The sequence below is a fragment of the Syngnathus acus genome, chromosome 14, assembly GCF_901709675.1.
Source record: "Syngnathus acus chromosome 14, fSynAcu1.2, whole genome shotgun sequence".
NCBI classification, from domain to species: Eukaryota; Metazoa; Chordata; class Actinopteri; order Syngnathiformes; family Syngnathidae; genus Syngnathus; species Syngnathus acus.
The window spans coordinates 4,606,110-4,724,866 of record NC_051099.1 but is presented as its reverse complement, the minus strand read 5'-3'; the positions used below and the strand labels follow the sequence as shown (position 1 = coordinate 4,724,866).

The 118,757-nt window shown below is 40.1% G+C and overlaps 7 protein-coding genes, 1 long non-coding RNA gene and 29 other non-coding genes across 47 annotated transcripts; 14 read left to right on the top strand and 23 right to left on the bottom strand.

Moving 5' to 3' along the window:
- Window positions 1-1,245: 1,245 nt before the first annotated feature.
- On the bottom strand, window positions 1,246-6,608 carry zbtb21 (zinc finger and BTB domain containing 21). The gene is made up of 2 exons (XM_037270513.1): window positions 6,482-6,608; window positions 1,246-5,322 (listed from the first exon to the last, which is right to left on the bottom strand). The coding sequence occupies exon 2, from the start codon at window positions 5,318-5,320 to the stop codon at window positions 2,327-2,329; it is 2,994 nt and encodes a 997-aa protein (XP_037126408.1). The 5' UTR covers window positions 5,321-5,322; window positions 6,482-6,608; the 3' UTR covers window positions 1,246-2,326.
- Window positions 6,609-7,914: 1,306 nt separating this feature from the next.
- Window positions 7,915-15,670, top strand: umodl1 (uromodulin-like 1). Its single transcript, XM_037270501.1, has 17 exons — window positions 7,915-8,062; window positions 8,189-8,431; window positions 8,512-8,670; window positions 9,153-9,277; window positions 9,348-9,534; window positions 10,392-10,532; window positions 10,634-10,819; window positions 10,911-11,171; window positions 11,461-11,573; window positions 11,650-11,869; window positions 12,114-12,251; window positions 12,868-13,655; window positions 13,742-13,902; window positions 14,182-14,418; window positions 14,709-14,865; window positions 14,929-15,013; window positions 15,113-15,670. Exons 1-17 carry the CDS (start codon window positions 7,987-7,989, stop codon window positions 15,298-15,300), a joined length of 3,465 nt encoding a protein of 1,154 aa, XP_037126396.1. The 5' UTR covers window positions 7,915-7,986; the 3' UTR covers window positions 15,301-15,670.
- Window positions 15,671-15,786: 116 nt separating this feature from the next.
- map6a (microtubule-associated protein 6a) lies at window positions 15,787-25,751 on the bottom strand. Of its 7 annotated transcripts, none has more exons than XM_037270566.1 (7): window positions 25,613-25,751; window positions 24,697-25,410; window positions 20,949-21,162; window positions 20,552-20,766; window positions 17,407-17,517; window positions 17,199-17,240; window positions 15,787-16,200 (listed from the first exon to the last, which is right to left on the bottom strand). In XM_037270566.1, exons 2-7 carry the CDS (start codon window positions 25,398-25,400, stop codon window positions 16,053-16,055), a joined length of 1,434 nt encoding a protein of 477 aa, XP_037126461.1. In that variant the 5' UTR covers window positions 25,401-25,410; window positions 25,613-25,751; the 3' UTR covers window positions 15,787-16,052. The 7 variants fall into 7 exon arrangements, 6 of the variants coding, with proteins under 6 accessions (XP_037126461.1, XP_037126463.1, XP_037126462.1 ...); XM_037270568.1 differs by having other exon boundaries at window positions 24,697-24,933; window positions 25,003-25,750; XR_005100259.1 differs by lacking the exon at window positions 15,787-16,200 and adding an exon at window positions 16,216-16,498 and having other exon boundaries at window positions 16,790-17,240; window positions 24,697-25,749.
- Window positions 25,752-26,746: 995 nt separating this feature from the next.
- mogat2 (monoacylglycerol O-acyltransferase 2) lies at window positions 26,747-31,695 on the top strand. 2 transcript variants are annotated; one of them, XM_037270601.1, is made up of 7 exons: window positions 26,747-26,827; window positions 26,936-27,068; window positions 27,583-27,761; window positions 29,865-30,069; window positions 30,180-30,354; window positions 30,562-30,761; window positions 31,079-31,233. In XM_037270601.1, exons 2-7 carry the CDS (start codon window positions 26,975-26,977, stop codon window positions 31,231-31,233), a joined length of 1,008 nt encoding a protein of 335 aa, XP_037126496.1. In that variant the 5' UTR covers window positions 26,747-26,827; window positions 26,936-26,974. The 2 variants fall into 2 exon arrangements, with proteins under 2 accessions (XP_037126496.1, XP_037126497.1); XM_037270602.1 differs by lacking the exon at window positions 26,747-26,827 and having other exon boundaries at window positions 26,834-27,068; window positions 31,079-31,695.
- A 1,882-nt stretch (window positions 31,696-33,577) lies between these two features.
- Window positions 33,578-39,972, top strand: dgat2 (diacylglycerol O-acyltransferase 2). Its single transcript, XM_037270592.1, has 8 exons — window positions 33,578-33,776; window positions 34,560-34,688; window positions 34,933-35,040; window positions 35,541-35,611; window positions 37,039-37,243; window positions 37,539-37,713; window positions 38,472-38,674; window positions 38,747-39,972. Exons 1-8 carry the CDS (start codon window positions 33,737-33,739, stop codon window positions 38,899-38,901), a joined length of 1,086 nt encoding a protein of 361 aa, XP_037126487.1. The 5' UTR covers window positions 33,578-33,736; the 3' UTR covers window positions 38,902-39,972.
- A 400-nt stretch (window positions 39,973-40,372) lies between these two features.
- trnad-guc lies at window positions 40,373-40,444 on the bottom strand. Its single transcript has one exon. It is a non-coding gene; the product is annotated as a tRNA-Asp (tRNA).
- A 220-nt stretch (window positions 40,445-40,664) lies between these two features.
- Window positions 40,665-40,736, top strand: trnad-guc. Its single transcript has one exon. It is a non-coding gene; the product is annotated as a tRNA-Asp (tRNA).
- A 288-nt stretch (window positions 40,737-41,024) lies between these two features.
- Window positions 41,025-69,579, top strand: uvrag (UV radiation resistance associated gene). Of its 3 annotated transcripts, XM_037270524.1 has the most exons (16): window positions 41,025-41,398; window positions 43,065-43,182; window positions 43,350-43,384; window positions 44,159-44,320; window positions 44,426-44,500; window positions 44,583-44,668; window positions 46,277-46,382; window positions 49,176-49,302; window positions 51,913-51,997; window positions 52,998-53,085; window positions 53,301-53,361; window positions 54,523-54,688; window positions 58,043-58,118; window positions 65,089-65,180; window positions 67,291-67,366; window positions 67,507-67,648. In XM_037270524.1, exons 1-15 carry the CDS (start codon window positions 41,294-41,296, stop codon window positions 67,340-67,342), a joined length of 1,434 nt encoding a protein of 477 aa, XP_037126419.1. In that variant the 5' UTR covers window positions 41,025-41,293; the 3' UTR covers window positions 67,343-67,366; window positions 67,507-67,648. The 3 variants fall into 3 exon arrangements, with proteins under 3 accessions (XP_037126419.1, XP_037126418.1, XP_037126416.1); XM_037270523.1 differs by having other exon boundaries at window positions 41,026-41,398; window positions 67,291-67,516; XM_037270521.1 differs by lacking the exon at window positions 67,291-67,366 and having other exon boundaries at window positions 41,028-41,398; window positions 67,507-69,579.
- Window positions 69,580-73,669: 4,090 nt separating this feature from the next.
- On the top strand, window positions 73,670-111,720 carry LOC119134140. The gene is made up of 3 exons (XR_005100268.1): window positions 73,670-73,778; window positions 77,151-77,226; window positions 111,638-111,720. It is a non-coding gene; the product is annotated as an uncharacterized LOC119134140 (long non-coding RNA).
- Window positions 79,866-79,937, top strand: trnae-uuc. The gene has a single exon. It is a non-coding gene; the product is annotated as a tRNA-Glu (tRNA).
- trnae-uuc lies at window positions 80,188-80,259 on the top strand. The gene has a single exon. It is a non-coding gene; the product is annotated as a tRNA-Glu (tRNA).
- Window positions 80,349-80,420, top strand: trnae-uuc. Its single transcript has one exon. It is a non-coding gene; the product is annotated as a tRNA-Glu (tRNA).
- trnae-uuc lies at window positions 80,510-80,581 on the top strand. The gene has a single exon. It is a non-coding gene; the product is annotated as a tRNA-Glu (tRNA).
- trnae-uuc lies at window positions 80,832-80,903 on the top strand. Its single transcript has one exon. It is a non-coding gene; the product is annotated as a tRNA-Glu (tRNA).
- trnae-uuc lies at window positions 80,993-81,064 on the top strand. Its single transcript has one exon. It is a non-coding gene; the product is annotated as a tRNA-Glu (tRNA).
- trnae-uuc lies at window positions 81,154-81,225 on the top strand. Its single transcript has one exon. It is a non-coding gene; the product is annotated as a tRNA-Glu (tRNA).
- Window positions 81,476-81,547, top strand: trnae-uuc. Its single transcript has one exon. It is a non-coding gene; the product is annotated as a tRNA-Glu (tRNA).
- trnae-uuc lies at window positions 82,490-82,561 on the bottom strand. Its single transcript has one exon. It is a non-coding gene; the product is annotated as a tRNA-Glu (tRNA).
- trnae-uuc lies at window positions 82,651-82,722 on the bottom strand. The gene has a single exon. It is a non-coding gene; the product is annotated as a tRNA-Glu (tRNA).
- trnae-uuc lies at window positions 82,812-82,883 on the bottom strand. The gene has a single exon. It is a non-coding gene; the product is annotated as a tRNA-Glu (tRNA).
- Window positions 83,134-83,205, bottom strand: trnae-uuc. The gene has a single exon. It is a non-coding gene; the product is annotated as a tRNA-Glu (tRNA).
- Window positions 83,295-83,366, bottom strand: trnae-cuc. Its single transcript has one exon. It is a non-coding gene; the product is annotated as a tRNA-Glu (tRNA).
- trnak-uuu lies at window positions 83,456-83,527 on the bottom strand. Its single transcript has one exon. It is a non-coding gene; the product is annotated as a tRNA-Lys (tRNA).
- Window positions 83,778-83,849, bottom strand: trnae-uuc. Its single transcript has one exon. It is a non-coding gene; the product is annotated as a tRNA-Glu (tRNA).
- On the bottom strand, window positions 83,939-84,010 carry trnae-uuc. Its single transcript has one exon. It is a non-coding gene; the product is annotated as a tRNA-Glu (tRNA).
- On the bottom strand, window positions 84,422-84,493 carry trnae-cuc. The gene has a single exon. It is a non-coding gene; the product is annotated as a tRNA-Glu (tRNA).
- On the bottom strand, window positions 84,583-84,654 carry trnae-uuc. Its single transcript has one exon. It is a non-coding gene; the product is annotated as a tRNA-Glu (tRNA).
- On the bottom strand, window positions 84,744-84,815 carry trnae-uuc. Its single transcript has one exon. It is a non-coding gene; the product is annotated as a tRNA-Glu (tRNA).
- Window positions 85,066-85,137, bottom strand: trnae-uuc. Its single transcript has one exon. It is a non-coding gene; the product is annotated as a tRNA-Glu (tRNA).
- On the bottom strand, window positions 85,227-85,298 carry trnae-uuc. Its single transcript has one exon. It is a non-coding gene; the product is annotated as a tRNA-Glu (tRNA).
- trnae-uuc lies at window positions 85,388-85,459 on the bottom strand. The gene has a single exon. It is a non-coding gene; the product is annotated as a tRNA-Glu (tRNA).
- trnae-uuc lies at window positions 85,549-85,620 on the bottom strand. Its single transcript has one exon. It is a non-coding gene; the product is annotated as a tRNA-Glu (tRNA).
- On the bottom strand, window positions 85,871-85,942 carry trnae-uuc. Its single transcript has one exon. It is a non-coding gene; the product is annotated as a tRNA-Glu (tRNA).
- trnae-uuc lies at window positions 86,032-86,103 on the bottom strand. Its single transcript has one exon. It is a non-coding gene; the product is annotated as a tRNA-Glu (tRNA).
- trnae-uuc lies at window positions 86,193-86,264 on the bottom strand. Its single transcript has one exon. It is a non-coding gene; the product is annotated as a tRNA-Glu (tRNA).
- On the bottom strand, window positions 86,354-86,425 carry trnae-uuc. Its single transcript has one exon. It is a non-coding gene; the product is annotated as a tRNA-Glu (tRNA).
- On the bottom strand, window positions 108,033-117,471 carry wnt11 (wingless-type MMTV integration site family, member 11). 2 transcript variants are annotated; one of them, XM_037270593.1, is made up of 6 exons: window positions 117,170-117,471; window positions 115,203-115,391; window positions 112,842-113,086; window positions 111,961-112,238; window positions 111,593-111,885; window positions 108,033-108,913 (listed from the first exon to the last, which is right to left on the bottom strand). In XM_037270593.1, exons 2-6 carry the CDS (start codon window positions 115,283-115,285, stop codon window positions 108,739-108,741), a joined length of 1,074 nt encoding a protein of 357 aa, XP_037126488.1. In that variant the 5' UTR covers window positions 115,286-115,391; window positions 117,170-117,471; the 3' UTR covers window positions 108,033-108,738. The 2 variants fall into 2 exon arrangements, with proteins under 2 accessions (XP_037126488.1, XP_037126490.1); XM_037270595.1 differs by having other exon boundaries at window positions 115,203-115,393; window positions 117,173-117,471.
- Between the last annotated feature and the right edge of the window lie 1,286 nt (window positions 117,472-118,757).

Genomic DNA, 118,757 nt, shown 5'->3' with positions numbered 1-118,757 from the left:
ACGTCCATTGTACACAATCCTAATATCTCTCGAGAACAGTGCACAAAGTCTTTCTCACAAAGAATTTAAGAGCACTATTAAGTCAATATCACCATAAGGTGCTTAATAAACTTCACCCTTGAAAATCGGACATTTTCCATTGAATTTTACATTCAACTTTGAGAATCTGCTGATAGGGTGGACATTTTTGGCTAATGCTAGCACATGGTAGATTTTCACTAAGCAACATGATTTGGTTAGCAAGCTGACTGTGAATTTGAAATCTCAATATTATGTTAAGATTGGCATCCAACTACACATAAAATGACACAAATATCACAACATACATACTGTTTGCCTAAAAAAAAAAATACAGGTAGTAATGTCACTGAAATCATCATAAGGTTGTAAAAGGGGCAGTTACCCCACATTAATTGCAATTTCATATTCAACATGATGAAAATAGAATACACGTGATCAAAATGACTAACTTGTGAATAGTAAAATCAATTCATCATTTAACTAACCATTTGTTACACATATGTCAGCAGAGCAGTGTTGGGAACATGAAAAATGTTCCATGGGGGAAAATAAAAAGACAATAAAATGAAAGAAATGCATCTTAAGTGACATCATTGTACTGTGTATGTGTGCAAATGTTTTGCCGACCTTTCATTACTCTGCTACGCTCTCATTATGATTCTGATGAGGACACCAAGCACTTAATAGTGATATTGACCTATTATTGATGCAATGTCAAAAGAATCAGCCACAACAAGGCGCTATTTGTACTTATACATATTTCTCCATTATTATTTACCATCAAGCCAAAGCAAAGGTACAGGATTACAAATTGAAACACCTAGGCTACATTCAAAACACAATCCACGGTGACTCTTTAGAAGCAGGAACACAAAGCGCATGAGAATAAACAATTGTAGTTGTACTAAGTTCATTTTGTTTTTACTTGTTAATCACAAACAAAGTTGTTTGAGATAAAAGAACCAGTGAAGTAATAAACAATTGTGCCTCCAAAGTACCGCACCTTTCCCGATGGTACCGCCTGAGTAAAGTCATCATGTTGCTGAATGTTATTGAATATGTGATTATGAAAAAAAAACCTCGGTCCAAAACTTTGATCGAATATTGGTTAAGTATCCAACTCAAATGGCACATTCATTGAAGTGATATGAAAAATAAGATTCAAAATGTTGTCATTTTAGTCAGATCGGTGCTTGGATTGAGTGGATCTATGTTTTTGAATGACCGTGATGACCTGTCAATCAAGAGGCAAAAAATAATAATACAGAAAGTTGAACTGTAAAATACATAACATTAGCTTTAGATTCAAATACTCTGCAAAGTAGAGGACCACAAACACCACCTTTTTTTCAGTCGATACAACTTGCCATTTTTTGTACAACACACTAAAATCACATCCACTGAAATTGTACAAAACATATCTTAATCACTCAATGAATACTTCGGAAGATAATGTAACCTGACTTCTCACTACATCAATGTTTTGAAATGCCTGAACAACCTGAGATTTTTTTTTTTTTTTAATGCTATGATGTCATTATGCTGTTTTACATTAAGGTACTGTAGTTTGAGAGATAGAAAAATCAATGCAACAAGTGAAGAAAGTGAATAACAATTAGGTACATGCATCAGTCCTAAAGTCACAACTGTACAACTCATAATCTCCCTATTTTTTATGAAGGCAAAAAAGTGCACGAGGCGTGAAAAATCGTAAAGATTTATCACACCAAGAAACAATTCTGATGCAAAAGCACTAAGCCATAATTGAAGCGCAGCAGATAAACAAAAGCATTTGCTCTGAAAACAACGCCCCCCCCCCCTTTTGCTTGTTCGTTGAAGTCACGTGTGGTTCAGCTCAAGTCACGTGGGTTACACCGTCATCTCGCTCTCTTAAAACACCGACACGTACGTGTAAATACAAGTAGGCAACTACGATAAATTGAAGTAGATCATACCCAAAACACATCTAGGACTCGTTTGCACATTCATGATAGTCCAAAGCGTATTCAAGTCACACTGAAAAGGAAATACACAAAGGGTCATTTAACAAATATGAGCTAAAGAAAAAAAAAAGATATTTTGATGTTTGTTTGCTGAATTTATTTAAAAAAAAAAAAAAAAAAATCATATTTTGTTTTGCTTTTTAGTGTGGCCCGAATACCCTGTGTGTTTACACCCTCCTTAAAACCGTACGCTGGAGGCAAGCAAGGAAGCGATACATTCAAAGTCTGCCTTTTCCAGGCTGGCTTTTGATGATCATGTGTGAAGCCTCCAGACAAATGTACTGCGAGAACTTGCTGAATGCTCACACGTGGCCGTGACTCTGCTCGTGGCTCCAGAGACTGAAAGCTGTCTTGAAGGTCCTGTGACAGAGTTTGCACATGTACTGCCTCTTGAAGGTCAAGGCCGAGAGAGAGGGCGCGTGGTAAAAGAGGGTGTCGGAATCCTGAGTCCCGCTTGAATTCTCTGCGCTGTTTGACCTGGACACGGGACTGCGGCTTCTCGGTTGTTGCTCCGCCAGAGCTTGGATCTTGCCGCCGTTGTTGAGCAATGACGCAGAAGCCTCGGGACCGTCGGACTCGTCGGCCGCCGCGACTGGTGCGGAGGCCGGTGGAGAGGGCCCTTCAGATGTTTGAGAGGTCGCGGGCGGGGAGGGCGACAGAGGTGGGGGGTGCACGTCCATCCCTTTGGCCGCGTGTTCGCTTGCGCTCGACATGTGCGACTGAAAGTGGCTCCAAAGGCGGAAGTTGGTCCTGAAGGCTTTGTTGCAGATGTGACAGATGAAGGGCTTGATGTGGCATAGGAGCTCCTGGTGACGTTCCAGGTCTTTGCGAGCGTAGAAAAGACTTCCGCATTTCTCGCAAGGCCACACGCCCGGTTCCTCCAGGCCAGTTTGGCCGCTCTCCGTTTCTTCCCTCTCGCTCACAGACTCCTCCAGCGGCTCTTCTTTCACCACCAGCTTCCCGTGACGGCCCATGCTCAGGTCCTCGGGCACGTAGGATGACGAGTCTTCGGAATCATCATACATCGGTGTGCCCGAGGAATCGTTGAACATATTTGTCTCTCTTGCCAGAGGTTCGTTGTTGTAATGCTCCTCGATGAACATTTCGGTCATTCCCTCATTGGGATGAATCTGTTCCTTAATATTGATCATGTTGTTGTTGTGCACTTCCACGTGGTGGCGCCAGATGCTGAAGGAGGACTTGAAGGTGCGCATGCATTCCAGGCACGTCAGTTTCTTGTACCTGCAGTGTGCCTCGTGGTCTTTCTTGACCGCCGGACTGGAGAAGCGGAGGCCGCAGTAAGGGCAAACGGTGGAATGCCGGCAACCCCTCTCGTGATCGCCTTGCTCGATGAGCGACGGCAACTTCATATTACAGAGTCTGCAGGAGTAAACGGCGCCGTCGTCATCCTTGGGCCCGTCCTGTTTCTGGTAGAGGATGTCCTCCCCTGGGGGGTCCTTGTCAGCTTTTTCTGCAGGATGTGTCCTTAAATGCTGCCTGTACTGAGACTGAAAGACAAATGCTTTGCCACAATAGGGACATACAAAGTTGGCGCGTGTTCGCTTTTTGCACAGGCCGGTAGACTGCATGGCTTGCTTATTCCTTTTCAGCTTCCACAGCAACGCTTTCTTGATTTCTCGCTCTCGCACCATGTCGATCAGTTTCTTTTGGAATCGGTCGTCCATCACCGGGGAGCTGGAAGATGACGCCGGGTTTTGGAGGACGCCGTGTTGAGTTTGACAGTGGGTCCACACTTTGAAGTTTGTATGGAAGCGCTTGTGGCAGATGTCGCAAGCGTACGGCTTTTCCGGGTTGTGGTACATGTTTACGTGTCGGTGGAGTCCGGCGCTGGACCGGAACACTTTGAAACAGTTCCAGCACGTGAAAAGTTTGTTCGGAAACCACTCTTTGTCGTTCTCGTTGTCGTGGCTGGTGCTGCGAGACACAACTTCGGACGTGTTCTCCTCTGTGGAGACGCTGTGTTCCTTAAAGATTTTGTTCTTCTTGAACGGGTACCGTCTGTTGTCCGACCTTTCCTTGCGTTTCCCCAAAGGAATGAAGTTGGCCTTGGAACATTGTTCGTAATTTGTTTGTAAATCTTTCAGATTGACCGGCAAAGCTTCTCCGACGGTGATCCGAATAATGTCCAAAGGGTCGGCGAGCGGACTGCTGGGCTCGGCTTTCACGCTGTCCTCTCTTTCCACCTGAGTTTGTTCATTCCGTCTGCCGTGATACTTGGACTTGAGAACAATGGGAGATGTTCGCGAATTACCGTTGTGAGCCGATTGTTCCGGACCCGATGCCAATTTAACGACCGACTGTTCGTGATTTTGCAGCTCCTTGAGCTCCAGCGTGGGTGAGAAGACCGGAACCGGGCTGTCCATGGATAACGATCTGCGAAGTAAGCTTTTTATGAGTGGCCCGCTCCGGTCAATAGTCTGGCTCAGCTCAGTGGCGGCCTGACCCTGAAAGGACACTTTGGTGGTGTAGTTCTCCCCTGAATCCTGTTTTACGTCCTGGTCTGAGCAAGACTGCGACATCCCGATATGCTGCACTTCAGCCTCGCTGAATGATGCCGATGTTTTCAGCTGGGGCCTAATAGAAGACAAGTAGGATGGATTCCCTTTTAAAATGGATGTGTATGGATGGGTGGACCTCCTTCCAGAAGCTTCAGTTTGTTCATGTAATTTACTCGTGATAGCTTCAGAGTTTCTGACCGAGTCGCAGGACTTAAGTTCCGAAGGAGGCTGAGCCGATTCAGTCGCGACGAGAGACGACGATCTTTCCGGTGTTTTTGTCTGATAGTTTGGACACGAGGGTTCGGATGTGTCGTTGCGGACACGGCACACGATGACGCTCCTTGTCTGGGCGTCGTTGTCATCCCCTTCGGAATAGGACAGTCTTTTTCTCGAGACGCAATATGACGCATGTGGCTTGGTGGACACGATGTTGGTGAGGAAAGGGATTCCCAAAGTGTAGCCCAACTCTTGGATTGCTGAGAGACTGTCTTTGTCCACAAAAAGTGAAGACGAGTAAATGTAATTCAGCACTATCTCAAAAGCGTCAGGTTCACAGAAGTCCACCATTACAACCTTTAACGACGTGTCATCCATCCTGGTGAAGAGGGACTGGAAATATTCACTACTGGCAGCCAGGACACTTTTGTGGGCTTGGTACCGCTGATCGGCCACAACGAGGACCACGTCACACATGTGGCCTCGGAGACGCTGCTCATTGAGCTGCCCCAGCACGGAGAGGGCATGGGCAGGACAACTGTAGTGCACTAAGCTCTCCATTGCTAAAAAAAAGAAACAAAAAGAGGTTAGATGTGGGAATGAACATGCAGATATGAATATTTATTATTATATAACTATTATACAGTTATTCAGGTACTCAGTGACGTTTAACAACGACCGGGTAAAAGGAAGATAAACATGCTGTATAAAATGAGCTAGTGCAACTTTGTGGACCACCAAATTTGCCTAAACCAAAATTCAAAACCAGACCCACAGAAATACGATAACCACAATTTCATCGTGCTGCGCAGAATAAATTCAGAAATTATTTTAATTTCTGAAATAAGACTACAGTGTCACAGACAGTCTTACTCTTACCTCATCACAGGTTTTTTTAGTTATATTTGTGGATTTTTATTTAATTACATATTCGCTTTACACAATAATTGTTTTCATTAAATGTCACAAAATGCATATGTTATATCTTTAAAAAAAAAAGGAATAGAACAGTTTCATGCACTCCTTATCTAATAGAGGTGAAGTAATATTGAAAGCACGAGGTGTGTTAACCAATGGTGTTGTCAACTTCAGACACGTCATTTTAGAATCCAGTTTGTCTTCATTCATCTGTTTAAAACTATTAACTAAATAACTAACCTCACCCCCAAATAACGAAACAGTCGCCACTCGTGTTTTTTCTTTCTTTCTACGAGGAAGTCCACTAACGCTGGGGGCATTAGATCATCCGTGAGACGTGGCGCACTCCTGCATGACACTTTACTTGTTCCGCAAAATAAGAATACTTTTGCACAAGAGTGGCAGAATGTTTATAATTTGTGAAGCGGAATGTGAATGGCGCCGCGCTCAGCCATTCCTGCTCGGTGGTTTTGCGAATATGCAGTGTGGCGTCAGGAGGGAAAAGTTGGGCGCGTTATGGACTCAGTTGAACACGCACTCGGTAGGAGCACTATGAATGAATCCGCTACGCCTGCTACGAGAGCCGCCTTATTTTATATTGATTATTTAAAAAAAACGTGAAGACGAGACGTCGCTCCCAGCTAAACAGGTTGTAGCTGCTCGGGTTTAACAACAGCCTAACTGCCCCTTTGAGTTACGTCAGGGGGGGAAGAGGGAGAAAAAAAAAAGCGCCCACTAAATGCTACTCTATCAACCATATTCTATTCCGTTTTTAACCAACTTAAAATAGAATTCTCCGCTTACCCGGCCCTCGTGATTAAGTTCTCTCATCCAAACAACCTGGACTTAATTCAGTGTTGTGTCGATTTCTGCGTGCTGGTCGTGATTCCATCCATCTTGAATTTGACGTCATCCCACACCAGGGATGAGGTCATTGCATTGAAAGCTCGTCACGTGCACTGCGCTTGGATTGGCTAGAATCTTTTGTAGGCGGGACCAAAAGAGGATGTGACGTTAACGCACATTTAAAGGCGTATCTTCATATATATATATATATATATATATATATATATATATATATATATATATATATATATATATATATATATATATATATATATATATATATATGTGTGTGTGTATATATATATATATATATATATATATATATATAAACACACACACACACATACATACATACGTACATATATATAATGCCTTAACTTAACCTTAATTCAATTAACAATTAATTTGAGATAATGTAAGTCACAAATTCAGTCGGCTTGTGTCATAGCATTCAACGGTGCCCTGTTTATCTCGTCCACAGGCCTGTTCCTGTAAATAAGCTGTCAGCAACATTACTTGGCAACCATCATGTGACGCAATTAGGTGTGGCACAGATTGTACCACTGCAAAGGCTTACTTTACTGTATGATCATCACATATGATCATCAAAATAACCTTACTTCGCTGTGATAGTCATTAAGATGTCTTGTAAATGTGCAGTAATCTATTGTTACCTCTTCACCTCCCACACACTCTCCTGCTTCCAAATGTAGCATGTCATAATTACCCTGATAATAGTAGCAAGTCAAATCAGTCACGTTTTTTTCCACCATATTATGAATTGAAAATCATTATGTTCTTTATTAGATTCAGAACCAAAACTAATCATTGAAACGTGTGTTAAAATGTCAATGTCTATTGTAATGATTGCATCCTTCCTAAAATTAAAATCAATGTAATGAATGAGAGTGATAATCCATTCCATCTTCCAAGATATTAATTGCTGTGTTGGGATCAGCAGTACATAGCAAGTACTGCCATGGTTACCTGCGTGGAAACCACATCAGGGGACTTCTCACTCAGATCTCCCTTGGTGTTGGAAACATGTTTACCATTATAACATCGGCAAAATGATCATTTCTTAAGAAGCAAAAAAAACCAACAACCTTCCATCAAATTTCTATTATTAGGCGAGGACCTAATTAGAATAAACACAAGTCAAAGGCATTTGCACCATGTCTTAAGATTGCTTTTTTTTCTGCATTCCACATTGTGAACGCATGAATTAATTCAATACAATAATACAACCACAAAAACACATCCAAAACATGCCGGCTGCTATTTTTCTGCGATCCATTAGGGATAGGTGGTGCAATCAAGGTTGAGGGGTGGGGGTGGGAGTAAGAACCACATAGGATTTGAGCCATGAGTACAGTCCAACCAACAGTGCATTGCTACAATCCTAATGAGGATCATGCACTTACAATGCTGCCGTTAAATATATTCTTGTAATTCCGATCAAAATGGGTCATATGCTTTCAATTTGGATGATATTTTCTCTTTTGGCTCTCTCCACATGGAAAACAGCTGCATATGAAGGTATGATATATATGATCAAAACAGAAATGTTGCTAATTTTAACCAATTAATGTACATATGTAATTAATAATCTAATTTTAAAGCAACCAATTAATGTCATCACTCAAGAATATTTATTTCTGATAGGAGAATCCTTATCTCCATCTGGCTATCAACTCTGTATTTACAACGAGACCCGCACTGTGAGTTCCTTGGTGTTCCGAAAGGTTCCGTATACTGTAACCAAGAGTTGCGGTGGCTGGCTCTTTTGGACGCCATGTCCAGTGACGCTTTTCAAACTAGTTCATCAGACAGAGTACAGGATCCTGGTGGAGCAGGTGACCAGATGTTGCCATGGTTACGTCCAAGTGGGAAGCTACTGTGCCCTGTGTAAGTGTGCATGCAGAACATTCGCTTTTACTTTCTGTCTTTCTGATGGTTTTGGTGTTTCTTTTTTTTTTTTAATGGAGCTTTAAATGGGAGTGAAGACTTGATGGCCAAACCTGGATGGTGCCCAACCACAATTAGATCTAATTCCAGTGTTGATGACTGCAAGTGGGACATTGATTGTCCGGATTGGCAAAAGTGCTGTGAGAGCTCGGGTTACTTTCTCTGCAATAACCTTACAAGTTAGTATATATTTTTTATTTTACCCGAGAAATTGCTTTGCTTTGTCCTTGTGTCAAATTATCAAAACAAGTCTGTTTGGTGGAGTGCTGTTTTTGTTCAAATATAATATTAAATAGGAATTGTATTGTAAACAGAATGACTTGGCTCAAGATCAGGAAACAGTGCCTGAAGCTGCAGCTTTCAAAAACATGATCAAACAATCACATACAATATTGCACTCCGCAAATGTCATTTCCTCTACTTTTTTTTAATCTTGATGGAGGTCTGTGCTTACAAGTGCCAGTATATTTTTAGCATGAATTTATACATGTAGTATATGTTTGAGTTAAGAATAAATGTAAAAAAATTAAATAAAATCAAATTCATTTATGATCATGATTTTTTTTTAAATGACAACAATCGATCCAAAAGATTTCAACGCTGGATCTTTGTGTTTTTTTATTATTTTGTACCCTTTAACTATGTTATTTATAATCATCAGACTCCGCTAATTACACGGAAAATCCGAGGCACTCTTTCAACGCGACAGTGACAATAAAGACAGATTATCAACAATTGATGAACAACGGCGCTCTTTTCAACCACACAAGATTACTTCAAACGATGGTACCGCAAAACTAACATCCCAAGACAATGATTATCATTGTGTTCACTCCTTTCCCTTTTTTTTTTGCAGGTAACTGGAGCGTTGGAGTCAGTTGATTTTTCAGTTTATTACCTCAGCTCATGGCCCGTGCATCCGTATCGAACGGCCACCTCGCTGCTGATAGACTGCAGCTTTGCTCTTTCACCTCACGTGGTCACGTCAAAACTGCATTTCCTCCTGAAACACATACAAGAGGTGTCAGCTGTGACAGTAGAAGGTGAGGAGGACAAGTAGAGGCGAGGCCGCACGTGATTTGACTTGTGTTTCTTCAGACGGGGTGACATTTTTCAAGCGTGTGATGCATGTACAGAACATTGCAGTCAGGAAAGAATGACTCAGTGACACCACAGCTTCGCTTCTATTTGAGCGAACGTCTTCTGTGGGATGTTTCCTGCGATGGCAGAAAATAACACCCGAGTTAGTCACACAGATTTCCCCCTCCCCCACGCATTGCTCACAAGTCCATACGTATTACGGATACAAGGTGGTAACTGCATGAACACGTTTGTACCACTGAATGGAAATCGTTCTTTCCGAGACCTTTGTTTTGATTCGCTTTCAAAGGAGCCTAATTATAGACGGAAAATGACTCTTACAGGAAGTTATATGTTCTGTGATAGAAACATTAAAGGGACAGTGTGATTTCAGAAGCGACAGATTGTTTTCTTTTTCAGTGTTCATTCATTTAAAAAAAAATGATTATCTCAATAATATTCAAACAAATATGTTTGATCAATCAAAGAATTTTTTATTTAATGTAGGAGCAATAATCGCTAATTATATAACAAGGGTCGTGCGTTACCTTTCAGGAAGCGCCATCTTTCTACTACGGATACCCATAGGAGACAAACTTACTTTGTCACTTGAGGGAACACTATAATGATTTGTTGCTTCCACATCTGATGAAAATAAATGGTGATAGACGTCCTTCAAATATGCACACTTTGAACATGGCTCATTGCATTATATTAATTCACCACTAGATGGCATTTTACGCAATTCTTAATTGTCAAATCGGTGTCGATGTGAGTGTGAATGATGTATTTCTTCATTCTTCCCTTTTCATCCTTGTAGATGTCAATGAATGTGCACATCCGGCTCTCCATCACTGCTCTCCACTAGCTCAATGTAGCAACACGGTGGGCTCCTACCACTGCACCTGCCAAGCAAGATATGTTGACGTTGACCTCAGCAATCCCGGAACTCATTGTGCAGGTTAGAACAAAATATAAATAGAACCTGACTGCAATGTTATTGTAGTGGCAGCCACTGTTTAGATAATACATTTTCATCCGAGGCTTACTTTTTTGTTTTAGTGCCAAATGACATCACCACGCAAGGCACCACAGAGTCCATGCAGTGTTGCCCTCTACCAATCAATATAACCTCACCTCCGACTGCACACAACAACACGGTGATTAGTTTCAACGTCACAGAAAACACGAGCACTGCAATATACGGATCTACAACTGATGAGCTGCCTTTGACATCAACCACAAGTTGTATGAAGGATTTTATTCTTATCTCAGTCTGGCAAACCGGCAAACAGGAGTCATAATTGTGCTCTCTCTCTCTCTCTCTGCCCTTTTCCAGCCTCCTCCCCTGGCATCAGCAGATTACAGGCTGCCAACATCACTGGCACTTCTTTTTGTGTGTACTGGTCCAGCCTAATCCCAGCAAACCAGACTTACTTGGTGGGTCTTAGTGAGGGCTCAGATGTTATTAGGATGTGGACAACTGAGCAGACCATGATGGAAGTGAGGGAACTGCAGCCGGGGGTGCTCTACAATGTCACTGTTAAGATCCAAACAAATAAAAGCCATGGAGATATTCTTTATATAGCAGTCAAAACTGGTAAGAACTATTCTTATAAATCTGACTTGCTTTGGTAGATCAATGTCTAAATCTATTTGCTTTTTTAGGGCAGGGGGCTTTTTAATACAATGTTTAAAAATAGCTTTTTATCTTTGGGGTGTTTTAATTTAAAAAAAAAAACTGTCAGAGATGTTATTGAGACACTGGAACTCGGTTTTAAAAAGTGTAAAACATGGAGATAATCTCTTGAGGGTATATTGTCCATGTGTCAAAATTAATTAATGAATCGACAAATAATCAATTTGAATCGATAACCATTTCTTTGTAGATGCTCAAACTCTGGATGCAACCACGCGACTTACCAACATCCCGTTCACCGATGACCTATACAACACAAGCAGTCAGGCCTATAAAAATCTTACAGCGGGAATTTTAGATGAGGTAGGTCCATCGTGTGTTCTGATTTTGTGGATATCACAGAAAACATTGCGACAGTCCTGGCTATATTTCTTTGCAGATCTACTTTTCTCTGGCCCGAGATACAAAGACGATGATGAATTCGGGTCAGGTGAGAATCGAGATCATAAAGTTTTCCCCCGGCAGTGTGGTGGTCGACTTCATCCTGATCTTCAGCCCTGGTCAAGAACAAGACATCAGAAACACATCCACAGCAATACTCTACTCATTGAGGAACAGCTCTATATACACAATGGATGAAAATAATACAAGCATCAGTGGTATGTGTCTTTACATTATGACAGTGCTCATATATATTTTTATTTTTATTTATTTATTTTGCATGACTGTATTATACTGCCTTCCTGTGGTCAAGTTAATTATAGCAGAAGGAGCCGGAGAAAAAAATAATCATAATGCATAAACTGTTGAATTCTTTACACTCTATTATTTATTTAGTAGAATATAAAATACAAAAGTATGCCAGATACTGGAGTGAAAATTATGTTGTGTTTGTTCTTGTAGATTTTGATGAATGTGTTCCAGGGGAAAATGATTGTTCCCAATGGGCTACATGTACAAATACCTGGGGTTCCTTCACATGCTCATGTCGAGATGGATTTATGGACACAGAACCACAAAGGCCTGGGAGAGCATGTCAAGGTAGCCTCTTGCTATTGCTCGATTCAATAAAATTCTAAAAATAGGAACCTGCAAAATTGAACATTTTCAAGATAATAATGTGCCTAATATGAAATCTGAACTTATTTCAAATGACGAAATACTTTCTTTATTATATGTTATTTATGAGTGCAGAACGTGGGCCTGCACTTGGCGCTTGAAACTGAAGCAGTTCTAAATTGGACAGGGGAACTGAGCCATCCACTCTCAGTCTTTCTATTTGCAACAGCTGATTGTTTACTCTACTTTTGAAGCTTAGCTTGTAGCAAACCTGCGGGACTTCATGCACACTTTGATCATGCTGTCTCTGATCCACTGGTGAAAGGAGACTTCATTTGAATCTCTCCTCTTACATCTGTAACCGCTTCACAAAATAATGCATGTGTAGAAATAGCTATGATTGCTGGATTATTTTTGTTATTATTATAAAACATGATGTGCTAGAGAAACAAAGCTCAGATTCAAAATCAGTGCACAAAATAAATAAAGTTCAGTTGCATCTCTGATTAAAACAAATGTAATTTACTGCCACTTATTTTACAGTGCAGCTTCTATTCTTCACTTATTAAAAATAACTAGAATGCTTTCTCTTGGGCAGCTACCATGGAGACCACAACATTGCAATCAAGTCCTGTCACATCCTCAGTCAGCACTTCTCCTTTACCTCAAATAACAACACCATCATATCCACCTTCAACAATCACCTCTGAGGAAATAGCCACCGCTCGCCGAATGACGTCCCCGACGACTGCCACCGTGGTAGCAACAATCGCCTCTGTAGTACCAAGTACCACCACTATGCCGACAACCAGCAGGAATGAAGCCGTGACCATGTCTCTCGTAACTGCCACCATGGTACCACCAACCACTTCTATGGCACCAACAACCATCACCATGGTACCAACAACCGCTTCCACCATGGTACCACTACCACCAACCACCTCTATGGCACCAACAACCACCACCATGGTACCAACAACCGCTTCCACCATACCAACAACCACAATTGCATCAGGATTAATTGCACCGAGTACATCCACTTCAGTTGAAGTTGCAGAAACAATCTCCACGATATCGACAAACACATTTGAACATACAACCGGCATCATAACAACCACTCAAGCAGCGAGGACTGAACCCACTTCCCCGAATAAAGACTTAACTTCTTCACCATCCCATAGAATATATTCACTTCTGAGTGATATTTCAGTTGAGTGCACAATTACAGGCATCACAGTTACAATTGCTAGACAGTTTCTAGTCGATAACAACATCAGGGAAGGCACTCTGTACCTGGGCCATCGGGAATGCGGCGTCACTACCTTCAATGCTAGCCATGCCCAGCTGATCGTAAACTGGAATGAGTGCATCACAATTTCTGCACAAGTGAGTGATAGTAGGTGATTTGAATTTTTTGCCCTCTCTTGCACACTGCCAATATAACAACCCCTCTGTTGTTTTGTTATTTTTAGAATGAATCCTATTACATGGCTTCGGTAACACTGTTCAACACCATGGAAACATACACGTCAGTTAATGGAACACTGGAGGCACCCAAATTGCTCCTGGAGGTTCCCATAATGTGTACCTACATGAGGAGCATGCTCACGTCTGCTGATATTGGCTCCATGGGGTACGTCCTTTCTTCCCTGGCATTAGAAGTGAAAAGATCAAAACGTCCCGTGATGGGGAAAATGAAGCTTCAAAATTGCTTCATGAACCAGTTGTATTCTTTTGATGGAACTGTTGAGGTGGTTAAGAAATGGCAAGTCACTATACTTTTCGCCCCAATGTTGAACAGAGAGTGCCCTCTGGAGGAGTGAATAAATATAACAACTGGTTCATGAAGCAATTTTGAAACTTCATTTCCCATCACCACAATTTAATGTGGTTTTTCTGTCATTGTTTCCAGGTATGAATTAATCCAAGATGTGATCACAAGCTCTGGAATGTTCCAGGTGACAGTACAGCTGCTGAATGGAACATTTCCTCTACCTTACAACTACAGCTTGTCTCCAGAGGAGGCTGTTGTGGTACAAGTGAGCATGAATACCTCAGCAGAAGAGATTAAAGTAGTGATCTACTCTTGCTGGGCGACGCCCACCCAAAATCCGCTGGATAACAAACGTTTTATCTTTCTGGACAACAGGCAAGATCTTTCAAATTCATCTCTAAAATTAATCGCAAATTAAAGAAGATTTATTATGCATTTCTCACCCACAATTTGAAACAGTTTCCGTGATCTTCGACATTCTTTGGTCAAGCTATAGAGTTGATTATATTAAAAGTTTTTCAGAAATATTGCGTTAATCCAATTTCGGTACTTAGAAGCTTTCTGTTACCTTAACGCACTCTTAATGGGTTATTACACTTGTCCTGAATGAAGAATAAAAAAAAAAAAAGAGATGTTAATCACAAACCATTTCCTGTGACCTACAGATGTGCCCTCAACTTGTACACTGACGTGTTGATGAACGGAAACTCCAGCACATCTCGAGTGTCTGTGCAGATATTCTCTTTTGTCGATGTCAATTTGATTTATCTGCACTGTCACGTTCAGATCTGTTTGCAGATTGGATCTGATACCTGCGTGCCGGTGAGTGCGCTTTTTATTTTGCAATTATACCCTTCAAAAAATAAAAACATTTTTTTGTTTTAGGATTGTTTGCAAAGAACACCTCGGTCTTCCAACACTATTGGAAGAGCGTTTGGTTCAACTGGACCTTTGTTTATGTCTGAGGAAGGTGAGTGGAAAAAAATACATAATTTTGCAATGCTTTAAAATAACAACTGCCGACTAACTTGTTTTCCTTTTTTATTTCATTTTTTATTTCCTTATCAAGTGGCCCCGGAGACTGAAAGCGACAAAATCCAACTGATTGGACTGTCCTTCCTCGGAGTAGTTGTAATTCTCTTCTTCGTCATCGGTTCTGCTTGTCTCTTCTACTATCAAAGAAACCGCATCGGACATTATAATTTTAATGCCAAATCCAAGCCGCTGAACATCACCAATATTGAGGTTCACGCTTAAGTCTCACATCGTTTGCATTAATAATTTCGTTTTCCCTGTTAACTTTATTTAACTTGTAAAGCTTTGCACAATGACATATTTATTGACATGTCAATATTATGAAACATTGACATGGAAAAAGGTCAATTAAGGGAAGTCAAATATAGAGAATTACCATAAATGCACATTTGATATTTAATTTGAAAAATTATCAATGCAGAAATAATATTTTATTGTCACTGGTGTACAGCACAATAATTTACTTTAAGTCAGTTTCACTGTTTACAATGTGGATCAATTTATTTAGGCTGTGTAGAATAATTACATTTATCTACGCTTTTTAATGTTGATCAACTTATTGTTAGAATGTTTTTATCAATTATATCTGTCATTCTGTTTTCATTTATGTCCATCAATCATTGGCTGATTACATTTGCATATATGTTTCAACAATAAGTTTTTATCTGCTTAAAAATGTCATGCGACAAAAGACACATTACAAAGCAATACTTCAATCTGCAAGTGTTGATCTTTTATTTACACTATAACTGTATACAGGTTTCTTTAGATGTGATATTAGCACTTCATGGTGTGTTTTTCTTGTATTATTATCAATACAGCTTCAAAATACAATATGCATAAAACAAGAAAAAACAACTAGATAGCACCTTTTCGTTAATATCGCAGGCCAAAGAGTTGTTTAAGGACCAAAAAACTATTTCAGACATGCACGTGTGTGTGTGTTTGTGTATTTGTGTGTGATTGTCACAGTACTACTCAGTCTGGTTCAAATCGAGGGCAAATCGCACAACTCCGCTGCTGCGTCGCTGTTCGGGTCTTTCCAGTAGTGGTCCTGATTCTCCTCCAGAAGCACCCTGGGAATGATGATGACCGGGTCGGACAAACTCGTCCTGAGCATCTCTAAGAAGCAGCAGCAGCATGTGGTTAAGGTGTCAAGAAAGGGGAAAGAAAACAAAAAGACGTTTAAATATTGCCTGAATATTTTTTTTTAAATCACATCTAAATGAGATTGAACCTACTGCCTATTTCCACACCTATTTTGTACTTACCGGCTAACACTCCACAAATATTCTCGATAACGTTTTCGATTGCAGGTCCGATAGAAAAACAGTGAAGGCATGCTTGGGAACATATTCCGACTCCGTGACAAGTGTAACTTAACAATCAACTACCGTATTTTCCGGACTATAAGGTGCACCTTCAATGAATGGCCCATTTTAAAACTTTGTCCTATATAAGGTGCACCGGACTATAAGGCACACCATTAATGCATCATGTCAGATTTTTAATCCAAATCAAATCATTCTCCATTTTATCTTTTTTATTTCAACTTCAGATGGAACAAATTACTTTATAATCACAAAATAATGATCCATAGTCTTTTTGATTCATGATTCATAGTCTTCAGTGGGCCACTTATGATTGATTTCATGACACAATGCTTCGGGCCAGTTTAAATTTAGGAATTTGGTCCATATTTAAGGCGAACCGGACTATAAGGCGCACTGTCGGCTTTGGAGAAAATTTTTGGTTTTTAGGTGCGCCTTATAGTCCGGACAATACGGTACTGTGCATATGTGGTATATACAGTGGATACAAAAAGTATCGTAAAGACGGCTATTAGCTTGATTATTCAATAAAACTATGGATTATAAATAGAAACACAGAACTTTAAATCTCGCTGCATCTTAACAGGGGTGTGTTCACTTTCCATATCCACTGTAGTGATGTCATTACATGAGTATGAGAAACTAGGTCAAAACTGACATTTATTTCACGACCAACTCCCCTTATTAAACAATTCGCATGCAATTATAGCAAACAACATAAAAAACATGGCTACAGTACATTCCATCCAGTTTCATGCAAGCTGAAGGGTTCCATGTAAGGAAGCTTACATGCAGGAGGTGACAACAGGCAACCCCCTGAATCCAACACCACTACTCCGGTGTCCATTCATGGAAGAGAAAGAGAGAACTAACTCGGATCTAAAGTTTTCAATAAAACTAATGTGGAATAATAATAAAAAAAAAAAAAAAATCACAAGTCCATGAATGAGAATGAGTGGCTGGCCGGCATCTTCTAAGTGATTCTTTTGTGGTTTACCTGGGATTGGGGAGCGCACAGCCCCACAGGTGTTGCTTTAGGGTCTGTACCCAGCCAATATCTCGGATTGGCTGGCAGAGTTGTACGTAGTGGTGTTGTTTTAGCACAACCCTTCGAATGAATAAAAACGTCACTCATTAGCAAAAGGAACATCAGCATCATCCAAATTTGACATCTCCCTCCCCATTACTCATGACAGCAGTGTGAGAAACAATATATAGATTTGTTTTGTACACACCGCAAATTCAATGATGTGTGTAAAATGTAAATAAAAGTATAAACACAATCATTTGAACAATTCTATTTTGTTTGTCAAGTAATATTCAAATTTCTTGTGATGGTCAATTTGTTTTTTAATTAATTATCAAAATTATAACATATAAAATCAAAAATGATTTCACTCTGCCTGTAGTGATATATCATGCCGAATTTCCAATTCAATAAATTAAGTTTTCCACAAATGTATTGAAATGCATCAGTATTAGCGATGCAAAAACAATATATTTTTCTCACAATTGCAACATGCATCAAGAAAGAATGCCAGAAGTCATGCCGGAATGTTGCGCAATCTTGAATAAGCATAGAAAGAAAGGAAAATTCTCTTCCATGTGGATTTTCCTATTTTCTTTGACAAAGACTGGAGAAATACAAACAGATACCTGCAACCGCTAATGCTTTACTATAAACAAAAACAAAGCCAGAGGACACCTTTTATTTCTTTCTTTTTTTGGGTGATTATTTATTTATAATGTTTCTTTATATATATGAGCAAGCAGAAACACAAATACGTCACAGTTTTTTTTTTCTTCAAGACATAACTTCCTTTACCATACTTTCTATCCTTATTTACGTAAAGAGCACAACGATAGCACCGGGTGTGTGACGTGCCAAGCACTGTTTAATGACGACGTGCCCCCTTTCCCCGTGTTATATGACCAAGTGACACCCCTAAACCAAAGGCTGCAAAATGCAAATGAGTCTGGTCTTCAGCTCCCGTGGGTCATGCGATCAGCTTTGACAAATGTTGGCGGTAATGATTGCACAGCGAATAAAGTGAAGGATATTAACTATGTGTGTGTGTCTAAAGGGGGCAACAAAAATAAAATCGACCCTTGGTGGTGCATTATAATCTCAAATGGTAAAGAATCAAATAGTCACATATACAGTATAAATGTGATACTATATATGGCTGTGTATACTGTGGAAGCGCTAAAGTTGAAAGCCAGGAAAGATAAATAGACTTCAGTAAAAATTGGAGATAGTCAAAATAATGTGATGACAACCATAAAACAGGTAACTAAACTAAAGCTGATGACTGCGCAGTACGTTGACAGTTAATAATATTAATAATAATATTACCGTATTTTCTGCACTATAAGGCGCACCTAAAAACCTCCAATTTTCTCAAAAGCCGCGCCTCATAATCAGGTGCGCCTTATATATGGACCAATATTGAGCCACTACAGCAGGCGTGTCCAAAGTCCGGCCCGCGGGCCAAATGTATATATCTTATATATGGACAAAGTTTTAAAATGGGCCATTCTTTGAAGGTGCGCCTTATAATCCGGTGCGCCTTATATATGGGCAAAGTTTTAAAATTGGCCATTCATTGAAGGTGCGCCTTATAATCCGGTGCACCTTATAGTGCGGAAAATACGGTAATATTAATAACAATATGCCTCCCATTTCCACACATGCATTTCCATCCCAACATTAAATGAAGTTAATGTATGAATGTTAATGTCATTTATTTTAATTCTTTGCTTTTGGAAATGATAAGTATAATGGCCTCCATTAGCGGTTCCACTGTATACGTAGCTGGATGTTTTAAAGCATGTGTATTGTGAAAGATGTCTCTACAATAGCTAACATAGGTTAAGTGCATACAATAGCGATTACAATTACATCATTACAAACCAGCTTACTTACAGTAGGTCGCCTTCTATATCCAACACATGACATGAAGAAAACTCTTTAAAACCACAAATTTAAAAAAAAAAGTCAAGTCTTTACATTTAGGAATTTGGTATGCTTCACTACATACCTCTTATTCACGTAATGTACTCAGTAACCACCATATTTAACTTCCCGAACAACAATAAATAAGCTTTAAAATCAACACACTTGCATACCCATCTAATTCTAACAAGACAGTGTGGAAGATGATAAATTGAAAATAACGCCAGAAATATTAGAAAAGCTAACCATACCAAATAAAATTAATAGAATTAATATTAATTTATAATCACATTGGTCAAGCTCATCATGGCCTGTGTGTATAATAATAATAATAATAATAATAATAATGTGACTCCCAGACACTCAACTCAGTATTTTCTAGCTGCACTAAACTGTGTAAACTATGAGGAGAATGCCATGGAGACCTTGAGACATAATATTAATGTGATATACATATGCATAATATTTGATGCATAATCATATAAGATGATCCAGATTGTCTTCTGGCAGCAAATTTGGTTTTGAATTTAATTGAACCAAGCTAAACTAAAATAGCCACGTGAGTATGAATGAGGTAATGCTCCAAGGGATACAAACAAGTGTAAATTTCTCATTCAAGAGAAATCGGTCACAAAGAATTACGATCATGCATAGTCAGACCGAAAGCATGAACACATAAACAGCAGCAAAGATGAAACCGAAACATGATGCGGATCAGAGATCATTACCAGGCATAACATTTATCAAAGATGCTCAGGTTTGGTCATGATTTATTTTCAGCGCTTCCAATCGTTGATAATCTTTGATAAACTCAGCAGAACGATCCGCTTAGTCAATCAAGCCAAACCAGCAGAAGCGCTTGCGGTCTGGCTCATGCAAGCGTTGGCAGCCCGTCGCCATGGTAACCCGGGAGACGGGGGCGAGCAAAGTGGGGGTGGCATTGAGTAGCAGCGGAAGGAAAAAAAAAAATACACTCATGCCCGCTTGCGTCGATCAAAATTAGACAATGGACTGATGACATCTTATTCTCATTGAATAGAAAGAAGTGAATGGGAGCAAAGCAGAAGCAAAAAAAAAAAAAAAAAAAAGAGGATGGCAACAAAAAAGAAAAACACTATTTTGCAGCCTCTGTCTTTACTTTCCCCCAAAAAAACAAAAGATGTGAAAGGTGCTAAATGGTTTTTACTCTTTCGCTTCAGCCAGTTTGTTGTTCATCTCTTTACTTTTCTCCTTGTCCCCCAACGCTGGCCGGCTCATGGGCTGGTTCTCCGAGGTCATCTTCCTGGAGCCCCTCAGTGCCGTGCTCTGCTTATCTTTGGCTTTCTTCACCGGATTGCCCTGGCCCGATGCTACGGCCCGGGGCTTTCTGGCTTTAGTGCGAGGGACAGTAGACCTGTCCACCTGAGAATGTTGGACAGCAGACATGAAGGAAAATTTTTAAAGACTGTGAAAAAGTAAGTTGACTTTTTTCTATTACATGCCCCCACCATTCTTCCGCCACGTGGACCACGCACCTTTACTGAAATCAAGTCATCGGTGTTCATTCCCACAACGGCGCAAACACCCCTTTTGCCCCTGCTCACCTGTTTAATGGGGTCAATGTATGGCTCGCTGTACAAACTGCGTATCCTCCTCCTCTCCTGGGCCTTATTGTCAGTAGGCTGAAGTGGAGCTTGTCCTTTGAATGTCGCACTATAGCTGGTTTCCAGCCGAGTCTTCTCGTCCGGAGGTAGGTACTGGGACTTGGCCCGGATCATCCGTGTAGGCTTCACATCTCTGTAAGCCTTAAATTCGGTTCTGCAGGAAGGGAAGGCAGAGCAAAATTACTAAATACATTTTGGGTCTCGTCATTGTTTATAAGAATCCGATTGCAAGTCTTGTCAGTCGCTTGCATGTCTTATTCAAATGAATCGAACAAAAGCTGCCCACGTAGCATAGCAACTAAAGCAGAACCAACATTTGAATGATTAAACTAAAATACAAGGTGATCACTTCATCTTCCAGTTGGTTGCTTTGCACACATTTACATTTCAATGAATCCCTTTTCACAAAATGTGTTCAAGGTTTTAACATTTATTAAACAAGCCAGAGGGCTAAAATGTCATTATGTAAAAAGTTAAATTCTTCCTAGCACAAAGGCTGAGACTTTGCCTTTTGAAAAGAGAACGACTACCAGTGCACTAGAGGGATGGAAATCACACACAGAGAGAGTGATTACATAATGGGACTTAGGCTCGCTTTCAGGGCCAGGATGGAGCAAGAGGCCATAGCGCAAAGACGGATTACACAATGACGTCCCAGGACAAGGGTAGAAAACACTTACATGACACCACAGAGTGTCGATTGTACAAGTGTAAAGAAGACGCCATTCATGGTCAGTGTAACAATAATTTATGTGTCCATGAAGTACTGCAGAAAAGGGAGGGAGGGGTGGAGCAGTGTATAGAATAAACATAAATGGTCTAATGGTTATTGGCAAGATGCACTAAAACAGAAAAAAATTCCTTCAATGGGTTTGCTGTATAAAATGATTTTCTCACTCAATATGGCATCAGTGGAACAGACTTTCCACCCACCGGAATCATAACACAAGATATTTTCCGTGAACCTGGAAGTAGGCTGCTAACTCACAAACGTAAGGATGGCTAAATGAAAATATTTATCAGCTCGGTTTAGAAGATATTTCTAATATTTTCACATAGTTGAAAGAGAAAATGACAGGTGGGGGTGCACACATTTATATCCATATAAAAATTATAAGATTGTTTGAAAGATGCGTGTTTTTTTTTTTATATGCATCACTGCGACACAAGCTATTCCTGTCAAAGTGATATTTTCTGCTTTTGAGACTAAAGCTGCTGACCGGGTTGACCCGCTGTGGTGCAGTTTATGTGCGGAGAAAGGCCTCTTCACTGCAACCAATCACTGGTGCTGACAGCAGTGGAAACACGCCAGGACGCTCAGCATGCAATTCTGCCCACAATATGGACTGCTATGCTTTCTAGTTATGTTATTGCTGAATAAACATTTTCACATGTACAAGCAAAATAATACTTCGTAGCATTCTTAGATTCAAATCATCCAATTAAAATCCCACCAAATTTATTTTAGCCTCATGTTAAATATTTTCTGATATTGCCGACGCTTCACGAGTGCCGAGCGAGTATTCGAGGGAATCAATGAACCCAGAGGGACGGCTGTGGCTTCTTTTTATTGTCAGATCAGCGGCCATAAAGACTGACTTGAAGTCAATAAGCTCTCAGATGGCCTGTCGGATAGCAGCCTCTTTTTTGCTAATATACGCTACGATGCAGGGGAGCATTTTTATTTATTTTCTTATTTATTATTATTATTTTAGTTATTATTTTTATTTATTATTATTATTTAATTTGGTATTATTTTTATTTTTTATTTTCATTTTTAGAAGAGACGGCACAAGCTATATATAATGCGAATTAACTGTAATCACACACACACTAATATGAGATTAAAAGTGTTACATAAAACAGCTTTAGTACGGTCCGACTAGGAACTGATGGAACAAATGAGTATCAGTGGAGATTTTCAGGATTACATTTGACAATATTATGTGAACTCAGATTAATGACAACAGTGCATGACAATCAAAGCAGTTTTATAGTTTTTCTAGCTAGCTGAAAAAGATGGTTTTGTTTTTTGGGGGACTTAGCTTGTCAGTAGAAATGCAGGCTCTCTAAGAGGATCATTTTCAAAATCCAACAATATTCTGTCACTTTGCTGCTGTGGGCTACATTTTGCTAACAAACAGCAGACAGAAAGATTTTAAGGAAAGAAAAGTCTCCTTTGAAAGGATTTGGTTCTAGAGAATAACCTGAACTCAATGAACCTGCAGCTTCTGCGTCATTGTCTCAGATAAAAAATCACTTTCCATAAGCAAATTTTCGTTCACTTTGTCCTCTTTTGGTCACAGCAGATCTTACAGTGACAATATAGGCTTTGTCTGTTTAAAAAAAAAGAAAAAAAAGAAAGAGAACATGAACAAAGGTTCAGGCAGCTGATATCTCTCACTCATGCCTTTTATCAAGCATAAAAAGGCATTTGAAAGTATTTTAAATACGACTTGACCAAAGCGGCAGAAAATAAGATTGGATTGATCAGTCTGTGACTCAGCATTGTTCAGCGTTCTTATCCTTAAGTGCCTTTTGTTTTGACTTTTACAAAGGTACTATTGCTTCCTGTCTCCGTTCCGTGCCTTGTCTCCCTAAATAAATTTAGCCTGTTTCATGAATTCCCCTCAGTCTGTTCTCTTAAATTTAATAAATAATAAATGAGTGAATATACAGATATATATATATATATATATACACACAAAGTGCAAACAATAGTCCAATAGGATGGATGGATGACAGTGTTCCAGTGATGAATGGGGCAGTGCTGTGCAAATTGTGTTTATTCTTATTTATATGTTCTCCCCCCCCCCCCCCCCCCCCCCCCTCTTCTTGAGACAGCTCATAAATATCGGCGTTCTGGGACTATATAGCACAGTGGAGAGTCGTCGTTAATGTTTCAAGGTGAAAGAATGCATGACTACAGAGTACAATTGCACTTCAAGCAAATCCTAAATTAGCACTAATGCTATTTCGGCACATGCTGGGTGATTTGTGCCCACCATCCGTAATATTAACCCACAGCTGACCCGCTTGGAGGCTTCACTGGCAGAGGGTTGGGTGGGCTTCTGTCGTGCCATGTGGGAGGGGGCGGATGATGCCCTTGGGCTGCACCCTGCTCCACAATACACGCACACACATGGTAGCGGGTCTTCAAGCAGCTTCATGACAAGTTACACTGATCTCACATGGCACATCATCAGCTGTGTTTCTTGCTAAGTAAGGCTACCAAGTTAAAACATGGAGTACTTATACAATAAACCAGAGGTATTGTTTTAATTTCACTGGTGACAATAATTTCTGCAGCTAACATGATGAATAATTTGGGGTGTAATACATTTAGCACAACGATTCATTCAAGTAGTGTAAGAACTGGATAATTCATGAAGTACCGGGAGATCTACTACAAAAACTGCATTAAGTTCCTACCATGTTTTGGCAATCATACTTACCGTAATTTCCGGACTATAAGTCGCGGGTTTTTTTCATAGTTTGGGTGGGGGGGCGACTTATACTCAGGAGCGACTTATATACATATGTATGGTTTTTTTTCACTTTTTTGGGCATTTTATGGCTGGTGCGACTTATACTCCGGTGCGACTTATAGTCCGAAAATTACGGTAGTTACGGACTCTGTGACCCTTGACTTAAATCAGATACGTCCCGGAAAAGGGGTACTACTCACTTGTAAGAACTGCCGGCTGCAATCTCCTGTTTAATTTGCCTGTTGACGGCATCCACAGCAGCCCGTCCTTCTCCTTCCACCTTGAGGACTACTTTCTTCTCACCTTCTGCCTTTTTGCTCGGTCTCTTTTTCCTCTCGTGGCCTTGGATGAGGTCTTTCTCTTGCATTCTGTCAGCGATGGTGCTTTTCTCCACGCCGTTTTCACCATCCGCCAGGTGATGTTTTCCGTGTCTGGACCTGTGCAATGGTCGGTCGTCACCGGCGGAGATAGCGGCGGGTGGTTTAGGTATCCACGGGTGGTCGTACCTTTTCGGAATGGGCCAAGCCTTGTAGTCTTTCTGGTACTGAGTCTCGCTGTTGAAGGGTATTTCTGGACCGTGGTACTCGTTCTTGGGTTTACAGCTGGGTTCGGGTCGCACTCTCCAGTGTTTAAAGTCCTCCCTCATGACAGAGCTGCACACTCGCTCCTCAGAGACGCACCTCCTTGGCGCGCGTGGACCCGGAGCGGCGGTGCGGCGCTGGGTGCGAGGCGGCTGCGTTTCTATGGCGACCCCGGCCCGTAATGGAGGCTGCAGCTGGACGTGCTGCATCTCCGAGGCGTCCGTATACTTGGTGAATACCAAAGGCACCGCAATGTCAGCCTTGTCCATCTGGTTCCAGAAGCGGGCCATGCAGCACGCCCTGCTGATGCAGGGCCACGCCATGCTGAGGTTCCTTGAGAAAACAGTGGATTCGAGATGGAATCAAAACGGAACGAATATTTTCCACTATGCTGTTTACGAGGGAGGCGAGTCCGTGTTTGCAGATTGCACGGCTGAGTCCAATGTTTTTTTGTTTTGTTTTTAGGTTAGATTAAAATGAACGCAAATCCATTGCACTTCCGAAGTGTATTGCCAAGCATTGCTGATCATTTCATCTTCAAAATCCAACCGTAATAAGAGTTTTCGTCTCAGATGTCGTCTGCGTCCGTATGCGTATCCTCTGTGCTACATCACGCAGGGGAAAACGGCCCCGCCCTCACCCTCGCAGCATCCGGACACCTAAAGCAGGCTAAAAACATCAAGTTATACATTTTAAGGTAACGTCTGGGTTCGCCACCTGAAAATGTTAATACTTGAAAACGCTGGTGGGAGGGAAACAGCAAGCTTACGACATTCCAGCCTATTATTATCCGACATTAAGCCTATTACGTATTAGAATTCAACCGAGTATAAAACAGCGCTTCCGATTTGAAGAGGAAAAACATACTTTTAGTTTGAATCAAACAACTGTTTCCGGTTTGTCATGGATGAATCTGGAAACTTGATTAACGCAAGACGTCGTTACAAGGTACCCTTCAAACTGATGAGCAATGGGTTATCAATGTTTGTGAAGTGCGTAATGTAGAAATAATATTCTTATTTAATATATAGACAGTAATTTTGAATGTTTAAATTTCAAATCTTTAGACCAGAAGTTAGAAAAACAGGTTGGCGATAATACTTGTAAGTTGTCTTGTGTCCATATTTACATATTACAGAAAACAATATGAACACATTTCTCTCCATTCCCAGATTAATTATGATTCTGAAACCCGTGCAATGTATAACCGCTTTGATATTTACTCTAAATAATGTATCTTCATTTATATACTTAGCCCACAAGAATGGCAAAGAGCAAAATAAAAAGCACCTACCTTCATTTGGATCTGAACCTGAATAGTGGTGATCAGAGACAGGTGTTGCAGCTCAGTGACACCGCCCACCTTTGACCTCACCTTAGATGGACTGTGGGTGGAGAGAACACACCTTGCAAACTAGCCGAAACACAAGAAACATACTTTTTATTTGATGTTCATCAGATTTTTCTAATGAAAAAGATGTAACTTGGATTATATGCATGGCAAACTGTTAGCAAATACAGAATCACAATAATGTTTTGAATATTCCTCCAGTTTTTCCACATTATTTTTGCTGTCTGAAAATATTCTAAAGCTTTTACACAGCACATATTGTCATAATCTCTGCTATATTTGTGATGCACTTTTCTCTTCTCTCAGGCAGGTGGGGCTGATTTTACATTTTTCCAAAGCCTGCCCTTTGCCACGGACAAAATGGTTTGCAGGGTCAAAGTTTAGATGTGGTAAGATATGGTAAGGCTGATTTCTCAAATCCTAGTTTGAGTGTGTGAGATAAGATCAGGAGATGATGAAAGCAAGTACAGACTTTGGACTTCATTGGCTCTTTTTCCTTCCCACCAGTTGTGATTCTGCAAGTCGCCTGTCTTTTCTCCGAGCAATATGAAGATTGATTTTGCCCCCGTCGCCGTGCCCGTCCGCAGGAGACTGCAGACTGCCGCCGTGTTGCAATGGGTCTTCTCCTTCCTTGCCTTAGGTAAGTGGGTTGAATCAAATGTGAAGCTCTGTGCATGAAAGACACCAGGGATTGATCATTTAGACGCTTTGAATGTCTTCTACTGTTCATTTTTGTTGTCAACACTGTTTCAGTTGGAAATTTTCATCAAATGTGTTGTGCAACTGTGGTTGTATGAGTGCCAGTTGCTTCCACTTGAAACTCTTTTCCATCAAAGTCAGTCAACTTTGTGTCCAGGAGAGGGAGCCAAACAGAAATGGAGTAAAGCAACCATCAGTTACAAGCATATACCTGGCTCAGCAATCCTGAATTCATTTTTTTTTTTTTTGGGAAGGAGGATAACTAACACAATTAAATGCAATTGTAGACATTTGTATGAAATTCTCAGACTTTCCATCTCTTTGGTCCCATACGACCCCTGCAAAACTTGGTTTAACTGACTAAAAGCAGAATCTAAATAAATATATATAAAAATCTAAAAGCATGATGTAAATCCGCCGGCTGCATACAGTAATGTATAATAATTTCTCCTCAGCTCCCACGTGCATCTTCCTGTTCTTCTACCTGCTGTTCACCCGTTTCTGGTTGATCAGCGTGCTCTATTCTGTGTGGTGGTTCTTTGACTTTGACACTCCTGCACGCGGAGGTCGGAGGGTGCCTTACTTGTGTGAAATGAAAGTGTGGGACTACATGCGGGATTACTTCCCCGTCAAGGTGAGACTTCCAAGAAAATATGCACAGCAAGCATGTTATCCATTTCACTTTGTAAATCAGCTAGTGGGTCTATTTTTTTCTTATGCATGAAAAGGTTTAGAAATTATCAAAGGTCCAGATAGTCCCAAGGCAAATAATTATGCATGTGCTTGGCAACAGGCACAATTGAAAGGTTTTAGGGAGGAGTGTGTTCATTTCAAATGCCAAATAAAGCCAACAAATTACCATTAATGATCAGTTAGACCGTTATGCATGACTGGTCTCGCTCCAAGGCCCGGATAAAAAAAACAAAAAACAATGATAACATTTTGCATTAATATGTCAGACTAGTTTTGATTATATTAACCCAACCAACAAACCAACTAAGAAATTAACTTGTATCATGTCAGATGGCACAAAGTCCAGATTTTAGTAGTTTAAAGTGAAGATATGTGCAATTACACCATTGTCAATCTTGCATAATGTTATCCTTGCTCTTTTCCTCCCTGCCAACTGTCGCCAAGCTCCAATTTCGCTATCAAGCGGAAGTCTGCTATCGATCTGTCTCTCACTCCTCACCTAAGCCTCTGCATGAAGTGCAGATTTCAATTAGTGTATTTAAATGTCCCATCATCTTTTTTAACATTTATTTTTAGTGCAGAAGCATATTGTCAAACACCTTCACCTTTTTGCACCAGTCAATTGGGTCATATGGAATATTATAGGTTATCAGTTATTGTTTTATTTGCCTTTATTAGTCATGAAAATATTGCCTGACAAGATATGACATTCGTAATGCTAACCTGGTCTTGACCCAAAACAAGCAGGGGACGCGTGTATGTGTGTATGTGTGTAGGTGTGTAGGTGTGTATAGGTGTGTATAGGTGTGTGTAGGTGTGTGTAGGTGTCCACTCTTGCGTCCTCCTTTAACCTGATGTGTCCCTCTTGTGGCCAAACACTAATAGTGCATATACTATATTTCTTGTAGTTGACACTTTGGGAAAAAATACTTGATGCTGCACCAATGTTTTGGTTTAAATTGGGCTCTCGGAAGTACAGTTGATGGAGAGTTTGAGGACACGTTTTGTAAATGATCTCCAATTTTTCCGGCCTTTAAACCGCCCACCCTCCCTCCCACGTTCAACTATCCTTGTTATTTCCAGTGTCATCTGACTCTAGAAAAGAGAAGGATTCAATTCATTTCACTGGTATGGTTTAACCACTGTTTCTAATGAAACAGTGATCAGGTGTGACTCAAACTGCTGATGTGTGATCACTAAAGACTTCTTTTGAGATTAAAAAGGAGATATTGTTTTGAGAGCTTTTTTTTCTGTGGGCAATGAAGAAAATGTCTTCTTAACTGCACTTTCATTTCCTCCAATAAGTAAGGAGAAAGTTCCGCTTAGTGGGACATATGTAAATCTGGCTTAGAATCTGGATAGAAGTGAAATAAAATACCCAGCACAAGTTCCTTCAAAGATTTTATGGGGTCGACAAGTTTGAAAAGTCTAAATGACTTTTTTTGTTTTGTTTACAAACAACACCAGGATCTGTAAGTGGAGCTCAAACCAATGATTAACCAAGCTTGGGGCCATCTGCTCATGTCATGTAACGCAAACAATGTGGACCTAAACCAACACATCAACTCTGAAATCTCTCTCAAAAAAAATAAAAATAAATAATAATTGCGGCACCATCATAGAAATTTGAATTGGATGGGGATTATAGAAAGTAACAGGAAATAAATAAATAAATAAAGATTTGAGATTTTATCTTGGCTCTCAATCATATGTGACCCTAACCTTGAATTATTGTACTTAGTGAGTAGACCTGATTGTTTTTGCACAAAGGTACTTCAAAACAAACTACACAAGAGGGCAGATGTTCAGTGCTGATAGTGACCTTCAGTGCCATCTCTATCTCCTGCGCTGTTTTGTTTTTTTTGAAACATGTAAACACTCCTCACATTAGATATCTTATCTCCGGTCTTTGTTGATCATTAGAGAAAATACTGTTTTGATGGAAATAATATAGCAAAGCTCAACTCCGCCTGGTGACCACTGCATAAGCTCCATTGTATAAATTTCCACAAAACTAACATGAATTTTTATCCCCCTCCCCCAGTTGGTGAAGACAGCTGACCTGGACCCTCGACACAACTACATCCTGGGCTTCCACCCTCACGGCGTCCTGGTGGCAGGAGCCTTTACCAATTTCTGCACCTATGCCACAGGCTTCAAACAAGCATTTCCAGGCCTTACCACCTACCTGCTCATGCTGCCCCTTTGGTTCCGAGCCCCGTTCTTCAGAGACTACGCCATGTGTGCAGGTCAATCGAGTATATATTCCGTTAATGCTGGCTTGTACAACCTTTGGGCCATGAGACGTTCTGCTACATTCAATTAATATCATGCATTTATCTGTGACGCAATGCTGCAGGTCTGATTCCATCTGATAAAGAAAGCGCCATCTATCCGCTACGACAGAGGGGCGGTGGAAACGCTGTTGTCATCGCTGTCGGCGGAGCCCCGGAGGCCCTCGATGCCCACCCGGGGACGTACAACGTACTCTTGGCCAAGAAGAAAGGTTTCATTAAAATTGCAATGGAACACGGGTAAGAGCAGAGTTCCTGATTTTCCAAGCTTCTGCGGCTTACTGACAAGATTGCGTCAGTCTATTCATTCCACGTCTTTTGCGGCGAGAGTGTAAACTTATTAAACAGAGGCTTATTCAAGTCATGGAATTTCCTCGGAAAGCTTTTCGTGTGATTTAACATTGATGAAGAATATCAGCCTCTTGTGAACCCGTCTTGGTTTTTCAGAGCTCACCTGGTTCCAGTCTTCTCTTTTGGTGAGAATGAGGTGTTTGATCAAGTGGGGAACTCGAGAGGAACCTGGCTTCGAAGTATACAGGAACAGCTGCAAAGCATCATGGGTATCTCCTTGCCGCTCTTCCACGCCCGTGGGATTTTCCAATACTCCTTTGGTCTCATGCCATATCGGAAACCCATCCATACCATCGGTGAGTGGACAAAAGCTCGACTTTGACCGCTTTGACCTATTTACTGTGGGCATGAATGCCAACTGCACCAACAGTATATGACGCAAGGTTCACTGGATGTTGGCCCAGCTAACTTGGCTGGCAGTATCCTGAACTGCAATATCATGTATTTCCTAACCTGATGTTGGCTTCCAGGCGAGGTGATGAGGATGAACAGTAGAAGCTCAAAAAATGGACTGGTGACTTCTTAGGTCAAAAAAAAAAAAAAGAGCTAAATCTTTTGGAGGTGCAGGTTCAAAGTACATCTTCTAACTTGGCAACTTGTCACATGTGTGCAGTCGGACGGCCCATCAGGGTGGAATGGAACGAGAAACCGACAATCGAGGAGATCGATGCCCTTCATCAGTTGTACATGGACGAGCTCAGCCAGCTTTTTGAGCAGCACAAAACCAACTATGGCGTGGACAAAGACACACACCTGAATTTTGTCTGAACGGGATGAAAGATGCGTTGATATTTATTTCTCAAGGTTGAGAAGGTTTTTTCGGATCGGCTATTGGCTATCGTGTTAATAATTTTACAAACTTTTTTTTTAAATTGTTCAAAATTGATTAACATCTCCAAATATAAAAATTCAAAACTGCACGATCAATAATTTTCAACTGTGCAATCTTATCAAAAGCCACCAATGACTAGACTAGTTAGGCAACATTCAACAAAGTAAATGTGTCCTAGTTATTATTTAATAAACCAGCAAGTCTGATGTTGGACGGACGATAAGACTGTCTGTGAACTTTGGCAAATGCTCTTTTATGAGATGTTGGCTTGAGCTGGATATTTCCAAATTAAATGGACGATGGCCTGATTCTTTCGACACAGTCTGGCCGACGTGTGATTGACTAAGAAAAGTGTTGCTGAAACTTTGCAGGACAATAAAAAATGAGCAGAGAAATGACTTTAATTTATTGTAAATCTTTTTTTACACTCCTTACCACAAATGAACATGTGCTGACACTGTTGACTATGACACTGTACAAAACTGATAAGTGTTTGCTGTTGAGTGAGTCGCTTGTGAGGTCAGAGTGACAAGACTATAGACTTATTTTTGAAGAAAGAGATCAAAGTGCAAAACAGCACTTATCTTTGATTTTCATGGAATGAAAGAAAAACACATGGGGCAGAACTCCATGTATAAATACAAGCACAAGGTAAGACAGTAGAAAAATTGTTATGGTTGAAGTGCTTTTGAGCATTTACAATTTTCTCAAAGATGATATTTTCTGTACTTTCGGACTGGGAATGTGTTCAGAAAAATAATCAAAGAATGTCATAAACAACAAATTGTAAAATTGGGTATTTCAAAAGTACTCCGCGGCTAAAATTAAAAGGGTCAGGGTGTAAATGATTTTTTCATTTTAAAAACCCAATCTCAATTTCAGTAATATGTAAAAAATATGTTCTATCACATCAATCTACTTCTTCTTTTTTTTTTTTTTTTTTTAGATAAACATAGTTGTCATGTCTAGGCGCCATCTTTCCACTACGGATCCCCAAAGCGGACAAACATAGAGAATCGCAAATGATTAAAATCAACAACTACAGCATGTCTAACAAGTACAATGCACTTACTTTGTCATTTACTGGAATATTAGATTTAGTTTGTGATGACATTATGCTTACACCTCTCCTAAAAACATTACAGTAGACTTGCGACATATGTTCTTTCTGTGGCTCCGTAGTCAGCCTGCTTCAAAATGCATGTGCTTTGAATTTAATTCATTCTATTAGTCATCACTAGATGCCACATAATGTACACTGTCCATTTTGTTGAAATGAAATTACCAATACTATGACTAATAATAATAATAAGAATAATGCCTTGGATTTACATCACACATTTCTACAGTATACTCAAGCGCTCATGATTGCAAGAACACATTGTTGAATCCAAGGGAGGCATTGCCTAACTGCCATCTCATGCCAAGGACTGATGATTTGTAAGAGCTGTTTCAATTCTTTGGTGCGCTCCCAACAGATATGCACCATCAGGTCTAAATTTCAGGATGAACTGCATGTGCATGAGATACAAAGGGCAAAAGATTTTATTCAGCCAATGGACATTGGCTTTCACCCCACCCCTAACATCCAGCCTGGTGAAATCCTGTTGGGGAGGCCATACTGCAAGATTCTAAAAGAGAGCCCTGTGATCTGAATGTGTTTGTGTTATTTAAACAAAAGCACAAACATTTTAATCGAATCAGACATTTTATAATGAAAATATTTGACAATATGCTATATTTTGTCCCTTGTGACTAGGGTGAGTTTGAAAAATAATGTTATTTATATATTTTACTTTGTCAAGTTATATAATCATCAAAGCAGTCTATTTGTTTGACAGTTTACTTTGTGGTCTCTTTATGTTCATTTGGATTTATTTTTATACAGCGAAATGATTTTAGTATTTGCTCTTGCCGTTTTTTTTAAGATTTAGATTATTATTTTTATTAGTATCCTAATTCTTTATCAACAGCAATGCCTAAATTAACCCAGTTTGCGCTTGATCTATTTGTACTTGATTCATTTTGGTTATAATTTTATAATTCTTCAAGGGAATATTCAACTATTAATGATTATTTATTAATATTGGCTGACTTAGAGGACTCCCAAATGATATTTTTCTTAGGATTCCGGTGTCTACACATGACTTGACTTTGACTCCACGAACAAGAAGTGCAGAGCAGAGAAGTTGCGCCTCCACGTGTGTACGTGAACGCCGTTAAATTCACTCACGCACGCACAGACGCGCGCGTGCGCGCTTGACTCCTCCCCGTTGGGATTAAATGCCGACCGGTCGTCTCAGCTCGTTGCAGTTGAAATCAGTCATGACAGGGGAGCGGTGAGCTTGGACCTTTTTTTTTTTTTTTTTTAAGAATCATAGCACGTAGATTCAAATACATCTGATTTTCTTTCCCCGATAGTGTTGACAAGTAAGAAGAATGAAGACCATCCTTGCCGCATACTCGGGCGTGCTGAAAGGTAAGCATGGTGCAGCAGGAGCTCCTGAACTGCATGGGACAAAAAAATAAATTAGTTGTCATTCCTGGATAGTGGACACAACATAAATATAAATAATTGTAAACATCAGTTGTGTCTAGAATTGTTCATACAATGTATTTTCTTTTATTTATGCCATATTGTGATGTACAATATTATTTTTGACTGAAAAATGAGGATAGCAATGTGTGTGTTTTGGGGTCAGATCCTTATATGTGTAATCATTAATAGAAAATTACAGCACCACCACTTTGGAAATGTCGTACAAATATGACAACACGTCCCAAGTAAATCTAGTTGATTTTATGGGATGAGAAAATGAAAGGAGAGCAAGGCACATATTTTTCTCAATTTATCTTACACGTGCCGAAAATGTCACTATGCTGGTGAGGACATGCTTTGTTTGTGTACTTTTCAGCCTGCTGACCACTTCGATCGGGATAACCGAGTTCATTAGAGATAAACTACCAGCAGAATGTATCGCTTAACCGTGGCCCCTAAGTAGTCACGTGGGTTAGTTTGTAGGTAGACTGCCTTGCTGCTGGGTTATTTTCAACGTGGACTGATGGGATTAAGTCGAGGTTTCCAATTGGATCTTACTCCGACTCTAAATATTGGTTCTTGCTTTATTGCATGCAGTCTTTGGGGCTTTCAATGTAATTGGATGGAAGGTTACTTGCAGCCGATTCCTTAGAACACTTATCTATGACATGACCATGGTTATTTTTGTTCTATAATTTTTTTTTTTTTGCAATTTCCATCTAGGCACCGGCTCCAGCCTCCTATCCTCCCTGCAGGACCTGCCCTTGGCGTTCTGGCCATGTGGATCTAAAATGGAGAAACATCTCCAGGTCATTTCCGTGTTGCAGTGGGTCATCACCTTCTTAGCCTTAGGTATGAGCGTACGTGTGTGTCGCTAATTGTATATTTCAGTTAAGCTGCAAGAAAGCCAAGAAAAACCTAAAGAATTAGCAGGCAGTCTTATTAGGTCCAACTAGGTCATATGACTAAGCTGCTCGCTGTATGTGCATACTAGGGCCTTGTGGGGATTTTTAATTTTATAACGATCCAATTATATACTTTGGAGTTGTCACTCTTGGTTTTTCACAATTCTGATTTTTTTTTTTTTTCTTTTCAGGGGCAGTCTGCACTGTGCTTCTAATCTACATGTTCTGCACTGATTGTTGGCTTATCGCTGCCCTTTACACCTCTTGGCTCATTGTTGACTGGAACACCCCAAAACAAGGTATTTTCCCAGCATTGCTCACTTTTTTTTTTTTCTCTCTAATTCCTCACAAACATGTGATGTGACTTTACTGATCTCATAATAATAATGATGACAGGGTTCCGGTCTGTAAACCAAAAGTGGTTGTAATTTCAACGAAAAGGGACTCAAATGGCGTCATTAGTATATCACCAGTGAGTGGTGTGGTTTTTGAGGTGTAAAAATTGATTAGGCGACCCACGTACAAAGATGCTGCTCTGTTTGGGTATCAATGCTTGAGTTGTATTTTTTCAGATGCGTGAATGAATGCAAAGATTTGTTAAGAGACAAAGCACCCTACCAATGTACCGTATGTCTTAATGAACAAAAATCAATGATTAATAATAATAATAAACATCCTATGAATTAATTGAATTATAATGAGCATACAATACTAAATTAAACTAAATGATGAACACTCTATATAATGTTTATATAAAAAAAATAATTTTAATATTTTTTAATATTTGTTTCCTGACCAGGTGGCCGGAGATCATCATGGGTGAGAAGTTGGACAGTGTGGACATACTTTCGAGACTATTTTCCAATCAGGGTAAGTCATCTTAACTGGTTGTTATTGCTCATTGAGACAACCTCCCTTTTGCTCAATCACTGAAGTTTATGAAATAGTATCCATGGTAACCCACCTCACTTTTTATTATTATTTTTTTAGACACGTTATTCTCTTTTGCTTTAATTTGAGTACATTTCAGGCCAAAACGAGTGTTTTTTTCTTGTTACTAGGGAATTCAAAGTTCACGCTAATAACCAAACGACTCTATCTCTACAATGAGATATACTGTATGAGTTGTGCTGAGACTAATATGTTTACGAAACCAAGGGGATAGACTTGTAATGATGCCGGTCGAGGTTGTACTTTGTCCTTCACATTGATTTGTACTGTACTTTGTATGCTTGTGCCCCGTGGACCTTGCTATAACCATATTTTGTGATGTCATCTTGAGATATATTGATGTTACGTGCTCTAGCAATCTTTGCTGAGGTCTGGCTTAAAAATGGAGTATCTTGAAACAGATTAAAATTGTGCTACACACCCCCAATGTAACCTAGAAGCACCTGAATATTTAACTGCTTTATTTATCAATTATCAATCTATCAATAACTGTTATTTCCTTGAGCAGGAGATTGAAAGTTGAAAGCAACATTAGAAGGAAGAGTTTGACTGTTATGAAAGGAATTTTCGGAAGGTTTATTAGCAGAAAACAAAGAGCGGGGTTGTTTTGGGTTCGTTTGATTCCCCATGACAACCAGGTGGAGTCTTGTGATACTAAGGGGATCTTGAATGTCATCTCATTTGCTAATGTGGTTATGCAACTATTGTTTGAGCAGCTTCCACATTGTGTACATACTGAGTAGACTCTGAAGTCTGATGTGCAGATCAGGACAAACATAAACTGCAAAATGGTATAGAAAAAAAAAAAAAAAAACTACAAAATTGAGCTTTATCGTATTCATAGCAGCAGTTCTCACGGAATATTGCGTCAATATTTTATAATAGCATGATCCATTGATAAGGGTGGCCTACTTCTTTAATTCCTAATGCACCGGGTAGGTCTGAATCAGCTATAAACTTTTTTATCTATTAAATTAAATTTAGATATATTTTTTTTTTATTGAGTTTTTTTTATTGAGCTTTATTTTTCTAGTTTTGTTTTCGTAAATGTATTTATTTATTTTCATCTGACGGCCAAATTTTTTCATCAAAATTACACCATACACAACTAAAAGGTTGAAATGTCCAATTTTGGAGTTATCTTCTGAATAATCTTTAAAAAAAGATACAGCAAAGGTAATCGATGAGGCCATTGATATATTTTTTTTGCACAGTCATGAAAAAAAACAACTTATTTTGCATTGTGGACTGGCTGCATAAAAATAATAAAACTCACAGAGAGCGTTGAGTCCCACGCATGTTTTCTCTTCAACAAACTAACTATTTGGTATTTTATTGTTCCCCAGCTAATTAAAACCCACAACCTGCTGCCCAACCGGAACTACATCTTTGGCTACCATCCCCATGGCATCTTCTGTTTCGGTGCTTTCTGCAACTTTGGCACAGAGGCCACAGGCTTCTCCAAGAAATTTCCCGGCATCAAGCCCTCTCTGGCAACCCTGGCAGGGAACTTCCGAATGCCTGTCCTACGAGACTACCTGATGTCTGGAGGTGCGATGATGATAATGCAGATCATTTCTTATCTGTCAAACCAGAGATTTTTGCACCACTGAAATAGCTTCTGTTTACTTCGTTTGACTTTTTGTTCTCCAGATCTAGTCAATCGCTTAAGGTTACTTGAGGTTAGGATTGCACGTGCAAGTGTTAGCATGCTAGCGATTTAAATGAAGATACTTTAAACTTGTGATGTAATAGTGCAAAATAATTGGGTTTCGGATTTATCATTACAAGACCACATCAGGATTTAGTTGCCGTGGGTTCTAATCATCTCCCCTAAATATTTCAGGTATCTGTCCTGTAAACAAGAACTCCATTGACTACCTGCTAACATGTAACGGAACGGGAAACGCAGTGATCATTGTCGTCGGAGGCGCGGCCGAGTCTTTGCACAGTGCACCGGGCATGAACTCCGTCATCCTGAAGAACCGGAAAGGCTTTGTGAGAATGGCACTCCAGAAAGGGTGAGCGACTTGGTCTCTGCAAAACTTCTCCCAATCTGTTTTCAAGTTCAAATGTCATTTTCAGGAATGAGCAAATCCAAAGTCTTTCAAGTTCAAAGTACATCACAGGGAGTGTTGCCTAAATCATGTTATGCCCTTTTGTGGCGGACGTAGAGTCAGCAGTAGTACACATTTTATCGGCAGTGGCCCCTCGGAGAACCCAAACAAACCAGATTATGTCAAAATATCACTAAGGATTATCAGCGGTTTAACTTCATAAAGAAGATTAGAGGTAGTTAGAAAACATGCAGTTATGCAAACATTCCGACGTAACATTTCGGTAAATAATGTACAAAAGTGAAATTTAATAGCGTTTGAGGATGAAACCCAATTGGACATTGAAGTGCTGTATAGTAAAATCAAGCGAAATTTCCTCGGGCATGATAAAATCTCTTCTGAGGTTTAAGATGGAATTGATTTCCTGTATAAATCATCTAAACATAGAAATGTTTGTATGATTCCAACAGACGGATTAAATCGTTTTGACAACGGAAACAAACCTTTCACAACTTTTCATACGGGATTACCGCTGAATATGCTTATTAGCATCTTTCTTGCTGCCAGGCATAACAACATCTTCCATCTGCATCCTCCAGAAGGCCAAACAGATGTTCATAACATACAAATCAACAAAAATAGCTTTTCTAATTCATGCTGTGAGGAATAATGCAAAAATGTATCCAAGCTTATTCTTTTTTTCCCCCCCTCTGTTCCTTTAGGTCTGACTTGGTTCCCGTGTATTCCTTTGGGGAGAACGATGCCTACAAGCAAGTGATCCTGGAGGAGGGTACTTACTGGAGAGCTCTCCAGAAGAAGTTGCAGAAGTTAATAGGCTTCGCTCCATGCCTTTTCCATGGATGTGGCCTCTTTTTTGGCAACTCCTGGGGTATCGTGCCATATGGAAAACCCATCACGACCATAGGTAAGTAAATACATGTCTTTTTTTTTTTTTTTTTTGGTTCCAAATGCTAAAAAGGCCTTGACTTTCTTCCAGTTGGGGAGCCAATCACCGTGCCAAAAATTGAGGATCCATCTGATGACATGGTGGATCTTTATCATGCAATGTATGTCAAGTCCCTCCAGTGCCTGTTTGACCAGTACAAGACCCGTTTTGGCATGAAGGAGAGCGACGTCCTGTACGTCGAATGAAGGGGAAATTGTAACGTTTGAGAACTATGTCACTTCTGACACCACCGTTCAGATCCCAGTCCAACCTCGAAGCCTGATCTTTGGACTCGAATATCCACACATGAACACATTTTGCATCTCCCAAGCAAATAGGCCTAGATGTTCTTCTGGGATTGATGGGTTAGAGAGAATGTCACTGTGGCTTGGACAGGAGGAATCCCTTAACACAAGTGCCTTTTGCGTGTATATTTACATTAACATTCAGTTGTCATGTAAGCACAAAGGGGAAGGTAAGGACTTGAAAACATGTGCATTCATATAATTCCCACAAAAATCACAAGATTATTTTATAAAAGCACAACCAATGCATATTAAGTGAACCACCGATGACCAAAGACCTGTCCTCACAAATGAATGTACAGCAGCGAACGTCTTTTTAAGTAAAGCCTATCCGTCTCCGTGGGATTCCTGTGTCGAAAAAGCAATGCAAATTTGCATGCAATTTTTAGACTGCCATAAAGTATTAATTGTATTCACGGTAGAGGAAAAAAAAGCCTGTGTCAGTGCTTGTTTCTTGAATGAATATTTCCAATGCACTTTGTTCTCACTAATTCTATTCCAGGGGTTTTGTCAAAAGAAAAACTTTTCGGTACGGCGTGATGTGTCACATTTATTACTATCTAAATATTTGATAAAATAAAGATGCACCGACTGTATGCTGGAAATCACAATACTAAAATGTTCTCTGGGTTTGCCATTGTGGATTTAAAAGGTGCAGTGTAATTCGTGTGCAATACAACTGCAAGAAATGCACAGCAAAGAGCTTTCTGTATGATGTATGACATTGTGTGCCAAACTGTATTAAATTAAAGTTTTGTATATTTTCAGAAGGAATGTATATGGGGATTTTTTTTTGTTGGAGGGCGGGCATGCGAGCAACAAATGGAGACTCATTCTCTGATAATACTACGTCTTAAAATGTACTCTGAAGGCAAAAGTCACAGTTCCCTACAGTACATCATTTAACACTCTTGTTCTGATATGAAGCTAAGTGCCAGTTCAAAATAAAACAGTGTCTTTGTTGAATTCTTTTGACCAGTTTCTAGTCGTCTGTATTCAAATGATGAGAAAATAATTAAAATTTCAAGTTTAGCACAGCAGTATTCACATTCATCCGCATAGAGCGCACTCTAGCGTTCAGGGTGTAGAGTTACAACTTACATTTTTCAGACTTTCAACGACGGTATTTCTATTGGGGTTTACATACTCAGTTGAGGCTATTTATGATGAATTTCAGGCATTCCATGAGGAATAACATTTTTTTCACGATTTTTAACTGTAGTGATACAGTGGAATTTATATGGAGTTGGATTGGGGTCAAAAGTTTTGAACTTGAAAAAAATATAACTTGAAACTGAAAATAAAAGGTGTTGAGCTTGAATATTGAAAAATATAACAATATTTTAAGAATGTTTCTTAAAATCAAAAATTACTCCCCGTCGGGGAATCGAACCCCGGTCTTCCGCGTGACAGGCGGAGATACTGTCCACTATACTAACGAGGAAGGCGAAGGACTAGCCGTATATATTTTGATTTATTGGTCACTTTTTTGCAGTACCTGCGAGTAATGTGATAAGATGGCAGCAATTTTTTACCTTATTTTACACTTTTTTGCAGTACCTACTTGAACATAGTTGTACACAGGACGCGCACGCGAACACGTGACGGTATATAGGCAGGCACTACAAAAAGTAAATACAAAGTCCACTGTTCAATTGCCACCTTCCTCGTTAGTATAGTGGACAGTATCTCCGCCTGTCACGCGGAAGACCGGGGTTCGATTCCCCGACGGGGAGTATATTTTTTGACCCCTTCCTCCAAAGTACCCGCAGGTCTTCTGGTCGTTTTGATCTGTTTCACAGATTTTAGTACAAAATTGAAAAATGCCCGGTGCAAGTCACCTGTACCAAGTAACGTAAGTGCATGAAACTGGTAAGTAAAGTCACGCTGTTTTTCGAGTACTACTTCCTCATATTCCGCTGCTTTGACAATTTCAACGTAAACCCGCCCACTGTAGAGGAGAACGGACAAACTAGCCAATAGTCACTCGAGTTTTCAATTTAAGGCGTTGTTTCTTTGTGATGGACGGTACATTTCAGCCAATCAGAAGCGTGTGCGTCACAGCACTAAACCGGAGACGGATTTCCGAACAGTGTAGCAAAATAGCCTTTGCAGTACAGTACTTTGTTTACGTCCCGTTTGTTCGCTGACAGCTGTTGTGGCTTGTTAGTTGTAGGGGGAAAAAATGCATTTGTGCGTTTCTCGTCCGAATGCCTTGACCTTTTAAAACACGAATCTGTGGGTGCTGAACATGTTTTGACGGAGGGAGCCCCGCTTCAATGCCGACAGGAGGATGAGCTCCATCACCGGTCGGGTTCTTCCCATCTCCGCCGCCTCTGTTACCAACTCTGGAGCTTCATCATCTCGATCCTTGCACGTAGAGCTCACATCCCAGCAGGTAACACAAAAGCCTTTTAACACGCCTTGACGCAGCCAAAACGCTCAATTAGCAGGCGATCCGGACAGAGCTGTCTCGGCTTCGGTGTGCTTTAGGAGTTGAGTGTTGCAATTGCTGCCTGGAGGAGTAAGGCGGCCCTGTCAGGCTAGCTCCTGAAGCTAACAGCTGCTAGCGTGCAGGTTGCTAGCTTGGGTGACATGCAGAATACTATAAAACCATTGCTTCTGCAATCGACATGTTCTCCTGTTTTTCCGGGTAGTTTACAAAGACTGCAAGAAGTCTCTCTCTTTTTTTTTTTTTAACGCGAGAAACACTTAGTATTCCTGCAAGTTAACTTTTGATTCGTTCTCTCAAGTGACAGCAATGAAAACCCCGGCATATGTCATAACTCGGGGTTAACATTCTTCATAGTTGTTTGCACTTAAACATCGGCAACTGGAATTATTTTCCAGCTAGAATATCACTAAATTTGAAATGTGCCTGAAATCAGTTTACGTTTTATTTTGCATTCATTGGAATTTGGAAGTGTATTGCGCAAGTTCCAAACACGTGTTATATAGGCAGTCAAAAAATGTTCACAAAAAATGATTAAAAATAATACAATGTTTTGCAGATTGGATATTATGGCAAGTTGTGTTAGTCACATTTTTCTCACATTCACTTAATTGCTTGAGTTGCTATATATGAATGTGAGCAGAATTAACATTACAGAAAACGTGTTACATCAACGACTTAGAATGTAACACCAATGGCTAAATTAAATTTTCTCTGCAGCAATCATTAACATATTGAAGTCTTGTTTCCATAAAAAGCACGTTTACACAATGGTGCTCAGATTTCGAATACAATATCAGACTGTGTGAATTTTTTCCCCTAACTACTCACATGTAGTGTAGTCACATGGGCAGCATTAACTGAGATTTCTCAGTTTTCAGTCATGTCAAACAGATTCAGTTCAATGAGTGATGCATATTTGGAGAATGCACTTTTTTTTTTGTGCTTCTATAACTTATTAGCACTTTTTAATTATTTTCCTCAGTGAAATTGTTAGCGCAGTTTAGTCTGATTGTGAGTCTGGAAAAAATAATCTTGGTAATATTTGCATGATGAGATAGCCATGAACAGAATTGTTTTCCTTTTCACAGTACAAGTTGAAGTCATAACCTTTTCTCTCTGCCTGGGGTTCGTATTCATCCAGGCGTACTGACATTTTTTAAGGGGAGGTTAAAAGTCCCACGTGGAACAATCAGTGTTCTTGTGTCTGAGGATTTTAATCGTATAGGGAATCCCATGACTTCCATTTAATCTCAGTATGACTGCAGGCGTGCAACTGGAACCGCAGTCACCAGGGACATTGTGCACCATTATGAACAAATTTGCCCCAAAACCAGGAACTTGATTGGCATTTGTGTTTCAAATCTCATTTACTATGCAATGCTAGTTGGCAGAGTCAGCTAAACGCCATCGAGAACAAATTTACCGGTACCACGTCATACGTAGGTGGTGCACACCTGACATGCAGCCAAATAAAGAAAAAAATAAAACCGAGTTGTATCTTTTCTAACTAACTTTTCATCCTCTACTACAATTGCATTTTGAAATGTCGCTTTGATTTTCTGTTTTTAGCTAACTTTAAATGCTCTATTTTATTGTGTGTGTCCAACAGAGACGACTGCGTCACCTCCGGAGCATCGCGGCAAGAAACATTGTCAATAAAAATGGCTCTCCACTGCTGGACACATACTTTACCCTCCATCTGTGTATTGGAGATCGCATATCTAGCGGTCAGTGTTAAATTGACTTTGCAAGAGAGAATATGGTTGTTTTTCCCCACATTGTCCAGCAACTTTACAAAAACAATCACAAAATAATAATAATAATAAAAAAGCTTGAATTTAATTTTGTAGCTGTATGTGTCCTTTTTAATAATTCTTTCTTAATGTCTTTTTAGATTTTTACAAGAGTGAAGTCATACGAGACTCACTGGTGAGTATGATTTTTTTTTTTTTTTAACGTTGCTTTCAGGGTATAATGAGGATGTGTCACCAGTCATTATAGGATGCCTTTATTGTTATTTTTATTTTTTTATATGAGTGTTCTCGTCTGTGCTACTCGATTTAGTTGCAACAGTTTTTGCAACATACTGTTTGTTCCTCATTGCCTGAGGTTGAAAACCCAAACTAAGGCCTCTTTAAACTTATCACTCGCAGAGCAGAGAAGATTTGAGTGGCCATTAAGTTCCTTTTTTTTTTATTACTTTTTTCCTAATCTTTTTGTCCAATTTATATTCACTGTATCTATATAAACAATATAATCTTTTTTTCTCTATTCAAACTGGTGTGTGAAAAAAAAAAAATGCAGGCCTTCCAATAGTCAGTTCTCCATGTTGCCTTGCTGTCGAGTCATGAGCTGACCTAAGCTGGTTTCACGCATGCTGCTCGTGCTCAGTGCAGTGCCCCCCTTGGAATACGCACGCCACTGTGTAAATTACGACAGTCATGACTCCTTTCAACTCTCTGCTCAACTTCCTCTCAAACAATTTCATGCAGACAAAAGTTTTCTAGTATTCTCTCTCAATACCGTCATCAATTTTCTTGCAAAATGTTTCCTGTTAAAGCTTCCTGTTTTCATTCAGCAATGACTTTCTACTTCCCGTTGAGGACTCTCACTAGTTTTGAGGCTTTCCTGTGCTGTGTTGACAAATTTGAAAGAGAATAAATAATTTTTTTTTGCTACTGATGATTTCTGTTTGTTCTAAAGAATCCTACTTGGAGGAGTTTGGACTTTGGCATGTTACCAGACCTTCTGGACACCTCATTATCTTGTTTTGTGGTAAGGATCTGGGGAGGACAGGAGGAACATTTCCAGCTCCTCATAGAATGGAAGGTCAATCTCGATGGCCTCAGATACACGGGGCAACAGGTCAGTCACGGAGATATTTGTGTTTTATTTATATTAAAAAAGAAAAAAAAAATACAGGAACCTAAACATGAAAAAAATGAATCTGTATCGTTGCTATTTTTACAGATTCGATCCAGGAATACAAATGAGATCATATTTGGCTTGAACGATGGCTACTATGCGGCTGACTTTGACCATAAGGTGAAATATTGATCCATTTCTTGAAAGTTCTTGATTTGCTGATTAGTGCCTCCATTTCATCTCTGCCGCCTTTCCATCGTAGGATCATTCGGAGCGGAAGAAAAATAGTCTACTTCAGGTCGACCAGAGCTCAGTCCGAAATTCATACAGCGTTTTCTCTTTGCTCAGGTAAGGTCATTGCTGTCAGATGAAAAGGAAGCAATGTTTGTTTTGGGGCAGATTGGCGTCAGGGGTTAAAATAAAAATCTCTTTTTTTTTATACATACAAAAAAAATAGAAGAAAATGCAGAGGTGAAGTCATGCAGAATGAATGCATGATAGTTCAATGGAAGAAAATAGATGCTGCCCAAAGTAAGACCACTAGAGGGAGATGGTGATTTGTTGAGTGAGTATCATGGTAGCTTGACCATTTTAGGGGCTCTCAAAATAACAATTTGTTGGTAAGCATGAGTCATTTTGGTTATCTATAAGACGTAAGCACTACTTGGGGTAACCACAGGGCTTCCCCGAGGAATGCCCTCCGGTAAATATAGCCAGATCACGTCCTAGCCTAATTACACACATTTTTTTGTGCTGCCAAATTGGATGATTCTAGTTAGACTCTACCAAAATAAAACAAATATCCTGTCATTTGGGACAGTTTCCACTAACATTTTCACAGAAGGGTTTTCAAATATTCCCTGTATTGCAATGAAAGGAATTTTCCGATCGTCATTTGAACTCTACTCTTTTATCAAGAAGTAGAATTGGGTTATGTTTATACGAGAGGAGACTAATCATAGCAACCTCATTACTTGGAGTAGTAGTTTAGTCTATTTGACATCTGCCTTTTGCGTCTTGTGTTATTCCAGCTTTCTTTACCGTTCTCTTCTTCTTCCGTCCACACCCAGTGGGAACTCTACATGGTTCTACACCGTTACGGTGATCTATCTTTGTCCCTCCTGCTGCCGCATGGGCTGAACAGCTCCTTAGAGCCATTTAAGATTCTTCGTAATTTCACTTTTTACCAGTCCAAAACAAACACAGGTGTCTAAGCACAAAGTCCAGTGTAAATATTTATTTACTGCTTTTGTCGGATTTGTGAAATTTCTGGGTTGCTCTTTTATGTGCCAACGTTTTTGTCCACTTATAACACAACGTAGGTTTTATCTGACACCCTGTTGTATCAAATGTCACTGTCAAAGGAACAAATGTTTTTGTTTTGCCGATGATTATCGTCTTCAAGGGTCGAGGGCACAGCCATAGTCATAACTTCCTGTAACCCACCCCCGCTTTTTTTTAATTTTATTTTTTATATACTAGTTGCTTGGTGTCTGTCTTGTATTGGAAAAAGAAAGTTGCCATGGTTCGTGAGACGCTCTGGATACTCAGTCTGGTTCAGAGGTTGCGCAATTGTGACTGAGCGAAAGGCGACAAGGAACGATGGGGGCTGACATGCGTGAAAAGAAGAGAGTAGATAACTCTTCTCACCTGTGGGGGAAAAGCCATATCAGATTCGCCAGTCGCAATCACCTAAACACATCAAGCTGTCAAAACAGATTTGCCCCGATGTTCCAAACCGCTATCGTCAGCTGTCGTCACTGTCACCTCAGAGAGATTAAAAAAAAAAGCCTGGGCAAAAAATATGAAATTATTTTACTCAGAAAAAACAATTTGTTTACATTTTTCCTGGCTTAGCTGCAGGAGAGAGACAATAATAATTATAATAATTAATAATAGTTTGATAATACAATGACCTTTATTTTTTTTATTTTTTTATTTTTTGTCTTACTGTAGGCTCCATACAGCCCAAAGAGCCATCAAACAGACCCAAGTCACAGTGCAGAAAATTGGGAAGGAGATTGAGGAGAAGCTGAGAACAACAGCAACATGCACAGTGCGGGTAAGCGGCGTCACATGCCAACAATGAATTTGATTGCTTAACTTAAATTGCTTATTTTCAATTTCCCTCAATTTGTAAATTGCTTGATCATGAGTATGATTACTTGAATTTCACATTTCTTTTCGGAAAGTATCTAAAGGTGCGAGTCGGGGTTGCAATGTTAGTAGAAGGTTCGTAATTGCTGCGATCAGCGATGGCGCCTATCTGCCTTTGAACTAATAAGCGCCGGCCGAGTCTGTTGTACTAAAAGCTCAACCGGGTTTAAGAGCTTCTATCACCCAAACTAATACGAGATGTAATTTCACACACTCACCCAGCAGTTATTGTTTCCTTTCGTTTTGGCTGCTTAAATCGCCCATCTGTCAAAATGGATCCAAAATCCATTGTTGATGTCCCTCCCCCCTTGTGTCGTGGGATACAAAGCAAACGCGAGAAAGCATATCCAACATTTTTGGAATTGGTAGCCACACAGCTGTGCAAGCCAAACTCTGATCCCTGCTTTGACGTTGTTTATTGTAAATACTGCCTTCAGAAGCATCCCCCGCCCGAGGCAGTGATACCTTTGTCTTTTTATCCTGCAGGTAGACTTTGACTTTGAGGTGCGCTATTGTATCACTTGCTGTGTCTTCAAATGGGGTGCTAGTTGCTGAGCTGGCAGCCTAGGCTGTTAGCTCAGCGTTCTTTAGTAGAGCATATACAACCCCCCCATCCCCATCTTGATGACCTTCTAAAGGGGCAATATACCTAAGACAGGGTGATTAAATGATCAAGAATTTTATAGTGAGCGTATTTTATGATGATCACATCATTAGCGGGGCCATAACGATGAGGTGTATATACCGTATTTTCCGGACTATAAGGCGCACCGGACTATAAGGTGCACCATTAATGCATCATGTCAGATTTTTAATCCAAATCAAATCATTCTCCATTTTATCTTTTTTATTTCAACTTCAGACGGAACAAATTACTTTATAATCACAAAATAATGATCCATAGTCTTTTTGATTCATGATTCATAGTCTTCAGCGGGCCACGTATGATTGATTTCATGACACAATGCTTCGGGCCAGTTTAAATGTAGGAATTTGGTCCATATATAAGGCGCACCGGACTATAAGGCGCACTGTCGGCCTTTGAGAAAATTTTAGGTTTTTAGGTGCGCCTTATAGTCCGGAAAATACGGTACACCCCCCCATCCCCATCTTGATGACCTTCTAAAGGGGCTATATACCTAAGACAGGGTGATTAAATGATGGAGAATTTTTATAGTGAGCATATCTTATGACGATCACATCATGAGTGGGGCCATAACGATGAGGTGTATATACTAAAAGCGTATTCAATTATTCCTGAGGTGTCCATTTTACAGTTACCGCTTCAAAACGGGTTAAAAAGTACCTAAGTCGAAACAACAATGGAACATTCCATAGAAATCTGGCAAATGAGCCATATCATTGTTTAAGACGCAGGAAGCTGCGGGATGAAGTCACGGCTTAAAGTGGGGAGCTTTAAGGTACACGACTCGTATGATACTGTTGTTTTCTTTTCAGAAACGAAATGCTTCGAATTTCTCCGTCGACAGTTCTTTTAATCACACCCATTATTTTCCCTTTTCCTTTCTCGTACTTATTAAAGCTGTAGCACACAATGGCTCTGCTTAGCCGCGCCACAACACGGAGGCCCCAATCTTTTGTCACAAAGATGCCCTTTCACAGTCTTGTCTCTGATATTTCCTGCTTATTGAAAACATTCCTTCAAACCCCATTCAAGCTCACATCAGCTAATAAATCACATAATCCTTGTTTTCTACCGTTTGGTCAAAGCCCACCAGCTTGGAATGAGTGCAGCATTGTGTTGCTCTTCTAAGGTTCTCCCCCCCACACTTTGCTTTGTAGAGCTTCATATGGGCATCATAGAAAGAGCCCCAGATCAAAGTCGGACCGAGTGGCGGCCACCAACCTTCAGCGCATGGCCCTTTCACCTCATCACCCACCCTCTGCCATTAATCTCTTGGGTTATAACACGCCCGCTGTGTATTTACACAGCTGACCCATTACTGTTTGATGTTCAGTAGGAATCACAGGCACCAGTACTGTTTTGTGCGTGACCCGTCAACTCGGCTGCTCGATGACGGTAACTAACAAACATTGTGTCCTACACATATTTCAGGATGGAGGCTCTATCAGTCTTTTCTCTGCATTTTTTTTTTTTTTTTTCCTCGTAACTGTCACGTTTGCCGCATTTCTGAGGAAGAAGCGTAATCTTTGTCCGATCAGATCCCTATCTGAGTAGATGTGTGGGGGTTATAGCCTGGTTTGGCAAGTGGATCAAAAACAAGCTCCAGTCTTTCATCCCAACATTGCTTGCACGTCAGTCTATATCTAAAAAAAAAAAAAAAAAGAGAAAATAATAAAATGATTTTATGTGACATCTTAGAATTTAAATCAGCGGGAGTGCCTAGTTCCATCATGGCTTGTATGAAATAAAGTACTTTTGAAGTTAAAAAAAATACATTGCATTGCGCTTGAGTCATAAATTTGAGCGCATCAACTTAACATTTTTTGTGTTTGGATTCGGGGAACGCGTTAAATCACATCCGCCTGTTTCCTGTCTCTGCAATGCACATTTAATTACACAAGGGGGAGATGAGGTCCTTTACTTGACTATGGATGTGACAGGCAATTTAACCATGATACATGCAGGTCACATAGCTTGCCAGTCAAGGACAGCAAGGTTTTAAATACACAAATTGCTGTCATCCATTCTTTATGCTGCTTTTGCTCTGTGCAGAAAAAAGAGCGGGAGTGCATGCAGCTGCGTTTAGCTGTTCTTCATAGCGAACTGCAGCGGCAGAGGAAGGCCCTCGGTCGAGAAATAGACGTGCGGCAGAAGGACATGGCACAGCTTCAGAAGAAAGGTAAGATGTTTTCAAATGTTCCCAAATAGCAATGAAAAAATGTCTTCTCAGGCTGTAAATAAAAATTCAATTCAAAAGTCAAGCTCGAGTCAGACGCACCAAAAAATGAAAGGAATGTGAAAACCCATTTTATATATTTAATCTAATATATCCTTTCATACCTGTGATTTAGGCATTCTGTGCCAGGGGCGACTCAACCCTGCCATGTCTGCAATTTTTTATATTGATGTTATACAAGCTAAAAAGTGCTTTACAGACATTGTTGATGTTTATTTGGGATGGAAGGCCTCATTTGGTGAGCACAACCGAAATACTTGTGCAGGTGTACACAGGTATTTTGGGTTGGTGTGTCTTTGGGGAATCGCTTGCAGCGCTCAAGCTTGGATTTTACAACCACTATTAAATATGTCAGCGTGGTTCCTGTTCATTTCCTACACAGGTGTACTTTTGCCTAGTTTGTTTTGAACGACTGTGACGTCTCTATATATATGCAAAAAAATTCTTTAAGAAAGACAAAGACAAAAATTCACTCTGAGGAGTTAAGCAAGAATTCTCCTTTGCACTTAACATCCTCGTCGTTAACCCTTTTTTTTTCTTTCTTTATCGTTATCGCTTTGTTTACAGCCATGAGAGCTCAACGCTTTCATCTCATTCGTGGTTTATCTTTGACTGGACAGTAAAGAAACGAGGAGACGAAGGGAAAATCTGCTCATAAATCAGTGTGAAAATAATGTTTAAATATTTAAAGAATTGCGCAAAATTATCTGATCATCCAACGTTTCGTAATCATCAAATAAAAACCTTGACATTCACCAAGTTTGGTACAATCGATTTTGTGTAATTAATAAAACCACGTGTTTAATTTGTAAATCACAATTACACATTACAAGGCTAATTAGATTCAGATTTGTGCGTTTTATGGACAGTTTTACACGTTGTTAGCGCGATGAGCTAAATCCCTAGCGAGCATCCAGACTGGATTGTTAACCTCACCGTAATCTCATCCGTACCTGGCCGTGTGGTCTTCACATTTTTTCCGTCGCTAAAGGGCCCATTAGCAAATAATTCTAATGCCCAGAAAGCTGGCCTCTTTCAAATCAAATGTCCTGGAAAACCCAAACATCGAAAGATTCTGCATGCGTGTGTGTGTTGCATGCCTGCATGAGAACTACAGTAGCAGATAAAGATGAGTTGAGTGTTTTAGTGAGCATACATTGCTGCGGATTCGCTGATGCTTGTTAAATGTGATCCCTCTTTTTTTTTTTTTTGATTTTCGACATTGTTAGCATAATAAACTCAAAACTTGAGCAGTTTGTATTAGCCTGACAGTTTTAACAGCCCACTCGTTGGCCTGGTAATCCACTTGCTGAAACAGACTCCTGATCATTTACTTGACTTTCAGACTTCTGCCAATGTATGAGGTCCACTGCATATTTTGCTCACCAAAAAAAAATCATTATAGAAAGCTTACGTGAGAGAGAGAGAATCGTTCCTTCCTTTTCACATATGGGAATTTAAAATGCAGGAACTTGCGTTTGTTTGGGGTCACACGCCTCTAATTTCCTTTCTTCAACATAAATTAGGCCAATAAATGATTGTTGTGTGGTATTTAAAGTGTTTGTTATAATTTTGTCAAGTAGCAGTATTAAAACCAAGAAATCAGAAATGGTCTTTTCTTAAAGCCAAAAACCATTCGGGTTCTTCTATCAGAGGCTGAGTGGACTGAAGATGTTGGGCATCAGAATTTACGTTGGATACACTTCCGAACTCAGCCTTTTTTCTTTTTCTTCGGGTTCGGGGCCAGCAGTTGTTGAATATTGCCGCACAAACTAGAAATTGCACCCGTGACGTCCGAATGAACGGCAGCAGATGTACGTCCACACCTTGCCTACTGCAGAGGTCGCAGAGTTCAGGCCTCACTGCGAAACACTGCAGTACGTATAGTTTTTCAAAAAGTCGTATTAAAGAGATTTTACTGCACTTCCTGATTGATTTATGATCATGATGATCATTTCAACAGCAGCTGGCACAGCCTTTTTTCATTAAATATTCACAGTCAAGTTTGGATCCTAACTACCATTTATTTAAAATAAAAAAAAAATACAAATGACACATCTAGTATTTAGAGTACAGCACGCATGTTTTATCTTTTCGTGCCAGTAAGGTTGGTGACTAGATGGAAGAAGAGATTGGCAGTGCTGGGAATTACATGAAAGCAACAGTGCAATAAGAGATACGGCCTGTCTGATCTGTGTCTCTTTGAAGAAGAACTGCTTTTCTTTTTCTTTTTTTCTCTTCCCCCACCTCTGTTCCTGCGGGAGTTTGAGCTCAACGTAGAGCAGAATGGCCCTGGGTGCTAGTTTCGTGGTAAAAGTCTGCTTCTGCTTTAGAACGTTATTGCGCAAGCTTAGTTCCAGGTGAGATGACCCTGTTATAAAAACTGCAATCATTTCTTTTTTTTCTTTTTTGCATTTTGCTCATACAAGTTTGCAACTGTTACACTGCAATACGTTACAATATTTGTTATTATTTGAATTCACTGAAATGGTGTCTGCGCCATACAATGGCAATAAAGGCGAGACATTTTTTTCTCTTTATATTGTTTCTTAGAGGAAGTGTATTCTTCTCAACACCAAAGTCTGAAGGAGGAAAAAGAATCCTTAACCATGCTGCATAAGGAATGTACGGCCAAGAGGTATGTGTGTACCTGTTATTTAATTTTCAGAAGACAATTTGTATTATATTTCCTATCAACTTAATATTATGGAGGCTGCAACATACCAACTGCTAGACAAAGAGGTGTTTTTGTATTGGGAATTTCACATTTGTTCTCAATTGAGAGTTTGCATGTTGTTAAAAAAAATTTGTCTTGGATTGTTTGAATTGGCCTGGGGATATATGTGCGAGCGCTGTCTGCTTTGGATACAGTTTTGCTCCTTTGAGAAGTACCAGGTGGTCAAGCAGAGCCTCGGCAAGGCCAGAAAACATGAAATTAACATCAACACTAACTACATCTGCCTAATATCAATTTGTTGGACCTACAGTCGGTACATGTTGTTCATATTTAATTGATTGTCAAATTTAAATGGATGTTGAAAATCGCACACACACACAACCTGGAGGCCCTGTGTCTTCTTGCCAGTGCATTTTACTTTCAAATAAAAATGTCATTATAGATTATTCTTACCACATCACACTTGGGTGTTTTAATTCTCCACTGCAGAAAAAAAAAAGTGTATGCTCGGAACAAAAGTGAGTTTTATTTGGAAGCCGTTCACATTTTTTGAAAGCGCAATTAAGATCTCAATATGGGGTAGAATTATTTCTCTTTAATTTAAACAAATGTGACTGCATATCTATTTGTAATACAAAAAAAAGTTCTTACAAGATTTTTGCCATGTTAGTTTTTGAACAAACTCTACTGAAAGCTTGAAAGAGCAGACTTGACAAGCACGTATGTGGGGAAACATGCTTGCATGTTCACGGACAGTGATTTGTGAAGGTCATGCATCTTGGCTTAAATGATTAGATAAGGCAAAGCCCATTGGACAGTTTGAGTGATTTCAGATGAAACCACGACACTGTATTCTTCCTATAACTGCATGCATATTAAACAGAGTTGCAGTATCTCTATTTAAATTGCATTAATACTTTCAATTAAGAAATTGTCCCTATGTGGGTTGCTATCTCCCCAGAGAGCAGTTCCTGAAGTTCAATGCTCAACTCACGTTTCGCTGCCGCCAGCTTCTCTCGGAGCTTTCCTACATTTATCCCATCGATGCGGTGAGTGCACAAAGCTCAAAAAGTGCGGTCGTCACAATTTACAGACAACAAAACATCTCGCATGGTTACGCTACCCTTTTTTGTTTTCCACTACTGCAAATATATTCTTCCATGCTTTGTGTTAAGGAACTTCCATTTTAATATAATTGTAATACTTGAAATATCGCAGACCTGGTAATTGTCTTTTAAAATCAAATTGTTATTTCATTCCACAGACAAACCCGTCAGATTATGTTATCTGCGGAGTGAAGCTGCCAAATTCGGAAGACTTTCAAGGTAATTTATTGTCTACCAGCATGTGTTTCATGGTTTCACTTGGATGAGCTGCAGCAAGGCATGCTGAACAAATATTTTATTTTGGCTACCATGCAGACTTTAATGTAGATATATATAATATGCAGGCAGCATTATTCAAGATGTAATAATTTCGACTGACTGTCCGACAGACATTAATCTTTAAAGCACACGGCAAAAAAACGTTCAGCTGTTGATATGCAGCTTTGATATGCTTAATTGTATCCTTCAACGAGAAACTTAGTCGTCTGTCTATTCACTGAGCTATAGGTGGCAGTAGTGAGCATTACACAGTGAGTTAGAGGCGGGGTAGAAACGGTCGTCTTATCTGCAATGAAGACTTTGGAGTCAAATGAAAGATTATGGTTGGCAAACAGATAAATTGCAAAACTTTATAAAAAAAAAAAAAAAAAGAAGAAGAAGCACATTTGTGTATTAGCAGAAATTGTAATTTGTCATTTGTGGTCACACTTGTTCACAAATTCATCTGCTGGCATTGAAAGAGAAGTTTAGGACCTTCGTTTAATATTCTTCAGACTGTTAAAAAAATATTTTTTATTATTTAGTGGCTAATTAATCGTCAATTATCCTCTTTATTCTTTGTCAGTAATTTCGTCCAATTTGATAAGCCTTGCAGAATTCTTGCAACATGCATGAAGATGCATTGAACTCCATTTTACCTCTTGACCCCAAATGTGTGAGGTCTGCCCCAGAGAGAGCCACATCAAGTCCAGAATTGTTAGCCAGTTTATACTGGCCTACGGGGGTGGATGTTCCAAGTTAGAACCCAGGGTCAGGGTCAATCCGGCTGGCCGTCACAGCCATTCTGCATGAAGGCACATCACTTCCGAACATTCAACTAAGCTTTCTTTGTTAACTCACCTTGACAAGGTCAGTCAGTCTCTTGTTGCACCCTTAAGGTTTGCCCATGGCTAATTGTCTGTCAGCTGACCCAATATTCATCTTAATGTTTAGCATTCCATGAAAGCACTCGAATGAGACTTTTTGAGGGTGGCTCTTAAAGCAAAGCAATTTATTTTCAGTATTTTTTTATTTTTTCTATATTTTTCTATAGAAAGCATCTCAATTGAATGCATTTTTCGATTCACTATTTTTTTTTTTGCCCCTGTGCTTTTCCTGCAGCAAAGGACGATGGGAGTTTGGCAGTTGCTCTGGGCTATACGGCACACTTGGTCCTGATGATCTCGTGCTTCCTGCAGATCCCTCTTAGGTATCCGGTCATCCACAAGGGTTCACGCTCCTCCATCAGAGATACAATCACTGACAGACTTACTGAAAAGGAGAGAGAGTAAGTAGATGAAAGAATTTACCTTTTATGGAAGATCACCACTTCATTCAAAATCATTTTGTGTTTAAAAAAGAAAAAGAGCTTGCAGTCAAAATGGAAGTTATAAAGGTCCTCATACACATATTTAAATTATTATTTATACTTGTTTTGCTCTAGTAACCAACCATTAGGCAACGAATATTATACACAATACTTTACCCTCCGGGAAGAACATTTTCATGTGTCTGTACTGACTTTTTTTTTTTTTTTTTTAAATCCTTTCAGTAAGTGAACGTTTACAATTTACGAGTAGGAGTTCCCCTTGTATGAATGCACCCTTTTGTTTATCACACCATGCTCCTGAACTACACATGAATTTTATTAACAATATATAATTTAAGTACAGGTTACACATTTGCCTGTTTTCAATATAAAAGTACCCCCCAAAATATTTTATATTACCGTATTTTCCGGACTATAAGGCGCACCGGACTATAAGGCGCACCTTTAATGAATGGCCCATTTTAAAACTTTGTCCTTATATAAGGCCCACCAGACTATAAGGCGCACCATTAATGCATCATGTCAGATTTTTAATCCAAATCAAATCATTCTCCATTTTATCTTTTTTATTTCAACTTCAGACGCAACAAATTACTTTATAATCACAAAATAATGATCCATAGTCTTTTTGATTTATGATTCATAGTCTTCAGCGGGCCACTTATGATTGATTTCATGACACAATGCTTCGGGCCAGTTTAAATTTAGGAATTTGGTCCATATATAAGGCGCACTGTCGGCTTTTGAGAAAATTGTAGGTTTTTCGGTGCGCCTTATAGTCCGGAAAATACGGTAATTAAATCCTTATAGATAACCGTTGACACTTCTCCATCCACATCTGTCATCCGTAATAAGACAAACAGTTGGGAGTAAGTGTGTGAGAAAAATGAGACATTATCAGAGCTCATGATTGAACGAGCATCACAGTATTTATGATTAGCTCATGACAACAGCTGGAGAGAATCAGTTGTTTTAAACTCCCATGTGACATGGGGGGAGGCCCTCGCTTCACTGTATGCATTTCCAATTCCTCCATGCAGGATATTCACACCAGGATCCGGCATCAAAAAATAAACTTGTAGGCCGTCTGCTTGACAGACACAACAATCCACGAGTGCCCTATGGTGTGCAGGAATAGGGTCAATGCTACAGGAAAGTTCCACACCCCCTCTGTATGCGTTTTTGACCCCAGGGGCCCCTCACGGGGCGTGCTCTCACTGCAAAATGATGTGTGGGCAGACGGAAAGCACCTAGCCAGCTCTAACAATGTAAAAAAAAAAAGCAGGTGCTTAAAGTGTCGGAAAGGGCCGGGCGATTGAGATAAGTGAGGTGGCATGAGATTGGATTCTCAAAGTGTGGCAGGATTAGCAAGCAGTCAGTCTTTTGCAGGCGTGTACTCGATAAGGAACCCGTTATTTGATTTCTTTTGCTATTTTAGATGACTTCTGAGAGTAATGTTGCCTTCATATAGTAGAAACATGTCTGAAGTAGAGTCTTGAATCCAATATTGTTGTCCTCCGGCATTTTGGAGCGGACCACCGTTTGAAGGTACTCTTCAATTGTATGAAAATAAGATGTGAAAATTGACTGTCTGGCACTCGGGCTGATCTTCTGAAGTTAGCGGACCTTAACGGCCACATTTTTTTGTACGAGCGCAGAGCCCAGCTAAAGCTTGGGGGTGATCTGGAAAGATGCGATCCAGATGTTTGGAGTTTGATTGAGAACAGTGCCCGGCCATTTAAACAGCAAACGCAGACATTGCATAGATCTAGCGTCACATAGAAAGGGAATCGTTCTAATTATTTATATTATTTATGTTACTATTGAGAGATAAGAGTAATAGGGGTCAACGAGAAGAATTTGTGAAATCATAGAAAAAGAAAAGTGCTCATTGCCCAAGGGCTGGGAGATCCGTACGAATCCAGAACCACAACGCCAAAAGTAATTTTAAGCGAGACTGTGTGCAAAAATGAAAATACAATCTGGTCATATTCCGTTTGACGAGTCGCGTTTGTCCTCAACTCTAACGAACAAACAAATTGTTCGTTTTCTATTTTCTCTGTTGAATTTACACGGCATCCTTTGAACAAATATCACCCTGCCCCCACCTCCCACTCTGAATATTCCTCCAGAACTGTCATTAATTTAAGCGTGTTTAATGTAGAAGACAGCTTTTGTGTATGCAGCTGCCACTGGCCCTGTGATTAAAAGTCTTCCATTTCCGCTCTGTACTCTCCCTTTCATTTCTCCCATGCACGTTCCAACTGTAGTAACAAAGTATGCTCTCATTCAGTGATTGTGAATGTTACATAGCTTTTTTTTTTTTTTTTTTTAAATCTACTCATGTTTCTTCATAGTAATAATTATTTTATTTGAGTGAAATCGCAATGTTTTGAGAGTTAATACGCTTTCATCAGAAGTTTTAAAATGGTGTGGAAGAAATGAATTGAGTACCAAGCGGGATGGTCTGAATCCTCGTTAGCTATGCTATTAGGGTGATCTCATAACAGACAGAGGAGTCTATTAAAGTCCCACTTATTACTCTTCGAGTGCCTGGGGCACTTGCAGGTCGTAGTAAAAAGGGGGAAAAGACCCACCATTTGCTCTCACATTGATTAACAAAAGACCTTAACCCTGAGGGAAGACACTGCTTCCTTATATGAAGACTTGTTGGTCAGTCAGAAATATAATTGCATAGTTGCATCTTGCAGGTCTTCTTTTTTTATACGATCTGCAACTTTTAATTCCCGGTAGCAAAGTTTTCCATCTTTGAACGTCAGCATATTCTTCAGAGGCACCCTTTGTGCAGCCTGGTTGAAACATCTGGTTGGCACCAATGGGATTTCCCCACTATATGGATAGGAAAGCTTCTATTTGTTGGAAATGGTTGGAATGATCAAGTTGTTTGGACTCTTCCATTTTCGGTTTGATTTTTCAGTTTAGCCGGGGTATGGGGTAGCATTAATGCAATGGGCTCATGTATGCAGAGCCAGCTTCTTCAAACATCTGCAAAGGTTCTCCATTGTAAACGCTGCTGGCTATAAGAAGTGAAACTTTCACATGAATTATTGGACGACTGCACCACCAAAGATCAACATACTTTTGAATCCTTCATAGTAAAAAAATTAGCAAGCAATACAAACGAGCAACAATCCTGTAATGCTGAATTAGCCTACCTTGTGAAATGCCAAATGGTTGGTTATAGTAAATTCAAAATTGTCTTGTTTGAAGGTGTCAGGTTTTTTTTGCAGACAATAAATCAGCTGAGAAATTGTTGAAATGTTTTTGGGTTTTTTTTCCTCTCATTCACAGATTCCCTTTGTACCCCCGAGGAGAGCGGTTTCATTTTGAATATGGTGTCTACTTGCTCAACAAGAACATTGCTCAGGTGAAATATCAACACACGTCCAGTTACATAAAAAACTATCCGTACAGTATATTGTATATAATATTTTGATTAATTGACTGACAAAGATGGGACTTCACAGTACCGTATTTTCCGGACGATAAGGCGCACCGGACTATAAGGCGCACCTTCAATGAATGGCCCATTTTAAAACTTTGTCCTTATATAAGGCACACCGGACTATAAGGCGCACCATTAATGCATCATGTCAGATTTTTAATCTCAAATTTTCAATTTCAACTTCAGACGCAACAAATTACTTTATAATCACAAAATAATGATCCATAGTTCTTTTGTTCATGATTCATAGTCTTCAGCGGGCCACTTATGATTGATTTCATGACACAATGCTTCGGGCCAGTTTAAATTTAGGAATTTGGTCCATATATAAGGCGCACCGGACTATAAGGCGCACTGTTGGCTTTTGAGAAAATTCTAGATTTTTAGGTGCGCCTTATAGTCTGGAAAACACAGTACTTAAATAAAATAGGAGATATGAATTAACAACAACATAATCCAGTCAAAAAGTTAAGTAAACCTTTTTAAAATCAAATTAAATTCTTGTGTTGTGTGACGTAGCTACTGTCTACATATTTTAGCTGTCTTGAGTTCTAACGCAGTAAAAAAATAAATAAAAATAATCTGTGTTTACATTGTACACAACAATGGTACTAACAAAATATGTCGCTGTTGCTCCACACATAATGTTACGGTATTAAGTTATGGTGATCCCCACATGTGGACCCACCTGTGTAACAGATGATGGTCGACATCTGTTTTCGAATGACCCAAGTTTGAATCTGTATTGGTTTTATGGATAGAGGTGAAAACGATCTGCTGAGTCTGTGAGTTTGTCTGGATCTCATTTTCGACAAGATTCCTTTGAACCATCATCCTTGTGTATTCAGTTTTGCTTTATTAATGTTGTTGTTTATCAAATGGAAAAGATTTGTCTTTTGATTTATCCAAGCTAATTTTCTTGCTTAAGATTTAATGTCTGGGAGTTACTTTTTTTAATACCTCCTCAAGGCAGTCCCATGTGCCTTCTATCAGAGGGTCAAACGAAACTTTCAGCAAGAGTTAAAACCTGATGGCACCCCGTTGGAAGATTCATGAAATCGACTTGTTTGAGGGCTTACGTCATGGTGTATGGTTTTGATCAAAAGGATGAAAGGTGGGAATTATGCATATGAAGGAGGACTGAACACCAGATTTCTAGGAGTTCTGGTGGTGTTTGAGCCTTGATGGAAAAGTTCCATCAGACGCTTGTTTTTGCTTCTAGCCAGATCTCGCTTACCGTATTTTCCGGACTATAAGGCGCACCGGACTATAAGGCGCACCTTCAATGAATGGCCCATTTTAAAACTTTGTCCTTATATAAGGCGCACCGGACTATAAGGCACACCATTAATGCATCATGTCAGATTTTTAATCCAAATCAAATCATTCTCCATTTTATCTTTTTTATTTCAACTTCAGACGCAACAAATTACTTTATAATCACAAAATAATGATCCATAGTCTTTCTGATTCATGATTCATAGTCTTTAGCGGGCCACGTATGATTGATTTCATGACACAATACTTCGGGCCAGTTTAAATTTAGGAATTTGGTCCATATGTAAGGCGCACCGGACTATAAGGCGCACTGTTGGCTTTTGAGAAGATTTTAGGTTTTTAGGTATATAGTCCGGAAAATACGGTAATTGATAATCTCTTAACAATTTATTATGTCGCTCTACTCATACAAATTTTGTCATGTCATCATGTCGGACCCCCAGAGAACCGCAACAACAACCTTATCCTTGTTGGTATGTGCTTGCTTCCGATGTTCCCAGTTCCAGTTAATAGTTGACTACATTGTTGTGAAATAGCCATGTGTGGCTGCTTAGACGACAATGATTCTATACAAAATATCCTGGTTTTCGGCAGTATGGTCTGAGCACAATCGGTTCTCAGACACTAAACATGATATATCATCTTATGTGGGCCTCGGGCGCAGGAAGCCAAGTATTGGGAACTCAAACACAGCAAATCTGTTGCTGGCTAAGCGGGTCAGCTCAGGGTTCATCTTTGTTTCTGTCTACTGAGGAAAGTCTTCCGCCTTCTTTGGGCAATTTCACACCATGATATCCATGCTGGTGGTCTGGTGCCTACGTCAGAGCGCCGTCTGCAATTAAAAGTGGCAATTGTGGCGCTATAAAAATGGCTATTACTCTTAGGGAAGCCTAGTAAGAGGTTACTGGGTGTGGAAACAAGCAGAAATAGAAGTTATTGACGGGCCTGAGAGAGTTCCTAGTTCGGTTACTTGGAAAGTTGCTGATCTTAACTTGGAAATGACCAAGAAGGAATGACCTTGTCTTTAAGCCTCCATCCTGGTTTGATAACATTTGGTTTCATCTTGCATCTTCCCCTTGGCGTAGTAGAATGACTTTGGAGGGTTTTTAGTTCTATTCAAATATATTATCAGATATAAGCAATGAATTGGACAGAAACTTTACCAAGTGGGTTGACTTTGTTCCCAGGAACTCCCGTTGGGTTACGTATGTGGGAAACAACAAAACAATGTGCTATTTGATCCCTAAAGCATTGCTCATGGAAGAGAGATCTACCGTGGAATGTCTGAAGCATTTATCACCATTTTCACTACTTCTGAGAGGAAAAGGTGGGGCTTGACAGCCTTAGCAAGATTTGTCTGGACTGTTGAACTATTCCAGGTTTCCCTTTCTGTGTCCAGCTGAGTCTTGCGTTTCATGACACACTTTTAAGAGAAGAAAGAAACATAACGCGGAAAAAATAATGCAAAGACAGTTACGACCATATTTCCTTTTAATGTAATTTTGACTCATCATAATGCATCTTACAATTTACTTTTTGTTCAGCATACCCTTGAATTAAGGCTCTCCAGACAACGAGGCTGTCAGTAATACGTATATAATATAATTGTGAAATTTCCCCCCATCACTTGATCAGTCTGTGGCTTTTATAGATTGCTTAAAAAATAGTAGCATTATTTTCTTGGTGTGTCTTCAGTAGGAAAAGTGAAGCTTCTTCGCATTACTGACTAACATGATATGTTAATGTGCTTCGGCTTTAGCATATGTTTGAATGCTGCTACTGGGGATAAAGAAGAAAATCTCGCCATTGTTTTCAATGCAAACAAATCAAAAGGCCCGTAACAAACCGAGTCGGAGGACTTTCTGATCTTGGATCCCCAAATCTAATCACAGATTACAGGACCTCTCCTTATCTGATTGCAAGCAAATGCAGTTAATACTTCACATGGGAATTTGGCCACACTTCTTTTCGAATATGTTACTCTAATTGACAAGAACAACTTTATCCAGTTGACTTCTTTGCTAATGCTAATAGCAACTGCCAGTCATGAAGCTCCAAAATATATAAAGAAAAATAATCTAGCCGTTCACAGGGAGGTTAGAATGAAAGCAGCATGAATCCAGGATAGGCACCTGCCCACAAACCATATATACGTACATCCTCCGTATATCTCCCTATTTTCATAGGGGCCTTATGGAAATACTGCACATGCATAAAAATAGTATTCCCTTGTAGGTATACCGCAATATTTCTCTTCCAAAGACTTCTCAAGGCTAATTTCATGTTGATCTTTAGATCTGAATATAATTGACGGAATCAGCTGCTTTTTGCAACCAGGCAATGCACTCAAAATATAAAATTGATATTTCCCGGCCATTTTCTAACACTTGATTTAGTAAAAAAAAAGTGGCTTACTGTGAGAAGTAGTAGCTCATGCTTTGAAATGAAAACTACAAAGAACTTATTTAGCATATTCTCAAAGGGGTGCCTCATTGAGACATAAGACTTTAGAGGGCTGCCATGGAGGATTGATGACAACGTGGTGTGCCAATTTTGCAAACAGGAAGTTGACCTCAGTGTTGTGACTTTACATGGGCCACGTTGGTTTCGGGTTACTTAGCTGCCGTCGCTCACCACCAATGTCTCTTTTTGGTGAGAGTAATAACCCTGAGGTTATAATAACCTTGAGTGATTTTGGCTTAAATCCAATGACTTTGTTTTTCTGTTGTTGTTTTTCAATCACAACAGACATGAATGTAATGTCATGGGTGCTCTCTCTTACTGAATTTCCAATTAATCTCACGCAACCTTTCTCATAATTATGTAAATCTGCAGACTTGAGTTTGGCGGCAATATGATACTTTGTGAAGTGTAACGACAAGATATGCGACTGAACAATCTGGTTTGAATTTTGACTCAGGGTTCGGGAACGGGTTCAATGAATACACCACACCTGTGTTACATTACCATAGAAAGAAGGGGAGAACAACGGGTGTTAAAGGGCACAGTGCACGAAATGAAGAAGAATTTTTCTAAATATATACCTTGTTACGTGCTTGTTGATCATTTCAAAAGACTTACATTTCATCTGTTGAGGAAGATCGTATGGCCTATGGCCCTTACCTATGGATGTTTGATGATACTGTCGTGTATTTAAAAAAAAAAAAAAAAAAAAACGATAACTGCTTCAAGATTTCTGGACAAAAATATATTAGGTTTTCAGTACTTTTCAGTTTTACTGTATTTTCCGGACTAAAAGGCGCACCGGACTATAAGGCGCACCTTCAAGGAATGGCCCATTTTATACTTTGTCCTTATATAAGGCGCACCGGAGTATAAGGCGCACCATTAATGCATCATGTCAGATTTTTAATCCAAATCAAATCATTCTCCATTTTATCTTTTTTATTTCAACTTCAGACGCAACAAATTACTTTATAATCACAAAATAATGATCCGTCTTTTTGTTTCATGATTCATAGTCTTCAGCGGGCCACTTATGATTGATTTCATGACACAATGCTTCGGGCCAGTTTAAATTGAGGAATTTGGTCCATATCTAAGGCGCACCGGACTATAAGGCGCACTGTCGGCTTTTGAAAACATTTGAGGTATTTAGGTGCGCCTTATAGTCCGGAAAATACGGTACTCTATGTATATTCATTAGGACACCTCATCCAAGATGGTTGCCTTAGTAGTGCACGACCTAGTGATCTCTTTGTTTTTGTACATTGCTGAAATATTGCAGGCAAAAGTTTCCACTAGCTCATATCATGTCTTGGTAAAGCCCATGGTCCTTGACCAGAAGGATAGTCGTTGGAGGAACACCTGGCTTTGCTATAAGCTGTTGGATCTAATGCGCTCTTGATTGTCTTCCCTGGGGTTTCAGAAATCCATCCACTATTAAAACGCCCCCGTGGGCAAAGGCGTAGCGATCATCATTGGACATGTGCAATTCAGTCTGATTTGGTGCCTTATGTTGAAACTTCTTGACATATCAAATGCAACATGAAAATCTCACCCAGGAATTGCCCTTTGGTCCATCTTAAGTGAAGATGCATGCATATGCTTTGTTACTGGGCCCCCTTCTGCTTCTCCACATCATCAGCAATTGACCTCAAAGTTCCGTTCAGCCCGCCCACATTCACATTTGGATCACGGGCTGATTGAGAGTGACACAGAGGGAAACGGTAATACGTGGCAGAAGCCAGGCTCTTGTTGTTTAGAGCACGGAGCTCGTGGCCAACGGGCAGATCGGGCGGGTGGCACGTACTGTAAAGTTACCGCTGACTATTGCCTCTGTGTTTATATCTTCTGAGTAGATTGGTAGGAATGTTCTGTATACACCGCAGAGTTCTTGGATTATTACTCGAATTTGTAATCACGATGAGTCAAATCAGGCCCGTTGTTCACTCAAACACTCACGGCCATACCGGCTGATTGCCTACCACACAAGTTGCGGAGGCTCCTGAGTGAAATTCGCTGAATAACTAAACAGGGAAGGTGTTGAGACACAAAGATGTGATCAACCATGAGGAGTCCTGGACGGATCTGTTTCACTATGTCATCATGTGAAAGAGCCAGTGGGAGCCCCCACTCCACCCTTTCTCCAACTAGAAGCTCTCACCTTACATTTTTACTCAATGGGACATGGGAATTTCTCACCGCGATCTGGTTAGCCCCCTTACAAAAAAATCCTGTGGGCAGTTTGAAAGAGCACTCGCGCACATATGGACATGTACGTATGAAAAGAGTTCGAGCGTACATCACCTAAATGAATGGAAGGGAAACTAGAAATGACTGGGGGTCTCAAGTGGAATTATCCTGAGCTTTTATTTTTTTTGGGTATGATCCCCTCTACACTTTGACACATATTTTTTTGATCTACGTTATACCTTCCCTGAAGACATGCTACACACTCGGGCCATTTTGGAGATGTGTCCCAATGGATACAAGTGACACTGCTAACACCCAAATGTGCTACAGATTTGAAAAACATGGTATCATTCCAACGTCACATTGTCAAAAATCATTATTTAATCAATTTAATTGAATAAATAAACACTAAATAATAATTTAGTTGTCAATTGATCGTTGCAGTTTAAAAAAAAAAATCCACACACACTTGTTTTTAAAATCCACATTTTTTGTCATAAAATAAGACCCAGATAAATCATTTCAAAACTTTTTCCACCATCAGCAGCCTATTAAATAGCATCAATCAATATTGTAGTGTGGATGTAAAGAGGAAGAGGTGTTGCTATGGTAACTGAGTGGAAAGAACACATGTCAGCTGGAACAGTATCATGTGTGGCCCTTTGGATTTATTCCAAATGTGTGACCTGATGCGCTTATCCTGCTCTGTAATATCGAGCAAATAAACCTGGCAAGTGTCGACTTGATTCTCAAGTGTTGGTGACTTTTTTTCTTTTGAAAGCAGTGTATTTGTTTTTTCTTGCCACCCACTGTCTCCCTACACCTTACTCATGACCTCATATCAGATATAATGTAAAGAGAAGAACTGTGTCAAGGTGAAGGAATGTGTCGAGGGGAGATAATGTCAGAACACAGTGGTGTGTGTTGCTTGTGGTAATTTTTTATTTATTTTTTGCAGCTGAGATATCAACACGGCTTGACCACCCCAGACCTACAGCAAACGCTACCCAATCTGAAGAACTTTCTGGAACATGGCTTGCTTGTCAGATGGTAAGACAAAAAGACCCGTCATCGTCTTTTCCCCCAAATCTGACCTTTTCTGTGAATTATTATTCACTCTATTTGTCTTTACAAATATGTGAGATGCTTGACTGCATCCATGCTGTTTCTATCTTCGCAAAAAAAAAAACCCCGCAAAACATCAAAATGAAATTTCGTTGTTGACGACTCCACCGCCCTTCCGAGCACAAAGCTGTCTTTCATCTCCGCTTCCCTCCCAGAGACCTCAAAAACGTATTACACACATTAATTGAATAATCTTTTGTTTTGAAAGAAGAGAATCCATCAAAAGTTGGTGCTCACAAAATGGCCCTTCCTCTGATTACCTCCTAATGGGAAGTGGAAGGGCCCAAAGTTAGATTTGATCAAAGCGTGCATCTTATTTGGTGTGTGTGTGTGTGTGTGTGTGCATGTGTGAGAGAACAGGAACAAAACTCAATACTAATTCCCATGTCAACTGCTCAATCAAGACTTTCTCCTCCTGGTGCAATAAACACATGTTGGCCATTAAAAAGCTTTCACACTGGCCTGCCGCTACTTTGGCCGCAGGTTTTGACAAGTACAAGAAAATTAGATGAAGCTACTTACATGGCTTGCAGGCCAGAGTCTTGCACACTAGAACTCAAAGTTGAGCTACTCCGGCGGCCTGATAAAAATGCAATTTAAAATGTTTGCCAAGAACTTTAAAACCTCCCTAATGAACTATAATATATTTAAATTAGACACAATTTTTGCCAACCACAAACTTAACCCCCACCACTCATCTAATTTGGTTTTCAGGAATGTTGTTACATTAGCCATCTGAAGTTCAAAGAGTAGAAAATAGTACAGAACATTTATCACATGAAACTTATTAGTATATATATTTTTTAAATAGCTTACACCATGCTCATATCACATGTTTATTCATGTTTTATCTCAAAGTTACTTTGGGATTTCTTTCAACAACAACAAAGTCGTATCTTCCATTGCTTGCTTTGGACCAAAACCTTGGTTCTTTAGCAGGAAGTGGATCTTGCAAAGGTCTTTAATTATTTTTTTGTTTTTTGTTTTACAAATATGTGAGATATGAAGGGGGGGGGGGGCAAAAATCTTGAAAGTGAGGACTATTTCTGGTTCAGGCTATCAGTTTTTAGGTTGATGATGTTGGCAAAGAAATCATGGTTGCGCAGTGAAGTTGATTAGACTGCTACTAAAATAAAAATGAGGTAATTTAAGAAACTCAGCTAATCACCTTGCCATGACAACAAGTTTCGATTCTAGCACAAGCTTTAGAATTCCATATCTGACTGAGTCTGAAATACATTTTCCCAATTCTCAAAACAATATCTGACTCCATGTGACATCTGTCCTCATTCCTTTCCCCGGAATTTGATTTAAATGGTCTTAGTTAAAATGAGTGCATGATACGATTTGAAAAGATAAGGGAATGGGATGCCTTTCAACTTCTCTTATTGTCAGTGCTTTTATTTATTTATTTATTTTTTTAACTTCAGCAAAGAAATTTGTTTTCATTGCTGTTCTTTATTAGTAAGCAAAACCGTAGGATGGCCAGAATGAAAGTTCCAGGATAGAAAAGTCCAGCAGAGGCTGAATGACTGCAATGGTTTTCATCCAAGGCATTGTGATGTATGACAAGTTACTCCTAGAAGTGGAAAGGCATTTGTACGCTTCTTCAAAATTGTCCTGCATGTCCGCACTCTCTTAAGCAGGATTTCAAGGTCACTGTCAGGGTCCTTTTTAAAATGGTCTGCCATATGCTTGATGGTGAAACCATCCATCAAACAAGTACACACTCAACATGTGCTCCAATATTCTTAAAAAAAAAAAAAAAAAGGCCCTTCAATTTATGTGGGACATTCCTAAATGAAAACAGTAAAGCAATTCAGTAGCCAACATGAATCTTCTGAGATCACAAAGAGAATCTTTTTGACCTTCTGAACTCACTTAAGACCTAGCAGAATGGTCCGAATAAGGAGGCCCTGTGTATTATAAATGGCCATGCCTATCAGAAAAGGGAGGGCCCATTTAAGTTAATTTATGGCTTCGCTACTCGGGTGAGGTGGGCTGTTTCATATTGTGGGTCTGTTATCTGTTACAGCGGAAAATGTCTGGCATACTTGGGCGAGTGCCTGCTGTGCACTTGTGGATGACAGCAAAAGTGCAGGCTCACAAATGTAGGGAGGCGGAGTGATTTCCAAAGAGATGCGGCTGTCACTACCCTGGATCAGAAACAGAACCCAATTTACCGTCTCTATCTGGGCATCTTGAAATTTGAACCACAATTGCTGAGTTAGTGTGTTTCCTTCGTCCACAGTGACCGACACCACGTTTCCAGCTCCATCCCAATGCCAGCCAAGTCTCACCTCGGCGTGCCTACTGCCTCGGACGTGACCAAGCCGCGGCACACCAGCTCCCCGGATCGGGGCCTGAGGAAGAGAGCGAGCTCTGAGGCTGACAAATACAAAACAAAACCTCCGCCCAGTTGTGCCGTGGCCGTGGGGGAGGCGCCGACCACCATAGCCCAAACAATGCAATCATCTTCGCCGAAACTCTTGTCTTCCTCTCTGGATGCCAATATGGCCTCGCTTGACCTCACCGAGAGCACCGAAGCCAAAGAGGAGGAAAAAGAGATTGGGCAAGATGGAGGTGCAACCGCTGAGGTGGAGACACACAACAGCACTTATAAAGATGTCCACAAAGATGAGACGGAAGAGCCCTGCAGCTCTTCTACACTGGAAGACAATCCCGTGGGCGCAAGTCAGCACACAGGTGTCATGAATGGCTCTTTGGTACCAGGACAGGCGACAGGTCCGACTCCAGGTCCCGGTGCGTGCTGCTCAGTGGAGCGAGCCGAGGAGATCATGGGCACCGAGGCCACCAACCTGGCCCTGGGAATGGGACTACGAGTGGGCTTAGAGCTCGCCGAGGAAACCACCATGGAAGACTACCGCTGCATCCCCGTGGACCAAGCGGTAGCTGTGGAATGTGATGAGCAGGTGCTGGGGGAGCTGGATGTGGCCGGCTTTGAGGAGTTCTCCAGACGCATCTACGCACTGAATGAGAATATGTCCAGCTTCCGTCGACCGCGTAAAAACTCAGACAAGTGAGAAGAAAGGCAGATGTATGAGGAATAGACTTGCACAAGGATTTTGGTCAGAGCTGAGGGAGTGAGAGGAGATCGGTGGGGATGTTCTAGATTAACGACCAATTTGCACTTATTACAGTATAAAAAAAATCCATAGCATATTTTCAAATGAAATGCAGTGCAAGTATTGGAAGCGCTGGCTTTTTTTTTTTTTTTTTTTTTTTTTTTACAGCTGGCATTAATATATTTTAAAAATGGATCCAATAATACTGATAATTCAATATTGTTTATATTCAGAAAATAATTCAAGCTCAATAAGAATCACAGCTTCTTTGAACCAGTTTTTGTATAAACGGCACCATTCCCATCTTCTAAATAAGAACCATTCACTCATGTAACCTGTAATCATGTCGTAGAAGATGCAACTGCAGAATGTCACAATCTGCTTTTCATACTAACATACCTCAGGTTTGGTCTCCACCAGGCAAGTTTTTGCATGCTTCATAGTTATCGCTCTGCTCAAATTCATTGGCACATAACACATTGTTGATCTCAGTCAACTGTGTCCGCTAGTAATCCATTGTCCATCATGTCTTTAAACTTGATCGGCATAGTAATCAATAAATCGATCTTTAGGAATGTGGTCCATTATGTGAAATTTGATATTTGCATATTCAACCAGTTGTGGCAACAACATAAAGTGCTGACATGGCAACCTGCCCGCCTGATGACCTCACTGGACCATCATGATTGTCTTTTTTTCTTTTTTTTCTTTTTTAAATGTCATACTTCCCCTGTCTTGACATTAATGAAAATTACACTGATTCATATTTAGTAGACCTTAAATGTTGTGGTTAGACATGTCTGTAATTGGTTGTAATATCGCACTCAGATTCTATTACAAGTGTGATATAAAATATCTCAATTCATTCGTCTGGGATTTCATCTCAGTGATTTGAATACTTTCTTGCACAAAATATCTATGTCGCACAATGTTGTTTTTTTTCCCCCCAAATAAATTGTGTTATAGCCCCTAAATTAAAACCAATGTATATTGTTAAATTATATCTCAACCAATTTGTGTTGGTCCTGATTGTGGACAGCCGCAGTGTAAAGTTCTTTCGCTGGCAGCCCACGTTTCATTTCTGCTCGAGTCCTGTCCGAATGGACAGTTATTGTATATAAATTGACAAGATGAACCGTATTATGATCATTTCCATAAACTGCAAGATATTTGAATAAGTAACCATGTACATATACTTTTGTATGGGTTTCTTTTTGTTATTAAAGACTTGCAGTCCATTCATGTATGCTTCTTCTTTTTTTATTATTATTCTTAAATGTAATCTGCTTATTTGTCGATTTTATTTTTTTGAACTTGACTGGTCATTTTTGTCTCCCCCATCCAGCTCAGTTCAATATTATCAGAGAAGCTTTTGTTCTTGACATGCTTCTAAATTATTGCTAGGGGACATGCTCACATTTTACCACGGTGCATTATTGCTCTGAATTATGAAACACTGCGATGAGAAAGTTCAAACTAAGATAAATGATGCAAAATTTGTTTCACTGCTCAATCGCAACAATTTCTTCAAGCTTCATCAATAAGCAATGTACTTGAAGATGGTGTTTGTTTATTGGACTTTGTCATAAACTAATAGAGATGTCATTTTCAATTGTATTTTATTTTTTTATCCGACCATTTCAAGTCTTATATCGCATGGGCAGGGACAAAAGTGCGCTAGAGTCAAGCATGTGCTTTGGCGAGCACCCAACTTTTGGTTTAATGTCAACACAGAGCTCCAAAGTAGTTTGTCATTCATTAGCAAGTTGGGACCTCATACAGCGGCAACAAGCTGGATTAAAAAGGTGTCTCGGGAAAAAAAGTTACAAGGGGTGAGGGAGACTCCACAGCTCCAGTGTCCAGTCAAAAGTCCAGACCTGGATGTTTCCACTCATCTTGGCCCGCTCTGGATCGCCACTTGGACGGTCGACAGTGAGCTGAATCTTGGCTCAGCTGTGGAAACCATCTCCTAAACTGGACTATTTGGATAAAATCCCAGTCACCTCAATAGTGTTGCAGCAATAAAAAAAATTGCTTTGTGGCCAAACCTTTCCCTGACCCATTTTCCACATGTTGCAGGAGCCTCATGAAATGATGTCTGCCTAAGTTATTTCCAGCAATAAATCAAGCAAACAAATGAGCTCAACTGAAGAGCAATGATGTCATCACGCTCGTGTGACAATTGTGTTGCAAATTCATGCTTGAGGACTTTCTAATGTTCTGTAAGAGGATGGATGACACACCTGAAATAGTGCTCGACACAATGGAGCACAAAAACATTGTGCCTGCAGCTGACCATCAGGAACAATAAGAAAAGGTGCTTGACGGAAAGCTTAGATTTGTACCGGATGATGTTTTTTCCCCCTCCTTTATACAAGTACACGTTTTTGAAGTCAATGTGTTTTTATGAATTACATCACGTCGACTCTTTCTGGCTACAAGCCCATTTTCAATGTGTTTTTGAGGAAAAACGGTCGGTGCCCCTAATCATGGTCATGATCGCACTTCTCAACACATACTGTTGAACTGCCTCTTCAATTATAATACAGGACTGTCTCAGAAAATTAGAATATTATGATGAAGTTTTTTATTTTCTGTAATGCAATTTAAAAAAAAAATAATAATGTCATATATTCTGGTTTCATTACAAATGAACTGAAATATTGCAAGCCTTTTATTAATTTATTTTTGGTTTTTTAATTGCATGCATTACAGAAAATAAAGAACTTTATCACAATATTCTAATTTTCTGAGACAGTCCTGTATACTGTATTGGACCCAATCAGGCTGTAAAATATCCATTTTCCTTATCTGGACTTTTTCTATTAAAATATTTTATTTTCTATTTGTAACATTTAAAGTCGACCTTGAACCTTGATTCATTTTCTGTTTCCTGGCTCTTCCTACTATTGTAATTAATTACATGGCTTGAGGATACCGAACCATATGCGGCTCAAAATTAATCACAATATCATTGAAAAAAAATAATCAATTAGAAAATTCCAGTTCGAGAATATTTTCTTATGTTGTATATGTCTTGGAAGACAAATTGTGCATCAAATTTGTGTGTCATTACTAGAATTGCAAATTGTCTTCACTTTTAATATCTTTTTTTAAAATATTTGACCAGTTTTTACTTGTCTGATTTGAAAAGGAGTTATTTGTCAGTTTGTTTTGTAGCTTTTACTGTATATAATATGAGGTGCTCACACATTTATTTGGGTTGACAGTCATAATGGCCCTCCGAAAGAAGCTATGACTACAATGCACTAAACAGACTTTTTTTTTAACTCGTGGGTTTTTTGGCCCATCAAGAATGCAGTTATGTACCGTTGCCTTAGTCAAATCGTAGCTGTGTGATAATGGGGCACACATGGGCACTATCACTGAAATAGCAGCATTTAGAAGGGAAATCTTCAAGGTTGTTTAACAACTCTCCTCACTAATGACCTCATGTATGCAATTGTCTCATCTTGTGCGTCACAGGTGCATCCAGGCTTTTTTGGATCCAGGCATTGTGTGCGTGTGTGTATGTGAGCAAGACAATGTTAGCAGAGGAAAACTTTCCAGATAGTTGCTTGGGGCAAAGCACGTCAATGAGAAGATTGTCCTGCTGGCTCCACGGGTAACTGTCGTAATGGAAAGTGGGCGATTCAAGCGGAACATTGTCTGCAGTACCCGTTTACTGTATGCAGATTTACTTTATGTGCAGTATTAAAACCATAAATTATTTAAAATGACAGTTCTGACATGGAATTAACAGCCCCCCGCGTTCAAATGGCATTCAGCCATGTCCTCATTTCTGTTCTCCGTGGTCATATCTCACATGACTAACGTAATTTTTTTATTTTTTTTTATTGTTTTAGCTTTGGCTCTCTAGTTCACCGAACCTGGGCTTGCAAATGATTTAAATGGAATCCATGAGGTGTTTATTCTCCACCCAGTTTCTGCCCTCATGAGACCAACAATGCACTTTTTGGCACATTTTTAGGCGAGAACCGTGCCAGGCATTCTGTGAGCTCAAATAGATATTACATCATGTTTGTGGAGAGCTGTATTTGGTTCTTTGCCTTCAAACACTTTAGTAACTGCATTTCCAGATTACAGCAATGACGTCAGTTAGTGTTGTCTTCATCATGGGCAACGAGAAAAAGGGTTAATCAAACTTCTTGCTTGGAGGGATTCTTGCAAAATGGATCTTTCCAAAGGAGTGCTGGACTCCTTAATTGTGTTCATACAACACACCATGGAACAATCTAGCGAGTTTACGTCACTATCGCTTTTTATGTCTGTTTTGGAAAAAGGAGTGTTGCACTACTGTTTTGCCACCCATGGAAACTGTGACTTAAATTTATTATATTTTATTATATTTATTTATCATTATTTATTATATTTTTGTATTTATGTTCATTGTGTATATTTTATTATATTTATTATATTAAACTATTTTAAAGACAAAAAAAAGTACACGCGTCTCCGTAATGGCTGTTAAGTACAATGAATTATGATCAGTACAATGAATTAAGTCAACATCGCCTTGCCTGTAGAGCTAAAAAAGAAATATGACATTTTGACCTTGGAAAGGATGATTAATTTGTCAATATTTCCCAAGGAAAAAATAAACAGTTGCAAATTCGAACAAATTAGAGGTCAACCGACATCCATCGCAGAACAAATTGTATTTGACCTTAAAGGTGCCACCGTAGCTTTTGAGGTTTGTTTTGATGTATTTTTCACTCTGAGAACACCAGATGGGGTTTTAGGGGAGGAATTTTCAAACCCATCAATGTACATTAACTCCACTTCATAGTACATCATGAACTCACAGGAACCTTTGGGAATTTGTCCACCACTGTTTTTCCCCTTTGGGCAAATTTCCGTGGCAGAAACGCAATTCATTTGGGGACCTTCCCAAACTATGACATTACTCTTTCCCTTGCTACTTCCACCCAATTTCTCTCCCCTTTCTTAATTAAAATGTCGTGTGAATGTGACATCAATGTTTTACAATGAATAATTTTATTTGGATTAGCCAGAATATTATGGGTAGATGAAAAATGTTTCATTTGAGTGGAACACATCAGTCTTCGCTTGAGACGTGTGTAAAATTCTTTCTAACCTGAGAAAGTCCGAAAATGATTCACAGTAAACTTCCAGTATTTCCTTCCAGCCAAATGTTTTTCTGTGCATGAGAAGGAAGAATACTATCATTTTCTGACAACTGACACATATGTTCAAGTCAAATCATTTTACCACAAAGCAGTATTGTTTCACCAAGATATGTACACGGTCACCATGGCAACAATGTTTGTTATGCCTGCTGCTTCTAATCGCAATGGCCGCTCAGGACCTTCAGCATGGTTTCTGTTACTTGCTCGAGTTGTGTGATGAATGCCGTCAGAGCCTTCGGCTGCCAGGAAGTCAGATGGATAGTCTGGTAAGCCTGTTCACTGAGACCGGTATCCTTGTTTTTTATGATAAAGTGGGCAGTGTTCTTATCACTCGGCACATTTTTCAGAGCTGTGTCGGAGACAAAGTCCACATACTCCCCTATTGTATGTGGGGAGGATTATTTTCGCTGCAAGCTTTCGTTGTTATTCCAGAGGGCCTCGAGGTCTAGTTTCTTAACAGGACCGAGAGACATCAGATTTTCTTTTCCACCAGTTGGCAGCATTTCTAGCTTACCAGAGTAGCCTGCGATCACTCCCAAGAAGTCATTCAAGAATCCTTTCACACAAGATTTTTGGTTTGTGGGATCTCAAAGTACCGTATTTTCCAGACTATAAGGCACACCTAAAAACCTAGAATTTTCTCAAAAGCCGACAGTGCGCATTATAGTTCGGTACGCCTCATATATGGACCAAATTCCTAAATTTAAACTGGCCCGAAGCATTGTGTCATGAAATCAATCATAAGTGGCCCGCTGAAGACTATGAATCATGAATCAAAAAGACTATGGATCATTATTTTGTGATTATAAAGTCATTTGTTGCGTCTGAAGTTGAAATAAAAAAGATAAAATGGAGAATGATTTGATTTGGATTAAAAATCTGACATGATGCATTAATGGTGCGCCTTATAGTCCGGTGCGCCTTATATAAGGACAACGTTTTAAAATGGGCCATTCATTGAAGGTGCGCCTTACAGTCCGGAAAATACGGTACTCTACATAGAATTAGGAAATGGAATAGATGCAAAAAAACTGATATTTCCAGAAAGTCCAGGGAAAATTGTGTAGATCTGAGAAATTGCTTGGTTGGATTCAGGAGCAGTGTGGCTCGGTTGTAGGGTGGTCTTCTCCAGACCAGTGCTTGGGGGTTTGACCTTCTTTGACTAACTTCCATCAAAAGCAGATTGCAAACAAATGGGCCTACCTTTTTTTTTTCTTTTCACTCTAGGGAAATTTTTACAAGTTTTCTCCTGATTAGCAGACATTTTCACAGTGCAAGAAACCCCCCCCCCCCCCCCTCCACAAAAAAAATATATATATATCCCATGCATTATTAAAAACAACAACCCAGTCTCTTTTATTAGGAGTCTTTAATTCCCAGACATTACAACATTGGCCACTGGCCATTCTGGCTCAAGTTCTTGGCTTTTAAAGTAGCATTTAGTCAATAAATGATTAATTTAGCTGCAACGCAGAAGCAACATTAAGCCCTTGGAACCAGTTAGATTTTGGACTTGAATCTTTCAATCCAGAAATGAATGAAATGTCTTCCACATTTCTGGCAGCTTGATTCATTTCGTGAGGCCTGCTTGCCAACATTTTACAAATACATTACAGTCAAATGCAGATAATTTAGTAGGCATGAAGTTACAAGTTTATTGCTGCCAGTGAGTGTAGCAAGGGAACTCCCCACACCCACACACAGACTCACTACTCTGCACAACCATTAGCTTTGTAATTATTATTGATCTTGACCAGCGTCAATTTGCATGTGTGTTACATTTATTAACTAATTTTCTTCTCGGAACATAGATGTCAGACCATATATTGTTTAGTCCCCAAGTGATTCTGTCTTTTGTCTCTGTAATGAAAGATCAGAGACAATCCACAGATTTCGCTTTCACACTGCCAGTCCATTTTTTTTGCTTGAAATGGATACTGAGCTCCCCAACGCCAAAACGGTGCTATTATGACATTAATGTGTGTGTGTGTGTGTGTGTGTGTGTGTGTGTGTGTGTGTGTGTGTGTGTGTGTGTGTGTGTGTGTGTGTGTGTGTGTGTTTGTCTAAAACTATAAGAAGGCCTTTTAAATTTCACAAACTTTCATTTATAATCATATTATTGGTCTAGTTTCCAGATTTCAACATTCATAATAGTATTTGTTGTCAAATTGATCAATTTAGCATCTTCACAATTAAATGCATAATTGATATGAAGTCTAGTTAATATTTGTAGCTTCACAGTAGCTTTAATACTTAATATTTATGTATAATATAATATATAATATAATATTGAATAATTTAATAATAATAATAATAATATAATAATATTATTTTTGTAGCTTCATATATAATATATATAATTTAATATTTGTAGCTTCACAGCAATTCTCTAAGCCCTGACTAAAAAAAAACATCTCCATCATTCTCAGTTGTGTTTAACACCATATATCAAATATTGGGATTGTAACATGAGATGGTAACTTGGGAATAACCCTGACTATACAAGTCTATGTAGCAATTATTAGGGAGGTGGCTGAATGTGCAATAGTCTGACAGTTTTGAGTTTGTTAGTCTTAAAAGTTGGACCAGAATGTCAGATGCCACAACATAAACAGGTTGGTGGAGGTGCTGTCATGGCAGGTGATGATACCATACACACATGTGACAGTGTGTATGTTGATGTTTCCATGATGATGCTGTAGCCAAAGAACACAGCTTCCTTGTTTTCTATTGACTAATTGGACCGCTCCCAAGGTTGGCTGGTCACTTTGCTTATCACCAACTGCAAGGAAAGGAAGGATGAGATAAAATTTTGACGCCGGTAAATGCCAACAAACAGTGTTGGTCTCTTTGTGTAAAAACATTTGGGGTTAAATGTTTCAGCAAGAATTTCCTTCACAATATTACGACTATCCATCTGGATAAGGCCGGGTTTTAACCTGCACGGGATGAAAAAGCACACGGAGCGGAAGCATATTTCAACAAGTGATACATATAATATAACAGTGTGCAACAGAGAAAACACGCATTACCTGCGGCTAACCCAAAAGTATACTTTTGGGTTATAAATGGCCAAATCAGAAATAGAGCACAGTGTGCCGCCATGCAGCTGTTACAAAGCTCCTTTTCAGCCATGTAAACTCAAATTCATGTAACTCATAATAAACCATTTGGGAAGTGGAAAAATCCTTCATATTTCCCCGCTAATATTGTTGGATTTTGTTACAGTGGCAGTGAAAAAAAGGTCTGTTGAAGGCAAAGTTGAATAAATGTCACTTTAATTTGCAGCGGCAATAGCGTGTGTCATATTTAACATTCATTTAAGATTCCTGGAAAAAGACTGATGCATTTAATCAAATGTTTCTTTGGCCTTTGCGAAAAATCCATCCCGGTTCAAATGATGAAATAACGAGGAGCGAAATGAGTGTTCGCTGATGATCTGACAAAATGCATGTAAGTCACACATAGACTGTAAACCAACACTGTGCCTTATTATAATCTGATTAGAAGCAAATAATGAGGCTGAGCGAACAGGAAAGTAACATACAAGAAAAATGCGGTTGCGTATGTTAGCTGAGAAAAGTTTTTGCTGTATTATGTTGCAGAGGCTAGTAAAGAAACACTTTTTCTCATTTCAGCTATATTTCCACGTCACTGTTATTATGCTGAGGTGTCATGTTGCCTCCATTTTCTGCTTCATCATTACCAGCTGCAGTAAGTTCATTTCTAATGTTATTCAGACGTCAACGCATGGTCAAAAATGTGTATGTGGTGTTACTATTGATGCTTTTATTACCAAACGCTTCAATGCTATTTTTAGTAGAGTAAAACAATTATTTAAATTTAGGGGGTGGCAGGACTGCAAACATTTGGAGGATCCTTCATCGAAAGGTTTTTAGCCTGACTGAAATATTCTTTAATGCATTCACTGCCATTAATGGCTATCAAATATCCAATTAAACTGGGCTAATTAATTATGCCTTAAATGGAACGAACCAGTTTCCTTTCTATAGTAACAAGAAGCAGGGCCGGACTGGGAGATTTTTTAAGGCCAGGAGTCAGTTATGTAACCAGGCCACCCTGGCCTTGCATGGGCACAAGCAAAATGCATTTGTGCACACAATCATTCTTTGGGTTTTGATGTGGGTGGTACCGGAAAAACAAATCAAAATCTCTAGTTTGAAACCCTAACTCGAGTATGAACCCTACTTTGAAACCCTAACCCTAGCTTTAAACCCTAGTTTGAAACCCTAACTCCCGGGTCTCCCTATGGTCAGTCCGGCCGGGCGTGACAAGAAGTAAGATGACAACATGGAAGTTATTTTGATTCTGGGTGATGCACATAACAATGTAAGAGGAATTTTTACAGCGACTGCCAGCAAACACATGTTCAAGCTCAACATAACTTGTGTACTCTTTGCCCTCTCACTGAAAGGAGCTTGCCAACATGTTCTTTGTTATATGAGTTGATTTTATGACATTTCGTAGCTTCCAAATGCAGATAACAAGCTGTAAGAAGAATTTTATTTTCTTGCCCCCCTCTAAATGTGTTTGTTGGTTGAGCACAGCGATTCTCAAAGTCTCATTGCTTAAGGATAATTCAGTCGTACTGAACTTTTAATATTAGAGAAGAGACATTATTTCCACAACGCCAACTTTTAGTTGATGCCTTTCCTCAAGTTTATTATCAATAGGAAATTTAAATCATAATCTGCTCTCCAAAAAGACCTCATTTAGAGGAACTGTTGGGAAATAACCTTTCACTTAAAGTCTGTGGTTTGAGTACATATGCTCTCAGCAGATACATTACACTATGTTCTTTGCCGATTATGTTAGGCATTTACTATTCCTGTGTTGATAAATGTTTCCCTGGATAAGAACTGAGTGTTTTGGGTGAGTGTAGAAAAATACATCAAATTAATTGGCTCGGTTGGAAAGCAATAAAGGACTTCAACAAATCTGGCAAACTGTAACTACAGCTTTATGGAGTTGGAGATCTGCCTTACATTCTGTACCTTAAACAGAATGTCTGCATGAAGCGTAAAACATGTTGATTCTGTAAACAATACACTATATTCGCTCAAATATTGGCAGAAAAAATATCCGCTTTCCAGCTGGATCAATATTTTCTAAATCGAAAATTGTTGCTCACAATGGTCTGTTTCAGTTCCAATTTCAGCCCTTCCTGAGTGGAATTTACATGACCTCCTCTTTTTATATTCCAAAAAAATGTTTATTGCAGACTCCTAACTGTTCGTAAGTGTGGATATGCATATCGATATTATTGCTGACAAAAATGGTGATGATGCCTTCACTATGTGTGGACAGAGTGGGTCGTAGCAAGGCTGGAGGAACTGGGAGAAAAGGTAGTACGTGGATTCCTGAGCAGGCAGCTGGGCGAGCAGGGAGCAGCCCAACATCACCAGTGCAGATGAGATCGATTAGATAGCACAGAGTACAAACTCAGTTAAATAGATGAGGGATGAGGGCGGGGCCTAGGTTGAAAAGTCCTGAGGGCCTCTGCACAGATCTGGAGATGTCTCTGTCCTCATATCTCCTATCTGACTAATATTGACTTTTCCAGATTCATATCTATAACTTCTGATGTTTTGGCGGCCTTAGCAGAGTCAACTCTAACCCCGATTTACTGCCACTTATTATTGGAAGCGCATGTGAATACGTTATCAGAATTGGCTGTGGATGTTTTGTTGTGCTTTTTGCTGGTTCAATGTTATTGGGTTGGGACATTGTTTCTAATAGCAAAAGGGCCAATTCCCATTAGGGTTAGAGTTAGGGTTTGGGTTAGGGTTTAGGGTTAGGGTTTGGGTTAGATTTAGGGTTGTTGGTTAGGGTTTAAGGTTAGGGTTTAGAGTTAGGGTTCAAGGACAGGAAATGTCTCTCCCCCATGTGGTCTAGCGGTTAGAATCGCTGGTTTTCACGCTGGTGTCCTGGGTTTGAATCCCGGCATGGGAGTTGGCACTATTGCTATCAGAAACAATTTGTCCCAACCTTTCTGCTGACTATTAAACTACTGACACAGTCAGGAAGAGGACATGTGGTCAAGCGGTTAGGATCTCTGGTTTTCACCAAGGTGGCCCGGGTTCAACACCTGAAATGGGAACTGGCAATTTTGCAAATAGAAACAATTTGGCCCAATCCTTCTGCTGACTATTAAACTATTGACACAGTCACGAACAGCAATTGTACCACTCCCATGTGGTCTAGTGGATAGGATGTCTGGTTCTCACCCTGGTGGCATGGGAGCTGGCACTTTTGCTAATAGAAACAATTTGTCCCAACCCTTCTGCTGACTATTAAACTACTGACACAGTCAGGAACAGGAGCTGTCCCACTCCCATGTGGTCTAGCGGTTAGGATACCTGGTTTTCACCCAGGTGGCCTGGGTTCAACTCCCGGCATGGGAAATGGCACTTTTGCTAATAGAAACAATTTTACCCAACCCTTCTGATGACTATTTCACTACTGACACAGTCACAAACAGGAATTGTCCCACTCCCCTGTGGTCTAACGGTTAGGATCTCAGGTTCCTGCCCAGGAGGCCTAGGTTCAACTCCTGGCATGGGAGCTGGCACTTTTGCTAATAGAAACAATTTGTCCCAACCCTTCTGCTGACTTTTAAACTACTGACACAGTCAGGAACAGGAGCTGTCACACTCCCATGTGGTCTAGCGGTTAGGATACCTGGTTTTCACCCAGGTGGCCCGGGTTCAACTCCCGGCATGGGAACTGGCACTTTTGCTAATAGAAACAATTTGTCCCAACCCTTCTGCTGACTTTTAAACTACTGACACAGTCAGGAACAGGAGCTGTCACACTCCCATGTGGTCTAGCGGTTAGGATACCTGGTTTTCACCCAGGTGGCCCGGGTTCAACTCCCGGCATGGGAACTGGCACTTTTGCTAATAGAAACAATTTTACCCAACCCTTCTGCTGACTATTAAACTACTGACACAGTCAGGAACGGGAGCTGTCCCACTCCCATGTGGTCTAGCGGTCAGGATACCTGGTTTTCACCCAGGTGGCCCGGGTTCAACTCCCGGCATGGGAAATGGCACTTTTGCTAATAGAAACAATTTTACCCAACCCTTCTGATGACTATTTCACTACTGACACAGTCACAAACAGGAATTGTCCCACTCCCCTGTGGTCTAACGGTTAGGATCTCAGGTTCCTGCCCAGGAGGCCTAGGTTCAACTCCTGGCATGGGAGCTGGCACTTTTGCTAATAGAAACAATTTGTCCCAACCCTTCTGCTGACTTTTAAACTACTGACACAGTCAGGAACAGGAGCTGTCACACTCCCATGTGGTCTAGCGGTTAGGATACCTGGTTTTCACCCAGGTGGCCCGGGTTCAACTCCCGGCATGGGAACTGGCACTTTTGCTAATAGAAACAATTTGTCCCAACCCTTCTGCTGACTTTTAAACTACTGACACAGTCAGGAACAGGAGCTGTCACACTCCCATGTGGTCTAGCGGTTAGGATACCTGGTTTTCACCCAGGTGGCCCGGGTTCAACTCCCGGCATGGGAACTGGCACTTTTGCTAATAGAAACAATTTTACCCAACCCTTCTGCTGACTATTAAACTACTGACACAGTCAGGAACGGGAGCTGTCCCACTCCCATGTGGTCTAGCGGTCAGGATACCTGGTTTTCACCCAGGTGGCCCGGGTTCAACTCCCGGCATGGGAAATGGCACTTTTGCTAATAGAAACAATTTTACCCAACCCTTCTGATGACTATTTCACTACTGACACAGTCACAAACAGGAACTGTCCCACTCCCCTGTGGTCTAACGGTTAGGATCTCAGGTTCCTGCCCAGGAGGCCTAGGTTCAACTCCTGGCATGGGAGCTGGCACTTTTGCTAATAGAAACAATTTGTCCCAACCCTTCTGCTGACTTTTAAACTACTGACACAGTCAGGAACAGGAGCTGTCACACTCCCATGTGGTCTAGCGGTTAGGATACCTGGTTTTCACCCAGGTGGCCCGGGTTCAACTCCCGGCATGGGAACTGGCACTTTTGCTAATAGAAACAATTTTACCCAACCCTTCTGCTGACTATTACACTACTGACACAGACAGGAACAAGTGCTGTCCCACTCTCATGTGATCTAGCAGTTAGGGTCTCAGGTTCCTGCCCAGGAGGCCTAGGTTCAACTCCTGGCATGGGAACTGGCACTTTTGCTAATAGAAACATCTTTACCCAACCTTTCTGCTGACTATTAAACTATTGATACAGTCAGGAACAGGAGCATTCCCACTCCCATGGGCATGGGAATTGACACTTTTGCTATTAGAAACAATTTGTCCCCAACCCTTTAGGGCAGGGGTGTATAACTCCAGTCCTCAGAGGCCGCGTTCCAACATGTTTTCAAAGATTCCCTCGTTAAGTGCACCTGCGTGAAATGTTTGGCCCCTGCAGAACGTGAAAATGACCAAAAACTTTTCACGCAGGTGTGTTTAACGAGGTTAACTTAGAAAACATATTGGAACGCGGCCCCCGAGGACTGGAGTTCAACACCCCTGCCCTAAAGGGTTGGGGACAAATAGTTTCTACTTTTCACGCAGGTGTGTTTAACGAGGTTAACTTAGAAAACATATTGGAACGCGGCCCCCGAGGACTGGAGTTCAACACCCCTGCCCTAAAGGGTTGGGGACAAATAGTTTCTAATAGTAGAAGTGCCAATTCCCATGCCCATGGGAGTGGGACTGCTCCTTTTCCTGACTGTGTCAGTAGTTTAATAGTCAGCAGAATGGTTGGGTAAAATTGTTTCTATTAGCAAAAGCGCCAGTTCCCATGCCGGGAGTTGAACCCGGGCCACCTGGGGGAAAACCAGAGATCCTAACCACTAGACCACATGTGAGTGGGACAGCTCCCTTTCCGGACTGTGTCAGTAGTGTCATAGTCAGCAGAAGGGTTGGGTAAAATTGTTTCTATTAGCAAAAGCGCCAGTTCCCATGCCGGGAGTTGAACCCGGGGCACCTGGGGGAAAACCAGAGATCCTAACCACTAGACCACATGGGAGTGGAACAGCTTCTTGTCCTGACTGTCTAAGTAGTTTAAGAGTCAGCAGAAGGGTTGGGTAAAATTGTTTCTATTAGCAAAAGTGCCAGTTCCCATGCCGGGAGTTGAACCCGGGCCACCTGGGTGAAAACCAGGGATCCTAACCGCTAGACCACATGGGAGTGGGACAGCTCCTGTTCCTGACTGTGTCAGTAGTGTAATAGTCATCAGAAGGGTTGGGTAAAATTGTTTCTATTAGCAAAAGTGCCAGTTCCCATGCCGGGAGTTGAACCCGGGCCACCTGGGTGAAAACCAGGGATCCTAACCGCTAGACCACATGGGAGTGGGACAGCTCCTGTTCATGACTGTGTCAGTAGTGTAATAGTCATCAGAAGGGTTGGGTAAAATTGTTTCTATTAGCAAAAGTGCCAGCTCCCATGCCGGGAGTTGAACCCGGGCCACTTGAATGAGAACCAGAGATCCTAACCGCTAGACCACATGGGAGAGATAGAGCTGATGTTCCTGACTGTGTCAGTAGTGTCATAGTCAGCAGAAGGGTTGGGTAAAATTGTTTCTATTAGCAAAAGCGCCAGTTCCCATGCCGGGAGTTGAACCCGGGCCACCTGGGGGAAAACCAGAGATCCTAACCACTAGACCACATGGGAGTGGAACAGCTTCTTGTCCTGACTGTCTAAGTAGTTTAAGAGTCAGCAGAAGGGTTGGGTAAAATTGTTTCTATTAGCAAAAGCGCCAGTACCCATGCCGGGAGTTGAACCCGGGCCACCTGGGTGAGAACCAGAGATCCTAACCGCTAGACCACATGGGAGTTGTGGAGCTTTTGTTCTTCACTGTGTCAGTAGTTTAATAGTCAGCAGAATGGTTGGGTAAAATTGTTTCTATTAGCAAAAGTGCCAGTTCCCATGCCGGGAGTTGAACCCGGGCCACCTGGGTAAAAACCAGAGATCCTAACCGCTAGACCACATGGGAGTAGGATAGCTCACATTCCTGACTGTGTCAGTAGTGTAATAGTCAGCAGACGGGTTGGGTTAAATTGTTTCTATTAGCAAAAGTGCCAGGTCCCATGCCGGGAGTTGAACCCAGTCCACCTGGGTGAGAACCAGAGATCCTAACCGCTAGACCACATGGGAGTGTGACAGCTCCTGTTCCTGACTGTGTCAGTAGTTTAATACTCAGCAGAAGGGTTGGGTAAAATTGTTTCTATTAGCAAAAGTGCCAGTTCCCATGCCGGGAGTTGAACCCGGGCCACCTGGGTGAAAACCAGGTATCCTAACCGCTAGACCACATGGGAGTGGGACAGCTCCTGTTTCTGACTGTGTCAGTAGTGTAATAGTCATCAGAAGGGTTGGGTAAAATTGTTTCTATTAGCAAAAGTGCCAGTTCCCATGCCGGGAGTTGAACCCGGGCCACCTGGGTGAAAACCAGGGATCCTAACCGCTACACCACATGGGAGTGGGACAGTTCCTGTTCCTGACTGTGTCAGTAGTGTAATAGTCAGCAGAAGGGTTGGGTAAATTATTTTCTATTAGCGAATATGCCAGTTCCCATGCCGGGAGTTGAACCCGGGCCACCTAGGTGAAAACCAGAGAACCTAACCACTAGGCCACATTGGAGTTGGACAGCTCCCATTCCTGACTGTGTCAGTAGTGTAATAGTGAGCAGAAGGGTTGGGTAAAATTGTTTCTATTACCAAAAGCTCCAGTTCCCATGCCGGGAGTTGAACCCGGTCCACTTGAATGAGAACCAGAGATCCTAACCGCTAGACCACATAGGAGTGGAACAGCTTCTGGTCCAGACTGTCTAAGTAGTTTAATAGTCAGCAGAAGGGTTGGGTAAAATTGTTTCTATTCGCAAAAGTGCCAGTTCCCATGCCGGGAGTTGAACCCGGGCCACCTGGGTGAGAACCAGAGATCCTAACCGCTAGACCACATGGGAGTTGTAGAGCTCTTGTTCCAGACTGTGTCAGTAGTTTAATAGTCAGCAGAAGGGTTGGGTAAAATTGTTTCTATTAGCAAAACTGCCAGTTCCCATGCCGGGAGTTGAACCCGGGCCACCTGGGTGAAAACCAGGGATCCTAACCGCTAGACCACATGGGAGTGGGACAGCTCCTGTTCCTGACTGTGTCAGTAGTGTAATAGTCATCAGAAGGGTTGGGTAAAATTGTTTCTATTAGCAAAAGTGCCAGTTCCCATGCCGGGAGTTGAACCCGGGCCACCTGGGTGAAAACCAGGGATCCTAACCGCTAGACCACATGGGAGTGGGACAGCTCCTGTTCATGACTGTGTCAGTAGTGTAATAGTCATCAGAAGGGTTGGGTAAAATTGTTTCTATTAGCAAAAGTGCCAGCTCCCATGCCGGGAGTTGAACCCGGGCCACTTGAATGAGAACCAGAGATCCTAACCGCTAGACCACATGGGAGAGATAGAGCTGATGTTCCTGACTGTGTCAGTAGTTTAATAGTCAGCAGAAGGGTTGGGTAAAATTGTTTCTATTAGCAAAAGTACCAGTTCCCATGCCGGGAGTTGAACCCGGGCCACCTGGGTGAAAACCAGAGATCCTAACCGTTAGACCACATGGGAGTGTGACAGCTAGCTTTCCGGACTGTGTCAGTAGTTTAATAGTCAGCAGAAGGGTTGGGTAAAATTGTTTCTATTAGCAAAAGTACCAGTTCCCATGCCGGGAGTTGAACCCGGGCCACCTAGGTGAAAACCAGAGATCCTAACCGTTAGACCACATGGGAGTGGGACAGCTCGCTTTCCGCACTGTGTCAGTAGTTTAATAGTCAGCAGAAGGGTTGGGTAAAATTGTTTCTATTAGCAAAAGTGCCAGTTCCCATGCCGGGAGTTGAACCCGGGCCACCTGGGTGAAAACCAGGGATCCTAACCGCTAGACCACATGTGAGTGGGACAGCTCCTGTTCCTGACTGTGTCAGTAGTGTAATAGTCATCAGAAGGGTTGGGTAAAATTGTTTCTATTAGCAAAAGTGCCAGTTCCCATGCCGGGAGTTGAACCCGGGCCACCTGGGTGAAAACCAGGGATCCTAACCGCTACACCACATGGGAGTGGGACAGCTCCTGTTCATGACTGTGTCAGTAGTGTAATAGTCATCAGAAGGGTTGGGTAAAATTGTTTCTATTAGCAAAAGTGCCAGCTCCCATGCCGGGAGTTGAACCCGGGCCACTTGAATGAGAACCAGAGATCCTAACCGCTAGACCACATGGGAGAGATAGAGCTGATGTTCCTGACTGTGTCAGTAGTTTAATAGTCAGCAGAAGGGTTGGGTAAAATTGTTTCTATTAGCAAAAGTACCAGTTCCCATGCCGGGAGTTGAACCCGGCCCACCTGGGTGAAAACCAGAGATCCTAACCGTTAGACCACATGGGAGTGGGACAGCTCGCTTTCCGCACTGTGTCAGTAGTTTAATAGTCAGCAGAAGGGTTGGGTAAAATTGTTTCTATTAGCAAAAGTACCAGTTCCCATGCCGGGAGTTGAACCCGGGCCACCTGGGTGAAAACCAGAGATCCTAACCGTTAGACCACATGGGAGTGGGACAGCTCGCTTTCCGGACTGTGTCAGTAGTTTAATAGTCAGCAGAAGGGTTGGGTAAAATTGTTTCTATTAGCAAAAGTGCCAGTTCCCATGCCGGGAGTTGAACCCGGGCCACCTGGGTGAAAACCAGAGATCCTAACCGTTAGACCACATGGGAGTGGGACAGCTCCGTTTCCGGATTGTGTCAGTAGTTTAATAGTCGGCAGAAGGGTTGGGTAAAATTGTTTCTATTAGCAAAAGTGCCAGTTCCCATGCCGGGAGTTGAACCCGGGCCACCTGGGTGAAAACCAGAGATCCTAACCGTTAGACCACATGGGAGTGGGACAGCTCCCTTTCCTGACTGTGTCAGTAGTTTAATAGTCAGCAGAAGGGTTGGGTAAAATTGTTTCTATTAGCAAAAGTGCCAGATCCCATGCCAGGAGTTGAACCCGGGACACCTGGGTGAAAACCAGAGATCCTAACTGTTAGACCACATGGGAGTGGGACAATACCTGTTCGTGACTGTGTCATTAATTTAATAGTCGGCAGAAGGGTTGGGAATAAAACTTTTCTACTAGCCATCATGTTGATTCCCATGACAGGAGTTGAACCCAGGCCACCTGGGTGAGAAACCGAGAGCCTAACCACTAGACCACATTGGACTTCTACTCTTGGGTGTCCTGAAAGTGTCAGTGCTATAATACATAGCACGTCGCCGAGCACTGAAATGTCACTATCCTGCCACTATCAAAAGTTATACCTACATAAGGCAAATTCAGTCACTCCATGATGGACTCAAAGATCAAACTGGGAAGGGAGGGGTAACATTTAAGGTCAATGAAGAAATAGCGAAGAAGAGCAGAACTATATAAAGATGTAAGGAGGAAATGACAGCAAATGACAGGCAATGAATACCTCTCGCTCTTTGTGTTAGTTTTAGTTCTATAAAATAATCCTCCTCATCTTCCCTACCCGCAGTTATATTTCCGTGAGTGAACACTGCTGCTCGCACTAACAGCTTTTGGCATCTCCAGACAGGAATTTAGCTTTGCCCCTGTGATTGGCGCTAGCTGTGATTTCAACCCGGAGGGAGCTGGACCCATGTTATTATTATTTTTCTAGAGCATTTTGGGCCTTCCCATCCAAGATCACCCGATGAGACTGGCAAGGGTTGGTTGCACACTTTCTTAAAATGCTTTGGCCTTATGTAGTGTCAAATGACTAAGAGAGTAAAAACCTACAGTATCAGATCATATGCCAGGAGAGAGTATCAGCTTTCTGAGCTCCTCAGCTCTCCCAGGTAGAACCATGCAAGGCAATATATCTGACTCCAACACTTAATCCCAGGCAGCTTCACTGGCTCGGATTGTAATCCATATCGTAGTCTGAGAATGAAATGGTGGGACGTAAACAGCAACGCCACATATGAAGTGTGTGTGGCTTGGCCCGCCTTCCCACTCCGCTCAGGCGTTACTGTCTGCCAAGAAGGCAAGGTGACCATGAACTAATAACAGCATCCACCCTCATACAAACATGACACATACACACTCATCCCCAGGTGGGGCACAGCTGCTGAATGAACCGATCTTCTCGTAAAAAAAAAAAAAAAAAACCAGATAGCAAAACAAAAAAGTGCATTAATGAAGACCAGATCTTCTTGGATTTCATTCACAGGATGGCTCCCAATGTTTCTTCTTTATCATCACCTCTCATTATTGACAATTATTGACAATTTAACACACACGCACATTGGAATTGTTACTAAAAGGGATTTAAATGGTTATGGAGACCGTTGGAGCGCACATAAACACACGCCCATTCTCAAGGACACTAAAGCTGTGATAATTAGAGGTCATTTCAGTGGCAGCCGGCCTCAACGTACCACAATACTGAAGCCACAGGAGAATCACACATCAGGCTTAAATTAATCTGCAAATGTGGAGAATGCTGAGAAAAAAACGCGTTCCATAATGATGCCCGTGCTTCCACACAGTTTTCCGTTACATGTGCGGTATCTCGTAAAAAGTGACTCCCGCCAATGCACTTTGGCTATTTTGGTTAGCTGGAGAGTTCTAGAAGACTACGATGACGACCTCACAGTTTGTTATTATGTTAGAAACTCCAGGAAGGGTTCTGGCCTTGCACTGCGGGATGATCAAGGTCATTCCTAGGCCATGTTGCAGAATAGATTACCTATTATAAACATTACCTTTTGGTTATTTAAATGTGGTCCCAGTTCATGAAATGAATAAACATGAATCCCATCTGGCGTATACATTTTCTCTGAGACAAACAAGGGCCTTCCAAGTGGAGTGTGAAAGCCTATAAAACAGAAATGCCTTTTCAACAGGTTCTACGTTTTATATTGGCCTTTCTTCCTGTTCCTCATTTTCACAGGCAATTCTTTACATTTCACTTTTACATTACACTTTTATTGTACATGTTTCTTTTCTGTAATGGCAAAAGTTGACAATCAGATTTTGTGTTGCACATGGAAAATAGAAAAATGCTTTTTTGGTCTCGTAAGGCCGACAAAAAATTTGTTTTAAAAGGCTTTAGAACTTGGCAGCAGTAGGAAATGTCGCACACAACTCAAAATATAATAATGTTAGTCATTTTGTCTTATAAGCCATGACCACATTAAATTTGTTGAATATGCTGACCTTTTGCATGACAGTGGTTTGAACACAAAGTTTTGTGTGACTTGTATTTTGGCAAAAATTGTGTGACTTCAAGACTGTTCAGTTTTAGAATTTCTAATAAGGGCCGTATTTTCTTAGACAGGTACATGTGCTCTTTGTAAAAACTGGCGTGTCTTTATTTTTTTTGTCCAAGTCTAGTTTACAGTTTCTATTATACACCTGACAGAAGACTTGCTAAAACCAGGTCAAAGTTGTGGCGCAGGTGATGATGTCATGCGATTTTAACCAGTTACAGGAATTTTTTATTTTTTGTGGCTGTCTCCATCGAAATAAGCATTATTTGGCTATTGTTTCATTATAGTTGATATAGTGAGAAGTGTTGACCTCAATTTCCGTAATACTGCTTATTGCCAGTATAATGTCATTTGGCATTTCTTAGCAGTACACATCACAAAGTGTTGTTGGCTTAACTAAGCCTGGTTTTATCCCCGAGTGTGACCGCATACACGATATATTTTCCTCAAGTTAAGAAGATGCGTGCTCTGAAAGAGTATCAAGCTGGATCAGCATGCAGTTTGCGCTCTATTTGTAAGAGGTCATTGAAGGGAACAGTGAAGATCTGGAAAACAATATTCAAGTTCCAACTTTTTTCCTTCACTTGCATTGCAGCCAACTGTGATTGGAGCTGGAATTGGAAAAATTACTTGCTATTGGTACCATATGTCGTTTCGGAAATACAATCAGTTTGAAGTCGCTAAAAGGTATATTTATTTTCGCTGTTGCATTTATTTTGCAGGATCTAATATGGATTGGAGATGCACCAACAACATAGTGGTGATTAATGTTAAACATAGCTGCAGGTGAATTAGTTAAATGGCTGCTAGGCACTTTTGTTTTGTTTTGGCAGGAAAACTAAAAACACTGAACTGTCTGTGCGGGGGTCTTTCCTGCATCAGTGGAGAGCCATGTTTAGAAAGTGCCCTCAAGCAAGGCATTTAGCTCCCTGTGTAATGCTGGCATGCTCTTGCGTGTGTGCATGTGTGTGTTCGTGTGCTTTTCTTCAAAAATGCGGATAAATGAAGTGTAAAAACGTCCGGTAATCCCCCCCCCCCATCATCCACTTGCCTGAAGAGACTTTTTACAGTGCATAGCAATATTATTTATTATCAGTCATATCTGTCATACTTGATTTCACCTCCCCGGACAGGGCGAGATGTTTCCCATTCGAAGATCCTTTCTTATGATCCCTCTGAAACTGTTTGCCCCCATGTGTATTTTTCTTGTGAGCTAAAATGGAGGTATCATCTAACGCCTGATGGGCTTTTGGGGACCTGCAGCAGGAAAGAGGAGAGGTCATGTCTCAGTGTGATCTGCAGCAGATACTGAGCCAGACTAGATCTACTAAAGGTTAGTTTTGTTAGTTTTTCGCAGGAAAGGGACATCAGTTTTGGGCTTTGTCATGTTGTTGGGCTTTTTTACAGCAGTTTGCCTGATACAATGTAAACTGAGTACAGAAAATGAAACCTGAAACTCATTAAACCCAAATTATTGTGACCTTGTAAGACAAAAGAGAGAATTCCAGCAACCGGTTTCCATATGGGATCGGTTTCTGAGGTATCTACAGTATATAGCTGTCTTCCCTCGAACACAGAGGCATTGTTTTTGCTTTAAGTGCTCTCGTTCTGTATCCAAACATCTGCCCGCTTCCTCGCAGCTCCTATGAACTGTTCAAATTCTCAAAACCTTGCCTAATTCTAACTTGGTGTTTTTGTGGCCTCCAAAGCCTCAAAATATTTATGATTGATGATCTCAAGCCTCTAAAACTCACATTAAAACATTTTCAACAACTCCACATCACATTTGGTGTATTTTTGTTGTATTAATTTCATTTTTGATTTTTTTTTTTTTACATATCTAACATTTAATATTTTGGAAATACTGTATAATACTATAATTTAATCTGGATTAAATTATATAAAAACAATTTCTGCCACCATATAAATATATAATAGCAATATTTTTTTTGCTTGTTTTGTTACATGACCTGTTGCTCAGGTCCTTCTGTAGTTGACCTTTTGAAAAAAATTCGCCCAGAGCACGATTCACAAAGTTTAGCACTCAATCCCATATTATCCCTTTTGTCTAGCCACGGATGACACGCATGTTAAGTGGATGAGGCCATGTGCCTCAACCATAACGGAAGATGGGAAGGAAGCTTTACATGAGCTGAATGACGTCTCCGACATTGCTCAACTATTACAAGGTTCATTAAACAAGGACAAGAAAGGTTTGTAACAACTTGTTAGGTGATACACCCATTCGAGCAGCACAAGAGGGAGGACACTTACTGTAAACGGCCATGAAAGAGATGTTTAAGTGAGAAATTGAGCCAAAACAGCTTTTGTGTCAAAAAATGTATCATTTCCAAAAGACCGAGACCAAGTACCGATACCTGTAATTTTGATACATAAAATCTTCCTCCTCCAAAAAAAAAAAAAAAGACATACTTTTAAACACTTTTGTATCCCAATGTAACATTCTGCTTTTAAAATGTATTGGAATTATTAGCAATTTTATATTCTTCTATTTTTCTAATTTTGTAATTTCCAGTTCCTGATGGTAAAACGGCCACAGGAGGGCGATCAATACTGGTATCGGACGCCGTCACGAATACAAATGCCCTAAAATAAGGCTGCTATTGCCACTGATACTTGTTATCAGTAAACCATAACACATAATTGTTTGTTGTATTTTTTTTTTTTAACTTTTGCTTGTTCAAATTTTATGCAAATTAAAATTTATAAATAAAAAAACAATCCCACTCCAATAAAAAAAAAAGAACGAAGAAAAAAACATTCATTCAGAGGCCATGACATCTTGACAACAGTGCCAAATATCTTTTGGACATGACTAAAATGCCTTCCACATGACATAAATGACATCTATCTGCACATACTTATTTCACCTATGTCATTAATGTACCATGTCACATAAGTCATTTGAGACCTCCTGCTGCTGTTGCTTGGCTGTACAGGAAGCACACAGTCTTGGTGGTTTAAATCATGAGGGATTTTCTGGCCTGAGCTATGCTGTATCCTACGCGTGCATTTGGAAGGGGATGAATCAGACTATTATTAATTATCCAGCACGCAACGCAGGTCAGTGGCGCCATAAACAACCGTCAACTGACAGATTGTGACCAGAAAAACAAGGTTTGGAAGTCCGTGGCTACTGCGGCTAACGTGATAAAATAGGATAAAAGGAATATTACAACACTCGAGTATGTGCTTTGCAACATGTTTTGAAATATGTATTAAATCTGCTGAGAAAAAAAAAAGAGATACTAATATGATGGCCTTTTTTTCCTTTGAAATATTTTAAATTGTCTAAACAAAATGCAAGGCATATAATTCAAGAGAAATATGATTATAATAAAATAAAAAAATAAGATTAATTTACTACAATCTTTTTAAATGAGAGATTCAAATAAACATGATATTTTTCAGGTTTTCATAATCATCATCATCCAATATTCCACATTTTTGGGGCTTTCATAATCCATATTGAATGTATGCCCCTGCATTAAAAAAAAAAAACTTGACAACAACGTGGTGTTGCTTCAAACCAACCACACGAGTGATCTAGTTTTGTTCCCCCACCTCTTCCACCGCCAACAAGGCAAACAGAAGAACCATCAAAGTGCAGCCTTGGGGCCCAAAATATACCAAACAAGATCAGGCACAAATTCACCACCATCACTGATTAGACATAAACTTTATTGGCACAATACTTAAAAGTGGCGAGGCCACTATATCCTGAAATTGATAAAAGTGTCAACTCTGAGAGCGTGGCACTGTAAGACGCAAATAAACCTTGAAATCCACGTGTTGACTCAGTTCGGCTCTGATTTGTATGCCTGCTTATGGTCAGCACAAACCCAAATAAGAGCTCAGTATATTTTCAATCTCTGGTTCTATAGCGGCAGAGCTGTCACGGGGGGGCACATTCTGCAATGTGGTTCAAATAAATACATAATTCCATCTATTTCCCTTCGGGGCCCCTGTGTTATACATATTTAGTGATGGATTCTTACCATTTTAATAAGGAGAGAGGATGCCTGCCTTTTGGTCACCCCAGTGTCAAAACATTTATACAGCATTTTAGAAGCCACGCGGTTTTTACAAGCAGCCGGGTGGAGAAGGAGTTTACTTGTATTTTAGTCTTCAGCCGCACAGCCTCAGTCTCCCCGCGGCGAGACAGTGGGAGCATTTAATGGAAGGACTGCACGGCCCAGTCAAACTGGACTTCTGCTTGCTTGCATGTGTGCGGTGCGACGATGCAAGTGAAAAGAAAGTAGAAAGTCATCTTGTTAGCATTACGCTCGCTTTAATCTAAGCATGCAGTTTGCAGTAATAAGTATTTCATGGCTAGGTATCATAAGGCTAAGCTAAGCATGGCTAAGAGCTTCTTAAAGTTAATATGGCCCCTTAAAAATGTTAATTGTAAATCTTGAGTTTAAAAAAACATGATTATATTTTTTTTATTAAAATAAGAAAATGTCAAATATGTATTAATGTATTGATTTTCTGATTTTCACATATCTAGGGTGTATCTGGAACAAGTTAGTGGTGGCTCACGTGTTTGTTAAAATCATTGGCAGGTTAAATTTATCTTGCGCTGATTTTGCTGTGGTCAAAGTTATACTTAGCCCTCAAACCGTCTTTACAAGACGCTTTATTGGATATGAAACTTATAAAGCCTCCCTGCCAAAACCATCACCTTTTTTAGGTACAGACATTTTGACAGTCTTAAGGGCGAGGACATTTAATCCTCAAGCAACACCAGAAATGCTTTTTCAAAATTTCCACATTGTATTTTTTTTCTGTTCTTTTTATTCATCCTGATTTTTGTCAGGAGTTTTTTTTATCTGGTTCGCATTTTTTTTCTAATGTTGCCAATTTTGTCATAAAATTCAGTTTACTGAGTTTCCTGTGAAATTGTGGATGAACACACTTTAGAAAAGCATGCCTTTCATGAGAGTTTACGAACATCTTCATAATGGAAACGAATAATCCCATGCGGTTTTAACGCTTTGCTTCATTCGGATTCCATTGGGACAATGCTTCATTCGGGTGTGAAGGCTGACAGCAGTGGTTGCATATGTAATCCACATTAGTTGAAAGCCCAGATTGAGCACAAGGTGATAAAAGTCTTTAAGGACTAACGACTAGCCACAGCAGGTACCTGACGCATCCATGAAGCCCAATTTACGGTTGGTTCCCCTGAGGCTTCAAAGTGAAGGCAGGCCAAGGAACACCAATGTTACAAGACTTTGGAGATTCTCCACTACTTGACTGTCTGGTCATTGTCATCTGTCTTTTTCTAAATGGCATACAGGGTCTCGTGTCCTGATGGCTAAGATACTAAAGAGACATGAGGTGCTCCAGGGGGTTGAGGATTTGAGGTCAGGAGGCTGTATTGATGTAGCTGGCCCCCTGACCTTTTGTCTTAAGGAGGGTGGGGTGCCATTCAGCTCCTGGCAGCATGTGTCCACACACTGACCCGAAACCAAAATCCTGCTATGGCCAAAGGTCTTCATCAAATACGTCTTCACAATGAACCCAAGCACGAGGAGCCTCCTATTATGTAGTCATCTCGTCTTCACTCGAGGTGTGACTTAGTGATCTCACTTTGCACTTTTCTCCAATCTGATTCCTGGGTCTGAAGACTTTGAGAGGCCTTGAATGATCTTCCAGGTTGCTGCTGCTGCATCACGCATGGACTGATGTGATTTATGACATTGTAGCCTACAATTAAGAGCTGCTAATTTGCTTCTCAAACACTTTTCCCAAGATCTACACAACACGGTACATCAATCCCAGGACCTCTTGGCTCGCTATCAGGTGAATCACGTCACAATTGCTCCAGGGAAGTGACACGGTGAAATTCACGGAATGTCCACCTAACAATTATTTACCACTAACTGCTGGATTAGATTCACTTTGAAAAATGCTGAGATGGTTTCTGGTTATCTGTGGATTTTGATCAGATCGGGTTAATTATTATGATCCATCAGATTAGGTTGACGATTGGGGAAGGGTGAGTTGATCAATCAAAAGATGGTCACCATTTTGATGAGAACTGAAATTGAAGTAAAATTGTTCAAATATTTTTGGGGCAGTTTTTGGCTCACACATCTCGGAATAGTGGTTCAAACTCAGCAGTCATAAGAGTGTCTACCTTTTTGAAGAGGGGGGGAAAAAAAGCTTGACCGGGAAGGTCACGTCCTTCCAGAATCCCAGCATACCTTATTAAATGTGAAAATGAGAGATAAACAGTGAAAGTGAGACAATTTAAAAGACAAAAAAGAGGCAATCAAAAGCAGTACAGATAGGATAGCAGAGCTGTGGTGTATTTTGGAAACAAAGGCTTGGTCCGGGTTGGATATGGTGTATTTTGACTTGTCAATTTGGACAGCATGCAGTTTTGGATGGCCGCTCTGGCTGAGGAAAACACACTCATGTGCAAGGTTAGATTATTGAAATGTTTGAGCTTTCTGTCTGCTGCAGGGTCATGTTGAGACTCATAAGTAGCTAGCTAAAAGAACTTTATGGCGCTCGTTATACAGAGCCATTTGGAAAATACATAAAACCCTTATGGAAATGAATACTGTAATACCTTGAGATACAAGTTGATATAGTTATGTGACTATGCTCTTGTCTTAAAACATTTATAGCTCAAATCATCCTTCCCCATGGAACTGAATGGAAACACCATTAATCAGTTCAGAAATCCCAACATACACACACACACAGACACACACACATTTGTGCTCATATCTCAAGTCTGCACTAAATAAATACATTAAAAACACAGGCACTTGACATTTCAAGAAAATAAATCAACTTCAGTCACTTGTATCTTAAAGCACTAAAAAAAAAAAAAAAATTAAAATAAAATAAATAAATAAATAATATTTGTTTTCTTCATCAGGCTAAATGTGTTGGTGCTTCACAGTTGAGTCAGAAACAATGAACCTTAAATGAAAGGTGACATCAGTTGATCTTTTTGTGCAAAGCGAGATTCGTGAATTCTTCATTCTGCAATATATCTCTGCACGCAAGCCAAAAGACGTAGCGGATTTAGTTCTTTGACAGATGCTTACATTTGCAGTGCATCTTTGTTTTGTGAATGACGGTTTGCTGGCTCGTTGTGCAGACTCTGATTAGAGGAAGTTATACAAATCACTGATGAGTGTCAGTTCTGGGTGTTCTGGCTCACAAAAGCCAACAATAGTCTCAATAATATGTCACACAATAGGTGAAAGCACAGGCAAATTGAAAAAATGAAAATTCAACACACATATCTCAAATCTGTCTCTGACTAAATAAACAAATTACAAGTTCATAGTTGCACCGCCACAACTCAAAATGACAGGAATAAATTTGAAATCAATACTGATGTCACACTGACTTTTTAGTTATAGCTATAAACATTCAAGCAAACTTAAAAGCTTTTCTTCATGTAATTTATTATAAAGATATCATTGTTTCAGCTTTTACTAGAAAGCTAAAACAGATTGCCAACTCTGGATTTCCCTCAGAGCAAACGATATTACACACAGGATATACAGTAGGCCTATACACTAAGTCACTGTCACCAGCTCTCAACCAATAGATCAATAGTTGACATATCAAAGGATCAAATTATTTCCAGACATTCATAGTATTCCATCCAAAGTACGTACGTACGTACACCATCTGTGAGTTGATTACCCATTTGTGCCTATAAAAATATCTAACATCAGCACCTTACAAAGTGGGTTAGCTACAAAGCAAGAATAGAAATTCATTCCTCTAATAGTGGTCCATTTTTTTTTTTCCAAACAATACCATACAATTGACTTGAATTGTTCTGATTTAAATAATCTGTTGACAACAAGTGATGTCAAACACTATTATTAAAGGTCCCGTGCCATTTTTTTTCTTTTATAATAATATTCTTCTATTAGATTCTTCTATGAGAAGAATATTTATGTATTATTACAATAATATTAATATAATATTATTATGTATGTATTAATATAATAATAACAATAATCATATATCATTATTTATATATTAAAATAATAATAATATAATTAATATTATTATATACATTCATAAAAGCAAGCTTTGTTGAAAATGTACAAGTCATTAAAACTGAGCAGTTCAAATTTGGGATAAAGTTCTATTGTAACTTGCAAGAGGAAATTATACTTGCCAGCTAAAATACTTCTTGCTCAAAGATTCAGTCAAATGTTGTAAAACAAGTCTGTACTGTAATTTCTGACTCTGTAAATTCCCGTCAAATAACACTGCTTGGTTTCATCCAGTTGCTATTTGGCCCACCTGGTACAAATCATAAATCCTTAGCAGGTAGAAACATTGAAACACAAAGGTAGTGTGTAATTAAAAGTGACATCTCTAGTGCAGAATGTAATTTCAAAGATGTCTTTTTTTTTCTATTCCTAAGAGATAAACAATGAAGTGTTTATGCAAGAAGATAAGTGGTGTGCGTTTCAACATGAACATGCTTCCAATCAGCACTTCCGTCTTTTGGAAGCGCTTGTAAAACCCGAGAGGAACTTTACGTGCCAGTATGAATTATAGCAATATTTTTTCTACTCCTAAGTGTTGCATGCCTCTCGTAATAAAACACTCGTGGTCAGTCTGGAAAATGAACCATGACAAGAAACGAAGGAATATTGCTCATCGATATAATTTTCATGGAAACGTTGTCGTCACCCTGACTTTTGTTGATGATCCTTCACATAACTGTGTTTACTTCCATTGGATACTTCAGCAGAAGAGGCCAGCTAGGCAATGGAGCAAGTAAATATTTGATCCATCTTTCTTCTCTGCTGTGTCTAGTTGTCATTATGAGATGCACAAAATGGACTTGCGACCCGTAACCATCTTGTGTGATTTAATTGGATCTATAAATGTTTACAATATGAATGCTAGAGAAATCTTTGGTGCTGCCCAACCGATACCTGGTATCGATACTTGCCCAGTCTCTTTGGATGAAAAATTTAGTACTGCTGTCAGTGTCAGCAAGAAAAATAGACGTGCAGGAAACGTTTGTTGCCTCAAGTCGGAGGCCTGCGCAAGCCGGGAATTGTCCAAAACAAGGAAAATGCAAGGTCAGGAGAGCATAGAAGAGAAACACCGAGGTCAAGCACAAAGAGGAGCCAACACATGGAGATAAGAAAAACAAGAAAACATCGTCATAAAAAAGTCATATCTCACTATCTCACTCCCAAGTTATGATTGAACACATCAGGACTTTGATTTGCGAAGCAACTTTGTCCTCCTGGCTGCAGGGAGGAGGTTGGAGCAAAGGTGCTCATAAATCATCTGGCCTGGCCGTGGCTGCTCTGACACATTGCTCAGGCATGTGGAGAAGGAGGAAGTCCACTAGTTTGATTCTGCGGTATTGTACGACCCAACCGCTTTCTGCCTCATTGGGCTTCGTGAGCGGCAGCAGCGACGGCTCGGAGGGTGGTAATTGATTTTGGCAGGAGAGATTTTGCATAAGTCCGAGTATGGTGGAAATGGAGCTCAGCTTCATGCTTGATATGGCCATTAAAAGGATCAGTGCCGTTTCAATAGCAGAGAAAGGAGAGAAGGTCTCCAGGTCTGCATCTTTCAGGCTTGGATATTATATATCAAGGAGGAAAAAAAAAATCATTTCGCAACCACTGTCGAGAAACCTTTGTTTCCCATTTTTGAAAACATACTAAGTACTACAACACGAATGGATGTAGGGTGTTCAATTGGCAGCCCGCGGGCCACATGCGGCCCAGAACAAACCCTCGAGTGGCCCAGCCTGCCTGAATTGAATTGTAAGTTTCATTTTGTGCTACCATTTTTGACAGGCCAAAGCTGCATCTTGATAGGAATTCACAAATAAACATAATGCATATTCTCCTTTATGAAATCTCTAATACATGAGTGACTCTTTCATAGCAGACATTCAACACGGATGAAGACAGGTAACAGAAAGTTCTTGTAACATTGACATTAAATAGTTCCTCCCATCCAGGGCCAACGATGATTAAAGGAAAATGGCAAGCGGGGTCGCTCATGTGGGAACCATCTTGTGTGACCTTTTCATTTGTAGGGTCAAAGTGTCAGGGGCACAGGGGAGTGCTAACTTCCACTATACAACCCTACATGACAGTCAGAAGGCGAACATTTCATGCAATTCTTGGAGCTCTAGTGTTGTGAGATGCAATCTAAAATATTTCTGTATCGAGAGTGACGGAGTGGCTTTCTGAGTTTGAGCACGCAAATCTAGAGACGAGGATTTTAAAGTATTCTAATGTCTTTCTAATGATCTCCATCCCTCCATTCATCCCCGCATGTGTTAAAGCTGCTTGAGTGGCATGTGTGCGCTAACCTTGACCACAGAAGGCAAATTGAAAGAATCAAACACACTCAATTCAAATGTTGAAGAATTTCCCATTCTTTGAAACACCTCTCATGCAAAACACAGCACCCAAAAGGCACGGATTCCAAATCTGGCAAAGCTTCCGAGATAGATGGAAAGTCATATCTGTGAAATATAGCCAGGATGACAGATTCGGGATTCGCGCCACAGTCCTCATCAAAGAGATTTCGGAAAGCAAAAGCAAAATATAGATGGACACACAGCTGCACCTAGTTGAGAAATGGAGTTGATTTCATCGACATGATCTAATTTAAAGCAAATCTAGCCCTTGTGTGCTTCAAGTGCAACACAACCTGAGACAATGAAACTGATAAGGATACAAAACTTTTGAGAAGCCTCAAGGCAAAATCCCCTTCTCCTGTTTTCCATGATGTTGAAATGTTACAATGGTCTGATGTTTGCAACAACAACAAAAAAAACAATCTCTAAATATTACTTTGTATAAAATGCATGTTAATGAAATTGGCAGGAATTTCAGGGGGTTGTTTTGTGCTAAACAACTTGACCCATTTTCCAAGGTTGGTCCAGTTTTCAAACCAAATTGGGTTGTTTTTGACCTAGCAGTTTTTAGTGTAATATCAACATTAACCACTAGATGGCAGGACTCAGTTGTGCTTGCACTGGGTCTGTACTCCAATGAGAGCCTAATAATTTTTGTGGATTTGGTTTGACAAACAGCGCAAACATATCTAGATAATATTAAAATTTTGAGGAATTAGTTTTTGGGGGAAAAAAAATGCACAAAATGATTGCACAGAATTGTCTATTTTTCAAATGGTATCTTTTTTTGTCAGAAACATTTTCTATGAGTAGTTCCAATAGTTTGGCACTTCCAAATGAGATGTTCCACTGAACCTTTGACCCAGTGTCCAACTCATTCATTGCCAGTGATTGCTCAGCAGCAGTAATTGTGCCACGCTGTCACAAAAGCCATCAGGAAATCCCTCCGACAAAAAAAACGCCTTCCAAACTGGAATGTTGGCATTTCACCCCTCCCCTGATGGAGGTGCACGGAGGTATGCCGACACCAAGTGAAGGAGGCGTGGCCAGTCCCCAATGTTATGACGATGGCAACGGGCTGCCAAGGTTACACTTGCGGAGGGGCTGTGGGGGTCAGCAGTCAATGTGGTAGTGCTAATCCCCAGTTGGCAGGCTGAAGAGAAGCACGAGGGCCTCCACGTTCAGGAGACCGGCCGTCCATCACTATAAAGTGCTCCGAGTCCTTGCTGTCAAACGTACTTAGGAAGTGAAGCCTGTTCTGTTTTCACTGTTATCCTTAAGTATGTGATAAGAGACTCATAATGCACAATTCACATTTCTTTCCAAGTCACTTTTTCATATGACATAATTGCTGCCATATGAAATACATAGAAGACACAAAACACTTCAGATAAATTCCTCATATTGGCCTCATAAATTCTATAAAGTGTTTATCGTGAAAAGCTGTCGACACAAATGTTATGCCACAAGACAGGTATCTGCCGCCGCAATCCATGTACGTTAATGGCTGTTGACAGCTCTGAATTGCGCTGCAAGCATTGCGGAACAAGGATCGGGACGCAAAATCTTGAGGGAATCCATTTGTGTTGGAATGCACAAGCATCAAACTTTCAGACTTTGGTTTCACCACAGAGGGAGGAGGAAATGGAGAGGAAAGGACCAGCAAGAGGAACTTGCGGGTCACACAACTTCATCTTCATTTACCAACGTCTGACGGGCTGATCCGAGCGAGAGCGTAACATTAAACGTAGCATGAAAAATTTCCACTACACTGGACTCATTTATCAGAGATTTGAGATTATATTCACACGTGTTGGTATTTGCAGATTTAAAAATGAGGAATTAAATGAATTATGTTTGTACAAAAGACTGGACATCATACTTCATAGTGACGTTTAATTCATCATTATGATTACTGATAATAAAAAAAAGGGACGATTCAAAATGTTGTAAAATCATTCAATTTAAAAATAAAAAATAGATTAAAATAAATAAAAATAAAGTTTCTTTTGAGAAACAACACGAACAAAAATAAACCACAACTGCTGTAATTGCTCAATCTCACAACTGTATTGATCCACCCAAACTATTTTACGGTCTGTAAAACTTAAGATCCTAACCAGTCGACATTTCTATTGCCCCAGACAGAATGTTAAACCACATCAAAATTCTCCTTTGCTGCTTGCAGGTTTCTTTTGTGGGTTAATACTTGGCTCACTAAAATGTCGTGATGAATGCAAACGCACACACGGCTTCATAATACAAAGCTGCCTAACAAGAGCGTTGCTGTCACTCAACTGGGCCCCTCCACAAAGAAAAAAAAAAAAATCACACAAGGCCCTGAAAGGACAACTGTTTGTTTCCCTCTGCAGAATTAATGAGGGCATCAGTTAGTTCCCGCCGCCTCCTGCCCCGGCAACAAAATGTACCGTGCTCCTTTTCTGCCCGGGCTTGAAAGTGAGGAGTAAATATTAGCAGTTGACTATTTATAAAGACGTGGAAATGTGCAAGCCACACTGGAGCAATGAAAGGAGCAGCAGGGGTAATGAGAAATGAGAAAAGGCTCCGCAGGCACAACAAGTCCAATTTGTGTGCTAATTGCTTTTACGCGTCACACCTACTTGCTCCTCGTAATGGACCTTCTGTTATACAGCCTCACGTAAACGCTTGTCGTAACATGACCGACGTCCATTACACGTGCAAATAATTAGTCTGTGGAAAAGTTTGGCAAAACCTTTGGAATTTATTTAGTTTCGTAAATACGTATAGAGATTGGAGGAAGGGTTGGAGTTAATTGTCCGGTATATAGAAATATATTTTTTTCTAGCCTGGTCTAGTCTACTAAAAGAGCACAACTCAGAACCATGTGACCAGACCAATAAATCCAGGTTCCGTGGTTTCTGGATCCGTTAAATCGAGGTTCCACAGTACAACTATTAAATTTTGATTGCATGTATTTTTTATTTTTTTTTTTAAATCAGTCGCTGAGTTTTGTATTTGATCAAATCGTGACGGATAACGTCAATTACGGATCGGATATTTTGTAATTATTTCAAAATTGGGTTTATGGCGCCAAAGGTCAAGTACTGTTCGACTTCCACTGAAATCTGACTCAATGGTTGAGACTCTGTTTCTCCATATGCGAGATCCCTTGTTGGTCGTTTGCAGTTTGGTAAATTTCCTCATTCTGTCATTTCTCCATATAAAGATGACATTTCTTTCGTGTGCTGCCAGAGACTTAAACAGTTTGACCACACTGAAACCGAGTTCCCTGAGTACATGTGGTTTGTGCGATAAATACTTCTGAATGTGGAGTTTATCGTGTTGAAACACGAGCCCACGCGAGAGATCGAAGAATGTTGTTATGCGCCTATCTGTGATAGAATAGATGAGCGGGATAAAACGCAGAAGAAGAAGCAAATATTTGGAGGGTCAGGTGATGATGATATTTAGACCACACCCAAAATTAGGTATCACGAACATTAACCTTTCAAAAGTGGCCGATTTTTTCAGTCGTTAAAAAAATTTGTGTTTGTGCCGCATACCATAGATTTTGTTTGGATGTTATCAAACAAAAGAAACATTTACGGTATTGGCATTGTGCACTGCGAATATTCCCAAATCAGTTTAGCCCTGCAAACAGCGCTAATCACGCATAATGACTTTGCCATTTCGACCGCTGCCAAATAAATTGGATTACCTCACTTGGGCTGAGAAATATGGAAACCATTAAACAGGAAGGGGCGAGTTGGGGGAGTGTTATCAGTGACTCTGACTACCACTTTTATAACGTAGAGTCTAACTTTAAAAAAATGGAAGGAAATGACTATGTTCACAAGCACATTTAAGTATTTGCTAGACATTTTTTTTTTTGAGGGAAGGGTCTACTAAACGCCATTTGGAACTTCATTTGGACAATTTGAGAGAATCTTTGATCAGATTTGCTCTGTTAAATTAAAGCCAAGCTTCTATATGTCTACAGCTGTGGCTGTGGAAGGAAGTGGAGAAACTATTTTAACACTTGAGCTGGAGCCTGTCAGCATGTTCCAGTGCTCAACCTGAGTTGTCGGGGTTATCCAAATAGTGAAACAAGGCTGAATGGTGATCACATGCGCACGAAACGAAACAAGGGGAAATAAAATGAAGCTCACATTCAAACGTGTGGGCAAACTGGGAACAAATTATTTATTAGCAATAAACGAGATCCGACATCTGTTCTCAACGGATCAATGGACGTCAAGGTTATCAACGTTCGGGAATTATAATTCATTTAGAGTTTTTTCTTTATTATTTTTAATTTGTTTTAATTAGTTTTAATTCATTTTCAAGTTGGCTTTGTTAGTTTTTCTTTTTTCTTTATTATTTTTTTGAAATTAATTTTCAGGTTGGCTTTGTTAGTTGGCTTTAGTAGTTTTAGTTTTTACAAAAACACTTAGAGTTTTGTTGTTTTGGAAAGTACTGTTCAATATCAAAATAAAAACATTTAAACTCAACCCCAATGGTCTGGGTATTAAATTAATAGCCAAGGAAGAAAACAAAGGACATTCTCACTGTAATTATTGTTTGTTTTCCAACAATAACATATTCATCATCCAAAAATGGAATGCAAAAGGCTTGCTTGCAAAAAACAAAATCTAATTGAGACAGAATGGGACACCAAAGTTGATGTTTCCCAATTTTGGTCCCACAAAGCTCATAAAATCCATCCATTGGTTCTCGGAGACATAAAAACTTTCAATAAATGTAATTGCGACAAACATCTGTAACTCGTAATACGATTGTAAATCTGAAAAAGACATGCAAAGATGTTATTTACTGGTCTTTAAATGGGATATGAATTGTATTAAATCTTTTGTAACATGACTTTTGTAAATTGTTTTCCATTTTACGGCACTGTATTTTCCATGAGATGTTTTCAATTCATTCTTCTGAATGTGACAAAGTTGGCAGAATATATAGTTTATCGATTAACCAACCTGCAGATGTAATCGACCGATATTTGTGATGATAAAATTTACATAAACATAAAAATCCATACCAATGGGGCTATAATTTCAACATTATTCCTTCCATAGCTTAGTTGTGAGTGATTTTTCTTATAGCTTGAAATCAAATTTAAAATTTACAGGTTACCTATTGTACATTTTGTTTTTTAGTTACTTTTGAGAAACTAAATAACATTTATTTAAAGTCCAGAAGCCTTTTTCCGTGTTATTGTGTCACAATAACCATTCGCATTGATGTCAAAATGTGACCAGGTTATGAATGATTTTTGGGATTACACACTTGGGACAGTTACAGTAAAAGAGAACGCTCCATTTATCAAATCATCATGCTCCATTGCAATACAGCTCAGAGCATCATCTGGCCCATGAGTGTGGTGAAAATCCTCTGTGTTATATTACATATTATCTCCAGATATGGTGAGCTTTAGCAGCATCCAAATCCACATACTGTACTGTTAGTCCAGCTCCCCTCCAAATATGTTCCTTAAGTACTTTGGTTGCTTTCTTCTCTCTTTGAATTACACGCTGATGTTGACATAGTTGAACTCAGCCAGACATGGCCTTTGCCGTTACTCTCGGACTTGATCCTCTCTCAGTATGTTAGCTGTTCTTCTTGCTGGCTTTGTTAGCTCCTCCACTAAGGGAGCAGACTGTTGGTTCCCCCCCCAAGCATTCGCTACTCCAGAACAGATTTACTGTGATTACCCAGACCACTGTTTACTTTTCCCAGCGTACTTAACTCTCTGTTTCTTTTATTCAAATTAATTCAACTCCACTCATTCGGTCATTTTCATCCATCTTGATGATCCCTCATTCCAACTGGATCTAGGAAAAAGTCAAGCAAATGTTTTGTCTGAAAATGACTTCTTTTAATCCAAAACATGTCATGAGATGTTTGGTTTCCTTAAGATGAAGTATTTCTTCTTCAGTAGATCGTAAGCATCAAAAAGAAAATATGTTTCTCGTAACGGGGTAATGATACAACTTGGAAACTTGGATTGGATGAATTGGCTCATTTGTCTTTTTAATGGAAGATGTTTTAAGTTGTACGCTGTACTCACATCCGACTACAAATATTTAAAAAAAAAATATATATATATATATCCTTTTTTATATTTTTCATCATATTCATTTTTTTAAATAAATAAATAAATATATATATATATATATATATATATATATATATATATATATATATATATATATATATATATATATATATATATATATATAATAGTTCTAATACCTTACATTCTCTTAGCATTAAGTGGCCCAATTAGTTTCCGTGTACACTGTAAACTCCTGGTAGTGTCACATTCTGTTCCTCGGTCAACCGGCCAACCGTTGGTTTGTTCGTTTTTTTAGAAACACGCATGCTTTTCATCATTTCCTATCTCCCAGCAACGCTCTTAAGAACACACACACACACACACACACACACACACTCAACTAAAACAAAAACAAAAAAAGGCCTTCAGCAGCACATACTGCCGGGGTCCTATTTAAAGGCTTGAGGGTGAGTGTGGGGGGGGGTGGGGGTCTACAAAAGTCCATTTACAGTACGGGTCAGTACATCTGAATGCCTTTACTACTCCAGCCAAATTCTTTGTCTCTCCTCATTCACAGCACGTTATCTCGAGCGCTCCCGGCACAAAGCCAATTGGTATTATATTGTCCCGGGCTGACATTAACCCCTGATATTTTCACTGTTGTCCATTAACAACCTTTTTGGTCACCTCCAATTCCCACAGAACAAGAGGTCACGTCGAGCATGAAGAGATACTTTGGGATCGTCTAACAAAGACATGCCAAAAGTGTGATTAATTCTATTCTTTGGACATTTTTTTACTTTGTTTTGTCTTGGGCAAAACAGATGAGGGTTGGTCTATACAGCTGTATTTTACCTGACGGCAGCCCATTCATGTCTCGGTGACTCAAGACAGCTGCTCTTCCGCTTAGCTCCAGCTTTGTGTTGATAGACACAAAAATGAAGGAATGTGCACCAAATTAATGTTAACAACCAGGATTGTTATGTTTGCTCAAGCAGTCCTCAACTTGAAATATTATGTGGAGTGAACTCGGGTTAGTTTGAGGTGAAATGAATAGTTGCACGGCTTAATGATAACAATAGTTGCTCAAGAGGGTCACCTGACCGGGTTCACTATAAAAACAGGTCCGACTTAATCTTGGGTGGGGTGATGAAATACACTCAGGGTCGTACTTACCTTTTGGACCTGCTAGCGATAAATTGCGTGAGAATTTCTTTGAACACTGAGACACAAAGCAGAGATTTGGTCATAGTCACATTTTTTTTTCTATTTGCCATCAATTGCAAAATAAAGTTTATTTTCTCGCCATCTTCCACACAGAAGAATGCTGAAGAGACCTCGATGCCGTTGACAGACAAGCCCTCGCTCACCTGCACACAATCAGATCCATCCCTCCCCCCCCAAACCGGAATACCACAATTGACCCCCACTGCCTGCGTCTGCTTTTGGAACACTGGTATCTATCCATCCATCCGTTTTCCGTAGCACTTGTCTTCATTAGGGGTCTCGGGTGAACTGGAGAGCTCTCCCAGAACTGTTATTTACTGGAATTGATTAGACCTCTCACAATGAATCATCATTCCTTCAACACCCTATTTTCATGCCCAGTGCAAGTCTAGCGTAAAATGCAGTTTTTTGGGGTATTTTCAAAGTATGTTCAAAATGGCTGCCAACACGTCCATACCGATTGTTTATTCTTGGCTCATTTAGAACCTGTTCATGAAAGCCTATAGAACACGGGTGTCAAACTCAAAGCCCGGGGGCCAGATACGGCACATCATTTTACGTGGCCCGCGAAGACAAATTGTGCATCAGATTCATGTCATTACTGGAATTGCAAATTGTCTTCACTTTTAATATCTTTTTTTTTTTTAATTTGGCCAGTTTTTACTCGTCTGATTTGAAAACGAGTTTTTTGTCAGTTTGTTTTGTAGCTTTTACTGTATATAATATGAGATGCTTATACATTTATTTGTCATAATGGCCCTCCGAAAGAATGACTACAATGCGGCCCGCGAAAAAAATAAGTTTGACACCCCTGCTATAGAAAATTCAACAGCAAAAATTACCATTAGCTAGCCAATTGTAGTCATTGAGTTACGTACGCTGGGAAGAAAGAAAGAAAACAAAAGGTCTGTACTCGTTGGAGGATGTCTTGGTATTTGAAGTTGTTTTTGAGGTTTTGTGTGTTGGACACGCTGCGGTCAAGAAGTGTTAAACTCTATGGGTGTATGGCGTGCACTGTTGAATACGCATCATGTGGCCTCACAGCATGGCGCGCCATCTTTCACAGCTATTTCTGTCAGTGTAAAATCATGAGAACCACTTCAAGTAACACAAGGCTGGTCAGAGGGTAACATGTGCTGCACACAAAAACCGCACTATCATCTCTCTGACAAGCCTTTGTTTCTCAGATTAATCAGATTTCTTTTGGATTTGACATTTGGAAAGTCGAGGTCTGCTTCTCAAAATGATACGGTATGTTTGCGATGAAAATCATTGTGTGTCCCCTGCAGAGGGGTTTTTTTTCGCTGTGGAATTTACAAGTAAAGTTTTCCATTGTGGCTGGAACCACCCAAACGTTTTTGAAACGCCTTATTATACAGGACTTTTTGATTTGGAGGGATTCATCATAGTAGTATTAAACACATTTATACCTTTCGTGCTGAAAATCCTGTAGTTTAAATCTAAATTACTTAAAAGAAACAATTTTTTTAAAAAATAACTAAAAATGAAAGTGGGAAAAATCATTTCATAATTTTATAAATACTTATCTTTATTTCAGTATACAAAATAAGAGTATGTACATCCACACAAAGGTGGTTTACAATATCCATGAGTTCATAATGCTCTTAAAAATAGAATATATCTTAAACTGACTGCATGTCGAGATGTAAAGGATGATTAATCAGCAAGTCCTTTATCCATTTTCTTTCCAGTCCTTTAGGATAAAGTCATGCTGAAGATACACACAGGAAAACGTGCGGGTCCAAAAGTCCAAAACGTCCCGTGTTTGAAAAAGTACTTTATGTTCCCTTTGTTTGCTTTTCCTCTCGTGTCCATTGATGCAGAAGGAAAATGTATCAACTGTACCATTAATAAAAAAGAAAAAAATCCTCAGATCTCCGTCTCGAGGGAGAAACAACATAATTCGTCTCCTCCGGCTTTAAAATCCAATGTTATTACTTTTTATTAGCGCTATAATAAAATAGACTTTCCTCATCCACATTGAGGGAATTCATGGTCATTAACAGAAAAAAAAAAAAAAAGAGAACTACCCAGGAGGACGGCGGTTTTCACATAAACTGTCGTCACTTTCCGTGTCCGGTAGCGGCAGTTTGGAAAAATCGATACTAACGTGATAATGACACTTTATGGTGAAATACGTTCAAGACAAAAAGTTTGTCTTGTAGCTATCGTAGTGCTTTGGTTCACCTGTGGCTCGGTGCGGCTTTGGGGATTCATTTGCAGACGTATCTCTCCACGATCCGCTCGCACTTCTTGCAGGTTACGTAGCAGCACCAGTGATACTTGCAATGGCAACGTTCCACCAGCTTCTCCGTGTACGGGTTGTAGCCACGGCCGCAGCACATCAAGTCACAGCTGTCGCTCCCAGCTGAGGTTTTGTTGCACTGCCTGCAATTAACGTAAATAAAGTTACAAGATTGAGTGAGCCACCTTTGTTTGAAAGACAACCTGTTTCCAGTAAGAGACAATTAGGCTTCATTCTAAATATTTCATCCAGCCTGCCTGTGCAAACTCCGAGCCTGCGAAGAACCCACAATGGCCCTTTGAATATTCTTGACCGAGCGACGCGCCCTCATTTTTCTCTCATTTTCCTTTGTCGTATCTTCTCGGCCGCCGGATGCCTCGGATGCTTTTCTGGCGCCAATGGACTCTTGAATAGGCGCTGAACAGCCCCCGCCATAAATCACACTGAATACACAGGACTGCCCCTTCTCTTAAGTTTGCCCTTTCCACATTATGGCTCCATTTTTATGACGGCAGAGTGTTAATGACCGGCGTGATGAGAGGGGGCGCTTAAGTAAATGGTGGCAGCAGGAGTGGCGGAGAGTGAAAGGCAGCTTGAACACATTGTTGAAATAGGAACACCCACACATTCTTTGTCTTATCTATCTATCTATCTATCTATCTATCTATCTATCTATCTATCTATCGTACCCTTATTTGATTTGTGGACGTTTTTTTTACGTATATTTTTATATCTATATATTTGTTCAGATATTTTTATATATATTATATTTGATTTGTGGATGTTTTTTTAAATATTTTTTTTATATCTATATATTTCTATATATTTATTTATATATATTTTCATTGAGTTTTTACTACTCAGCGCTTAGCGAGACATGCAAATCATAAATTAATACTAAAACTAATATATTTCAACTAAATGCAATTTTGAAAAAACAAAATCTAAAAAAAATAAACAACCCCACGATGAAAAATTTGTAAAATTTCCCAAACTATTACCCTGTGACTAGTGTACTAAATTTGCTCTCCTATTTCAACGCCGTCAAAACAGCAACTATATATAACTATGTAGACGGGAGGTCAATTCAAGTGTCAAGACTGATAAAGCCTCTGCGTCAAGTGGCCACCAGTGAGTGACAAATCAGCGGCGATATAAAGCAAAGTATTCAAAGTTTCCAATGTCCACAGCGTTTGGTCTCACGACCCACAAAGCCGAGCCGCCTCGTGATTTGACGAATGCATTAATGTTTCAGACTCATGTGGCTGCGAAGTTATCAGGCAGTAGAAATTGCATCCAGTGAGTGTCCTTGACATGAAGCATGGCTGCTCTTTATCTTTAAAGTGGCTGAAAGATGACGTTCGTATGACTTTTACCATTTATTTAAAAAGAAAACAAACATTATTTACTGTGTTATGATTGGCTGGCGAGCAGTCGTGAATGTATCGCAACATTTATTCTCCAACTCAAATTCTATTTTGGCTACATTTCTCAGCATTTACATGCGATTTGAATAAAATGAAATCTAATCTGTAGAAACAGCTTTTGCAATTGCACTTCTCAAAATGTGCCTCTGGTGACATGCAATTCAAAACAGAGAAATAGAGCCTGTGATAAGGCATGAGGTTCTCCAAAATTCAATAAGTTTAAAAGATAATGTTACATATTTTCCTTATGATACTGCTTAGCCAAATCTCTGCATGAGTAAGACCTTCAGACAAAATGACTCCTCGCTTCCCGCTCAATTCTCACACACCACAAAGTCCTGAGTTGGAGTGAGCAAAATGGTGTCGGCCAACCTTTATCTCCGGGAACCCTTTAAACGCTTCCAAATCTGCACGCGCCCCTCCAATTGATAACGGAGTTCTCCCGGGCCCAAGAATAAGAGCTCTAGTCAGCGTTTGAGATAAAAGCACAAGAATCCTAGTCACAGTGACACATGCCCAGACAAGCCACAGACAGAGTACTCAGGTTGTTATCACCCAGCCCGCTAACTAAACTGGACATCACTTTCCTAAAGTCAACATCCTGGATGAGCTGACAGTCACGATTGGTCATTTCCTATTTGCTGCTGTGCGGGTTTGCCATTGTTCTTTTCTACTGTATCAAAAAGCCACGTTAAGCCATGTTTTCACACGGCACCACAGTTCAGTTCACAAATGCTATTTTAGATACTTTTTGACCACCATTGCAGTTCATTTTTGCCATGGTGCAGAATGACTGGTTAACCCTGATTGTGCGACTTTGTGTTGGCAAGATAACAATAATTGTGTCAGCTACATCAAAACACTCATAAACATTCAAGATATCTTTTGGTATGCTAGAACAACCATGTCATTTTTATTTTTTTTTTGCATCACATTTTTAGCCTGACACCAGCGATACCGTATTTTCTGGACTATAAGGCACACCGGACTATAAGGCGCACCTTCAATGAATGGCCCATTTTAAAACGTTGTCCGGACTATAAGGCGCACCATTAATGCATCATGTCAGATTTTTAATCCAAATCAAATCATTCTTCATTTTATCTTTTTTATTTCAACTTCAGACGCAACAAATTACTTTATAATCACAAAATAATGATCCATAGTCTTTTTGATTCATGATTCATAGTCTTCAGCGGGCCACTTATGATTGATTTCATGACACAATGCTTCGGGCCAGTTTAAATTTGGGAATTTGGTCCATATCTTATAGTCCGGAAAATACGGTACATAAATGCATATATAAACACACATACATATTTGGTGGATCTGGTTTCAAAATCAAACTTTCCTTTTCTATTGCAGCAATCAAAGTATAGTGAAAGACTGTCTCACCTGTCCTGCGTGCCAACTGAACCCTGTTTTTCATTCTTGGCACAGAAATCCGGTGAACTCTGCAGGTAGACCAGTTCATTCTCCCTCACGGGCCTAATGTCAATATCTTTGGGTACCAGTTGCTTGCGTGTCCCCATGGGTCTGTGAACCACCTTGGTAGCCGACAAGTACTTAGTCTTCAGGTCCATGGCGATCTCTCTCAGGTCCTGAAGACCTCTCCAGCAGGTCCTGATGGAGCAGGAGCCGGAGACGCCGTGACATTTGCACTTCATCACGACCGCCTCTCTTAATACCTGTTAACAGACAAATAGAAATAATTTTTTTTTTTTTTTTTAATTGTGTTTGCCGACATGCATTTTCTCGCTTACCTGTCTCCCGACTTCGCTGTTATGTAGGTGCATAAGTTTGTTAGCATGGGAGCCTGCACGTTTCATCTTCATGGGGGCATCTGCAAACTTAGAGCCCATGATCAAGCCAAAGTGCAGGTTGTCAGCGCAGCCCCCCCAGCGATAACCAGGCTCTGGGATCTCAGCCGGGATTGGACCACACGAGCACAGACGTAAATCTCCAGAGGTGCACGCCCTTGCGATGGTATGGCTAATGGTGGCCGCAGAAAGGGCATAGACAAACGCAGACTCCCTGGTTCCTGGTGAATGAGACCACAAGCAGCATTGGAGACTTTCATTGTGCCAGTGTAATGAATTAATTTTGGTTGTACTGTCCAAAATGATAGACTCCACAAAAAATCAGTACAGTATATTAGCGAGGCGCTAAAGTGGTTCGTTCCTCAATTATAGCTAGCCTCGATGCTGGATGCTGGCGCCTCAATGCACATTTAAGTTGTTAAGATGTTTGCGGTTGGAGCATCAAGAGCTTGGAAAGTTACAATTAAGCGAAATTAGATCCGCCCTATACTGTCTGTGCTCTGTCATTGATTGGCGACCAGTCGCTCTGGGATACGTTGTATGGATAATATACATTAATGGATATAATCATTTTTGTTGTTGTGACTTTATGCTCGTACCGTCAGCGGGTCACATGATTTATTTGGCACAATATTTATGCATTTATTTAATTTTTTTAGTCAAGGCTTTGGACCAGGAGTGGTTTCATTGGGCTGGGATCGAATTTAAAAAGCAGCAGCAATTATCCACTACAAAATAGATTTAAAATAAGATTTTAAGCAAAACTGCGGGTATATTTTTTAAATATACATTTTATATTGTACATAAATGTATGAAGGCCGTACCTCGATCAAGGTCCGGTCGATACTTGGAGGAGTCGGTGGGAGTCTCTATGGAGGAGCAGTTCCAGCGCATGTCGGCAAAGGTCTTTTGACATGTTTTCTTGACTTCACGGGCTGCTTGGATGATGGTTTCCATGAGTTCCATGTTGCTGCGGCACAGTTGAGCTTGGGAGGACACCAGGCCGGGCAACAGCTTACAGTGTTGGGTCTGGTTGATGTGGAAGGTCTTAGGGGTGTGTGATATTGCTCTGTGGAATCAAAATGAAAAACATTTTAAAAGGTGACATCCATCACGACAATGAGTTTAGCCTTCTCAGAAAGTTAGTAGCAGATCCATAAAACAGCTTTGACACATTCTTGGCTCTGATGTTTTTGTTACAGTGCAGAACTAGCTATGAGATATTCCTCAAAATATTTTTGCACACTCATTTCATCTCAACCCCAGATAGATCATATCTAGCATTTCCATTTAGCACCATGGGAGGTTTTGTCTTCAGTTCAGTCTATTTCAATACTATTAGAGGAACATATTGGAGTCGATTAGATCATATTTAATGTATTTATAGAGAAACCTCAGGCAGGGGAGGCTACCTCTGATGTCTGCTTGTAAGAAACGTGTCCTGTTTCACATTACAATGTCCGAGGGGGGCGCCGGGTTGTACCCAATGATAAGCACAGCGATCGTGGTCACTCGCAGGTGTTTATTATTACATCTGTTTTGGCATTGTGTCATCGAAACTAAACGACTCGCCGCTTGGATTTAGCATGGCGCACGTGCCTGAATATCATTTTGATGTGTCGTGATGGCTATTTCTGTCTTTAGCGTGACCTCAACTACAAATTGAATTGAAAGTATACCTGAAGACTCGGCTTACATAATCAATTGATATTTTTCAATGCCGTAGACCGTCAAAATACATTTTGATAGCTTAGTGTCAAACTCAAGGCCCGGGGGCCAGATACGGCCCGCCACATCATTATTATGTGGCCCGCGAAGACAAATTGTGCATCAAATTCTTGTCAATATTAAAATTACTAATTGTTTTCACTTTTAAAAAATAGCTCTATTGCTAGCAATTTTTATTACCATTCATATTTTTTAAATATGTTAACAGTTTTTCTTAGTCTCTGTTTGGAAAACTAGTTATTCATCTAGTCATTCACTAGTTTGTTCGGTACCGTACACTATATATAATTTGAGACATTCAGACATTTATTTGGGTTGGAAATTTCAATGGCCCTTCGAAGGAAACCATGACTATGATGCGGCCCGCGACAAAAATAAGTTTGACATCCCTGGCTTAGCTTATTATTCTATACTCAAAGCACTCACAGTAGCTGCATTATTCATACGTTCAGCCATTCACACTCTGGTGGTGGTGAAGTGGGTAAGTAGCCACAGCTGCCCTGGAGCGGGCTGACAGAAGCGTGGCTGCCAGTGCGTATCTACGGCCAATTCGACCACCGCCAAACATTCACCCCCAGTCATACACCAGTGTGAGCTGCACCGGAGGCAAAGTGGCTTTTGCCCGAGGACATGACCCATGAGACTCAGGCAGAGCGGGAATCAAACATTACTGGACGACTGCTTTACCTCTGATGATGATAACAAAAAATGGTTCAATACATTCTATTACTATTCAGAGGGTTTGATGCCCACTAGCAATCTACCTTGCGCCAAAAGTTAGACATGATCTCAGCAGGTCTAAATTTAGACCAACTTTTAACTAGTGATTTGGCAGAGCAGTCTGCCAGATTCTCAACCAGGCCACACTGAGGTTGGCGACGACATGAAAATCAGAATGCACCAACATTTCTGTCTATGAAAAGAACATCCATCGTGTAAATGACAAGAACAAATCTGAAGCTTGTTCTTGTTGCTTTAATTCTTAGTTTTTGACTTTTACTGCACTATAAAAGCAGTGACAGTTAGAGATTTGCATTCATTGCTCTGTTCTGATCTCACACAAGTAGCTTCACAAGAATATGCAAAACAAGACCACAAAGCTTCAGACTTCTCTCCCTCCCCATCTCCACCTTTGCTTTTCTAAAGTTATTACTGTTATTATTATACACCGTGGTGAATTTTACCGGATAGCTTGGAAGTCACCCTCGCTGTCTCTGTTTACCGAAGCCGCATCAAAGTTATTAAAGAGGTTTTCGCTCATAGCCAGAGGAAATGCCCCGTTAATCTACCATCCCCTTTCATGACATACACGCCGACTGAACACACAAGCTTTCTCCTCATCAAGAATGTCAGGCGGCCCACTTGAAAGCTGCCACAGCGGCTTCGCTCCATCACCACAACATGCCACACAATGTATCGTTTCATGACGTCACGTGAACTGAAAAATGGATACTCACAGCCATTTGATGCCAGAGGAGACCTGAGACAGCAACAGAGCAGCGAGCACAACGAGAGGCAGGACGTGCGAGCACCTCCTCATGGTTGGACAGTGAATGTGGTTCACCGAGCGGAAAAATATAAATACTTGTTTTGAGCTTCTTCACCTCACAAGTCCACCGTCATGGCAAGGACTTGTCTGGTAAAACCTGTTGGAAGAAGAACAGAACTCATTAGGAGGGTTGCCGTCTGCTGGTCGGTTGGTCGGACTTTCTCAAAACTTTTGACGCAAAGAAAGCGAATGAGTATAATGTAAAGAAACACAGTAAGAATGTTGTCATTGTTCATGTTACGAAATTCATTGCAAGAGAATTTATTAAAAGATCATTCTTTTTTTTAACTTGAGAGTGCATATGAGATCAAATTAATATTGCTCGCGATGAATAAAAATAAATCATTATATATAGTGTGCATATCGTCGAACTGTAATAACTGTAATTTTTCAATATTTTGGGAAAACAAAAAAAAAAAGAATTTAGCACACACGATTATTTTTTATCGGATCTGTTGTCTTTTGCTTACTCCTCGTTCACAGTAAGTTTTATGTTACAAGTTACAAAATGAATCAAAGAAATAGTTGATTAAGTTTTAACCTCAACAACAATATCACGTGTAGTGCACTAAATATGAAATATATGCAAAAAAAAAGATGCATGACTATTCAGATGTTCATTTTGGGTATATCTGGAACTAGGCATGTTTGTTTCATGCTTCTTGTAATCCCTGAAGGTAATATTCAACTTTGCATTGTTTAACTGAATACAACCCGAACAAATGTTTGGGTGAGGTCGTAAAGCGTCTCAAGGGCGACTCCACAGTGCTCTGAAGCTGACACCTCCCCAGCAACCAGTCCCAATTTTATACTTGGTTAAGTGGATATTCTGCTCCTGAACTTTAGCAGCAGGGTGTTTATCCATAGTCTTTGTCAAACTATCACTTTACAGTCATCGAACCGGGTTCATACAAATACTGAGCCACTGCTGCACAATTGCACAATAAAGAAGCCCAGTTGTAATTCTTGAATGTTTTTCTTGGTTAATATCTCATGAATGGATAAATTTAGAACATCCAAAGGGAGTAAAGTGTGCCAGTCTCCTCCTTTATTTGCACACACATCTCGGTCTGCATTTCATCTGGGTGTTACTGCCACTTCACTAAACAGGTAAAAACATTTCAACCGTAGTGGCAACAGCCCACGTGAGCTCAAGAATCTGCAGCCCGTGGACAGCAGCTGCAGCAGCTGCTGAATCTGATAGCAACAGCAAACTGTCGATAAACGATCTTTTTGAAGTGTGGTTAAGTGAGCGCATTAAGACGCATAGGTAAAGGAGATAATGAGACTTTAATGTTGATTGGCACAAACCCAAACGAAACTGATTTGAAATCCTTGATACGATTATTTAGACAAATCAACACCTTGCACGTCTATTAAGTGTTAATCTATAACCACAAAATGGATAAATACATAAAATGAGTATAAAGTATATAATTAAAGCTACAACAAGTTAGAAATGCTGGGGAGTGGGATTGTAGCTGTAAAGCGGCTTAACAGCATTCATTCAAATTAATTCGGATTCCTTCTCTAGTTTCGCTTAAAGGTTGTTCTCGATCACTGCAATCAACACCTCGAAGCGATCAATTGCAAAAGTATTTCAATTACAATGTTCTTATGAATTCCTCATTTTTAAGTATTTCCTTTAGCAAAGACGTTGATAACTAAACTCATTCATATTTCAATCAACTTTTGCTGCTTTATTTTCTTAAATTAAATATTTCATTGACGTCACATAATTGATTATTGTGGTAAATGTGTGCATTTAAAAGTAATGCCATACAAATAAGGTTACAGTGAACTTACGCACATTGGACTTTAACATCAAGTCACACAAAAAAATATCCACAATGTTCTCAAAACTTTGCAACTCACCTTTTTTTTTCCGGCGGAACTTCGCTTTCCAAGTTAACCCAAATAATATTGTAAGGAAATCACACGCCAGCAGGTCCAAATATCCTAGGAGAGTAAGGAAAAGCGTCTGTCTCTCTTCTTTTTTTTTTCTTGTTTTAATTAGTCAGATGCGTCCAAAAAAATCCAACATGGGAAATAAAAATAACTCCGGATAGGTCAGCATTGTGTGTTTTCCAGGTTTTTGAGCGCGTGTCTGAGAGACACAAACAGAGAGCGGAACTAAACTTGGGCTGGATCAGTGTGAGTGAGTCTGAGAAGGCAGACTCGACTCTAAAGTACCCCCAGCCCACTTTTGATGTGGCTGCTGATGTCACACCTGAATTAGCATAAGAAAGCGCGCCTCCGCGACCTGACAGGGGCGCGCCCATGGGCTCACCCCAGTAAACAATTTATTCACTATTTGAGTTATATAAATAAAGATTCTGGTGAAAGTAGAACTATGTCTTAAGTGAAACTGATTCTGATTTTATAAATCATATAAATATATAATATATAAAATATAATATATATAAAACAGAAAAAATAAATAAATTGTAGAAAAAAGTGATTAAACTGTAGCCTACTAAACTAAAAAGTAAATACTCCATTTTTTTTTTAACTGTCAATGACTGTATATACAATCTTCTTGTCCACCTGCTGCATTAACGAACAAAAAATCCATTATGTAAAAATATCAACAGATTTAGTCTCAGTTGGATTTGTGAGTGATGTCAGGTGTTCTGATTCTAATTCTGGTAGCTCATTCATCATTGGTTTGGTCAATTTTCCTAAAATATTCGTCTTAAATTTCTAATAATATTTCTAATTTCTCATATGCATCAACAAAGTAGTATTTGCATGGATGCAATTTACTGATAGCAACATAACTTCCAATAAAATATGTCTGAAGTTGCATCGTTTTTCCTTCCTCCTTCAATGTGAACCACATTCGAGTTAGTTTTACGTTGCAGAGAAAGCTATGGGAAAGCAATGTTCGCCTTTGCTGAGAATATCCTGCACCTCAAGTGCTTCGGCAGAGGGAGAAGTGAGCTATTTGTCCAGACCTTGACCTTCCAGCTGCTAGAGCTAACATGCTTGGCCTCAGGTTGTGTTGCATATCAAGTGTTCCTGGGTTTTTCTTTTGGAGCCGCCAGATCTCAAGACTCCATCAAAAACACCACATTGTTAGGTGTTTTCAAACTCTTTTTCTAATATTCATCCCTGAATCATAAAAAGTAATAGGATACAACTCAAAACTCTGCAGTATATTTTTGGGGGTGAAGATATTGTGTACCTAATATTGTGGCCAGTATGTTTCAGATTGTGGTTGCACTCAGATGTGTTTTACATTGCAGTCAACTGTGAATGGGCACAGATTGTTACATGTGTGGGTGTTGCAGAGCTTCCAGCGGGACCGGGCCCGCTTTCAGAAAGACTTTTTACACTCAGTCTCTTCATTCCTGAACTGAGGTCAACACCCAAAGCCTTTGATTTTTTTTTTTTCTCACACCTCTCACCTTTTGAATAACACAGGGGATGACACCTTTGAGGGGAGTTGGAGTTTATGATT

Coding starts and splice junctions, on each gene's coding strand:
- zbtb21 (XM_037270513.1), bottom strand. CDS start 5,320: ATGGAGAGCTTAGTGCACTACAGTTGTCCTGCCCATGCCCTCTCCGTG.
- umodl1 (XM_037270501.1), top strand. CDS start 7,987: ATGGGTCATATGCTTTCAATTTGGATGATATTTTCTCTTTTGGCTCTC. Junction 10,820..10,910: donor TTTGACATCAACCACAAGTT/GTATGAAGGATT, acceptor GCCCTTTTCCAG/CCTCCTCCCCTGGCATCAGC. Junction 12,252..12,867: donor GCCTGGGAGAGCATGTCAAG/GTAGCCTCTTGC, acceptor TCTCTTGGGCAG/CTACCATGGAGACCACAACA.
- map6a (XM_037270566.1), bottom strand. CDS start 25,400: ATGGCGTGGCCCTGCATCAGCAGGGCGTGCTGCATGGCCCGCTTCTGG. Junction 21,163..24,696: donor GCAGCCGGCAGTTCTTACAA/GTGAGTAGTACC, acceptor CCCTTCCTGCAG/AACCGAATTTAAGGCTTACA. Junction 20,767..20,948: donor ACATTGACCCCATTAAACAG/GTGAGCAGGGGC, acceptor CAACATTCTCAG/GTGGACAGGTCTACTGTCCC.
- mogat2 (XM_037270602.1), top strand. CDS start 26,975: ATGAAGATTGATTTTGCCCCCGTCGCCGTGCCCGTCCGCAGGAGACTG. Junction 27,762..29,864: donor GGGATTACTTCCCCGTCAAG/GTGAGACTTCCA, acceptor CCCCTCCCCCAG/TTGGTGAAGACAGCTGACCT. Junction 30,762..31,078: donor GAAACCCATCCATACCATCG/GTGAGTGGACAA, acceptor ACATGTGTGCAG/TCGGACGGCCCATCAGGGTG.
- dgat2 (XM_037270592.1), top strand. CDS start 33,737: ATGAAGACCATCCTTGCCGCATACTCGGGCGTGCTGAAAG. Junction 34,689..34,932: donor CATCACCTTCTTAGCCTTAG/GTATGAGCGTAC, acceptor TTTTCTTTTCAG/GGGCAGTCTGCACTGTGCTT. Junction 38,675..38,746: donor AAAACCCATCACGACCATAG/GTAAGTAAATAC, acceptor ACTTTCTTCCAG/TTGGGGAGCCAATCACCGTG.
- uvrag (XM_037270521.1), top strand. CDS start 41,294: ATGAGCTCCATCACCGGTCGGGTTCTTCCCATCTCCGCCGCCTCTGTT. Junction 46,383..49,175: donor CAGCAACATGCACAGTGCGG/GTAAGCGGCGTC, acceptor TGCTCTGTGCAG/AAAAAAGAGCGGGAGTGCAT. Junction 53,362..54,522: donor AAATTCGGAAGACTTTCAAG/GTAATTTATTGT, acceptor CTTTTCCTGCAG/CAAAGGACGATGGGAGTTTG.
- wnt11 (XM_037270593.1), bottom strand. CDS start 115,285: ATGAGGAGGTGCTCGCACGTCCTGCCTCTCGTTGTGCTCGCTGCTCTG. Junction 112,239..112,841: donor TCGACCGGACCTTGATCGAG/GTACGGCCTTCA, acceptor CTCATTCACCAG/GAACCAGGGAGTCTGCGTTT. Junction 108,914..111,592: donor TCAGTTGGCACGCAGGACAG/GTGAGACAGTCT, acceptor CGTTAATTGCAG/GCAGTGCAACAAAACCTCAG.